A 125397-nucleotide genomic window follows, 5' to 3' on the forward strand; every position below is an offset into this window, starting at 1 on the left:
ATGTGTCTAAAACATGAAGTCAGAACCAGGAATGTAGAAAGGAAGTCTGGGACAGCATCAGAACACACTGGCAGGCATGTGAGGGCTGCTTTTCAGTGTGTGTGTTTAAAGACATCTAATGACCAAAGTCCAAAATGCAAAATTTTCTTTTTTTTTTCATTCTTTATATTTCTTTATTAGGGACTAATGGCTTACAGTTGACAGTAAAATACAATAGTTTGTACATGTCTAACATGTCTGCATAAAAGACGGCCCCCACTAAGTCCTCCTCTGCCATTATGTTCTAGGACCTGAACCCTCACCCACCCCAAAGTCTTTTACTCTGGTGCAATACACCAACTCCAGGCCAAGTTCTGCTTAGTGTTTTCCATTCTGGTCTTGTTTTTCAACTTCTATCTATCAGAGAGATCATCCCATATTCACCCTGTTGTTTCTGACTTATCTCAACATAATATTTTTCAAGTTCCATCCAAGATAAGGTTCATTTTTTGTTTTTTAATATATTGTTCCTATCTATGTTTTTGGTGAGGTCTTTATTTATTTACTGAATAGTGATAGCCAGAAATTGAGAGGAAGAGGGAGATAGAGACAGAGAGGCACCTGCAGCACTGCTTCATCACTTTCTTTTTTCTTTGTTGGACAGTACAGCCAGCTTCCCCCTGCTTAAACGCTGAGGTCTATTTACATAACCAGTTACCTAAGAACTGCCCTGCCTGCAGGGCATTGGTTTAATCTCACAGGTTCACACTCTCTTTTTGCTCCGCCCCCTCTCCTAGTCACACCCTGATTTCCACCACTCTCTTTTCACTCCACCCTCTCTACATCACATCCTGTTTCCACCCTACTTGGCGAGTATAAATACAGCTGCTCTTCTGATTAAACACACTTGGAATTGCCTTCCGACTCCGAGAGTTCCAGAGTCTCTCTCCTATGACGTTAGCCCGGCATGAGTTCCTGATCCCTCTCCCATGCCACAGCCTAGGTTGGCTCCAGTCGAGTTCTCTCCAACCCAGAGAGCACTTGCTCAGGAAGAAGCATCCTCAGGCTATCCAGGCAGAAAACATTGGTGGAACACTTTCCCACCTAAACTTCAAAGACATCTTTGATGAAACAAACCCAACTGAAAGGAAGACTAAAGCAGAAACAAACTAATGGGACTACATCAAATTGAAAAGCTTCTGCACAGCCAAAGAAACTATCACACAAAAAGGAGACCCCACACATAATGGGAAATGATCTTCACATGTCATACATCAGATAAATGACTAATAACCAAAATATACAAAGTGCTCAGCAAATTTAGCAACAAAAAAGCAAATGACCCCATCCAAAAATGGGCAGAGGATATGAACAGAAGTTTCACTATTAAACATACCCCAAAGGCTAACAAACACATGAAAAATTGCTCCAGGTCTCTGACTGTCAGAGAAATGCAAATTAAGACAACATTGAGATACCTCCTCACCCCTATGAGAATGGCATACATCAAAAAGGACAGCAGCAACAAATGCTGAAGAGACTGTGGGGACAGAGGAACCCTTCTGCACTGCTGGTGGGAATGGAAATTGGTTCAATTTCTGTGGAGAGCAGTCTGGAGGACTCTCACAAGGCTAGACATGGACTTTCCTTATGACCCAGTAATTCCTCTCCTGGGGATATAACACCCAGCCAAAAAGATATGTGTATACCTATGTTCATAGCAGCACAATATTTATTAGCTAAAAGCTGGAAGCAACCCAGGTGCCCAACAACAGATGAGTGGCTGAGAAAGTTGTGGTATATATACACAATGGAATTCTACGTAGCTGTTACGAACAATGAACCCACCTTCTCTGACCCATCTTGGATGGAGCTAGAAGGAATTATGCTAAATGAGCTAAATCAGAAAGATAAAGACGAGTATGGGATGATCTCACTCATAAACAGAAGTTGAGAAAGAAGAACAGAAAGGGAAACTAAAAGCAGGATTTGACTAAATCTGGAGTAGGGCACCAAAGTAAAAACCCTTGGGTGAGGGTAAGGGTGGAATTTGGCTTCAGGGGTGGCATGGCTGGGGACATTTGATGGGACAAAGTCTTTTGGTGGTGGGAATGGTGTTTATGTACACTCCTATTAATTTGTAGTAATATAAATCACTATTTAATTAATATGAGAGGGGAAAAATTGAATGTATGTCTCAAACTTTTTAAAGCACAGACTGAGTCTTTTTTTTTCCCAGATGAGAACACTCATTTTAAACCAAGTGAGAACAATCACTATTTTTTTTTCCGCCTGTAGGATTTTTTTTTTTAATTTATTTAAAAAGGGAGACATTAACAGAACTGTAGGATAGAAGGAGTACAACTGCAAACAATTCCCACCACCATATCTCTATATCCCATCTCCTCCCCTGATAGCTTTCCCATTCTTTATCCCTCTGGGAGTATGGACCCAAGGTTGTTGTGGGTTGCAGAAGGTGGAAGGTCTGGCTTTTGTAATTGCTTCCCCACAGAGCATGGGCGTTGACTGGTCGATCATACTTCCAGTCTGCCTCTCTCTTTCCCTAGTAGTGTAGGGCTCTGGGGAAATGGAGCAAAAAGAGAGTGTGAACCCGTGAGATTAAACCAATGCCCTGCAGGCAGAGAGGTTCTTAGGTAACTGGTTATGTAAATAGACCGCAGAGTTTAAGCAGGGAGAAACTGGCGTACTGCCCAACATTTGTTTATTTATTTATTTATTTATTTAAAAAGGAGACATTAACAAAACCATAGGATAGGAAGGGTACAACTCGACAGGATTCCCACCACCAGATCTCTATATCCCATCCCCTCCCCTGATAGCTTTCCCATTCTCTATCCCTCTGGGAGTGTGGACCCAAGGTCATTGTGGGTTGCAGAAGGTAGAAGGTCTGGCTTCTGTAATTGCTTCCCCACTGAAAATGGGCGTTGACTGGTCAATCCATACTCCCAGTCTGCCTCTCTCTTTCCCTAGTAGGTTGGTGTTCTGGGGAAGCAGAGCTCCAGCATGCTTCACTTCAGACTGTGTCCAGAGACTTCAGGTGTGGAATGACAACCCTTCAGCTTCATTACTCTGCTTCACCACTTTCAAAGCTTTCCCCCTACAAGTGGAGACTGGGGGCTTGCACTGGGATCCTTGTGCACTGTAACACGTGAGCTCAACCAGGTGCACCACCACCTGGCCCCAAGGTTTTTATTTTTTTTATGAGGCATAGGAGAATGCACACAGCTTAAAGTACCTGTGTCTTTGCTTTACATAGAGATCAGGTCTGGGGTTGGTGGCATCCCTCTATCCCAATTTCTTTTTATTTTCATTATTTTATTATTGATTTAATAATGATCAACAAGATTATAGAATAAGATGGGTACAACTCCTACTACTAGAGTTCTATATCTTATCCCTTCCACTGGAAGGTTCCTATTCTTTATCCCTCTTGGAGTAGGGACCAAAGATCTTCATGGAGTGCAGAAGTTGGGAAACCTGGCTTCTGTAATTGCTTCTCTGCTGGACATGGGCATTGACAGGTTGGTGCATAACCCCAGCCTGTTTCTATCTTTCCCTAGTGGGGCAGGGCTCTGGTGAGGTGGGCTTACAGGACTCATTGGTGAGGTCATCTGCCCAGGGAAGTTAAGTTGGCATCATGGTAGCATCTGCAACTTGGTGACCAAAAAGCCTTAAGATATAAAGCATAACAAATTGTTTAACAAGCAGGAACCAAAAGGTAAGAATAGAGCAGATGAGATTTGGGATTTTGCTTGCTGGAAGAAGCCAGGAAATCTATCTGAGATGTATTCTAATGGCAATTTCTAGTGGGCCACCCTCCGCATACTTTAGTAATGGAGGCAAAACTCCAATTTCGTACTGATAGAAATCCTCTAGTGCCACCTGGTGGCTCAGACTTATAAATGTACCTTTTACAATAGATGATTATTAGCACCAAATTTGTATTTTCTGAGTTTCCCAAGGATGTAACTGAACTCAGTTTGCACTTCTCTCTTAACATAAATGGCACTAAAGTTTCATAAATGTAACAGCTTGTGTGTGACATGGATTACCTCTGACAAAACCAAGCCTGCAGCTTAGTTAGACTTCCACACACTACTCCGTGGTGCTCTTCCCCACTCTGCCATATTGCTGTGTTTATTCTTTCCACCACTTCACTCTCTCCCAAGGACAGGAATCTGATGCCCAGTCTGGGCTGACAGTCCTCTGTGTTCACACAGCCCCCTGTGTCACTCTCTACAGCAGGACTCTCCATCCTGGTCTTCCTTACTGAGTTTCCCATGTCCTCTAGTCAGTGAGAGACTCTTGAGAGCAGATTGTTCCGACCCTGTACCCCAGGGCTGAGCCTGGAGTCTAAAACACATGATTACCTGTCGCTCAGGTGAGAAGCATCTGGGCCTTGTAGCAGTTTCGCCAACTGGGCCTTATAGCAGTGTCGCCAAAGCCACTATCTTCCTGCTCTGTGCTATGGAAGGGCTCTGCCTCTGTGGCCCCAGAGAGAAGAGACAATGGCCCTTGTAGGGGCTCCAGCGAGGACATCAGCTGTTGTTCACAGCTCTGTGCTATTTCTGTCTCTCCGTAACCAGTGTTATATTAGGACTCACCCCAGTGGTTCATTTTTTTTTTGTTTTGTTTGTTTTATAATTCTTATTTACTTTTTTTATGATGACAAAGACAGAAATAGGATGAAAGAGGAGAGAGAGGGATAAAAAAGAAAGACTAAAGAGACCTGTGGTCTGTTCTACCGCTAAAGCTACCTCCCTCACCCCCACCCCAACAAGTGGAGGCTGGTAGATCATTCCTGGGTCTTCCTGAATAGTAACTTGTACACTTCACCAGTTGCAACATCGTCCTGCCCTGATCCTGGTGGTTCTTATTATGATTGCAAAATGCCTTTCCACAATAACTATCAAGAAATTTGGGGGGGGGGAAGTAAAGATATATTACTTACAGAACCTAGAAATTACACAACAAACTTAGAGTCACACAGAGTGTTCCTGAAGGGGTGAGGGGAGGGGGGATGGAATCAGAGAGAAGGGGCAGGCAATGACACACCAGGTTAAGTGCACACATTATAGCATGCAGGTTCTGGGGACCATGAGGGAAATCTTCATGAGTGGTAGAGCAGGGCTGTGAGTGTCTTTCTGTCTCTCTCTCTCTATCTCCCTGACCCTCTTGGTTTTTGACTGTCTCTATCCAATAAATAAGTAAAGATAATAAATAAATAAATAAATAAATAAATAAGAAAGAGAAAGAAAAAAGGAGAGAGAGAAGGAAGGAAGGAAAATATTTTTAAAAAAGAAAGTGTGAACTTTGCTTTTATTAAGAGCAGGGACCCAGAGTTTTGAAGGCTCACTCTCTACCAGTAGATTTCAAACATAGGAATGGAATATTAATGTAGAGAACAGCAGAAGACAAGAGCTCTAAAACAAGGCAGCCGTAGTCAGAGAGGTGGGCTGGATCTTTATCTAGTTGTGTAGCTGCTTACATGTTTACTTGAAACTGTGCTGTATGAAGTGGGTGCCTGGACAAGCTATCAAAAATTAAGCCAAGGGCCAGGCAGTTGAGTGCACATAGTATAAGAGGTACAACATGCAAGAACTTGGGTTCAAGCCCCCATTTCCCACCTGCAGGGGGAAAAGCTTCTTGAGAGATGAAACAGTGCTGCAGATTCCTCTCTCTCTTTTTCTATCTCCATCCCCTCTCAATTTCTCTGTCTCTATCCAGTAAATAAATAAATAGCTTAAGTCAAACACTGGCTTAAAAATAAAATGCAAACAAACAAACAAACAAGAAACTCAAGAAAGAGAAAAGCTGTCTGAATCTTACACAGAGTATCTTAAGAACAAAGACACTATGAGGTTCAAGCTGGTTTCACAGCACAATGTTTGAAGTAATTTTTGAGACTTGAACATGAGCTCAGGAGACACTTGATGGAAAGCAGCCAGGTGTACAAGTGTGAGCAAGGAAGGGTGTGGAGCTCCCTTGGAGTACTTGGAGTACAACATGCATTTAAGAGTTGAGGGAGGGGGACTTCTGGAGGCGGGACTACAGAGAAGTAGGAGCTGTGTTTCCTACTCCTCTGTCAACTAGAAATAATAGCAAAGAAGATCACCAGAGAAAGCAACAAGACAAGGCTCTGATTACTCTGGGAACCCATCAAGTCACAGGTGAATGCAAACATGTGTGGCTTCTGGCTAGAGAGGAGCCTAAAAGCCAGTATTTACTCAGGAGTAGCTATTAACAGTCGGGCAGTTTGCCAGTTGAGACACTACTTCCAGTCTGAATTTTACCAACAAAAAGACTACTGAAGGGAGTCGAGGACCCCCTAAGGCTCACCAAATGCAACCCTGAGTCTCCACTGCTACTGTCCCTTGGAGCAGCAGCCTGGAGGCCACATGCTGACATCAGGAGACAGAGAACTGACCAGGAAACTCAGGAGAAGATCTCTACCCTGGTGGACTAGAGGTGGGGCCATATAGTGGGAGCCTTTCCACATTCCTCTCCCCATGAATTCAGAATCACATTGAATAATTGCCTCAGAACCCATGGAGTACAAACAGGATTTGCTTAGAAGCTCACAGGACTAAAGAGTGCTGCCCGTCTTGGCTCTGGCTGCTGGCAGAGTGGCTGCTGAATTGCAGTTTTGATTTTGAATTGGGGTTTTGGATCCTCAGAGCTTGAGAGTCTCTTTGCATAACCATTGTGCTATTTCTCTCCGCTCTGTTTTATCTCTTGGTCAGGAATGAGGAATTAAGCTAAAAAAAAAAAATAATAAAAATCTACATATAGTTAAAAAGCCTGCAGGCTCCCATAGCCTATAGGGAAGATAAATAACATAAGAGGGTTTTAGTGGATTGAAAAATACTGAGAGAGAGACCTCATAACACAACAAATACAATGGTAAAAACAAGAAGAAACATTGGAGAAATGAACCAGGACAAAAGCCCAGATAAATCCTTGTCTCCCCCCCACCCCCACCCCCAGGCAAAAGCACGTAAGAATGAGGACAAGATCCAAATGCTAATTGAGGCATTAGTCACAAGAATAAGGAAAGCTTTTGATAGTAACATCATCAGAAACAGGGGAACAGCAAATGCAACTCTGAAAGAAAACACAAATTATCTATCCTGAGGTAATTAGAGAGCTGAAATCTGAAATAGCTGAGCTCAGAGAACAACTAATTGAACAAGCTAATACAGTATCAGAACAGTGGAGAAAAATAACTGAGCTACAGAAAATAACAGAGGGGAGAGAGGACAGAATAAGTGAGGCAGAAAACAGAATTAGCAAGACTGAGGATGAATTGGAGAAAACTAAGAAAGATTAATCTCAAAAAGAGATTAAGAGATACTGCAAAAACCAACAAAGACATATGGAATGACTTTAAAAGAAATAATATACTCATTATAGGCCCAACCACACTTTTTAGGAGAATAGAACAAAAGCTACAATTGTTTATCTGGAACCAGAAGAGATATAGAATTGCCAAAACTATCTTGAGAAGAAAGAACAGAACTGGAGGCATAACACTCCCAAATCTCAATTTGTATTATAGGGCCATTGTAATCAAAACTGACCAGTGAAATAGAATTGAGAGCCCAGAAGTAAGCCCCCACACCTACGGACAGCTAATCTTTGACAAAGGTGCTCAGATTATTAAATGGGGAAAGGAGAGGCTCTTCAACAAATGGTGTTGGAAAAAAAAATGGGTTGAAACATGCAGAAGCATGAAACTGAACCACTATATTTCACCAAACAGAAAAGTAAACTTCAAATTATCAAGGAGTTGGATATTAGACCAGAAACTATCAAATACTTAGAGGAAAATATTGACGGAACTCTTTTCCGTAGAAATCTTAACGAAATCTTCAATGAAATGAATCCAATTACAAAGAAGACTGAATAAAAAATAAACAGATAGGACTACATAAAATTAAAAAGCTTCTACACAGCAAAAGAAACCACCACCCAAGCAAAGAGATTCTTTACAGAATGGGAGACGATCTTTACATGCCATACATCAGACAAGAGGCTATAACCAAAATATATAAAGAGCTTGCCAGACTCAACAACAAGAAAACAAATGACTCCATCCAAAAACGGGGAGATGATATGAACAGAATATTTACCAAATAAGAAATCCAAAAGGCCAACAAACATAAAAAATGCTCCGAGTCATTGATTGTAAGAGAAATACAAATAAAAACAACAATGAGATAGCACTTCACTCCTGTGAGAATGTCATACTTGAAAAAATGTAACAGGAACAGATGCTGTAGAGGTTGTGGGGTCAAAGGAACCCTCTTGCACTGCTGGTGGGAATGTAAATTAGTCCAAACCCTGTAGAGAATAGTCTAAAGAACTCTCAGACGGCTATAAGTAGACCTGCCCTATGACCCTGAAGTTGCTGTCTTGGAGATATATCCTAAGGAATCAAACACACCCATCCAAAAAGATTTGTGTATACCTATATTCATAGCAGCACAATTTGTAATAGCCAGACCTGGAAGCAATCCAGATGTCCAACAACAAATGAGTAGCTGAGTAAGTTGTGGTCTATATAAACAATGGAATAATACTCACCTATTAAAAATAGTAATTTCTTAATTTGCATTTCTCTGACAATCAGTGACCGAGAGCAGTTTTTCATATGTTTGTTAGCCTTTTGTATCTCCTCTCTCCTCTGAGGTGAATGTTTTGTTCATGTCCTCTGCCCATTTTTGGATGGGGTCATTTGCTTTTTTGTTGCTAAGTTTGCGGAGCTCTTTATATATTTTGGTGATTAGTTTCTTGTCTGATGCATGGCATGTGAAGATCTTCTCCCATTCTGTGAGGGGTCTCTTTGTTTGTTTAATAGTTTCTTTGGATGTGCAGAAGCTTTTCAATTTGATGTAGTCCCATTGGTTTGTTTCTGCTTTAGTCTTCCTTGCAATTGGGTTTGATTCATCAAAGATGTCCTTGAGGTGTCGGTGGGAAAAGTGTTTTACCAATGTTTTCCTCTAAGTAGTTGATTGTTTCTGGTCTAACATCCAGGTCTTTGATCCATTTGGAGTTGATTTTTGTTTCTGGTGAGATAAAGTGGTTCAATTTCATTCTTCTGCATGTTACAACCCAGTTTTCCCAGCACCATTTATTGAAGAGAGCTTCCTTCTTCCATTTAATTCTTTAGGTCCCCTTATCAAAAATTAGATGTCCATAGGTGTGGGAATTTATTTCTGGGCTTTCAATTCTGTTCCACTGGTCTGTGTGCCTATTTTTGTTCCAGTACCATGCTGTTTTGATGATGATGGCTTTATAATATAGTTTGAGATCTGGGAGTGTGATGCCTCCATTTCTGTTTCTTTTCCTCAAGATGGTTTTGGCAATTCTAGGTGTTTTCAGGTTCCAGATAAATGATTGTAGTGTTTGTTCTATTCTCTTAAAGAAGCTTGGTGGAACTTTGATGGGTATTGCATTAAATTTGTATATGGCTCTGGGGAGAATATTCATTTTGATGATATTTATTCTTCCAATCCATGAGCATGGGATGTCTTTCCGTTTCTTGGTATCAGTTTCTATTTCCCTGCATAGCGACTCATAGTTTTCAGTATACAAGTCTTTTACTTCTTTGGTCAACTTTATTCCTGGGTATTTTATTGATTTTGCTGAAATAGTAAATAGGAGTGATTTCTGGATGTCTTCTTCTTCAGATTTAGTGTTTGCATGAAGAAATGCCACTGATTTTTGTACATTGATTTTGTAGCCTGACACCTTGCTATATTGCCTAATAACTTGCAGTAGTTTTCTGCTGGATTCTTTAGGTTTATACCCCAAGGACTCCATAACACCCAACCAAAAAGATGTGTGTACTCCTATGTTCATAGCAGCACAATTCATAACAACTAAAACCTGGACGCAACCCAGGTGCCCAACGACAAATGAGTGGCTGAGAAAGCTGTGGCATATATACACAATGGAATACTATACAGCTATCAAGAACAATGAACCCACCTTCTCTGACCCATCTTGGACAGAGCTAGAAGGAATTATGTTAAGTGAGCTAAGTCAGAAAGATAAAGATGAGTATGGGATGATCCCACTATCAACAGAAGTTGAGAAAGAAGATCTGAAAGGGAAACTAAAAGCAAGATCTGACTAAATTGAAAGTAGGTCACCAAAGTAAAAACCCTGTGGTGAGGGGTAGACGTGTGGCTCCCTGGGCCAGTGGGGGTTGGGGGTGGGTGGGTGGGATGGGACACCATCTTTTGGTGGTGGGAATGGTGTTTATGTACACTCCTAGTGAAGTGTAGTCATATAAATCACTAGTTAATTAATATGAGAGGGGAAAATTAATTGTATGTCTCAAAGTTTTTAAAACACAGACTGAGTCTTCTTAATATATAGGCTGTGTATTTGATATGCGGACTCTCTCAAGTAGATCAGAGGCAACCAGTGGCACAGCTATTTACAAGATAGTGGGTACTATACAGCAAACCCTAACAAAAGGACTTTTCAAAGTTAACTCAATTACCAAATAATGTGATGGTAACATTAACTATCCATTGTCATTTTGAACCCTAAGACAGCAGGAACCTCACATCTCCACTATAGAGCCTATATTTCTTCCAGTCCTGGAACCTTAGGATAGGGCCCACTTTCCCGCATGCCTCTCTCAATCCATATCAAATAATATTGCATCAGCTGATCACAACCTAATCGACGCAACGATTGCCACCTCAACATGCTTCAGCTCAGACTGTGTCCAGAGACTTCACGTGTGGAATAACAACCCTTCAGCTTCATTACTTGAGTGAGACCTTTCCTTTCATAGCATTCTCTAATTCCATCCCAGGTGGATCACTTTCTAACAAAGTCCCAAAACCTAGATATATACCAGGTTCTATGAGAGAGAGCATATGTTCACACATATCCTTAAACAAGTGCAAAATATATACCTGAAAGCAGAAGTACACTAGAGTTTGCAGTGAGTACCCCCCCCCAACACTTCCTCTCTACTATTCCAACCTTTGGGTCCATGATTGCTCAACAATTTGTTTGGCTTTGTATGTTAACTCTCCTTTTAGTCACCAGGTTCTAGATGCCATCAGGATGCCAGCCAGGCTTCCCTGGACTGAAGACCCCACCAATGTGTCCTGGAGCTCTGCTTCCCCAGAGACCCACCCTACTTGGGAAAGAGAGAAGCAGACTGGGAGTATGGACCAACCAGTCAACGTCCATGTTCAGCGGGGAAGCAATTACAGAAGCCAGACCTTCCACCTTCTGCAACCCACAATGACCCTGGGTCCATGCTCCCAGAGGGATAGAGAATGGGAAAGCTATCAGGGGAGGGGGTGGGATATGGAGATTGGGTGGTAGGAATTGTCTGGAGTTGTACCCCTTCTACCCTATGGTTTTGTTAATTTATCCTTTCTTAAATAAAAAAATAAAGTAAAAAAATAGTAATTTCATCTTCTTCACCTCATTTTGAATGAAGCTCGAAGAAATCATGTTACATGAGCTAAGTCAGAAACAAAAGGATGAATATGGGATGATCTCACTCATAGACAGAAGTTGAAAAACAAGATCAGAAAGGAAAACCCTAATCAGAACTTGAACTGGAGTTGGTGTATTGCACCAGAGTAAAAGACTCTGGGGTGGGGAAGAAGGTTTAGATCCTGGAACATGATGCCAGTGGGGGTTGTATTGTTATGTGGAAATATTATGCATGTACAAACTATTGTATCTCACTGTCGACTGTAAACCATTAATCCCCCAATAAAGAAATTAAAAAAGAAAAAAAAAAAAGACTTGAGGGAGGGGAGGTGAAATAGTTCACAGAGCTGCTCAGGGAGCAAATCACAAAAGGCCTCTAATGCCTCTGTTTCTTGGGTGAGATTCCCCATGAGGGAATTTAATGACTGGAACAATGAATGTGGCTTAGGCTGCAGTAGGGATAATGAACTGGGAAATATTAGAATTAGAGTGTGACTTGACCAAAGTTTCCAGAGTCTGTTAATAGAATGAAATAGGCCCAAAATGGAGTTTTTCATGCCAAACCACCTAACCAATCTGAAATCCAGCCTCTTCTGAGAAGTGACATTACAACCAATCAGCAGGGAGTATACTGGCTAATGCTATTGATTAATACTGCACTGTAAGGTCCTCTTGCCCTGACATGAAAGAAAGTGACTTTATTGAAATAATTTTTCTTTTCTTTTTCTAACCATCCTGCTCTACTGTCTTTCTGAATTTGACAACTTAACCTTTTGTTCAAACCCTTCCAGTACCTTTCTATTTATTAGAATGGACTGCTGCTAAGTCATGGATCATTTAATGACATCAAACAGATCTCTAAATTTATTTAGGTGCATTGTTAAAAATATTTTTTATATTTTTATTTTTAGTCCTTTCTTTTTATTATTTATGCATTTATTTTGTAGGGAAGGTTTAGTGATAGTTGATTCCTTCAACTGTTTCTTGTCTGAAAAGGCTTTAATCTCTCTATCTAGTCTGAATAATAGTCTGGCAGAATATTCTTGGCTGAAAGCCTTTCTCATTCAACACTGATATATATATATATATATATCTTGTTAATCTCTTCTGGCTTTTAAAGTTTATGTAGAGAAATCTGCTCATAATTCTTGATATAAATAACTCCAGTGAAACACTTGAGAAATTTGGAGAATGAGGAAAGGTGAGAGCTCAGGGCAGAGGGCAACATGGGAGTGACTGGATGCAAACAAACAAACAAACTGCCTTGCAGTGACAAGAGAAGAAGAAGGTGAGAAGATTAAAAGGTAATAGGCAGGAATGGAAAAACAAACAAACAAACAGAAACAGAGGGAAGGTTGTTTTAAAGAGAGAACAGTTCTCTCACAGCAAACTCAATAGGAAGTTAAATTAAATATGAACTGAAGATGGGTTGATTGAACTGGCATGTTCAGATTTTACCCAGCAACAGCATTTTTTATTGGAAGAGCTGAGACAGAAACCAAGACAACAAAGGGAGAAATGCTGACACCTAGGAGATAGTCCTCCTTCCAGAAGCTTGTCTGAGAAAGAAAATGGGGGGGGGGGGGATGAAGCTGGATGAGAAGGAAACTATTGTGCCAGAAAAGTACTTGGTTTTAATGGTGAAGACTCAGTTACCATTCTCTGCTGTGTAGGATGGGCTGGGGTGAGGAGGTGAAGAAGAGAGGTTACTGAGAAGCAAAGAGAAATGGAGGCTACTGAGGAAGCAGAGGTCCCTCCTTTCTCCAGATGGGTATAAAGGAAAAGGGGAAAGTGCGAGTGGAAATAGGTCTGAGGGTTGAGTGAAATTCAGTGCATAAGTCATACATGTATACACTCGCTTTTTCAAAATTTGACTTCCTCTAAATATACACCAGATAGCTTCTAGCTGTGTGGTGGGGTCTGGGTTCAAGCCAGTTTACATACATGACAAAACAGTGTACTATCCAAGTGGACTATTTTTATCAATCCTACACTTTTACTTAGTATGAATGGAAGAAGGAGTGGGTGTTACTGCTCAGGTAACTTAGCCTACACTCTATTTTATAATTTGCATCAAAAGTCACTCCCCGAAAGTGGGGTGGTAGAGCACTGGGTTAAATGCAGATGGCACAAAACACAAAGAGCATCATAAGGATCCCAGTTCGAGCCCCCGGCTCCCCACCTGCAGGGGAGTCGCTTCACAGGTGGTGAAGCAGGTCTGCAGGTGTCTTTCTTTATCTCCCCCTCTCTGTCTTTCCTTCCTCTCTCCATTTCTCTCTGTCCTATCCAACAACAATAACAACAATAATACCTACAACAATAAAACAACAAGGACAACAAAAAGGAATAAATTCTTTTTTAAAAGTCACTCCTAAGGCAGGGGTAGCTAGCACAGTGGTTATGCAAAGAAACTCATGCTTGAGGCTTTGAGGTCCCAAGTTCAATCCCCTGCACAACTACAAGCCAAACCTGAGCAGCATTATGACAAAAAAAGATAAAAAAACAAGCCCAGTGGTGGCATACCTGGTTTAGCACACACACTATAGTGTGTAAGGACCTAGGTAGCTTCACAAGTGGTGAAGTAGAGCTTCAGGTGTCTCTCTAAGTCTCTCTGTCTCTCCCTCCCCTCTAAAGTTCTCTATGTCTTTATCCAATAATAAATAAATGAAATTTAAAAGAATACTTTTTTAAAACATGGAAAGAAATATATTTTTTTAAAGTCACTTCTTTGCAAATCTTGATATTTTAAATATGATTGAAAAACGGTTCTTCATGATCTTTCTCAAGACCAATTATAGTGATTTCATCAAATGGCATTCAAAACCTCCCTGACCACCTGGGGAACCTGAAAAATAAACAGTCCTAATGGTTCCCCTCCTCGAAGAGTGATGGCACAGGCCTTAGGGGTTTGGACGGGCTGTCAGATGATCCAGACGATCCAGAAGATCGTGACCATTTAAATCTGGAAATAGTAGAATAGCCATGCAATCTTCGGAAGTGTGTAGTTTCCATCCCAAACTCCCAAGGAGAGACAGAATAGTCTTCCATGTACTTTACAAGCATTCATTCTTCCGTGAGTCTGACATTTAAATGCTTGAACCTGCTGATGGCATTTGTTGTCATCATCTGTACAAACACAAGAAATCTTGTTCAGATCTAGAAACTTCTTTTGTGGACTATTTCACTCAAGAGCCAAGGGAAATAGCATAACAGACTCCTGCCTGAGGCCCCAGAGAGGCAATGCCTTAATCTCTGGCATTACCATATACCAGAGCTGAACAGTGTTCTGGTCTCTGTCTCTCTGTCCTGAAAATAGTCAATAAGTCAATATTTTTTTCTTAGTGTCTACTTAATTTCTTCCTTCCTTCCTATTTAAAAAAATTTAGTTATCAATATAAATCTGATCACATCAGCCAGGGAGATAGCATAATACCTATGGAAAGACATCCTCATATGAAACTCCAAGGTCCCAGGTTCACTCCCCAATAGCTTTATAAGTGACTAGTCATTATGAGAAATATATCTACCCATAATGAGGCCTTAGATGTTATGAAGTAAGACTGAAAAAGGACAAAGAGGTGCTTTACAACCAATTCATTATAACATGTGCATTCAACCAGGTGTGCCACCTCCCAGCCTTGAACCAATTCATTATCTCCAAAGAACACAACACACACACACACACACACACACACACACATGCACACAACACGCACACACACATGCACACACCACACACACGCACACACATGCGCGCGCACACACGCACATGCACGCACACGCATATGCGCGCACACGCACGCGCACACACATGCACACACGCACACACACAACACACACATGCACACACACGCACACACACACACGCACACACATACACACACACACACACATACCATTTGTCCTTTAGGGATATAAATTTATTAGTTATCATGTCTCTCTGTGCTATAATTTATATACACAAAACCATGCAATGTAAATATACAATTTAAGGATGTTTTGAAAATGTTCACACTTAGTACAATTAGCAGCCTAGTTTTAGAACATTGCCACCACCACTCAGTCTCCTCACACCTGTCAGTAGTACCACGGTCCTAGAAATATCTCTGACCTGCTTTCAGTCTCTAATTTTGCCATTTGCTATAAATGTACAAATAAACCTTTGGAGGCAATGATCTTCCATGCCTGGCTTCTATCACTTATCATAACATTTATGGTAATATCCCTTGCTGCTATATTTACAAGTAGATTTCTTCTTACTTCCAGGTCTTCACATTCTCACTTGTAATTCTTTATTTAATGACACTTGTTACCACAATTTTGTACTCTTTTCACCTCTTGTTTATATTTAAGGATTTATTTTCGGAGCTACAGAGAGAAAGAAAAAAGAAGGGTGGAAAGAGAGAGAGAGAGAGAGAGAGAGCAAAGCAGGGATGTGACATTTGTGGTGCTGGGGATTGAATTCAAGATCTTATGGTTTGCAGGCCCACTGCAACAGCTCTGCAGTCCCTTGACCTCTGTTTAACATTGATTTTGTAATTATGTTTAAGCAAAAGTCTGAGTATTAGGGGCCAGGCGGTAGAGCAGCTGGTTAAGTGCACATGGACCAAAATGCAAAGACCAGCATATGGATCTTGGTTCCAGCCCCCAGCTCCCTACCTGCAGGGGGAGGGGTCACTTCACAGCAACAGCAATGGTAACAATAACAACAATGAGGGAAACAAAATGGGAAAAATGGCCTCCAGGAGCAGTGGATTTGTAGGGCAGGCACCAAACCTCAGCGATAACCCTGGAGGCAAAAAAAAAAAAAAAAGTATTTATGTATGTATTTAGTTTAGCATATGTAGCTTCAATTATCTTTTTTAACTGAATTGTCTTGCCATTTTTTTAGTCGCTTGATCACAAATATATACATTTTTTTCAGGCTAGACTCTCTTCTGTTTCACTGGTCCACATTTGTATCTATCCTTGTAGCACAATAGATGTTAAGTTTTTTACTTATGTGCTAGGTTATTGCAGAGAGTGCATTGCTCATTAAGGTGTACTGTGACAATATATAAAAGGTATTTATCTAGCAATGCCAGAAAATACTCACAATGAGACATGAAAAGAGAGTTCTAGAATGGACTATTGGAACCCGCAAAGGTCAGGAAACAGAGTACAACTTCCTACTTTGTGCAAAGACTGACACCCATGGGGAAGAAGGAGTTCTTCTGACCTTGTGTCAGAGGCCAGACCCAGGAAGGTTCCCTGAGGGCCTCTCCCTCTCGCTGTACCAGCTGTCTACTCCTGCCCTTTGGCAACTCCTTGTGCCACTTTCACCAGCTTCTTCTCATAGAAGTCCCACTGGCAGATGGTAAAGCCCAGAAAGCACAAGGCTGGGCAGGAGTCCCGGGGCCAGCTGATCTCTCTCTGTTACCTGTTAAGACTCAATGCACAGAGACCCTCATGTCCCTGGTGAGCCTGGCCCAGACAACTGACCATACCCCTTCCTCCTCAAAGATGCTGGAGTTAGCTTTTCTTCAGGGACCTTTCTCAGAATGGGAGAAAAGAAAGCAGTGCTATTGACATCAAATGGCTCTTACACAACTACTGGCATCTAGCTGAGAATCCTGTAAATAGCCCAAAGACATATGAATTGAATTTCCCTCAACTTACCCAGAAATGTCATTAGTCAGGACTGTAGAAGAAGGTTGTCATTAGTCATTGGCAATGGGGACACTTAAAAGAGTCATCTCCCCACCCCACCCCACCCCCATGCCAGGGACTTCTTTGCTGGGAGCTCTCCCAAATCTCTCAAGTTTTGAGAGTTTTTATCTTCAGCAAGACACAGTCTGGTGTGGCTCTTTCCCTGACTGGCTGGACTCTGTCTTGATGGCAAAGTCCCCCTTAAGGGAAAGATTGTTCTTCCGACCTTATTCAAGCAGTATGTCTGTCATAGTTCACTAATTCATTCGTTGATCTACTCAAACAGCTAGTATTTATTAACGACCAGTGAACTAGGGATGAGACAGAAAGTGCAGTCCTGCTCTCATGTCCTAGTTCAAGAATTTTGCCTGTACTCCAGGTCATCAGAGTTTTTGCCAAGGGTTGAGTCCCAGAACTGACAGTGTTCAAGCAGAATCCTAGAGACTCTAATTTCTCAAGGTTTTAAGTTGTGGGGTCACTGCCCTGCTCCCTCCCTGCCTCATCCCCATGCAAGACTCCAGATGGTTCTGGCAGGCACAGGGTTGAGGTTTGAAGAGCACAGGTGGTTCCTGAGGAGGAGACAGTGGGTTCAAGAAAAGCAGAGCCTCTCTCTCCTGCTGAGAAGACCATCATCATTCTTATTTATTTTATTTTATGTCTACTCTGTGGCCTCCTAAAAGATCTGAGAACTTTCTTCTGGGGCTTCATGAACTTGAGAAATAAGACAAACAAACATAAACTCTCTATGTACAATGTTGCTATTGGAGAAAATCAAACAGGGTATCTCTTCCCTCCCTCCCTCCCTTCCTCCCTCCTTCCCTCTCCTTCCTTCCTTCCTTCCTTCCTTCCTTCCTTCCTTCCTTCCTTCCTTCCTTCCTTCCTTTCTTTCACTTTCTTTCCCCTCTTTGTTTCTTTCTCTTCCCTCTTTCTTTCTCCCTTCTTTCTCCCTTCTTTCTCCCTTCTCTCTCTCTCTCTCTCTCTCTCTCTGTCTCTCTCTCTCTCTTTCTTCTACCAGACTATATAACTCAAGCACATATGATCACAGACATCTAACTCATGACCTCATGTCTGTAAGTCAGGCTTTCTCTCTTCTGATCCACCTCCTAGGCTCTGCATAGTTTCTTATAACTGAATGGAAATCTACCACAGGTCATTTGGAATATAACTAAAATATGCCTACTAGCTACTTACAAAATAGAGACCCCTCCCAACTCTTCATCTGCACTACTCCAGATTTTAGGTTCATGATTAGTCACCAACTTGTTTGGCTTTATATGTTATCTCTCTTTTCAGCCACCAGGTTCCGGATGCTAGCATGATGCCAACCAGACTTCTCTGGACAGACAACCCCACCAATATGTCCTGGAGCTCCGATTCCCTAGAATTCCACCCCACTAGGGAAAGAGAGAGGCAGGCTGGGAGTATGGATCGACCTGTCAACGCCCATATTCAGTGGGGAAACAATTACAGAAGCCAGACCTTCCAACTTCTGCATTCCACAATGACCTTGGGTCCATACTCCCAGAGGGTTAAAGAATAGGAAAGCAGAGGTTGGGGATAAGATGCAGAGTTTTGATGGTGGGAATTGTGTGAAGTTGTACCCCTCTTATCCTATGGTTTTGTCAGTGATTCCTTTTTATAAATAAATTAAAATAAGAAAGAAAGAAAGAGGTAGAGAGAGAGAAGTAACCCAAAGCAAAAAGCTTAAATAAGGTCCCCTAAAGGTTCTGGGGTTCTGGATAGTAATATCATGACTATAAAGATGTTTCTGTTAGGAAAAATGTAATGAAGAATATGAGAATTCTATGCTGTTTTTCTAACTTTTCTTGAAACAGGAAATCCATTCAAAAATTAGAAGTTAAAAAGCAATTTTTAGGCAGCTCATTGATGAAAGCTAGTGCTTAACCACATGTATGGCACAGGCTTGAGTCTCAGCACCACGGCACCAGGGGAGACCCGGTGCTAGTGTGTTTGTGTGTGTGTGTGTTTGTGTTTGTGTGTGTGTGTGTGTGTGTGAGAGAGAGAGAGAGAGAGAAGAGAGGATGCACATACGTCTCTGTCTATATCTCCTTCTGAATGGGAAAAATGGTGTGAAAGTGTAGTCATAGAGACATGAGACTCTGGCTCTGTAAAAACATAAATAAATAAAAACTATTTTAATCAAAGAAACTGCTTACCAGTAGGGTGGAGATGGAGCACTGGACTAGGAATCAGTAAACATGGATTTTTCTATGTGACTTTGAGTAAGTTCTTTCTTCCCTGACCCTCAGCCTCCTCATCAGTAAAATGAAGGTATTTTAAGGATTTCTTCATAATAATGTCCTGCCTTAGCTATGATCCTTTATCTATATCATCCCATGATCTTCTTTTCCCTCTTTTTCCCAGCTCCATCTCTTTTTAAAACAAAAATTTAGTATTTTACAAAATTATAAAATAATAGGACTGTAATTCCATGCCCTTCCCACCACTAGGGTTCTCTGTCCCCGTCCTCCCCCAATGAAAAATGCTATAGTTCTCCCAAAGTCACAGCTATAGTTTGAATATATAGATATAGATATATAGGTATAGACAGATATGTAGATATATATAGATATATCCACTTTTAAGTACTTTATAGTGTCTTTTTTAAGTCTTTCTACGTCCTTGCTGTGCTTATTGAATCACTGCAGACTATTGAGCACTTTTACTTTAAAGTATATATTTTCCCACGGATACAAACTGAGATGATTTTACTAAACCAAGTGAGGGGGTAGAAAGAATTATTGGATTCCTCCACTTATATGCAGAATCTAAAGAAACTAAACAAACTAAGAATATGAACAAAAATAACCCTTAGACTCTAACCAGAAATGGTAGTTGCCAGAAGGGAAAGGTAGAGGGTAGAAGCAACTGGGAGAGGGGTCAATTTACACAGGTGATTGGTACTGATAATTGGTGTGGGTATGGTACAGTATCAAAATGTGAAGACATAGTCCTGAAAGTTCATAGTACTATAAATCAATGGGGAAATAGTAGGAGGAGGAGGAATAACACTACTAGTAATAATAACAATATACATTGCTGAGTCTCACCTCTGGAGCCCTCACTTAGTAGGTCTGATGAGGGACATAAGTGAAATCTGGCAAGTCCTCAGCACTGATGCTGCTGCTGACATGTGTTCCCTGCAAACTCAGAGGACAGCTCCATGTGTGTCCCATGTATCAGAGGAAATGACCACTTGCCAGGGAGCTTTGTCCTAAGGGCTGAAGGAGTGAAGGATGTGTGAAGGATACAGAGGGGTGACAGATAGATTAGGGACATGGAGCTCAAAGCAGGGACCCCTAGGGGAGAGGGGGGTTCTTTTCTTAGTGTCTGCCTTCTGATCCCAAATGAAGCACACTTCTTCATCTCACTGCCTCCCACCTAGGGCTCCAGTCCCAGATGGGGACAGGGCTCAGACCAGAGTGCCGACTCCTGGGCAGAGTAAGAAGGGAAGAACAGAAGAAAATTTCCAAGACCTGGGACATACACACTGGGAGGGGAGTGGAAATTGAGTCTGATCCAGCCTTGTTTGTTGGGGACATGCTCCTGGGTGGTTTGAGGGAATCTGCGTAAGTAGGAAGTTGCCTGCGGCTATGTTTGTCAACACCCATGTGTGCTATGGGAAGTGAGGTGGAAGATGAAGAAGAAGAAAAATAGGGGACTGTCAGTGGGTTTTTAGGGGCCCAGCCCAGTGTACATTTTATCTCTATAGAGTAGAATGGGCTTTGTTCTGTTCATACAGGACAACCAACCAGTCCCAGGAGTGTCACACATGTACTTAGAACAGCCACTCCTGGCTTCAGACACTTTCTCTCCACAGGCTCCTGACTTCTGCCTCCTTTTGAAAGCTGTGCAATTTTAACCAAATCAAATTATCTAAGCCCCACTTTCTCTGATAGTTTGAAAAAAAAGTCAGTGGCAACTACTACCACAATGTTGGTGTGAGGCATAGATGAAACGGAAAGCAGAAGGTGCTAGGTGAACGTGGGCAGTTACGTGCACTTCAGCCCTGTATGTAAATAGCAATGACCGTGACCTTTCACATTCACCAGAGAGGTCTGACATCTGGTTCTGGGCACCACAAGGTTAATGTTTTCATCCTGTTTTAAATAAAACCATTGCTCATCAGTGTAACTAATGTTTTATTATTACTAATTCCAAAACCATTACACCATGGAGCCAGAGTTCTAAAAGAGTATAACTGAACACCAAAACATATCCAGTAGCAATGCCTGTTTTGTGAATAATTTCTGTTCCAAATTCTAACTTGGTACAAGAAGATCTCAGGAGAAGGGTGTATTTTTCTATTCGTGTGTGTGACATACAATATTTTCATTGTTTCTGAGCTGCATCCTGAAAGAGTTGGCAAAATAATATCACCAGCAGCACTAATTCTTCTCTCTTATACAGCAACAAACTGTAACAGCTGAATAGTGACTCACATTCCTCCATTGCAGGTGAGGAAACAGGCCTGGGCAGAAGACATATATGGTCATGTTTTTAAGGCTGTGTCTCTTCACCTGGTAATATGGATACAGACCCAGAGATCTTTGTTATAGACCATGCTGCTTCCAGTGACATGGCTAAAGAGTGAGCCACCCTAACCAATACCACCCAGCATGCACCCAGCCCTGGCCTCACTTGGTCAGCGCTTTCCCATAAATATACAGGGAAATGTATCCTTACAACTAAGACTACACCAGAGTTGAAAGGGTCCTTGGCAATCACCCAAGGATTAACTCCAGCATGAAAATCTCAACAGTGAAGAGAACTGATTAAGAGCCCATCACACAAAAGACCTGAGGGCTACCCCACATATCCTCAATACTCAGAATTCTAAAGAGGAGGAGGCTGCCCAGCCAACGCCAACACTCTTGGAAGATGATACCTGCATTCCCCCCCCCCCCCACCAAACTCCAATTTTTCAGTGTGCACATGTTAAAACACTGCTGAGGTTTTTGGAACATCCAGATATGAAAAAGTTAGTTTTCTTAAAAGCCCCAATTCTGAGTATTTTAACTCATGCTCTTAAATTAGAATAGTCTATTCATAGAATCATCAACAGTTGGAACTGAGTGACATCTTAGATAAACCTATTCCTTTTTTTCAGATGGGATTACTGAAGTTCAAAGAATGTGACTTATTCGTGATAAAAATTGGTAACAACTGCTAACAAGTAGAAGCAATGTGGCCAACTAATGTTTTGCCAAGTTATGGTAGCATGAGGTTAATTACTCTTTCCTGGGTTATGCTGAGAATAGCTGGTTGGAAGTCAGCTGTACTAATACTAAAAGAATGCAATTAGTAGAGACACTTGGGAATAGTTGAACTAGTATAAAATGTCACTATCAAGAGACAGATTCAAATCCCAAGTAGTGATTAGATGTGAGATGAAACTCAGTTGGCAGAGGGAACACACAGGAAGGAAAGTGGATCCAATAATATTACATATAACTTGTGGAACTCTGTGGCTATACTGAGTGTTGAACCATAAATTCCATCTAAGATGCTAAGTATTTCATAATATACTCAAACTTGTAATAACATGAAACAAATTCCCGGGGAATGAGTAATAAATAAGACTTGGATTATATTTGCAATTTCCTTTTATTAAACTCTGATGAGCTCAGGTAACAAACTCCAAAAGGCAATAGGACTAAAGTATTTTGATGTAGAACTTTAAGGATATTTATGAGTTGAATATCTGTAGGTGTTTTAGAGGCAACCTGACTGAAGTACTAGGGTCAGGTTTAAGTGGTAGAACACTCAGGCAGGGCTGTCAAGATACTCTGCTGAAATTATAGCATAGCACTGTTACACCTCAGAGTCCTAGATGAGCCATTGGTATGTGGTGGCTTTGCACTATATTTTCTCAAATGATGTCTTCTCTTCAGTAGTATATGATTAGCGTGTTGAGAAAGAGGCCTAAAGAGGGCTCTGTGAGGACTTAATAATATTTACCTGTGGCCTGGCTCAGAGCCTGACCAATGACAAAAATAATGACAAAACCTGTACTGCACTGTGTAAGACTGATCATAATGGAACAAGCAATATCAGCAATGCAGAATTTTTCAAGAGGCTCCAATAGAAAAAAAATGTTTCCCCCTTTACCTACACCACTTCCTTTAACATTCCCCCTAATATATAAAGAAAAATTGGTGGTAATGTGAACTAGTTTGGCAGGCTTGGTTGAAGAAACTAATGAATTTTTTTGCAATTCTTTTTCATAATTTTTAAGTAATTTTATATTAGTTTATAGTATTATAATATTATAAGGTAAAATTCCACAACACACCTAAGACCAAAGTTCTTTGACAGCCCCCTCTCTCAACAATAACCACTGTAGTTTTCACAAAGTCTTAAGAGACAGTTTGGTTACTATTTATTTATCTATTTATTTATTTATAAAAAGGAAACATTGACTAAACCATAGGATAAGAGGGGTAAAACTCCACTGGTTACTTTTTTTTTTTTTTTTGCAATTTCATGTGTTTCAATTAAGCATATTGCACATATGAGAAACCATCTTATAGTTCAAACCAATAATTTTACTAATTACGAGTCTAGAAAGTCCAGGACAAAAAGTGGACTGAAGATGCTTTTGTACCAGCTCACAGGAGAGTAACCATTCCCAGATTTATTAAGATTTACATGGCATTGGGAACAAATACGGTAGAAGGCCCTATAGATTCATTGAACCATAGCTAAGACAAATGATATAAGTATTAGAGTTCAAGTCTTCTCTCTGCAGTTATGAATAGTCGTTACTTATATGGTTATTGTTGCTGCCAAGGCTTTACCACTCTAGATGCCCTTTTTCAGGCAGAGTGTGAGATAGAGACAAAGAAACAGAGGAAGAGAGGGAAAGACAAGATGTCACCTAAACTTCCCCCAGTGTGGTAAGGGCTAGACCCTTGCTATGACTAATTTTGAAGCTAGTCGAGTTAGTCATTGTTGAATGAAAAGGCATCCATTATTAGACAATTGGAGATGGGGAAGAAGAATAAAATGCGTAGGAACATAATGATTAAAATAACACTAGGTAACCCTGTTATTTTTGGAGGGGGTAGTGAAAGAAGGAAACTTTCTTTCATTGTGTTTCTCAAGAGTCCTGATATTTTGTATTCTGATAATTTCCACTTTCAACCCCTGTTTTTGTTGTGGACATTTTCAAGCATATACAACGATTAAAAGACCATAGAGGGATCAGGCAGTGTGTCACCTGATTAAGTGCTCACATTATAGTGTACAAGGACACAGGTTCAAGCCCCTGCTCCCCACCTGCAGGGAAGAATCTTCATGAGTGGTGAAGCAGGGCTGCAGGTGTCTCTCTGTCTCTGTCTCTCTCCCTCTCTATCTCCCCTTCCTCTCAATTTCTCTGTCTCTATCCAATAAGAAAAAAAAACATAGAAAACAGAAACATAAGAGTATTTTTTTCTCCCTCTTCTCCTTCTTCTCCTTTGCCTTCTTCTGTAAATCTCCAATACTCTGTCCTAATTGCATTCTACGCTCCGTTCCCTTGTCTTTCAAATGAGGCCAAGGATAACTTACTACGAAGATTGAAGAAGTCTTGCATCCAAGACCTGGTACCTACCAAGGGTTCAGCAGATAGTTGACTGAAATATTTTGCATAATCTTTCCATCACTGTTTTTCCCTTTTTTTCTTTAAGTTTTTTTAAATCTTTATTTATTTGATAGAGACAGCCAGAAATCAAGAGGGGAGGGAGAGATCAAGAGGGAGAAAGACACCTGCAGCACTACTTCACCACTTGCCAAGCTTTTCCCTTTGCAGGTGGGGACCGGGATTCAAACCTGGGTCCTTGTGCATTGTTACATGTGCACTTAACCAGGTGCGCTACAACCCAGACCCCCACCATTGTTTTTCTCACAACACTTACTTTTTTTTTATAGCTCTTGCTCTTCAGCCTGTTGAAAACCTGCCCATCTTGTCAGTCCTGTAATGAAGACCACACTTTTCATAACCCTCACACTCCAGGTTCTGATTTTATTAATAACAATAACTATCAGTTGAGTCCCTACAAAGGACCAATCATCCCGAGGGTGTTGTATGGACATATTAGCAAGTAGTTTTACATCAATAGTCTTATAGATATTCAGACATAGGGAAAGTTGATCTTTCTCTTCAGTGAAAATGAACAGCTTTCCTTTGGTCTTCAAAAGTATCTGTCATTTAAAGACTTTAAGGATACCTGTGTCCTACCTGGGAGAATGCACTACATCAACAAAACATGAAATAACAGATATTTGCCAAGGATGTGGAGAAAAAGGAACTCAGCTACTGTTGGTGGGAATGCAAACTGGTGTAGCCACTATGGAAAAAAGTATGGAGACTCCTTAAACAAATGAAAATGGAAATACCTTATGGTCCAGCAATATTATTTTCAGTCATTTATCCAAAGAACATGAAAACACTAATTTGAAGAGTCATGTGCCCCCCACTATGTTCAAAGCTGCATTGTTTACAATGCCAAGGAGTGAAAACAGCCTAAACGCCCATTGACAGATGACTGGCTAAAGAAGTTATAGGGCATACACTCCATGGAATACTACTCTGTAATTTTAAAATATGATCATCTATCTTTCAGGACAAAGATGGATGACACTGGAGGTGATTTTACTTAGTGAAGTAGTAGGTGAAAGAGAACTACCAGATGGTTTCACTTCTATGTGGAATCCAGAGAACTAAAACACATGAGCTTGAACAAAACAAAACAACTAGAAGAAATAAACTAAGACTTTGTGAGAACTATGGCGGTTATCTTTGGAAGATTGGGAATTCAGAGAGTTGATGGAGGGTCCATTGTGAAACTATACCCTTGATAATGTTGTAAACTACTGTTAAATCACTAGTGCAATTAAAAAAATAACAAATAAAAAAATAACAAATAAAAAAATGCCTGTGTCTTGAACACAATAAGTAAGGAAGGTGCTTTCATTATCCCCATATTAAGGGGAAACAAAATACCTCAGATTTAGTCTTTCTGAAATAGCTTCACCAGTCTACTAAACACAATGTGAGTCATCTGTGAGGGGTGCTTAGCTGTCAACCCCAGCACAGGCACCTCCCTCTGCTAGGTCAGATAGCCCGTAATCCACAGAGCTCTGTGCCCTTTCACTGTGGTCTGAAAATATTTGAAATCCAGTCTTTTAAAACAATTGTTTAAGGGGGAGACAGTTTTCCTAACACACTTTCTTGTAAAGTATTTTTGGCTTTAAAAGTCTGCTCAGAAAAATATATGTGTGTGTGCTGTCATTTAGGCTTGCTGTGTCGTGACAGCCAGAGTGTTTGAGTTTGCCCTGTGGTCTAACCTGGCAAAAAACCCTGGACCCATGTGTTCCACATTCTCTGAGTTTCAGTCAAGCTGTGCTCTGGGCTTGGTCTGGCAGGAGGTCTTGCCAATACTTTTCCAAACTGCTTTAGCTCTGTTATATTTTCCCTGAATCTGGGAGTGGCATAAGACTCTGACCGCCTGGATATGGGGATATTAGGTGTAACTAATTCCTGGCTTATCCAAGGGTATCTCACCAGTCATCTCCCGTACTGCTAGAAAACACAGCTTTTTAAAAAAAAAAAAAAATGCTACCTGATTTTGTCATTCTCTGTTTAGAAATCTTTTCTCTCTCACTCTGGTAATTCAAAATTTCAGTGGTCCTCATGGCTTCCAAATTTCTGAGCCAGGGGTTCATTTTCCATATCTAACCTGATGTGCAAAGCTCTCCGCCCTCCATCTCCTTTGCCTCACACTCCTCCCCTCTAAGCAAATAGCACCAACACCATCATGGAAGTCATAACTAATCCTCAACATCCCAAAATACCTTTTTATTGGAGAGTGCTATGTAGTAGACATCCAAGCTGTGTTGGCCAAGTAAGGACATTAATTTTGGTCTCCAAAAATAACTAGTCAATCTCAAGTAGAATAACTAAAAACTTTATATTTAAAAGAGTGAGAAAATATGAGTTCACTCTCCACCTAATTTCTTTTTTGTTTAATTTAATATAATTTTACTAGTGATTTAATAATAGTTTACAAGATTATAACAGAGATATAATCCTATGTTGTACCTTTCCATACCTCACACTGCATAATCATCATAGTTCTTAAAGTCTTTTTTTGTGAACAAGGTCATGTATTCATTTTTCATATTTCAGATATGAACAAAACCAGCAGTTGTCTTTTACCTCCCTTCCTTATTTCACTAGGCATAATCAGGTCCAGGTCCATCCATTGTGTCCTGAAAGACACATATTCATCTTTTTAAATTGAAGAGTATTATTTCATGGAGTTTATGTTTGTAACTTCTGTATTCAATCACCTGTTTATAGATATTTAGGTTTCTTCTACCCCTTGGCTACTATGAGTAAAGCAACTATGAACATGGGGGTACCTATGTCCATTCAATTTAGTATTTTTATGTCCTTTGGGTAAAAGCCCAAGATCCCCATGAAATTTCTGTGTGATCCTAGACAAGACACTTATCTCACTGAGACTCAATATTATTAGTCATATATGCAAAATAAAGGGTAGTTAATAATATATGGCTTTTTGTTTGCTTGAAGAATGAAATAAGAAAGGGAAGATATTCTTCAGTATGCCTTCTGTATTTAACACAGAGTTTCAGAGTGAATTTTCTTTAAAAAATAATCTTTTTATTAGGAAGTGGACTGGAAAATAGCGTAATGATTTTGCAAAAAGACTTTTATGCCTGATGCACCAAAATGTCTAGGTTCAATGCCCAGAACCACCACAAGCCAGAACCACAAGAACTGAACAGTGTTCTGGTAAAGTAGGAGGAGAAGGAGGAGGGGAAAAAGAAAGAAAGAAAGAAAGAAAGAAAGAAAGAAAGAAAGAAAGAAAGAAAGAAAGATAGAAAGAAAGAAAGGAATAGCTTCAATTTCCTTCCTCTCTATTTCTCTCTCTCTCTCTCTCTCTCTCTCTCTCTCTCTCTCATGACTTATATATTGGTGCTGGGAAGATACTACAACAGTTATACAAAAGACTTTAGAGCCAGGTGGTGGTGCATCTGGCTGAGTGCCACACATGTTATAGTGCACAAGGACCGAGGTTCAAATCCCTACTCCCAACCTGCAGGAAGAAAGCTTCACAAATGGTGAAATAGTGATTCAGATCTCTCTCTCTCTCTCTTTCTCTTTCTTCCCCTCTATCTTCTCCATCTCTCTTGACTTCTCTCTGTTTTTATCAAATAAATAAATACATACATACATAAAGAAAATATTCAAAATACATTTACAAAAAATTTTCATGGCCTGAAATTCAGAGTTCCCAGGTTCAGTCCCCAGCACCACCTTAAGCCATAGCTGAGCATGTTCTGGTCTCACACCCCTTCCCTCTACTCTGGCCTCATTCCCCAACCCTAACCCACTAAAATAAAATCAAGTGTCTTTTAGACAATAATGCTTTCTTTATTGAGAAAATGTTGGTTTTTAACACTGTTATCACATGAGTGCAGTTTCACATCTACTGAGGTATCATTCAGCACATCTAGCCCACCCCCAAAGCATCCTGTCCCACTACTATATGTTCCACTACTATACTACATTAGGTCCTTCCAACACCCACCCCCTTTTAAGTCCTTACATCTGCTGAAACAGACCAGTGTATATGGCAGACAACAGAGCTCCTAAATATAAAGGATCCGCATGTGAACAGACTCTTAAAACTTTAATAGGTAGATTGTTCACACACTGAAATAAGGATGTCACAAAGTGATTGAGTGGGGACTGACTTAAAAAAAAAAAAAAAAAGGAACCAAAGATGGCAGCTTGGAGACAACACCTGGTGTGAGCACTGCAAGGAAGCTGCTTAGCTGCTTTCAACCTGGGAATCTCACCACCAGACACTACCAGGATGCCAACCTGACTTCCATGGGCAGACAACCCCACTATGTGTCTTGGAGCCCCGCCTCCCAAGAGCCCCACCCCACAAGGGAAAGAGAGAGACAGGCTGGGAGTATGGATTGCCCTGTCAACACCCATGTTCAGCAGGGAAACAACTTCTGCACCCCACAATGATCCTGAGTCCAGACTCGCAGAGGGATAAAGAATAGGGAAGCTATCAGGGGAGGGGATTGGATATGGAGCTCTAGGGGTGGGCACTGTGTGGAAATGTACCGCTCTTATGCTATAGACTTGTCAATATTTCCATTTTATAAATAAAAAAATAATCATTTAACATTCTCGTGAGAAATTAAAAAATCCAAAGCCAAGGGCAGACCCAGAACTGCAGTCTGTTGGGTTGAAGCAGGATGTGGCCTCTGTTCCCAGCATCTTGACTCAGGAGCCAGTGCTCCTCATGCAGCTGAGCTGAGCTGCTGTGACTGAATCCAGTCTCTAGACTGATGGGACCAACATTTTAGCGTTTGTCCTTACTATAATTACTCTTTTCATGTGGTTCTGGGGAATGAATCAATGGCCTCTTGTGTATGAAATACCACCGAGTGGCCTCTAGGGCCCAATTTTTAAATTTCTATAGAGAAATCAGTATAGAGAACGAGATGGGGGAGTGGAGTAAGAGAGTGACACATCAGCACTGCTCTACCACCCATGGATCTCCCCTGGTACCATCTGTGGTGCTCCCATGTGATTCCAGGGTGAGTCCAGGACCTCACCACAGCTAATTGCCCACCCACTCAGGTAAGCTATCTCCTGACACTACAATCGGTTCCTGAATGCCCCCTGAATACATAGATTGAATTTCAATGCATGAATGCCACCTATGTTGTTCAATATTATTCATTTTACATATACTTTTAAAGATTGTGTATATTTATTAACAGAAGAGAGAACCACAACATCACTCTGGTGCATGTGATGCCAGGACTGAGCTCAGGGCCCCATGTCTGCAAGTCCAGCTCTGTAGCCACTGTGCAACCCCCATCCACTCTATTGATTTTTATCAAATTTATTTTGCATTTGCTTTCTAAATCTGAAATCCACATATTTATGGTGTGTTACTACCACAATTGTGAAAATAAAGGTAACAAAATTTAAAGCATTATTAAATACTACCAGAGTACTATTTTCTCTTCACAGCTTTCCTTTAGATTAAATGGAAAAGGGTGGGAAAAGAGCATTAATGGTTCAGTTGGCAAAAGGACACTATGTTATTGGGCCCGGACAGTGGTATGCTCAGTTGAGCACACACATTACCAAGCACAAAGATCCAGGTTTGAGGCCCTGCTCCCCACCTGCAAGGGGGGAAAACTTCATGAGTGGTAAAGAAAGTTTGCAGGTGTCTATCTTTCTCTCTACCCTTTTCTATCTCTAACTTCCCTCTCAATTTTTCTCTGATGTATCAAATAAAAAGAAAGAAAAAAAATGGCCACCAGGAGTGGTGGATTTGTTGTATAATCACCGAGCCCCCATGATAATTTTGGCGGCAATAAAAAAAAAGATTAAATTAAATTAAATTAAAAGATAGCATCAGGAGTGAAACAGAAATGAAAAAGGGAGAAGTTTGGCTTATGATGGTGACATCATAGAAGCCATTCCCAAGAAGTTCTCTTCTTGTCTGTTGTATAAACTGCAAGTGTAAGAATTGAACTTCCAGCTTCCCTTTCAGTTAGTAACACAGCCTTGGTCTATTAGATATATGCAGAAGTCTTCAAGTGCTGTTTCTTCCTCCTTTCTTTCTCTCTTTCTCTCTTTCTTTCTTTTTTCTTCCTTCCTTCCTTCCTTCCTTCCTTCCTTCCTTCCTTTCTTTCTTTCTTTCTTCTTTCCTTCCTTCCACCCTCCCTCAATTTCTTTCTTTCTTTCATTTTATTATTTTTATTTATTTATTGGATAGAGCCAGCCAGAAATTGAGAGGAAGGGGAAAACAGAGAGAGAGAGAGAGACCTGCAGCCACTCGTGAAGCTTTCCACCTACAAGTGGGGACCGGGGTCTGGAACTGGGGTCCTTACGCATTGTAACATGTGCACTCAACCAGGTGTGTCACCACCCGGCCCCCTCTTCCTCTTTTTTCATTTTGTTTCATTCTTAGAATATGGGTCTAATACCTGGAACTGTAGGAATGTTTTTATAACTATGAGGTGGCAAACATGAAGCTAAGATCTCATAATAAGCTACTTGAGTAGAAATAAAATGTCCCAGGCTTTCCTACCTCCTGACTTTTCTTCACATAAGGAAAACTAACTCTAGCTTTTGCAAGCATTCTTCAAGGTGTCTCTTATTACCTACCAAACAGAATTTTAACTGACCTAGTATTTGTGACTTCTCTGTGTGTGGCACCTGAAGGCAGCTTATCCACCAATTACATGACTCAAGCTTGGGGCACACTTCTGTCAGAGAGCCTGTATTAGTTTGCTAGGACTACCATAACAAAGGACCACAGACTGTCAAGCATTAGTAGAAATTTATTTTTCACAGCAGTTCCAGATCACAGAGTTGGCAAGTGTTTTAAGCAAATTCAAGATCAAGGTATTCGTTCAAAGTGTCTCTCTTTGATTCACAATGGTCTCCTTCTCTGTGTCCTCATGTAGTCTTTCTTCTCAGTCCTTTATGTCTTGAGATCTTCTGGACACCATTTGTGTTGGATTAGGGCCCATCCTGGTGATCTCATTTTGAATTTAAACACCTCTTCAAAGTCCTCTCATCAGAGATTCACATTCTGAGGCACTAGAGGTTGGACTGCCAAGGAGTATACTTCAGCCTGTAACATAACTTAATTATTTTGATTATGTCTGTTGGCTAGTTGTAGGGCGGGGAGTCTTGTGCATGCATGCTTTTACTGCTACATTTTCATTCAGGGAAAGAAACACACACACACACACACACACACACACACACACACACACACACACACACACACACACACACTCACACATGGAGAGAAAGAAAGAGAGAGAGAGAGAGAGAAAGAACCTCCCATATAGTCTCAGGGCTTGAATCTCAGTTGCTTGAAGGATGAGTTATCTCTCTGCAAACTGTTTACTTTTAAATAGAAGGTGTTTTCCCCTTCTCTGAAATATTTTAAACATTTTATTTATTTATTATTGGATAGAGACAGAGAGAAATTGAGGGGGGCGAATAGAGAAGGGGGAGACACCTGCAGCCGTACTTCACCACTTACAAAGCTTTCCTCCGCAGGTGGGGACTGGGGACTTGAACCGCAGTCCTTGCGCACTGTAATGTGCAGATTCACCCTCACCTGACCCTCCCTTCTCTGAAATCTTATTGTCATATGACAACACTATTCGTGGCTGTTCAGGATCCACAGACATTTTCAGGAATCTGTAAATGAATGGAAAGAGTAGGGATTTGGGGCCCGGAGTCCTAAACTCTAGAAGGCCGCCTTTGTGCTGACACACTCTCTACAAACCTCAAAGTCTTCATCTGTAAAAAGATGTGGATTTGGCATGTGATAAGGTATGTAGAAGTATGCTAAGAATATTTCATCACACTTAGGATATTATCAATTATATGATGTGATATTCTATGATATGTATACTGAATGACCAAATCATACCATGGGAGATTTAAAATCACAGATTCAGGAACTTCACCCCAGATTCACTGAATCCAAGGCTCCAGGAAAAGGCTCTTCGGGAGCAGCAGCATATAAATTTCCTACATTATCCACAGGATTTCACAGGCTCTGAGATGATATTGTCTGTCAATATATAGAACAGTCCAACATTTAATTCAAACCTGTGATCTCTGCAGCTATTTATCAGTTTCTTGGATATCCTATGGGAAGTCTGGATCACAGACTCAGCCAACAAAACCCCCATTGCCCAAATGCCTTACATTTTCTAGCACATTTGTGGAATTCCAGAAAGACTCAGCTCCAGAGTTGCATATAATAAACACTTTAGTAGAACATGTAAACCAAGTCTGGTTCTAATGGTAGGAATGCTTCAGCAGTTACTGTATCAGTAGCTCTCTGATCCCTATCCCTGACTCTAACCTAGGGAATACTGAGACCACAGCTGTCATTCTAAACTTTGAATTCTAAATGATCTACTCTTGACTCCTCCATATATGTGTGTGTGTGTGTGTGTGTGTGTGTGTGTGTGTGTATGTGTATAGAGATGTAACTATATATGTAATATACTGAAATAGATTTTAAAACCTTTTTCTAATGATGTTTTAAATTAGTTGAATCGTCTTTAAATCATTTTCTTTAAATACGTATGATGGAATCTTGGATAGTATAATGCTATTAAGACCACAAGTGGAAGGGAGCCATGTGGTGGCCTATATGCTTAAGCACACATATTACCATACACAAGGACCCAGATTTGAGCCCCAGTTCCCACCTGCAGGGCGGAAGCTTTACTATTGGTGAATCAGTGCTGTAGATGTCTCTCCCTCCCTCTCTCTCTCTCTCTCTCCCTCTCTCTCTCTCTCTTCCTTTCATAGTTTTTCTTTGTCTCTATCCAATGAATAAAATATTTTTTTAAAAGACCACAGGTAGAGCAAGTAAACTTCTTGACTCTGTACAGGACATAAATAACCCACCTGCTCAATTCTCCTCTAAGGCCATCCCCTCATCCTCACACCTTCAATCACATGTGCTCTAATGATTTCAGCTGACTCCATCCCTTGAGTTTGCGATAGAGCAAACTGATGTGTCCTCCCTGCCAAGAAGATAGGTCACATTTAGTCTACCCTCACACTCCAATTTCAGTGCTCCCATCTCCCAAGGTTTATCAGTGATACCTCATGAAACCATGGTCCAAAACACAGGACACAGCCACCAATAGGCCTCAACCCAATGGGAAACTGCCCGGAGTCCCACGCAGATCATTCAGTGAGCCACACAGTTCCTGTTTCCATGCAGATTCCATCTGAGCCTTGGCTAACTCCCAGGGACGCGCATATCAGATCTGCAGTATATTGGCAGAACTTTGGCTTGGAACATATTTCAAATGCTTCCCATTGAACATTGGCAGACTTGAAAAAACATGGCCAGGAAATTATTCTGGGAGGCTCAATTGCTCTATGACACTTTACAAGGAGAAACTAAAGGTTTTCCCGCCCAAGCACTTCCCTCTGTAGCCCAAACAAAGGGCTACATTACCCAGGATATGTCCTAAATTAGGACAGGGCAAGCTCAGAATAGAGGGGCTGCCTTGAATGGGCAGGGCCCTCTGCACAGCCCAGTGTGCTTTGTGCCAAGTTCTTTCTCCTTCGGTTTTAAAACCCTTGTGTATTCCAAAAGAAATGTGGTCCATGTGTTTCTGATTCATTTACACTTAAATCATTAAAATGTTGTTTTGAGAGCATTATTTGATGTCTGAGGAGTCTGTAAGGCTTCTTAACAAGACTTTTAGAATTTTTTTTTTCTGAAACAGAAAGCAACATTTTGCTAAAAGAGTGCCAGGACTCAAACCTAGTCTCTCATCTCATGTTGATTGTGATCTCTTAATAACACCAGGGTTCTTCGCAGAGTGATATTGGAATATATATATATATATATATATATATATATATATATATATATATATATCCAACAGAGAGATGGAATGAGGAACAGAGAAAGGTGAATTGGTGAATTCCAGGGGAGATGCAAACACCCATTCCCCCAAATGTGCCAAATAGCGTGATCAGAGGATGCAAACTACATGTCTGTCACCTTGGCTGGGGCAGGTGGCAGCCCTCCAGCAGGTGCACTGCTGAACAGCAGAAAGCGCTACCACGAAAGCAGTCCTCCTTTCTGGCTTGTAGCTATTCCCATTTTCCAGATGAAGAAACTGGGTCAGAGATACGATGCATTAGGTCCAAAGTACACAGCTGTCTTGGATAGAGAGGAAAGATTAGAGGTAAATTCTGACTCTAATGATCTCTGTGAAATACCTCAAACTGAGTCCCTCTGTGGATGTTGTGTGTGGTTTTAAATGTCACATGAATCATGATGGGTTAGTGAGAAGCAATACAACAGAGTGTGCGGGAGCTCTGATTCTTCTCCCATTGTTTTCTAGCTGGGTGACCTCGGGGAAGCTACTTAAACTCTCTGTGCAGCTTCTTTATCTTCTTTATCTACAAAGTAGGCATAATGTTACTGACTGTCAATTTAGACATAAAGACAATTCAAGGAAGTTAAGGACATTGCTAGAACAGTGGTACTCAATACACATTAATGACTGATGGCAATGTGACTGAGGAATAATTAAAAACTGGGTATCCTTGAAGAATTATAGAGCTTCTCTAAGACTCAGATGCCTCATTTATAAAAGAAGTTTAATAGGAAGACCCTCAAAAGTCTTTTGGAATCAGTAAAATCATGCTTGTACCTAGCACCGCACCTAAATTCTCAGCAAAGGATTTTTGGTTTGTTGTTTACTCTCTCTCTCTCTCTCTGTCTGTCTGTCTGTCTCTCTTTCTCTCTCTCTCTCTCTCTCTCTCTCTGTGTGTGTGTGTGTGTGTGTGTGTGTGTGTGTGTGTGTGTGTGTTGGTCTGCTTCTTTGGTTTTTGTACACAGGCACCTCTCTCCCTATTCAGAGTTGGCCCTCTTTGTGGAGGTAATACTTTCTTATTATTCAGCTCAGTTTAGAGTTGAAGCAGCATTTCTCCACAAACCCTGGGTTTAGGCACACATGCAGGCCTCAGTCTTTCAGCACCCATGGGGGTAGGGGGCTCCCTCCGGTCTGGCCTCCACTTCAGCACACTGGAGACAGTGAATAATACTAGAACTTCTTTGAAGTGGGGTGGGGAAGGGAGCTGGCCAAGTGGAGGACCCATACTCCCTCAAATCCTGGGCAGTGTCTCTGTGAACAGGCAAACAGTGGTGTTTGCAGACTGACTGACTGATAGGAGCTGAGAGGCATTGAGACTTTCCTCTCTCCTAGTGGAGATGTTTGAATTTCCTTCTTCATGTGTTCTTTCTGGTTAATTGGTGTTTTTTTTTGTTTGTTTGTTTTTTGCGGGTGCCCTGAAGAAGAACAGAAAACTATACCCAGCCAGCAAAGGAGACCGAAAGGAGAAATTTTACTTTGTCCCCATCCACCCTCCACACACACACACACACACACACACACACACACACACACAGAGAGAGAGAGAGAGAGAGAGAGAGAGAGAGAGAGAGACCTATCTGTGTGTCTCAGTGATTTTATTTCAGGGGCTGGAGCCAGCCACATGGAATAAAGGAGGAGACTGGAGGAGCAGATCTTTAAAAGAAGAAGACAGATTCTGTTCTGTCAGGTTCCTCTGAGTATGTGTAAGAGTAAGCCAGAGGAAAGAGAGCTTGGAGAGAGGGGAAGGCAGAGGGAGAGAGGGGGAGAGGGGATCTGTTGCAGGCAGGGGAAGGCGTGACCTGAATGGAGAATGCCAGCCAATTCCAGAGACACACAGGGACCTCAGAACAAAGATAAGGCACTGCTGACACCACACGGGGGACGAGCTCACAGCCACCTCAGGCCCGGGGGACCAAGGCCTGGCAGCCAAGAGGACCCAAGACAGAAAAATGAGGTGAGTGCCAGGGCAGGCGTGCGCACGGGGGGCCCTGGTCAGGGCCAAGTTCAGGACGCCAGAGAGGGTCTGACCTTGCCTCTGGGCAGACTCACCTGCATGTCCCCAGGGGTGGCGCCAAGGGGGCTCCTCCTAGATCCTCGGGGCTCTGAGAAGGGACACAGACCCAGCCCTTCAGCAGGGCAACTTGAAAGGGAGACTGCAAATCCTGCCCCAGGCTGATTGCCGCCTGGGAAGCTCAGATTTCACCCCTCTGGTCTCAGAGGGTGCAGCCTGAGCGCCAGTGACTTGCCTCCTGGTTGCCCAGGAGGTGACTTTCCCCTGTTGCTCTGCAAGGAGCAGTGGCTTCTCTCTCCCAACACTTTGCGAGTTAGCTCTGTGTTTGTGTGTTTATTCCTTCTGACCGGAAGAGACACTGGCTTCCCCCAAGCTCTACTCTGTGGTTTCTTGAGCTTTCAGAAGTTTGCCAGTGAAAACCCTCAATTTGGAAAACTCCAAACCTGTCCCCATTTTTACAGTTCTCTATAAATTTCTGCCTTTCTCACTGAAATCAGAGGCAGCTGGTAGCACACATCCTGCTAGGAATTGCACCAAATGCCTCTTAAAGGGATACTGCAAATTTTAAAAAGAGAAAAAAGAAAAATATGGTGAAAGAAAGGTTTTTAATTCTCCTTGTTTTTAAGCTTTTCTACATCTCCGTCTCTGCTTAGAAATGTAATCCTTCTATAAATGTTCCAACACACTCCTCAAAGTGCAACCACTGTGATTATTTTTACAACTTGCAAGTGTAAATGCTAAAAATGCAAAAGGAAAAACACCCTGCATGTGTGACAAGTCCTTCCACACCTATCTCCTCCTCCTCTCTCTTTTTCCATCCAAAAGGGTTTTCTATTTGTTTCCTCCAGCAAAGTTGCCTAGTAACTTTTCTGTCTCTCCTTCCAACAAGGGGCTTCAGACTGTGCTAACTCTTCAGCTCCATGTTACCTGTGACTCACAGGGCTTTAAGTCAGTCTTCTGAGTCTTTTTTAAAGCCCACTGCCATCTCACTCTGGACATCCAGCTTCAATTTCTATCTTCTCTGTGTAGTGTCAGTTTGATTGCTCTGTCATCTCTAGAACCCCACCCTACCATTCAATGCTTTGGCTCTGGCCAGACTCTTAAGACTGTCCAACAATTCTGTGTCTTTGTATTCGCTCAACCCTTAATCCAGAACAGCTATCCTTCTTGTCTGACTGACTGTTCAAGTTGATTCAAAGGACACCTCCTCTTTCCTAGACCACAGCCCTCCAAGCAACCATCACCTCCTTTGTGTTGTCCCTGTCCTGTGAAGCTATGCCTCTGATTGCCTTTGTACTATCTCCCTGTTTAAATGACCAACGTTCCTTAAGGTCTAGACTCTATGTCTTACTAATTTTTGCATAACCAGTTCCTGGCATCATCTTTGTCTCTTATTAGGCATTCCATACTGGCTTGATTACATTCAGTTTTTGGATAGCAAAACTCCTACCTGGAAAGTGCTCCACAACTAGTCTTTAAAATAGGTTGCTTCATGAGGATAAGGTACTTCAGAATTTGAAGAGGAAAAAAAAAAGTGTATTTGGGGACTTTATTAGGCTCTGTCTCATTTGGTCATCATATTTTGTATTAAATCTTTCTTTATGGAGAATTGAAGTTAAAGGCAGTTAAGTAATTTACTCAAAGATACCCTGATGATTTTGAACAAGCCCAGACTACAAAGTGGGTTCCAAGTTTAGGAATTTTTTTTCTCCTGTCTCCAACCAGACGCTCAGCAATGTGTATTATTCAACACAGGCAGCTCCCAATCCTAGCTGCACATTAAAATCAGCTGTGGTTCTTTGAAAAATGCCAATGACAAGACCTCACTCCAGACCAATTAAACTTGAATCTGTCGGGAGGGAATTTGGTATCTTTTTTCTCTTTTAAAAAATTTCCACATAAAGCCTTGGTGCGTGCTTTTTTTTTTTTCCTCACAGGATTAATTGCTTTGGCAAGATGCCTGGGTATGATATGGGCATGGACCCAGCTTCCTCTGTGAGGCTTTGTTATTCTTTTCTCCTGTACAAGCTAATTCTCCATATGGTATTGGGCACAACACGTCACCTCATGGGATCTCCTTTTCATCATCTGTCAAATAAGGATTTTGTCAAAGAGTAGTTCCTTTCAATCAAAAGCAGGCATAGTGTAATGTAGGTTGGAGTGAAGGAAGTGGATGGAGAGAAGAGAAAGTCTTGCTCATTCCACAATCACGGATGTACACAGGCGTTTGTATGCATTCCTGATGGCCCGCTCCTACAGTGGAGCCTAGGAAACCCCAGCTTCTGACATTTCAAGAAGATGTAGTTCAACTTTTAGATTATTTGTAGAACAGAGAGCAGGTGTCAGGAACTGTACACCCGGTGCCTGGTACAGAAGAAACTGAAAAGCATTCAGAGAGTGTGATGGGGAATGAAAGCCACCACTTCCATGCTTTGATATGCAGTCCCTGAAGCAAGCAAGTAAGCATATGCTCAAGCCCATTGTGGGAAAGGAGTTATTTGGTTCATCTGTTGGAAACTACTCTGAGATGCAAACAAAATAGGACAGAAAGCATTGCAGACCTCACTCCCACACCAACCAGTACCTAGCAGGCCTCTGAGCTGGGCAGGGCTCTCAGCCCATCAGACCAGTGTTAGGAATCACACCATCTTTCCCCTGTGGTCTGGAAAAGGCAGTATTGGAGAAAGTTGACCTTTCAGCCTTGCATAATCTGGGTATCCTATTGCAGAGAAGAGTGACTTGGGAGCCAAAGCTCATTCCTAAACACTGCTTTTTGGGAAAGCAACATGATGGAGTAATCATAACTAATGTTTGCCTAGCGCTGAACAGTTCAAAAAGCACTTTACAACCTCCTTTACTTTAATAGCAGCCTGAAGGGTAGTCATCACTATCACCACTCAGTGGATGGAAAACCTGAGACCCTGTGTGACTTCCCCAAGTGGGACAGATAATTAAAGCCAAAGAGTGGATTTGAACCCTGCTCTTCTGACCCAAGGCCAGGGCTCACTCTTCCTAAACCAGATGTGAGCAGGACACCCAGTCCTGTCAACCACAGTGATTTTCTCACTTGACTGAGGAGCTGTCTGGCCCTGCACTAGGATGCTGGGCTCCATTCTCCTATGCCCTCACTAAAGAACTTGGACCTTGCATCTTCTACCTTCCTTGTTCTCTGCTTCTAAGGTCTTCCCTCCTCGGGTCAGGTTTTTGTTTGTTTGTTTGTTTTGTTTTTTCCCCTGACTATTATGGCAAAACATATTTCTTTAGTTGCATCTAACATCCTTCTATTAAGGGTAAGTGGACAATTTCTTTTTACTTTTAAAATAAAACTTTTTTATTTTTATAGAAAAATATAATACCTGATCCTCCTAGGCAAAGTTAAGCATTTCATATACTCAACAATAATATTTAAAACTTTCATAGATTCCCTTCAGCAATAACTACTGTTAATACCCCAGGATATACCCTTCTGTGCCTTTTTGCCCTGGTATATTTACCTTTCATGTAAATATATTAAAAAGCAAAGTGATCAATGTATGAAGATATGGTTGTCTTATCTTTATACACTCAGAAATTCTTGTGTATGCTTATATATATGAATATATGTATTTTTGTACTCTGGACAGAAGGTTGGAGGCAGCAACTTCCTGGATAGTAAAAATATGATTATTAACCTGAAGATACTGATCGAATTTCCCAGCATTGACTTTTCAAGCTCTATCTGACTCTGGTCCCTCATTCATTCATCATCTATCATGTCCCAGCTCTGTAGTAGATATTGTGTGTACATGGACTCTGAATGCTCACATGAACTCTGTAACTGACATTTTGATCCCCACTTTACTTATGATGAAGCTGAAAATCAGAGTGACTAATAATCCCAATTTTCATAGTCATTTAATAGGATAATTAGGATCTGGACCCATACCACCAGAGGTTAAGTCTAAAGCATTGCAGCATGATGCTTTATTAGAGTGATATATTCTGTGAAGGGATGGAAATCTCTGAGCTGGATGGTAAAGGATAAAAAGAATAGGTAAGGACAGGGGTTTAGGTGAGCATGGCAAGGTCGCCTGCCAAAGCATGACTTGCACTGGATAAAGCTGCCCAGGCAATTAAGAGAAGATTAAATATGGTCTTGTAAGCCGTACTAGCAACAAATGTTTCACCCTACGGACAGTGGACCACTGTGGTCACATGTGTTTTAAAAAACTCAACTTTGGGACCAGCAAAATAGCTCACTTGATAACATGCTGCTTTGCCCTTTACACAACTCACATTTGAGGCTGGAACCTACCACTTTAAAGGAAGCTTCTGTGCTGTGATAGTTTCTCTCTCTCTCTCTCTCTCTCTCTCTTTCTCCCTCTCTCTCTCTCTCTGTCTTAGGTATGTCTTAGATATACTCTCCCTCTTAGATATCTTAGGTATATCTCTCTCTCTAAGAAAGAGAGAGATTGGGGGCCAGGCAGTGGTGCACTGAGATAAGTGCACATATTTCTATGCACAAGGATCTGGGCTTGAGTCCCCATCTGCAGAAGGGATGCTTCATAAGCAGTGAAGCAGGTCTGCAAGTGTCTTTCCCTCTCCCTCTCTATCTCCCCATCTCCTCTCAATTTCTTTCTGTCCTATAGAATAATATGAAAAAAAAAAAAAAAAGGAAAAAATGGCTGCCAGGACCAGTGGATTTCTAGTGCCAGTACTGAACCTCGGTGATAACCCTGGAGGAAAAAGAGAAAGAGAGAGATCAATTTTGGTGGGAGATTGTCAGATATTATAACAAGGGAGAAGAATGTCATTTTGGATGTAATAGTAGTAGGCCAGATAAAGAAGTTTAATCTAATTGCTTGGAAAGAGGCAGATGGATTTCCCAAACACACGAAAACCAAATCACTAGGACTTAAAAAGAAGTTTATAAACCAAGGTTAAGATGTTGAGTTCAAGGTCCCGGAGTCTTACAGGGTATAGTGTGGTGTATGGTCATCATGGTGCTCTGACCAGCATTGATCATTCTGCCTCATTATTGCATCAGTCACTTTGGTTGTATTTTGTAAGTTTTATTGAGTGTTCTTGCCCCTTATGCAAATTTAAAAAATTTTATTTATGTATTTTCCTTTTTGTTGTCCTTGGTTTTTTTTATCATTGTGGTTATTATTACTGTTGTTATTGCTGTCATTGTTGTTGGATAAGACAGAGAGAAATGGAGAGAGGAGGGGAAAGTAGAGGGGAGGGGAGAGAAAGATAGACACATGAAGACCTGCTTCACCACATGTGAAGCGACCCCCTGCAGGTGAGGAGCCTGGGGGGGGGGGTCCTCGAGTTTCACCCTACACTCCCCCATGCAACTTTTACCAGTTCATTATCTCTGATATCAACAACTGGAAATAGGCTGTAGGGTTTGGAGCACTTAGCAAATTGGAAAAAAAAAAAAAAAGCTTCGTGCTCATTCAGTCTTTATTTGAGATATTACACACTTTGATTTTTTAAAAATTTATTTAAGGTAACATGAATCTTATCAAGGAGTATAAGTCTCATCTCAATATTACATCATTTTTCTTTTAGAAATATAAATTAGGAGTTTATGGCTCTTAAATTAAGCTGAGTAGAAGGAGTGATATCAACATTCACATAATCATGAAATTTACATTTCAGCAGTAAAGTAATATGTGCCAGAATGAGACCCAAATGTGGTACTTTCTGGGGAGATTTAACACCATAAACAAATCTTCAAACGGGTAAAGCTGGAAAAAAGAATCATAGAAATCATCCACTTCCTGTTTTCCTGTAAGCAAGACTCAGGAAGAGTAGCTGTAGCAGGGCAGGGCAGACATGCTGAGAACATGGTCTTCAGGCTGCCAGTTTTGTTCAAAGGTGAAGACCTGTGTCCATGAATCTAAGCAGATTTATTTGGTTTCTAGGTGGCTCCTTCTCTGTTACACCCTGTGCTTCTCCTTCTTGAAGACTTCAGCCCACACTGTGGAACTGAACACTATGTTTGGCCAGATCCAGTCACCTGGCTATCCAGACTCCTATCCAAGTGACTCTGAAGTGACTTGGAATATCACTGTCCCGGAGGGATTTCGAATCAAGCTTTACTTCATGCATTTCAACTTGGAATCCTCCTATCTTTGTGAATATGATTATGTAAAGGTAAGACCCTGGATGTTCCTTAACTGGGTCAGTGGGTTGGGCTCTCTGCTGAAGAGTCATCTAAGAGTTATAGACAGGCTCCCAGATGAATTAAAACCTGGCCCACCCTCCTAGCATGGCAGCACAATGAGACAAAACACGGTGGAATAAACAAACATTGAGTATCCTGGGTGCAGGATAAGCATTAGAGCTAGAAAGACCATGGTGAGAACAGAATGGCAGCTGTAGCTTAGTCAAATACAGCCCCACCTTTTTCTGTCTGATCTCAGAATGTTTAATGTTTGGATTTAAGGTCAGCTTAAATGTAATAAGTATTAGAAAAGATAGACACCTGAGTGTATGCTAATCAGACTGAAATGTAGTTATCAGTATATCCAAAGCTGAGGCAATAGAAAGTGTGGCCCAGTTCCCTAAGAAGAGGTCAAGTGTGAGGACATGATATATAGTAGTAGAAAATGGGAGGTAAGGTGGAAAGGTGATACTGGGCTGAGATACTGAAGAAACTCCAGTGCTAAAGAATTTGAGATTCAGAGGCTGGATGGTAACTTACCTGGCTGAGTGTTCATGTTACAATGCACAAGGACCTGGGTTCAAGCCCCCAGTCCCCACCTACAGGGGGGAAAGTGTCACTGAAGGTGAAGCAGTGTTTTAGGTCCTCTCTCTCTCTCTCTCTCTCTCTCTCTCTCTCTCTCTCTCTCACACACACACACACACACACTCACACCCTCCCCTCTTGATTTCTGGTTATCTCTACCTACTATATTAAAATAAAGATAATAAATTTTTTAATAATTTGAAATTTATCAAAAATTGAGTTTTTATGGACAAGGTACAGTGAGAGAATTAACATTATCAGAAGTAAACAAACAAATAAACAAAGTATGAGGAAAAGAAATGGCAAATGGTTACAGCATCAAAACAGGATTCCCTAGAATTTAATAAGGGCCCACAGTGTCATGACTGGGGAATGATTCTCTTTTCAAAGTAGGGCTGATAGAGTGTGGGACATTTATGAGAAACAACACTCATGGAAGTTTTAACTAAGTCAAAAAGATGTGGAGACAGTGGCCGGGTGTTGGCACATCGGGCTTAACGCACACATTACAGTGCAAAAGGATCGGGGTTCAAATCCCCATAAGAAGCGAAGCAGTGCTATAGTGTCTCTGTCTCCCCTTCCCTCTGAATTTCTTTTCGTCTCTATCCAAAATAAATATATAAAAATTAAAAATTATATTTAAAAGATGTGGAGAACTAAGGCACTACATTTATTTATTTGTTTGTTTATTATTTGATGGGTTGAGAGGAAAGAAGAAATAGAGAAGGAGGAAGAAGGGAGATGCCTGAAGCACTGCTTCATCACTAGTGAAGTAGGGATAGAGGGCTTGAACCTGCATCCTTGCGTTTGGTTACATGTGTGCTGAACCAGGTGTAGCACTGCTTAACTACAGGACTTAGGATCTTTCTAACTTTCTGGAAGAGGGCCTCATCAAATCACTCTAGAACAGACTTGTCTATTTTTTTTTTTTACAGTTTCCTTAATCTATGGTTCAGTAATTCAACAAAGATTAACCTTGTATTAATCAGTATGCAGAAAAATGTAGGGAGTCTAAAAAATGCTTTTACATTCATCACATCATTCAACATTTAAAATGATCCCATGAAACAAATCCTACCAGCCCATTTCACAGGTAGAAAAAAAAATGCAAGAAGGTGAAGCAACTCACTCAAGGTTGTACAAATAGTAAACGGTAGCTCAAGATTCCAATCCATGCCTTGTAACTTTGAACCAATGCTTTTTCAGTGCCACCAAACTATTCACAAGCTACGTGGTATTAGCCCCAGGAAACTATAGGTATTTACCAGGTCATGGAAAGAGGAAGTCTAGGAAGTGGGCTTCTAGTGAGGCCCAACCCTGCAGAAACTGTTTCAAATGATGACTGTTGCTTACTATATATGTTGGGTCTGTGTGAAATATACAATAAACTTTCTGTGATGAAAATCTCTCCAAAATTGGTTCTGCACAGCAGAACTTCTCAATACCAAGACTAGAGGCACTGTCTTAAAAATTATGGTATCTTAGCATCTCTGACCTCTACCCACTAAATACCAGTAGCACTTCCCTTTCAGTTGTGATAACAAAAATGTCTCTGGACAAATTGTACTCCTCAATATCCTCAAGACAAAATCTCCCCATTTGAGAACCAATGTTCCTTTTGGAAGTCTATGCTAGGAACTATAAAAGTCTGGGATATAAAAATCTGGCCTCTTGCAAAGAGAAAAATTGTCATTGCACAAGACTGAAAAGAGGGAACAATAGTAAAAGACTGACATGTAAATAATGAGAAATAAGTGAACTGGATGTTCCAAGAGGTAGTGGGACATGCTAAGCTACACTGACATACAGTTCTATATAAATATACAAAAAACAAACAAACATGGAACCTACCTCTCAGCATTGTGAGGCTCAAGTGTATGTGTTCATATATGTATATGTGTGTGTGGTGGTGGTGGGGTTATTTACTGAAAGCCCAAGTGTTTATCCTTTAATACAGAACTTTCTAACAAAAAGGTCTTCCAAAACATACATTTAGCCTCTGCCAAGACCAAACTCCAGAAGATGGACTGTGGGTAGGGTTTACTAGGTTGAATATTATCTCCAAACCCATTTCCCCAACAGGTGCTGGCCATAAAATTAAGGAATTCTAGAATATTAGGGTTAAGAGTAGTCTTAATCAGACGGGAAATGGTTTAATACAATGATGTTTTCCATAGATTGGGACAAGAATAGATCTAACCTTTGTAACAAGCCTCAACTGTCTACAAAGTTTGCCAGTGAAGATGCTTGCTTTTATTAGTAGCTGAGGTTTCAAAACTTTGGAAATTGCAGATTTTTCTTTTCTAAAGCTGTAACAATAGCTTAGTGTCACTGTTTCCACCACCACCCCCCACCTTCACTGCCAGAATTAACTCTCCGTTCGGATGCACTGAGCAGTCGTTTCTCACAAATTTTCCTTCTGTTTAGACAGATGCCAGGTTTGACCTTGTTAGGACTTCTTTTTCAATATGATAAGCACACAAGAGAGGATTTAACTCATTCATTTGCCCCCAACTAAATTGAGTTTCTTGGCAGGGCAGATTAAGGAGCTGACATCAGTTGCATTCTGTACTGGGGAAAAAAAAAATGGCAAAGTATTTACAAGGGCAGCCATAGACTCCAAAGACCTCTTCGAACAGTGGGCTAAAGACACTGGGTGTTTTAGCCACAGCTTGGCTTTGCTGGCTGCACAGGACTTTGGAAATTAAAGATTTTTATCCAGGGTGATGAGACTTACCTGAGATCCAAAAAGATGAATCTAGGGGCCGGGTGGTGGTGCACCTGGTTGAGCACACGTATTACAAAAAGATGAATCTATGTAGGCCCTCTGGAAGGGCAGCCTGGTCCTGGATGTTTGTTTAGAGCTCAAGAAATAGTCAGTTGCTCCCCAGCTCTGCTGCTAAGTCCCATATAACTAAGGATAGGTGAGAAAAGTCCCATGGAAATCTCTCTGCTCTCAAGTGAGGCTCATGATTTCTGGGTAAAGAGACAGTTTACGGGCTCGGGCGGTGGCACAGTGGGTTAAGCGCACATGGTGCAAAACGCAAGGACCGGCGTAAGGATCCCGGTTCGAGCCCCTGGCTCTCCACCTATAGGGGAGTCGCTTCACAGGTGGTGAAGCAGGTCTGCAGGTGTCTATCTTTATCTCCCCCTCTCTGTCTTCCCCTCCTCTCTCCATTTCTCTCTGTCCTATCCAACAACAAACAACATCAACAATGGTAATAATAATAACCACAATGAGGCTACAACAACAAGGGCAACAAAAGGGGGAAAAATGGCCTCCAGGAGCGGTGGATTCATGGTGCAGGCACCAAGCCCAGCAATCACCCTGGAGGGGGAAAAAAAAAAAGAGAGAGAGACTGTTTACTTGAGACAGGTCAGAGTTGGAGCTGCCCACCTGAAGATCCCTCCTAGCCTCACATTTCTGATCTAGATATATATTTTCCCTTTTTTGTTTGTTTGTTTTAGAAGGAGGAGTTGTAGAGAGATTGGGAAACTGCCTTTCTTGGCTTGTCTTGCTCAGTGAACTTCCTTTCAGAAAAACACTATCCCTCTCCATAATTATTTTTCATGTCTTAAATGAAAAGGTGAGGTGAGATGAGCTCTAAGCTCCCATCAACTTCAGAATTTGAATGCTGTCCTCCTTGCCAGAACTTTCCACAGGATTCTACCAAACCCTCCTGATTAAAAGAACACCAGAAACACCCAAGAAATCCCAATAGCACATTGCAATGACCATAAAAGTTTCATGACCACAAGTATTCCAGTAAGAGCCTACTTGCTAAGGATTCCCTAGTGATGTGCCACTTAGCAAAATGTAAATATGGCATCCTATCACACACACACACACACACACACACACACACACACACACACACACACACACACACGGAAAGAGAGGGAGGGAGACCCGCATCTCTGCTTATAAATTCCCCTGCCAACCCCTGCAAATGGGAACCAGGGGCTTGAACCTGAGTCCTTACACATTGTGATGTGTGTGTTTAACCAAGTGTGCCACCACCTGGCCCCAAGGGAAAATTCCTTCTTTTTTTTTTTTTTTTTTTTTTCATCATAGCACAGATCAGCTCTGGCTTATAGCGGTGGTGCTGAAGACTGAGCCTGGAACTTAGGCATGAGATTCTCTTTGCATAACCATTATGCTATCTACCCTCTTGCCCTCCATCCTTTTCAAATCCTATAGTGGCATACTACCCTGTTTGGGATGTATTCACTCAGTTCCTTCATTCTTCTTGCAGTCCTAGGGGTGGGTTGAAAGGACCCTGCCACCCAGAGAAACCTTTTCCCACCCAGCACAAACACACATGCTCACTCAGGCCCACCACAGTGGAGATGGGCACTGGCCACCAGTGGCCTGAAAAACAAGGAGACTCTAAGACTACAGTCTGGACGCTCTCATTTTATAAAAATTAGCCTGATTTTCCACAGTCCTTGGTCTTCAGGACAGATGCACAATTGAAGATAGCATTTACTTCTTCCTTGGAATGTGGCTGCAATGTGTAGGTTCCTACAATGTGTCGACTAGGCTTAGAACCACAGCTGGACAACGCTGCAGTGAGGCACACAGCGTGGACCCTGACTAGGGCGTTCCAGAGAGCCAACAGGCCTGGGCCATAGTAATGATCTCACTTTTCCAGGGAGTAGACCCAGGGCCTTGCCTATGTGCAATGCCACCATTGAGCTGCCTCCTTGGGCCAATTTTTTTCCCCATGGTTTATTTTAAAAAGAGGAGAAAGAAGTAGGAACAAACAAGGAAAGAAAACACAGCACTGTTGTGCTATCCATGGAGTTCCTTCTAGTGTGACCCATGGTGCTCCCATGGGGTGCTGGGGTTCAAACCCAGGGCCATGTTCTTGGTATGGTATGTACCAGGTGAGCTATCTTCCAGCCCAGGACAACCTGGATTCATATTATTATGTACTTAATAATGTCAGGCAAGTGACTCTAGTCTGTCAAGTACAGGTAGATGAGTCAGATGGAATCATAGATGTACAGAGCTGTGTTACCTTATGCACACATTACCACAGAAACCAGGTTTGAATTCTGTGATCCTCATGACTAAAACCCAGAGAAGGACATTTTATTGGGCTAAGTGATACTAGGATCAGATCATCTATCTCAAGACTCCCAGTCTTCTTCTTTAAAAAAAAAAAAAAAGTAACAATAGATTCTCATAGTTTAGAATTCTAAGTTCAGTGAGAAGCAAATATCTGCAGTCAATCTTCTATAGCATATACAGAAGGGACTCCCCCCCCCCCGAAATGCAATAAATTTTAGTTCATTTGGTTGAGCATGAGGATGAAGTAGTTGTCATACGCTCTGAAAAGAGCCCTGGAGCTATCATTACTGAAAGAGGAACTTGAAAACCAGAGCCACCAAGGGGATAGAAGATTCACACATCCTGCTTTCAAGTTTACTTGGTGGCATCTGTTGAGTGGAAAAGGAGACAAAATCTACCCCCAGTTTTTATTCCCTCTCCCTTGCTCTTTTCTTTCTCACTGAATGCATATAGTTCAACTGTCACCTGTTAAGTGCCAGTATGGCATAAATCACTGTCCCCCTGTTAGCTCTGTCCCTGGGGTAGTCAATACTTTTTTCTTTCTTTTCATTGTTAGCCCTTTACTTACAATTCTCCTTCCTCTCACCTAGTTTATAGCAGTAGCCTCCTAGGTGCCAACTAGCTGTCAGCCTCTGCCTGTCCAGGTGGCCCTCCATCCGCATCCAGAGAGATACATTACTAAAGCACTCCTTTGACTATGCAGCTCTCAAGAATCCCCTAATTGTTTATAGAATATAGTACTGGTATCCTATTAAAAGTCAATGCAGAGGGGGCTGGGCGGTGACACACCTGGTTAAGTGCACACAGTACTATGCAGAAGGACCGTGCAAGGACCCGGGTTCCAGCCCCTGCTCCCCACCTGCAACGGGGACACTTCATGAGTAGTGAAGCAGGTCTGAAGGTATCTATCTTTCTCTCTTCAGTCTATATTACACACACACACACACACACACACACACACACACACACACACACACCCTCCCCTGCAATTTCTCTCTGTCCTATTGAAGAGAAAAAAAAGATGGATAGGTGGATGGAAGGAAAGGAAGGGAGGGAGGGAGGGAGGGAGGGAGGGAGGGAGGGAGGGAGGGAATGAGGCAGGGAGGGAGGAAGGGAGAGAGGGAGGAAGAAAAATACACCAGGAGCAGTGGATTTGTAGTGCCTGCACCATGCCCCAGAGATAACCTTGGAGGCAAAAAAATAAATAAATAAAAAATACAAAAGCCAGACAATAGCACATCTGGTTGAGCACACACAGTGCAAGGTCCCCAGCTCAAGCTTCTGTTCTCCACCAGCAGGGCTAAAACTTCATGAACAATGAAACAGTGTTGCAGGTGTCTCTCCCTCTCTCCCTCTCTGTCTCCCCTTCCACTTTCATTTTCTCTCTGTTCTATGCAAATTAAATTAAATTAAAAAAAAATTAACAACAGTAAGAAAAAGAAAAAAAATTTGCACTGTATACCACACCAAAGACTAGGCCTGCAAAGATGACTAAGATAGTACCTGCCCAGAAGGGATTCACAATGTAATGTGAAGCAAGTATATAGCAGTATATAAGAGCTAGGAACGTATCACAAGGAGTAGAAGACAGTATGTAATTTGGGAAGTGATCCTTTCCGGGTGACCAGGAAAGACTTCAGAGGGATTGGTGTTGGAATCACATCTTGGAGGGGTAAATAGAACTTCAGTGGTGCAGTTCCCTAAGCTTCTTGATCTCTCTTAGCATTGGCTTCACCATTTGTTTAAAAACATCATGTTTATAACAAAACAGTAGCTCCCTTCCAGGTTGTAGAAAGGTATAAATGAAGTGATGATGAAAAAGTAGAATCAATACTACTAAAGGTAGCTGTGTTCAGTAGCTCAGAGATTAGACTTTCGAGTCAGGTCCTGCCTCTGAAATAAGGATGCTGGTGTATCTAGGTGATGGCCAACCAGTTGAGTGAACACATTATCATATTCAAGAACTCAGATCCAAGCCACTGGTCCCCACCTGCAGGGGAGAAGCTTCATGAGTGGTGAAGCAGTGCTGCAGGTGTCTTTCTCTCTATCTCCCTCTCTGTTTCCACCTTCTATCTAAGTTTCTTTCCATCTCTATTCAATAAATAAATAAGTAATGTTAAAAAAAATAGGGATGGTAATAATAGCATCTATTTCAGTAGGTTAATGTGAATACTAGGTGAGGTAAATGCATTGAGGTAAATGACACCTACATGTATAGTGCTTATACAAAAGATTTTTATGCCCCAGGCTTTAAGGTCCTAGGTTCAATCCTCAACACCAGCAATGGGACCAACCCAAGCCTGAGCTGAGCCATGTTTTGTTTAAAAATAAACAGAGCTGGGGGTGGAGGAGAGGCCGGCAGTGGCACACGCAATTAAGCACACACAGTACAGGAGGACCGCACAGGGAACTCACTCCCCACCTGAAATGGAGATGCTTCGCAAGTGGTGAAGCTGATCTGCTACTGTCCGTCTTTCTCTTTCCCTCTCTACCTCCCTCTCCTCTCTCAATTTCTCTCTGTCGGATGGGATAAAATGGAAAAAAATGGGGGGGGGGGCACCAGGAGCTAAATTTTCCTGGTGCTGGTGGTAACTCCCCCCGCGATAACCCTGGAGGCAAAAAACATGAATGAATGAATGAATAAATAAATAAGTAAACAAACAAACAAAGCTTGGGAGATAGCATAATGGTTATGCAAAAGACATTCATGCCTAAGGTCCCAGGTTCACTTCCCAACACCACCAAAAGCCAGAGCAGAGCAATTCTCTCATCTCTCTCTCTCTCTCTCTCTCTCTCTCTCTCTCTGTCTATCTCAGTGAATCCTTCTCCCTTTACCTTTCTTTCATTAGAAGGAAATAAAGCAAGTATCAAAAATAAACAAATATCAATAGAAGTGCCTAGCAGGGGCTGGTCAGTGGCCCAGTGGGTTAAGTGCACATGGATCCTGGTTCCTGCCCCTGGATCCCCACTTCCAGAGGAAGTAGTGAAACAGGTCTGCAGGTGTCTTATCTTTTTCTATCCCTCTCTGTCTTTCCCTCCTCTCTCCATTTCTCTCTGTCCTATCTAATAACAACAACAATAATGACAAAAGCGATAAACAAGGGCAAAAAACGGGGTGGGGGGATATGGCCTCCAGGAGCGGTGGGTTCCTAGTGCAGGCACCCAGTCCCAGTAATAACCCTGAAGGCCAAAAAAAAAAGTGCCTAGCAACAAAATGATTACTTTATACGGGGGAAACAGACTACAAACTTTATTCATAATTCAATTCTACTGCAGTAAGGTGGTGGCCAACACAATCAAATAGAGCAGGGTAACTAGGCTGTAAGAGTTGAGAAGGGAGTTAAGATTTACCTGTGCTGGCCCCAGTGATTCTCACTGAAAGATGTTTGAGCAAAGACTTGAAGGACATAATGCTGGGCTCCTGGAGTAAACAGGGTGAAGGATAGAAGAGAAAGTGACCGGGATGACAGATGACACTAGGGAACAGGTGGGAACTGGGAGATTCTAGGTATTGACAGGCAAGGCGGGTTTTATGACCTGCTCTCACGTCAGTGTTCAATTGGACTTCCTGAGGACAATTTTAATGTCCAATTTGTGCAATTGTGAAAACTGAAGCCTGAAGACCATGGGGTGCTTATAAATGATTAACGACTGGATCTGGACTGGCGGACAGGATGGACTGGAGGACTGGGGAGATGAGAAGCAGCTGTGCATTGGCTATTCAGACACAGATACTTTCTCAAAAGTGTGGGCAGCAGTGAAATACTAAAGTCACCAGGAGGCGATGAGTTTTATAATGATTTTCTCTTGATGTAATTTATTTAATGAACCATTTACGAAACTTTATTTTCAATGATGGGTGTGTTCAATGGCAAAGCAGTAAAAATAAATAAATAAATAAACAAACAAACAAACAAATAAATAAATAAACTGCAAAGTCAACATTTGGGATTGTAAAATGGTGGAAGCTCTTGGGATCTTCGGGCACCAAGGGCTGGGGAGATTAAAGTGACTCAGGACATCTGAATGACAGTACAATGCCCAGACCCTGTGGTTTGCTCCCTACCCTAACTTCCTAGAAGGATTTCCACAAAGGGATTTTTGGGAGGTGCTTGTGGGTGGGGGCAAAACACAGTCCCAAGCAACACAGTGGGAGCCCCCACATTCCAGGGAGCTGCTTGGCGACACTGGCAGGGGCAGTGTGTCCCTTCTCTCCACTCAGCTCTGACTTAATCATGGCTTCTGCAGGAATCCCAACTGTGATTTACCTTCAGTCTGGCTGCCACTCAGAAGAACACAACAAGGATTTGTTTTTTTACGTGTCCTCTGGCTGTTTTCTGGTCCTGAACTGTTTGGGGCCCAGCTTCCCAATGGGTGATTTACATGTGAAAGAGTCAAAAGGGAGTGGTTCACAGGCCGAAGACTGAATCAAAAGCCATTAATCTCAGGCTTTCCTGAACCCCCAAACCCCACCCCAGTCCCAGTGAGAGGATGGGCTCAAGCTGCTTCTCATCTGCACATCATTGGTTTCCCAGGCTCCCAGACACCCCTCCCACCCTGCTTTCTCCCTGCAGCTTCAAGGCGCACCCCATTTTTCTCCAAAGCCCTCCTGGTGAATATGCAAGCCTCCTCCTAGGGGAAAGATTCCAAAGGAACTATCAGCCTAGTCTGAGACTTCACAAATTACTAATGGGGGGGGGGGGAGGGCAGGCTGTGGAGCACCTCCTTAAGCGCACATAGCACAAAGATAGTACAAAGTGCAAGGACCCACGCAAAGATCCAGGTTTGAGGCCCCAGCTTCCCACCTGCAGGGTGGTTGCTTCAAAATGGGTGAAGAAGATGTGTAAGTGCCTATCTTTCCCTTCTCTCTCAATTTTTCTCTGTCCTATGCAATAAAATGAAAAAAAAAAAATGGCCTCCAGGAACAGTGGATTTATAGTGCTGGCACTGAGCCCCAGCAATAACCCTGGAGGCAGAAGACAACAACAACAACAACAAAAAACCCAACAACAAATTATTACTGTATGCAATGCCTTCTTAGGGGCTCACCCAATGCTTGAAGGTAATTAGCCTAACAAAATTGCTATCAGTGTTTTCATTCATAAAGATTTTTCCACATTAGGGATATTTTCTCCTAGGTTGTAGTCCCGAATATGGTTCTAAGGAAGAGCTTTCAAAATCAAGAGTAATCTGCCATAACCTGATCTGTCTTAGAAGGGAGTGAATAGCTCATCTTTGCAAGTGATTGTGAAAAGATGATAATAATTTTCATTAAGGGTTTGATAGAAAGGTAAGATATTATTAGGTCAGGTTATTTTCAAGATGAAAAAAACCCATGGACTTGTGATTCATATTTTTACCCTAAATGGTTCCTTACTCCCCACATCAGTTATCTTTTACTGTGTACTCAGTCACTCCAAAGTTCAGTAGCTAAAAGAAGGCCCCTCCCTATGCTGGGACTGGGTGGTGTCAGGCCCAGCAAAGTGCACATGTTTCCATGAGCAAACACCTCGATTCAAGTCCATCATCCCCACCATAGTGGGGAAAGCTTAACAAACAATGAAGCAGTGCTGCAGGTGTCTTTCTATCTTCCCTTCCTTCTCAATTTCCCTTAGTCCTATCAAAAGGAAAGAAAAACACTTCAATTTTTTTTTTTTTAAAAAAAAGGGCATCCTTTTAATTATTAAGTCCCAACTCTGTGGTCAGACGTTCTGTGTGAAGTTCAGCTTTTACTAGATTTGCCTAAAGTCGTTCATGTGGTTACAGTCATTTGGAGGCTTAGCTGAAACCAGAATAACCAAGATGGCCTCACTCACCCACCTGCTGCTTGCTGGGATCTGTTAGCCGGTTGGCCACTGTGGTAGGCCACTGGTGGGGTCAATCATCTCTGTTCTGTGTGACCTTGGTTTCCCTAAAAGGACCTATAAGTCTTCTTCACATGGTGGTTTCAGGGCAGTCTTTCACACTGGAAAGTGCTACAAGACCCCTTGTGAGCTGGGAGACCTATAAGACCCCAGCACCCTGAAATGATGTATCATTTCTAGGACATGATGTGCTCTCTTTATCAAAGCAAATCATAAAGCCTGTCCAAGAGCAACTAAGTCACTTTGTGAAAGAGCAGCAAAGTCATGGGCACATAAAGGATTACACAGATAGTTTTTCAGGGTTATGGTTGGGGCTCACAGTGCCTGCACTACGAATCCACTGCTCCTGGAGGCCATTTTTTTCCTTTTGTTGTTGTTGTTGCTGCTGCTGTTGCTGCCATTGCTGTTGCTGGATAAGACAGAGAGAAACTGAGAGAGGACAGAAAGACAGAGAGAAAGAAACTTGCAAACCTGCTTCAATGCCTGGTGAAGCGACACCCCTGCACGTGGGGAGCTAGGGGCTTGAACTGGGATCCTTGTGCAGGTATCTGCGCCTCGCATTATGTGTGTCTAGCCCGGTGCGCCACCTACCGGCCTCCCTATATAGATACCTTTTTGTTTGTTTTGTTTTTTAAAATTTTTTATTATCTTTATTTATTTATTTACTGGATAGAGACAGCCAGAAATTGAGAGGAGGAGGGAAGTTAGAGAGGGAGAGAGGTTTGTTTTGTTTTTTAATTTTTTTAATTATCTTTATTTATTTACTGGATAGAGACAGCCAGAAATTGAGAGGAGGAGGGAAGTTAGAGAGGGAGAGAGACAGAAAGACACCTGCAGCCCTGCTTCACCACTCGCAAAGCCTTCCCCCTGCAGGAGGGGACCGGGGGCTTGAACCCGGGTCCTTGTGCACTGTAGCATGTGCACTCAACCAGGTTCGCCACCACCTGCCCCTCCATATAGATACTTTTATAAACAATGAACCCCAATTCTTTCTCTGGCCAAACCTAATTTTATCCCTTTCATGTAAGATATGCTTTGACTCTTCCCCCAGCCACCTCAAACCTCATCCCATTAACATGTCAGGCTTAAAGCCCCTGACCTTCTTATTTAAATCAGACACAGTGACAGGTGACACCAACAATGTTGACTATTAAGTATAGTTTCTCTTGATGTAGAGGATTCAGATCTGCTCTCCACAGACCCAGCATCTTCTTGCCTGAGTAACATAAAAACAAATCAACCATAATGGAACAACCATGGGTGATAAATAAATTCCATCCGTGGGTGAAACTGGAGACATGGGAAGCATGTAAGAGTTACTGCTTCATAGTGACTCAGTTTGGTTTCTGTTGCCTCCCCCAGAGAACAGAAATGCTTTTCACTTCGAGCCCACTTTTTCACTTTTATTCCCTGTGAGTGAGTGAGTGAGTGAGTGAGTGAGTGAGTGAGTGAGTGAATGAGTGAGTGAGTGAGTGAGTGAATGGGTGAGTGAGTGAGTGAGTGAGTGAGTGAATGGGTGAGTGAATGGGTGAGTGAGTGAGTGAATGGGTGAGTGAGTGAGTGAATGGGTGAGTGAGTGAGTGAATGGGTGAGTGAATGGGTGAGTGAGTGAGTGAGTGAATGAGTGAGTGAGTGAATGGGTGAGTGAGTGAGTGAATGGGTGAGTGAATGGGTGAGTGAGTGAGTGAATGGGTGAGTGAGTGAGTGAGTGAATGGGTGAGTGAGTGAGTGAATGGGTGAGTGAGTGGGTGAGTGAATGGGTGAGTGAGTGAGTGAATGGGTGAGTGAGTGAGTGAATGGGTGAGTGAATGGGTGAGTGAGTGAGTGAATGGGTGAGTGAGTGAGTGAATGGGTGAGTGAGTGAGTGAGTGAGTGAGTGAGTGAGTGAGTGAGTGAATGGGTGAGTGAGTGAATGAATGGGTGAGTGAATGGGTGAGTGAGTGAGTGAGTGAGTGAGTGAATGGGTGAGTGAGTGAGTGAGTGAGTGAGTGAGTGATTGAGTGAGTGAGTGAGTGAGTGAATGAATAGGTGAGTACTTCCACAGCTCTCTGTGGCACTGGGTTCTGTGAATTTCTCAGCTTCACCCTCTTGAGACATTCATTCCCCCTTTAAGAAATGGATTTGTTTGTTTGTTTGTTTAGCAAAATAGCCATTTGTTGTTGTTTGTCACTGCTGTGACTCTACCACTCTGGGCCAACTTTTAATGAATGAATGAATGAATGAATGAACTGATTTTACTAGTGACTTAATGATGATCAACAATACTGTGGGATAAGAGGGGTACAATTCCATACAATTCCCACCACCAGAGTGCCATATCCCTCCCCTCCACTGGAAGGGTACCTAGTCTTTATCCCTCTGAGAATATGAACCAAGGATCTTTATGGGAAGCAGAAGTGGGAGGTCTGGCTTCTATAACTGCTTCTCCACTGGACACAGGCACTGACATTTCAATCCATACTTCCAGTCTGTTTCTTTCTTCTCTAGTGGGGCAGGGCTCTGGTGAGGTGGGGTTCCAGGATACATTGGTGAGGTCATCTGCCCAGGGAAGTCAGGTTGGTGTCATAGTAGCATCTGCAACTTAGTGGCTGAAAAGCATTAAGATATAAAACAGAACATATTGCTTAATAATCATCAACCTAAAGGTAATAATATAGTAGATGAGATTTGGGGTCTTCATGTTGGAAGAAGCTAGGAAGTCTATTTTAGGTATATTATTTTTTTAATATTAATTAATTAATTTATTTTTGTTGCTCTTGTTTTTTATTGTTGTAGTTATTATCATTGTCGTCATTGTCGGATAGGACAGAAAGAAATGGAGAGAGGAGGGGAAGACAGAGATGGGGAGAGAAAGACAGACACCTGCAGACCTGCTTCACTGTGAAGTGACTCCCCTGCAGGTGGGGAGCTGGGGGCTCCAACGAAGATCCTTCTGCTGGTCCTTGTACTTGCGCCACCTGTGCTTAACCCTCTGTGCTACCGCCCAACTCCCGACTTTAGATGTATTCTAAGGGGCCCATGACTTTACTAATTTTTGCCTGAGCCCCGCAGATAACATGCAGGTGGGCTAAAAGTATTGTCCGGAAAGATACTGTCAGAGTTGGGAATAGGACTAGAAAGCTGTTCAGGGCAAAGAGTAGCTCCCAAATGTGGGAAAAGTATATAAATACTGTTAGCTATAAACCTCATGGATCTGACCCAGGACCCATGTCTATTCATATTTAGCACAGAAGCCTGTGTAATCTCTGCATCCCTGTCAGTCTGAGGTTGCTTTCCATGGTCATAGCCAGGAACATGTTAAGCTGCACTCACTTCAGGACCAGTCTTCCTCGAGTATGTTGACCCAGCCTCCCTTTGGAGAGAGGGGCAGTTTCTACCGTTGTTGTTCTGCATTGAGGCAAGGTCCTGTAGAGGCCAGCCAGAAGGTCTATGATGTTGTTTCTAATGGAGATGACCAGTGATGGTGGAGAGAGGGATCTGATGGAGGTCTAGTGGGCCAGCTTTTCCAGACAGTAACAAAGAGGAGCTTGGAAGACAGCATAATGGTTATGCAAAGAAGGCATTCATGCCTGTGGCTCTGAGGTCCAAAGTTCAATCTCCAGCATCACCATAAACCAGGGCTGAGCAGTGCTTAGGTTCGTTCCTTTTTTCCTTCCTTCCTTCCTTCCTTCCTTCCTTCCTTCCTTTCTCTCTCTCTCTCTCTCTCTCTCTCCTTTCTTTCTCCATGTATGTCTCTCATTAAAAATAAATAATAAAATATCTTTAGGGAGAGAGGAAAAGTTACCACAACAAGGAAATTTCCTCCACTGTGGTGGGGGGGGGGGGGCAGGCTCAAACCTGAGTCATGTATATCACAAAATAAAAAAACTATCTGTGTGAACTATTTTCTAGACCCTGCAGCTACATAATTCTTTTTGTTTACTTCCTGTGCTTTGAAATCAGAGCAGAGAAGTTGTTATTGTTGTGTGTTTTCATTTTGAATTGTTCATTTCTATGACTACCAAGATAATTCACCTGGGTAGTGCATGTCTTTCCCTCTCTCACTCTGCCTCTCTCTCTAAAACATATGACCAGGGCAGTAAGATCCCAGAGACTACAATGAATGAATGAATGAATGAATGAATGAGTGAATGAATGATTTCTAAATCAACCTCTTTGATTCCTCTTAAGTTTTTGTATGTGTCTCTTTTATATCAGAATGTAGTTCACTCTAACCAACAAAAACTATACCCACACTTCTTTTCAAAACAGGCCTCTCTCTACTTGGGTGGACATGCCAGAGTTCAATGTCCTGAAGACATTTCAGAGCCCTTAGGTTTAACTAGTAGAGAAGCAACCCTAGACACTGATAGAAGTCTCCTCCATCATGAGAAAGGGTCTTTAAAAAAAAAAAAAAAAGCCATACCTTTGGCTTGATTTTTTTTTTAATTTTTAAAAATATTTTATTTTATTTATTTATTCCCTTTTGTTGCCCTTGTTGTTTTATTGTTGTAGTTATTATTGTTGTTGTCATCGTTGTTGGATAGGACAGAGAGAAACGGAGAGAGGAGGGGAAGACAGAGAGGGGGAGAGAAAGACAGACACCTGCAGACCTGCTTCACCTCATGTGAAGCGACTCCCCTGCAGGTGGGGAGCCGGGGTTCGAACTGGGATCCTTATGCCGGTCCTTGTGCTTTTCACCACGTGCGCTTAACCCGCTGCGCTACAGCCCGACTCCCCCTTTGGCTTGATTTTTACCTGATGCCATTTTGCTTTTGAAATGTTTGCTTGTTGAGATACAGGAGACAAAACCAAGAGTATTTTCCAACCTGACTAATTCTGAGTCCTCTGTGTTATCTCTAATTTCTGCTTAGACACTAAAACTTATTTTCCCCTGAAGTATCTTGCTATACACCACTAAGAGCATGTGCTGGCAGGACATTCTGTCTAGCTCCCTCTTCCATTTTGAATATATATATTTATTTATCATTGGACAGAGACAGAGAAATTGAGAGGGGAAAGAAAGAGAGAAGGAAAGAGACAGAGAGGCAGCTGTAGTCCTGCTTCACCACTTGTGAAGTTTGACACCTGTGGGTGGGGACCAGGGGCTTGCACCCTGGTCCTTGCACACTGTAATGTGTGCGCTTAAGCAGATGCACCACCACCTGGACCCTCCCTCCTCCATTGTGTACTTCTTTCGACCTTCTAATTTGCCTCAGGCATGTCTTACCAACTATTTCACCACTGCATGGTTCAGGCTGCCTTTTTTTTTTTTTCTTGTCTTCAGTAGCAATTTCCTTTCGTTCCCCTAGCCAACCCCCAGACTGCAGCCACATGTTCTAATTGCCTTTTTTTTTTTTTTTTAGGACAGCTTCCTACTTCTAAAATAAATAACTTTATCAGTTAGAGTTCAGTCAGGAAAAGAATCTCTTTGAGTCCTGTGAAATAATAAATATTTATGGGCCTTAGAACACAAGTAATTTGAGGAGTAACTTGAAAAACAAATACCACAGCTACCCATAGACAGAACTGGAGGGCAGCAGAAGAGGGTCACTAATTAATTCTCCTAAAGCCCTGACAGAGGAGACATGTGGTGGCTACAGGGAAGGGAATCTGAGAAACACTTCAAGGCACCAGTGTGGAACCCTGAAGGGGACCTCCCAGGGAAAGAAACCTAGGAGAAACTGTTGGCTGAGTGACTTGCTGCTTCCTCCGTGGGGTGTCCCAACTTGGAGCAGCAACTGAGCTGAAGGCAGAATGGTGGGGTGTGAGGACAACCTTGATCCTACCAGGCATATCCATTGGGTTGTCAAAAAGTTTCTCAGTTACAATTTAGGAACGTAGACAAGTACCACCTTGAGGCAACTGTACCCCCCCCTTCGTTAAAAGAACATGAGTATTATTGGCTAGAGAATAAGGGTACTGCTCTGTGGAGCTGAAGTCACTCCGCGCTAGCCTCCTTTAAATTATCTGAGCTTCAAGCTTCTTCATGTTTCAAGATTATTCAGATTATTCTATCACTCCTGAGCTTCTCTCTCTCTCTCTCTCTCTTTATTTATTTATTTTTATTGCCACTATTATTATCTCTAGGGCTCAGTGTAGGCACTACAAATCCACTGCTACTGGAGGCCATTTTTTCCCCTATTATTATTTTTTTGTATTAGATAGGACAAAGAGAAATTGATAGAGGGCAAGGATTTAGAAAGAGGGAGAGGAAGATATCTGCCGACCTGTTTTGCATCTTTGAAGCAGACCCCCTGCAGGTGGGGAGCTGGGGCTCAAACCCATATCCTTGAGTGGGTCCTTGCTGTATGTCACCACTGCTTAGCCCTCAAGCTACTTTCTCTGTACATCGTTCTCTGCCAGTGACTTGGATGAGGTGACTTTATGCACTTGCGCAGACCAACTCACCTGTCCACCCACAGAATATTTTGTTGTATGCGTGCTGCTCTGCCTCAGTTTTGCTTAGGAGATATGCGCTGCTCCTATTGTGGATGAAAATTCATAGCTCATAGCGAACAATGACTCTGCCCCTTCCCACTGCCATGTCCTCTCTAAAGCTCCTTTCCTATACCAGGTGGTGGTAGGAAGGGGCAATGCCTGTGACTCCAACTTCTCCTCGTTCTTCACTATCTCCTCTGCTCAGAGGCCCTCACTGCCACTTTAAATGTCCACCCACTCTACCTAAATCTGCTTATTAATTTAGCTCCTTGCCCAAAGAACATTCTCCCTTTCCTAACGTGTTATGAGCCCTTTCAGCTGGCTGGAGTTTTCTCCTTTTTTTTTAACTTTATTTTATTTAGTAGAACAGAAAAGTTGACAGGGAAAGAGAAACAAAGAGACACCTGCCACACTGCTTCACCTCTTGTGAAGTTTCCCCCCTGCAGGTGGAGGTCAGGGGCTTGAATCCCTGGGTCCTGTGCATGGTAATATATGCATTTAACCAGGTGGACCACCACCTGCCCCCCCCTTTTCCCTTCTTTAAACACCCGTGGTTACCTGTCTTCCACTGCAGTCACAATACCCTCATAACACCCAAGCACATAACATTTTAGTACTTATTCTCTTATCAAATGTTACATTCCCAGAGACAGAGGACTTATTTATGAAGCTCATGCAATAAATAAAAAAAAAAAAATGTTTATTCTCCACACCGTAGTGTGGACAGAGCTCAGCATATAAATATTTGTTGAACTGAGCTCAGGGGAGAAGAGAGTTGTTAAGCAACAACAACAACAACAACAACAACAAAATCTCATGCCCGAGGCTCCAAAGTCCCAGGTTCAATCCCCCACACCACCATAAGCCAGAATTTATCAATAATTTGGCATCTCTCTCTTTCTCTCTCCCTCTCTCTTTCTCTCTCTCTGTGTGTGTCTTTCTCTCTGTATTTCTCTCACTCATTAAAATTAAACAAACTAAAAACATATTTATTGAATAGGGTTGAAAGAAAACAAATGAAGGCTATATGCCCACGTGTACATGTCAAAAACAAAAGAGTCTGACAGAACATGTCTTCCCATAGAAAGAGGAAGTAAAGAACAAAGAGTCTGTGATCCTAGGCAGATTGCTCTCCATTTCAAGGGTTTTGTACCTTCATTTGATATGATGTTTCCCTCCATCACATTAAGATGATGACCTTAGAAATAGGACAGTTCAGACAGAAGCCAGAATTCATTTCTATGCTTATACTCAGAGGTAGATGATTTTTGTCAAACTGTATAGCACATAGCAGAAGCTGTAAATATTAGCCAAGGCCAGTGACCCTCCCATTTAGGTTATGGCTGGAGCTGTCACCAAGACACATCCTCTCCGGGAGACTGTCCATACACCCAGGATAAACAAGATAAGGTGTCAATAGGCCCTTGAGTCTGGAAAGTTGCTTTGCAAAGTGTCAGTGTCTTTTGTTATGTACTTTCTGGCCGGGTGGGTTACGTTCTCTGAGTCAGAACAGTTCTAAAAGCAAAACTGATTACCAGGAAATACTTGGGGTTATCTCCCTACCCTTGAGATAGTCACTTCCCCTCTTGGAACCTCAGCTTCCTCTGGGAGGAGGACTGAAATAACTTTTAATTGCCCATCCCCCCCCAACTCAGATATTCCAGAACTCTATTCTGGGGTATAGGTTGACTTCCCAGGACCCTAGGTTACTGGTCCTTCCTTCCATACTTCTCAAGATGTGGACAACTCAGAAATTCTCATGGAGTTCAGAATAACTTGGCTCTACAAGTGATAACTAGCCACTTTCCATTGTAAAAAAAAAAAAAAAAAAAAAAAACACTGTATGTCTTACACAAATTATAAGAAGGGAGGTTTTTTAATCACAGAATTTCGTTGGCTTTTTTCCTAATCCAGATAACTTCTGGTAAGTTTCACTTGAAAGTGTTCAGACACTTAGGGAAACTCAGTGCTAGGAAGGGAACTTCTCTTTGTCTGATGGACGCTAAAGGCATGACTATTCATTGGTAACTCATATTGAATTCCATGTCTAGCCATCATAAAGAAGTTCAGGAAGTAACATGTGCATTGAAATTCCTTCTTAGCAACTTGTTTACTTATTATGTAGTTAGAAAACCTTGTCAGAATACCAGTATGTCAAAACTGGAAAGAACCTAGGTTCAAATTCCTGTTTTATCAGGTAAATCACCAAGAATTGTAGAAGGGAATAGGACTCAGGGTCTCCAACTGTCAGATCTATGGATTTTTTAAAAATTTATTTAGGTGGTTAGTGGTTTATAGTATAGTATTTAACACATAGGAACACCCTTTCCTCTCCCCTTAATTGGTGTCTACGAAATACAATAGGATCCCAATGTCCTGCATCCTATCCTTTTCACTCCTTTCACTCCTTCCCCAGACTTTTTGCTTTGGTTAATATACCACACCCAGTCCAAGTTTCACCTTTTGTTTTCCCTTACTGTCTTTTGTTCTTAAAATCTATGAATCTTACATTATTCCAGAGCAGAGGCCACCAAAATAATGTACTCCAATTTATATAGTTACGATAGAATTCTTTTCCCAGAACTTCATTCTAAATCAGCCTAGTTTGTTTTGTTTATTTCTATTTTTTTAAATATTTTATTTATTACTTTCCTTTTTTGTTGCTTTCATTGTTGTGGTTATTATTATTACTGTTATTAATGTCATTGTTGTCGGATAGGACAGAGAGAAATGGAGAGAGGAGGGGAAGGCAGAGAGGGTGAGAGAAAGACAGACACCTGCAGACCTGCTTCACTGTTTGTGAAGCAACTCCCCTGAAGGTGAGGAGCCAGGGCCTCAAACTTGGATCCTAGCGCTTTGCGCCATGTGTTCTTAACCCAATGTACTACCACCTGGTCCCCTGTTTTGTTTATTTCTATGAAGAGTAATTTAAATGATTTCTATTTTACAACATCTCTCAGTTAACAAATATATAACAATAAAAACAAGAACAAAATACTACTTCAAGAAGACATTAGTGTGGAAACATTCAAAGCAAAACAAGCAGCATCACACAACTCAGCAGTCCCTAAGGTAGATGTTCATAGTCATGTGTCTTGAGACACCAAAAACAGGATTAGCATGCTTCAACTGTGAAAGTAGGGATCTGTAGAAAGCACATTTTAAAAAGTTATTCCTAAAAAAGAATTCTTATACTTAGAGGGGAAATTAGCTATCTGGAAATTGCAGTTAACCACCAGAAGCCAGCTGTGATGTTTTAACAGTTCAGTTGTGTGAAGATAGGCACATCCTACAATTTACAAGGCTGGTGTGAGTTGGTTAGTATCTACAGAGAAGAGACATAAATAGCAAAACCATGATCTCATTTTCTGTTTACACTTCAATTCCCAAAGTTAGTGATTAATTATCCTTGTGTTTTTTGTTGCCAGGGCAAAGTGTTTTGCCTTCTAATTCTCATTTATTTTAATAAATAAATCATTAGTTTCAAAACAGAAGTGTCAACTATCAAGATACTTCTGATAGACTCAGCTAATGAATGAGACAGTGAATTCACTAGAAGCTACTAGAGATAGACTGTTATGAGGAACTCTCTAATGACTCTGAAAGACAACAGAAGCCATTCTTGGTTAAAAAAAAAAAAAAGGACTTCACATGCATCTTAGTTAAAGCATCCATCAGGAGGTTACAAAACACAAATATAAACATTAAAAACTCAGTCTAGGTGTAAGATAATAGAATAATGGGTAGGCTATGTGTTGGTAGTCAAATATTGCTCTTACAGTGTTGAAAAACAACCAATTCTCAAAAACAAACTCACATAAAATGAACTTTAGGTTTAGAATCTTTGCTGGGATGTTGTTGTTGTTGTTACTGTTGTCTACTGCTCCCGGCTGAATTTTTCAGATAGGAAGATAGAGAAAAAAGGAGTCAGGCAGTAGTGCAGTGGGCTAAGTGCACAGGGCACGAAGTGCAAAGACCAGCATAAGGATCCTGGTTCAAGCCCCTGGCTCCCTACCTGCAGGGAGGTCGCTTCACAATTGGTGAAGCAGGTCTGCAGGTATCTATCTTTCTCTTCCCCTCCTCTCTCCAATTCTCTCTGCCTGATCTTGTTGTTTTCGCCAGGCTAGGTTTGTTTTCGCCGGGCTGGCTTCACGGGCGGTAACAGACGACCAGGGGACTCATGGCTGGGTTGTACGCAGTATCTCTTTATTCATGCAGGACGCAGCACAATCTAAGACGAGCTAAGCTAAACTCAAGTACCCTAAAACTCACAATGCTGTCTTTATATATACTTGCCAAGTAGGGTGGAAACAGGATGTGACATAGAGAGGGTGGAGAGAAAAGTGACTGGTGAAAATCAGAGTGTGACAAGGAGGGGGCGGAGCAGGCAAAATCCTATCACTGAACCACTAATGCCCTGGAGTGCTTTATGTAAATGTAAAAGTGATTTATGTAAATAGACCAAAGCTTTGAATGGGATTAAATCTATCCCTATATAGGCATATGGTTAAGCAGAAGCCAGGGGTAGCTGGCATACTATCCAACACGATCTAACAATGATGGCATCAATAACTACAACAACAACAAAAAAGGGCAACAAAAAGGAATATATATATATATATATATGTAGATAGATAAATAGATAGATATAGATACAGATATATAGAGAGACATAGATAAAGCTAGAGAGATAGAGATATAGATATAGATAAAAACACCATAGCACAGAAGCATCTCCTTGTAGGTTGGTGCCTGGGCTTACACCTGGGTCCTGCTCATGACAAAACAAGTTCATCCTCCAAAGAGCTATCTTGTGGTCCTGTATCTTCAGATTCACATAGGACCTTTGGCTCTCCTAAAATAAAGAATTATTTTTTAGCAAATAGACTATTTCTGCATGTGGGTCTCAACATAAACATACTCAACATATTTCTTGATGATTCTCACCATTTCTGTATACTTAAAATTACTAATTAAATATAGTCCTGACTACAAGACTTCACATGTAAAGTTTTCAATGTCTTCCTTTTACTCACAGAATTAACCATTGTATATTGCTATGGAGGCATTCAAGGTCAACCATAATCTAGTTTTAAGGTATCCTTCTAAATTCACCTTTTGCCATCTCAACAGATTCTCTTGCTTTTTATTATTCTCAAATTAGAGTTCACACTTGTAGTTCCTGATAACAGATGTTTGTTGAGTAATTTCTCTTTGTCAGTTACTCTTCCATGCACTGAAGACACATCCGTAAAGAAAACAAAATTTCTCTCTCTTGCAGCTTAAGTTCTATTCTAGTAGGGCGACCCCACCTCCCTCTAAACACATTCCTGATGCCATGCTCCCATTAAAGCACTTGTCAGTGTATAATAGCTCTGCTGAGTCTGTTTGACTCCACCTGAACTCTGCTTCCCCAAGCATGGCATTATATATTATCCACCTCTTATCACCCCTGTTCTAGGCCTTGTTGAGTAGCAGACACACAACCAATGCTTAATGAATGACTTATATTGCACATGAAAGTTTTATCTTTAAGTAGAGTAAGTTCCTACCAAATTAAGAATATATATATATATATAATTAATATATAGATAATATAATTCTTCTGTGAGGTTATCTAACTCCTTTGATTTTAGTTTGAATTCTTTTTAACACATGAACAGTCTGATTGTCAACATGAAAAAAAAATGCCATGATTTTTCTGATAGACCCTAACAAAATGAGTGAAATATGATTAATGGTCACATTGAATTAACTTGTAATGTGTCTTTTATCAAATCCCAGGACTCCCCCTCCCCCCGTCCCAGGTTATTTCAAGCTTGCGGGTCTATACATGAATAGCTCATTCTTTTCTTCTTTTGCAGTCAGCAAAGAAGCTAATTTGGAAAACTGATTATTTTGTTTGTTTTCTGTCTGACTCCAAAGGTAGAAACTGAAGACCAGGTTCTAGCCACCTTCTGTGGCAGGGAGACTACGGACACAGAGCAGACCCCCGGTCAGGAAGTGGTCCTATCCCCCAGCTCCTTCATGTCTGTCACTTTCCGGTCAGATTTCTCCAATGAGGAGCGATTTACGGGTTTTGATGCCCACTACATGGCTGTGGGTAAGTTGGAGAAATGAATGGCCTATGTCCAGGTGTCTGCTTTCCTTTCTGAAAGTTAAAAATCCCTGTATTCTTCTTTACAGTGAACACTTGCATACTCACCACAGTCAACCATTAATATCTTATGCATTTCTTTGCTGCACATCTATCTTCTGTATCTACCCATCAGTTCAGAGTCAATTATAGACTCGGGGGCCAGGTGGTGGCACACCTGGTTAAGTGCACACATTACAATGCAGAGTCAATTATAGACTCAGCTGTGCATATCCTTTCACTGTGTTATCTGTTCATTTTTCCCTTTTAATTTAAAATTTATATACTGAGTTTTGAAACATTTATATTCATATGTAACCCACACCCCTATCAATACACTGATTTTTATCATCAGTCCACAAGTTCCTCATTTTCCTTCCCACTCATAGCACACTCTCATCTCCCTTAGAGGTAATACTTATTTTATTTTTTTCCAACTATAGGTTCATTTTTCTTTCTCCTGGAACTTCACATAAATGAACACATAGAATATTTTGGCAATGAGGATCCTTCTAACCAGCATGAAGTTTTTGAGGTTCATTCATGTTGTAATGTGGTAGTAATTTCCTTCTCTTCCTGACAGCAATTTTCTGTCGTATGAATATATTACAACCTGTTACTCATTATTCCACCAACGGACACCTGGGCTCTATTCATTTTCTGGTTTTCATCACTTAAATTTCTATGAACCTCTTCCTACACATCTTTTTGTGAACATGTGTTTTACTTATCTTCGGTAAATATGCAGGAGCACAACTATTAGATCTTAGAACCAGGTGTATGGTTAGTTTTATAAGAAATTTCTAGGGATCTGGGTGATGGTGCACATGTTACAATATGCAAGGACCCAGGTTCAAGCCCCCAGTCCCCGCCTGCAGAGGGAAAGCATTATGAGTGGTGAAGCAGTGCTGCAGGTGTCTCTCTGTCTCTCATATCTCCCCCTTTTCTCTCTATTTCTTATTGTCTCTATCCAATAAATAAAGATAATTTAAAAAATAATATTTAAAAATTGCTAGTCTTTTTCCAAAGTGTCTGCACCACCTTCTATCCCTACAAATGTACAGGAGCTCTGGGTGGTCTAGATCCCACCTACATTTAGTGACACCAATTTTTCATATATTTTATTATTCTGTTGGGCAGATAGTAGCATGTATCACCCCCATTACCACTTAAATTTGAATTTCCCTGGTAGTTTGTGATGCTGAGCATCTGATTAGCTTGTTGGCCATTACTGTATCACCTGAGAGAAATGTATGTTCAAACTGGGGAGGGTGAGAAATTAAATCTTGATCTTTATAGTTCTCATGCTTAGGACAGGGTTTAACCCCAATTTAGGAACTTCAGAAAAGAAAAACAGCTTGGAGAAGTAAATATCTCAGGTTCTGGAGCCAGACCCTCACTTAAATCGCTAATTACCATTTCCTTTCTGTGTGACTTGGAATAAGTCCATTAGATCTACATCTAGAATGTTAATAGAGCCATCCTTCTCAGTATTGTGGCTGTTAGAGGTTAGTGGCACCACTAATAGTCCAGCTGCCTGGCTTTCAGTGACCTTAGGATCCCTCTGACTTGAAATTTTCTCACTTGTAACTAGAGATAAGGATTATTTCTGGGATTTAGGCAAGGATAGAGTGAGAGGATGCATGTACCTCCCAACACCCGAGTGGCCCATACTCAGTACTTTGTCAACCTTAGCTGTTGTCTTCACCATCACGTGTGGATGGAGTGACTTAGAGGCTCTCACTGCCCCACAGATGTGGATGAGTGCACGGAGCAGGAGGACGAAGAGCTGACCTGTGACCACTACTGCCACAACTACATCGGTGGCTACTACTGCTCCTGCCGTTTTGGCTACATCCTCCACACGGACAACAGGACCTGCCGAGGTGGGACCCATGGAAGACTCTAAGCGTCACCATATATGCTGCTTTGCTCAGGGAGACTGGGGAGACTTGGAGGAAGGATAGATAGTCAGTGGGAACAACACAGAATAGTCAGAGAACTCTGTCTCTGATTAAGCATGAATGAAGATGTGGTGACATACCTACTGGCCTCGAAGTCCGCTGCTGGTTCTCAGAGGACCAGTTTGAGAAGCCCTCCCCTTGTAGACCATCTTTGTCCCTGGGCAGTATGGGTCTCTGCCCTTTAAGTCCTCCATTCTCTTCTACGTAAGGTAGAAGACAGCAGCAAATGGGCCAGATGAGCAAAAGCGTACAAAACACTAACAACCCAGATCTAGAGTGGGTCAGCCTGAAGGCAAAGACTCAATGGCAAATAAGTGGATCTTGGTTAGGACTAAGCTATGGTAAGGATCCTAGGAAACTAGGCAGGTCCTTGACTGCAGAAATGCAGAGGGGAGAAACACAGAATCCCTGAGTTCATCGAATTTATAGTCTAGTGAGGACAGATTAATCCACAGACAAATACATCACACATTGGCGCGTAGTGGCCAGCAGCATGAACAGCTACCAAGGAAGACCAGAGTCCAGAGAGTGAAGGGGTATTTGAGGGTCTGTATTAGATGAAGGCCAAATCCAGGCTTCCAGGTGAGGTCTAGTGGAGTTCTGGGTAGAGAGGAGAGTGGGACCAAAGAGGTCCAGTCATTTGCCCTCCTGACCACTCCAATCTCAACATCTCCCATCTCAGACCACTCCTGCCACCATCCCCCCAATATCAGAGAATCTGATAGCAAGCCTTCTCATACTCACTGTTTCGAGAGTCTTGACTTCCAAATGCTAAATATGGGGTTTTAATCATTTCCATTCCTGGAGCTTTGGCATCCCCAACTGCAAAATGGGGATAATGATCCCCTCTCAGGACCACCAGTAAGATCATGCACTAATCTCTCAGAGAGGGTTGATGTGGCTGCAATGCTAACATGGTGTATTCTGCTCTGGAATGTTTCCCACAGTGGAATGCAGTGACAACCTTTTCACACAGAGGACTGGTGTGATCACCAGCCCTGACTTCCCCAACCCCTACCCCAAGAGCTCAGAATGCTTTTACACCATCAAGTTGGAGGAGGGCTTCATAGTCAGCCTGCAGTTTGAGGACATTTTTGACATTGAGGACCATCCTGAGGTGTCTTGCCCTTATGACTACATTAAGGTAAGTCTGCCATGGGTGCTTGCCCTGCGGATGCTAGAAAGTCTTTACTCCAGTGGGAGACTGATCTTCTTGACCCTCTACTATTTCCCGAATTAGTTATTTAAAGTGACATCTGCCAGCTTGGCCAGATCTAGTATAGGGGTGTCCTCAGATCTAGAACTAGCTCTTAGACCTCCAGCAAAAACAAAAATGAAAACAAACACAAACACAAAAACCTTTTGTTGTACAACATCATCATGAAGGACAAGGACCATGAGGACCATCTTGAATTCTGCCCACTGGGACCAGGTGATAGCACACCAAGTAGAGCACACATATTCCAACACTCAGAAAACCTGGGTTTAAACCTCTGGTCCCCACCTGCAGAAGGGAAACCACAAGCAGTGAAGCAGTGCTACCGGTGTGTGTGTCTCTCTCTCCTTCCTTCTCTAGCTGTCTTCCCTCTGTCTCTATCCAAAGTAGTTAATTAAAATATCAATATTAAAACTACCTCACAATCATTTAGATAAAAGAGAAAAAAATTAAAAAGAATTCTGCCCGCCTCCTAGGCTATTATCACGAGCTATTCTGTGAGCCTTCTCCATGGACTTTGAGGACTCATTGTGACTCAAAGTGAGTGATGTGACTGCTCCAGGGATGTGACTGCTCCAGGCCCATGTTCTCAGCTACAAAGACAGAGACGGAGATAGAATGTCAGAGAGAAAGACACCTGGGGGGTGGGGGGAGGCAGGGCTTGATCCTGGACCATATCCATAGCAAAGCAAGTGTGCCAAGTGGTGGTGCACCTGGTTAAATGTACACACTATAGTGTGCAAGGACCAAGGTTCAAGCCCCTGGTCCCCACCTGCAAGTGGAAAGCTTCACAAGTGATGAAGTAGAGCTGCTGCAGGTATCTGTCTCTCTCCCTTTCTAGCTCCCCTCTCAATTTCTCTGTCTTTACACAATAATAAATAAATAAATTTAAAAAACAAACAAAGCAAGTGGACTATCCAAATGAACTATCTGGCTGGCTCTCTATTATTATTTTTTCTTTAAAATGCGCTCTCCCTCCATTCTCTCTTTCTCTCTCTCTTCTCTCTTCTCTCTCTCTCTCTCTCTCTCTCTCTCTCTCCTAGCCAACATACTGCTCAGTTCTGACTTTAGATGGTCAATTTCTCTGTCTTTACACAATAATAAATAAATAAATTTCAAAAACAAACAAAGCAAGTGGACTATCCAAGTGAACTATCTGGCTGGCTCTCTATTATTATTTTTTCTTTAAAATGCTGTCTCCCTCCATCCCCCCCCCTCCTAGTCATCATACTGCTCAGTTCTGACTTTAGATGGTGCTGGGGATTAAACTTGGGACCTCCGAGCCTCAGACATAAAAGTATTTGACATAACCACTGTGTTGTCACCTCCACACCATGATTATTTTTAACCTTCACTATAATATACAATTATGCTTTTATTTGTTAGAGTTCCCTGACTAGACTGTATGTTCTTAAATAGCAGACCCATTGAAACTGCACCAGGTGATTGTGCTTAGTGAGATAAGACATGAAAGACAACTACAGGATGGTTTCATTCATATGTGAAATCCAGAGAACCAGTACACATGAGCTTGTAAAGAGAGAGAAAGAGAGAGAGAGAGAGAAGAAAGAAAGAGAAAAAAGAAAGAGAAACAAGAAAACTGCTTCTAAGACTTTTGAGAACTTTGATGTTATCTTTGGGAGGTGGGAGGTGGGAGACACAGAACTTCGGTGGTGGTTGCAGTGTGGATCTATACACTGTAATCTACGGTCTTATAACCCAATAGTAGTCATAGATTAAAAAATGGAAAAAAAAATGTCTGAACTGAAAGATAGTAAAATTTCTATGTGATACCACAGGATACTGAATAGGATTTAAGTAATACACACATTTGCTACTGAAAAGTCGTCATAGCTACTTGAAAAATACACATTCAAAGATATTAAATTTCAGTTTTACTAAGAGAGGGAGAAACAACGAAAGGGCACCAGGGCAGGGCTCTAATCATCACTGAGTCCCAATATGGTCATCTTTGAGTACAGGACGGCTAGCCTGTCTTGACCACTGTAAACTTGGATGGCAGAGAGGAAACCGCTTGGTGGGTGGTGATACCCACTGGAAAAAGCATCTATGAATCCCCTGGGTTCATGTAGTGGCCTCTAGCAAAACCCAGGATGCGGTGTAGACAAGGTCCCTGCAGTCACCACCACTGCTCAGATGTGGTTCTTCTTCTTCATCGTGTCCTTTATAGATTACAGCTGGTTCAAAAGTGTTTGGACCCTTCTGTGGAGAGAATGCCCCAGAGCCCATCAACACTCAGAGCCACAATGTCCAGATCCTGTTCCGCAGTGACAACTCAGGCGAGAACCAAGGCTGGAGGCTCTCTTACACAGCGACAGGTAATGTGGCCTCTCCCTTTCTGGTTCACATTTAGAATGTGGGCTCAGCCCTCACTGATGGTACCTGAGGAACAAGGGATATAACCTTGGCATTCCTCTGGGTGGGTGGGTGGGGGTAATGGGGCTCCCAGCTCTGCCACTGAGTAGTTGGTACCTTCTTTCTTCTGATTCAGTTTCTCAAGTCTAAAAACAGGTAATGGCAGGAGTGAAGGAGGGTTTGCCTCAGACCAGTGGTGTTCAAAACTTCCTGTTATTCAGAGTCACGTGGAGAGATTGTTTTTGTTTCCTTTTTTTGTTGTTATTTCTCTGAACATTTCATTGAGCCTTGTTGGAGAAAGAACACTTCCAACTCTTCCTTCTCCATGCCTGAGACTGAATTTGGGTATGGACCTGTAATGCCAAATGTGTTTTTATGGCTTTCTGCCTCCCTGGGCCCTGGTCCATATACACATTTTGGCAAAACCCCAGGCTTCACTTCCCAGAAACCAGAGACAGGACCTGCAGCAACCCCTGACAGAGTCATTTGACCCAAAGGGTCTACAGTAGCTTGAGGAAGACGAAACTGGCTATCAGTGACAAGACCAACCTCTGCATGACTCACCCAGCTGATAGGCTTTGAAATCTTGGCACTGGCTGCTGTAGCAGGGAACAATTCTGTGAAGAGAAGTGAAGATATTAGTAAAGAGATGTTTTTTTTTTAATTTATATGTATTTATTTTCCCTTTTGCTACCCTTGTTGTTTTTCATTGCTGTTGTAGTTATTATTGTTGTTGTTACTGATGTCATTATTGTTGGATAGGACAGAGAGAAATGGAGAGAGGAGGGGAAGACAGAGAGGGGGAGAGAAAGACACCTGCAGATCTGCTTCACTGCTTGTGAAGTGACTCCCCTGCAGGTGGGGAGCTTGGGCTCAAACTGGGATCCTTACTCTGGTCCTTGTGCTTTGCACCATCTGCGCTTAAGTAAAGAGAGTTTTTCCAGGAGGAAAGAGATGCTAGAAGGACTCCCAAGCCTGGAAGTTAGCCATTGACAAAAGGACCTAGAAATACATGATCACCATGTCACCATGTTGCTCACACCAAGGAGAATTATTTGGGGAAGAAAAAATGATTAGGGTCATTCTAAGTGACCTAAGAGGGTCAATTATGACCAATGAGTAAAAAATTGACAAAGACACCAAGGTCAGCTGAATCTGGAAGCACTTCAATCAGAGGAGCCCACTTTAACCAATGTAAGGACAGGTTTAGTAGGTGCTAAGTTTCTTGTCACTGTAGAATGCAAATAGCTGTTTGGTGACTACTATGGTGGGTGTGGCAAAAAGAGAAGAAGAAAGAGGAGGAGGAAGAGGAGGAGGAGGAGGAAGAGGAGGAGGAGGAGGAGAAGGAGGAGGAGGAGGAGAAGAAGGAGGAGGAGGAGGAGAGAAGAAGAAGAAGAAGAAGAAGAAGAAGAAGAAGAAGAAGAAGAAGAAGAAGAAGAAGAGGAGGAGGAGGAGGAGGAGGAGGAGGAGGAGGAGGAGGAGGAGGAGGAGGAAGAATTATTAGAGGGGGGCTGGGAAGTGGTACATAATACTATACACAAGACTTGGGTTCAAGACCCTGGTACCCTCATCCAGAGGGGAAGCTTTGTGAGTGGTGAATCAGTACTGTAGGTATCTCTCTTTCTCTCTGCCTCCACCTCCCCTCTTACATTTTGTCTGTCCTATCAAATACATACATACATACATACATATATATATATATATATATATTTTTAAAGAAAGCAATAGGTGAGGGATAGAATTAATGACGTGTGTGTGTGTGTGTGTTTGTGTGTGTGTGTGTGTTTGTGTGTGTGTGTATGTGTGTCACAAGGACCTTGTACATGCATTATTTTGTTTGCTCTAGGCCAACTTTTCCAGACAGATGGACAGACGACAGGCAGAGAGGGAATGAGAGATACTCTAGCATGGAAGCTTCTCTCAGGACCAAAGCACTCCCATGCAGTGTACTAGCTACCCTACCCAGTAAGATATCTTACCAGCTCCTTGATGGCATTTAATCCCCATTCCACTCATGAGCTTTGATGAATCCAGACTGACTGCTTCCCTTCACAGATGAGGAAATACTTTACATTGTAAAGTAACGCTTCAAGCTTGTAAAATGAGTCTTCTTCAGGGCCCCTGATATCCAGGACCCTCAGTGCCCAGCTCTGTGGGTTTCCCCCTCTGCCTGGCCCCTGAGTCCCAGCACTGGCTTCCTTACTACCAGGCAGGTCTTTGTTTCTCACCTGCTATGTGTAATCGCTCCCCACCAGGAAACGAGTGCCCAGAGCTACGGCCTCCCATCTACGGGTCCATCGAGCCCTTACAAGTCAAGTACTCCTTCAAAGACCAGGTGCTTGTCAGCTGTGACACAGGCTACAAAGTGCTAAAGGTACTGGGCCCAGTCTCGGGGTGGGGGGGGGTGGCACTAGAGAGATTCTACAGAGCATCTCAGACCATATGGGCATTCAAATGCTTGTCATGCCCCCTCCCTGCTACCCCAGCATATCCAGTTTCCCCATAGCTCCCCCCCAAAGCTCCAGTCTTCTGAAAATCCAAAATGTGGGTTCCAGACTTTCACTTTAGGAAGTGACAAGTGATATAGAAGCCTTTTGGCAGAACATAAGCTGGTTTGAATTTAAAAAAAGAGAAGGAGAAAAGAAAAGAAAAAGAAAGGAAAATAAAGGAAAGAAGAAAGAAAGAGAGAAAGAAAGAAAGTCCAGGACCATTTGGTTATGCATCTAGAACAAACAGTACAGCCTACTGGGCTTCTTTGGCACAACTGGAATAGGAAGCAGAGTCTCACAGGTGCAGGGCAGGCTCTCGCCCTCCCACCCTTAGACGGGGATTCTCACCTATCAACTGAAAAAGAAGAGGCCGTAGCCAAAGAGATAGTCCAATGCATAGAACTTGCATGCCTGAGGCCCCAGAGGTCCCAGCTTCAATCCCTGGTACTACCTTGTGTCAGAGTCAATTGATGTTCTAACTTCTCTCTGTATGGGTATGAATCACGCATAATATGAATGACTTTTTCATTAAAAGGGCCAGGAAGACAGCACAGTTTGCTAGAGTCCCAGCTTGCATACCTGAGTTCTCAGAGGCTACAGGTTCAATCCCCAGCACCATGTTATGTCTTAGCACTGCTCAGTTCTGATTCTCTGTCTTTCCTCTTTTCTTTTTATTGCACATGAAAAATTAAATAAGTAAATATGAAAAAAAGCATTTTTAATTTCTATCTAAGGTCAATTAAGGCAAAGCCACCAGGGTACAAATAACAACTGTTTTTTGAATGTGGTCTGGGTGGGTAATGTGAAGCTGGACTAGAGACCATGGCCCTCAAGGAATGGCAGCTTTGGGTAGACCTGCACATATCTGGACCTCAGTTTGGATCCACTGAGTGATATGCTCTGGGCATCTGCTGGTGCTGATGCTGGAGAACTGCTCTGAGTTGTCAAAGACACAGGTGTCTCATCCAGGACATTCGTCAAACCTCATCTCACACACCTGAGCCTAGTCTCTCTCCAAAACGTGGTGTGACTGTGACATCAGCTTCTGTCCTTCCCTCCCCTCCAAGCTTGCCCTTGAAGACCCACAGGGAGCACATTTCAGCCAAATTCAGAATGCAAACTGATTTTTCTAGGAAACAATGGCAATCCTCATCCCACCACCTCCTTTCCACACCATCTCCATGTTTATTCCTAGGATAACCTGGAAATGGACACGTTCCAGATCGAGTGTTTGAAGGATGGGACGTGGAGCAGCAAGATCCCCACCTGTAAAAGTAAGGAAGCAAAACATGATTCTGCAAATACTAAGCCCCACCCCTACCCCCATCCCCACCCCCAGCCCCTGTTGGGGACCTTCGCAGTGTGGGAATCTGACACTGTGTGCTGGGAACACAAACACACCAGACACAGAAAGTTTGGATCCATAGGCTACTCATGCCCCTTTCAGAAATGAGACTTCTAGGCTTCAAGAGAAACTTCTCATGGGTTTCTGTTTACAAATTCTGAGTTCTAGTTTTTTTTTTCTTTTTTATTTAAGAAAGGATTAATTAACAAAACCATAGGGTAGGAGGGGTACAACTCCACACAATTCCCACCACCCAATCTCCATATCACACCCCCATCCCCCTGATAGCTTTCCCATTCTCTATCCCTCTGGGAGCACGGACCCAGGGTCATTGTGGGTTGCAGAAGGTGGAAGGTCTGGCTTCTGTAATTGCTTCCCCGCTGAACATGGGCGTTGACTGGTTGGTCCATACTCCCAGTCTGCCTCTCTCTTTCCCTAGTAGGGTGGGTCTCTGGGGAAGCTGAGCTCCAGGACACATTGGTGGGGTCTTCAGTCCAGGGAGTTCTGCTTGCTAGAGACACAGCATGCCTCCAGGTGTGAAACTAACTCAGTTTCTAATTTGGGCAATTATTTTGGCACTTATGCCTAAAGTCTGGGACCTTGCCTTCTCTGCCTGGACATCAGTCACATGCATTGAGCCTCTCGGGACACTTCGTATCTTAGAGCTGGGCATGAAGGCCTATGGGGACCGGTGCAGTGGACAATGTGAAGAAACAGCACAGCCTGGCTCTAACTCTCAGACCCTGAGTGTTTGCTCAGTTCTATTCCCAACATACCTCATGACCACAGACATGTAAATACACATTTCCAACTAGCTTCGGCACTCTCAAATATATCTCAGTGGCTCTAAATCAGGTTTGGGGAGCCATTTTTCTAATGAGGGCCATTTGGATGTTTATAGCACTATCGTGAGCCATACATAATTATCAGCCTGAAAATCAGCCCATAATGTTGTGATGAAAAAAACTCCTAGAGGGCAGGGGTAGATAGCATAATGGTTATGCAAACAGACTCTCTTGCAACAACACCTTCATAAGACAGAGCTGAGCAGTGCCCTGGTAAAAAATAAAACAAACAAACAAACAAAAAACTCCTGGATTTATTGAATTTCAAGTTCTGCTGGAGCCAGACCAAATAATTTTGAAGACCATATAAGGTTCTCAGGCCTGATGTTCCCCACCACTGATCTAAATTAATGTTGTCCATGGAAACCACCTGGTGAGTTTCGTTAAAATACAAATCAGCAGCCACCATGCTACACCCCCTCTTCAGGTGATCAATGGGAGGCGTGTAAGGACCTTAATTATAGGAAACATCTGTGCTAGCAGTGATGACGTGTTGGCCAAAAGAGTTAGAAAAGGAACAAAGTAAGAGAGAGGGCCAAGAAAATAGCTCACTTGATAAGTGCACTGTTTTGTCATGCACGTAACCAAGGTTCAAGCCTGGATCCCATTTCGTTGAGGGAAACTTTTATTCTCTCAGCTTCTCTACTTCTCTGTCTCCATAAAAAAAAAAAGAAGAAGAAGAAGAAGAAGAAGAAAGAGGAAGAAGAGAAAGAGGAGGAGGAGGAGAAGGAAGGAAGGAAAGGTTAGTTTCAGAATGGAAAAGTCAAAGAGTGAAGACGCAGGGTTAGTGCCCCACTCCCACCTCATGCCATGGCTTCCTGTATATGTTGGAGAGGGTTCCTCTTCCCTTCTCCTAACTGGTTGAGGGACAGGAAGAAGGCAGATCCACACCCACTGCCCCATGGAAGGAACTTTTCAGGGAGGGGCTCCTTGGAGGCTAATCACAGGCAGAACTTTGGAGCCATATGTGCTTGTTTTTCCAATTTTTTTTTATCTGATGACGTGGTTAGAGTCAGAACCCAGTAGGGGGTATATTTATGACCCCACCAAAAAATTTTAGCAAATATTCACTGGATGTCAGTGCCCAGGATTATAGGGAATTCATACGCAAAACACAAAGTCCAGACATCTAAGAATACCAAGGCCACAGGCGCATCTGTGGTCCCCTCCTATGTGTGGCTTATGTTACCCAGGGCCAACCAAGGAGGGATTTGGAGTGAAGAAGCAAAAGAGTTTGTGGTGTGGGACAGAATGTGTCTTGGTAATCAGGAAGTTTAAGATTCAGACCTGGACTTGACTGAGTTTCTTGTACATCTCATATCTGGGGAGCACCCCCTCACCAGCAAGAGGTTAGCTTGCTCTCATTCACACTTTTCACATTTTTTGAAAAGTAAGTTAGTTGTGTCATTAGTATATATATTTTTTCCCTGATGAAATTCACATACATTTTCTTGTAATAGATATTGATAGATTAAGACACTAATTTGCATAAGTAATATTTATCACCACTGGGACTTCGAAACTCTAGATTGTCATTTATTTCAGAGAGAGAGAGAGAGAACGAGAACTTCATCTCCAAAACTTCTTCCAGTGCAGTGGGGTCAGACTTGAACCTGGATTGAGCTCATGATAAAGTTAGCAGACTGTCCAGTTGAGCAGTTTTGCTGGCCTTGCACTGATTTGCTTGAAGTTACACCTTTATGTGACTTGTCTCTTCCACATGTGGTCTGGACTGAAGCAGCTCTTGTTAGAAATGTACATTAATATTCAAAAATATTCATCATTTCCTTTTATGGAGGCAAAGAGACTTTTGTTCATTTGTTTGTTTGTTTATTCTCTCTACCTGATACAACCTGGTCCTCCAACCACAGTCTGGATCAAACTCTCTACTTAAAAACCTTATTAGGCACAGTGAGTAGGCAATTACTGAGTCTCTCTCTGCTCAGGGTTTATATGACATTGAAAGTCCCCGGATGGAGCTCATGTAGACATGGGCTGGGAAGAGACAGCAGTGTGCATACACAGTGGAGCAATGTGCACTGAAGTAGGCAGTAGGAAGTGGAATTTTTGGTCCCAATTCTGACCCCAGCCTAGCTGTGGCAGCCTGGACAATTCCTGCTCCTCTTTCCTCCATGTGCCCAGTGAGGATATGGATCAAATGAACACAAATTTGCAGCAGAGGCAGAATGTTGCAATCCTCATATGTGACCGTTTATGACTGTGCACATTCTCAGAACAGCACAGATTCCACAGTCCCAAACTGTCCTTCAGACTGGCTGTACTTCAACTATGTGTTCTGTGTCAGTCCTGGTAGAGTGTTTCTGCATTTCCTGCATGCACCGTTTCTACTCTGCTCGCTAATTTTTCCCCTCTTTTTATCTCCCTCTCTCTCTCTCTCACTTCCTTTCCCTATACTTCCTGGTCCCTCTTGGATCTTCCCTACGATGGTGACAGACATGGAAATGGATGTGGAGAGCCACCTGGAGGCAGAGTGAATGGCAGGACCCCTCACAGTGCAGACCTCCTGAATGGACCCCTCACAAGGCCCCAGATCTCAGAGCTACTCCATCCCTTCCTGCTGTGCCTGCACTTCTTTTCCCAATTCACTGTGGATGGTGGATTGTGGATTGGGATGGAAACGGAGCAAAGCTGCTGGGTGGACATTTCTCCATTTGACAGTTCACCCATCTCTTAAACATATTTCTGGATAATAATGAAAAGACAATGGGGGTGTTTTAGCGCCTCTAAATGGACTGAACTCTTATCAGTGGGAAAATGGCTTTGGTCCCAGAAACACAAAGCTGAATACCCAATCCCATGGCTTCAGGCTGGCCAGGCCAAAGTGGTATTACTTTGAATCCACTCCAAGTGGTATTGGTTTCAAATCCACTCCACACTTAAAGTTTGAGTGAACCAGGATGCCTGTGATTTTGTGACTTTGATGCTTTTATCTGTTGCTACTTTTTTTTAACCACAAATAGGCAAAACTGAGAAACCATATAGCATGGAATCTCAGGACATCTAGATATAGTCTCCTTCCCCCCAACTTTTCCCTCCCACTTGTACCCTACATGAGGCTGAAATCCCATGCTCACAGAACTCGCTGAATAAAATTTTCCAAAGGACAGATAACATGTTTGGAAGCAGTGGTTCTCAGCCCTGGCATGATAGGACATAGATAGGGCACATATAACCATGGAGGGAGGGCTACTGGAGGGCAGGTCATGCTGGGAATCCTGGCCTCAGCCTGCACAGAGTCACACACAACAAAGCTCCATTCCACGGTGACGACGGCAACTGTTCAGTGAGTGAATGGCCTGTGCATGTGGGCAGAATCCTGCAAGGCACATAACTGGCTGTTTGGGAACGTCAGTACCATCCAAGGGCAGCAGAGATTGGTGGTCTCTAGAGATGAACATCAGCAGAATCAATGTTTTCAAGTCCACAAATACAACAGATACTGAACTCAATGTCACAGAGGGACTTGAGGACATAGTCAGAAGATGTGATAGATAGTCAAATAGTGATAATGCCACAAAGTATGAGAGAGAGAGAGAGAGAGAGAGAGAGAGAAAGCAGCCCCATGTGATCAGAAAAATGAGAGAAGGCACTCAAGCAGAAGCAGGGCTTGATCAAGACCTCAAAGGTGGCTGTGTAGGCCTCAAATCTGGTATGGGAAAGAAATGGCACAGCAAAGCATCTCTTAAGACTGGAGTCAGTGCACCAGGAGAGGCTGAGATGAGGCCTGTGCATGCCTAGCACCAGAGACTGACAGCCAGGGGGAGCCAGTTAAGCACTGTTCTTTTGGAAGTTCCCAGGCTGTGGGAAATCTTGCTCAAAATGGCAGATCAAGAGACAGACACTTTTCTGAAGATGAGTGAGATGGTGCCTCCTGTTGCAGGGGATGACAAGGTAAGGAGTCTGAAGGAATGAGGAGAGGAATGGCATCTTGATGCCACAGTGTGGAGTTTGTCAGAGGGGGCTTCAGAGGAAAGGATAAAAACCCTGATAAAGCTTGGAAATGTGGACTGGCTAGGAACATAGGGCCTGGTGCAATGTCTGTGTGTTTGGGCACAGCCTGGCAAGTTGCTTGCAGGGCCCAGAGAGACATAGTCCTTTATTTGCCACTGACACATGAGGAGAAGGTAGATTTCCACCCCTTCTGTTAAACTCAAGTAGAAGTGTCCTCTGCTCTACAGTGCTGATCACTCTGTCTGTGGTAGGGCCAGCTCTAGCAGTGGGCAAAGTCATCTCTCTGCAATGATGTAAAAGCCAACTCTCCATCTAGAAACTCTCTCCCAACCAGTGCTGTTCCTATAATGGACTCTCCATAACCTGATCATGTCTTCTAAGAGCAACCCTGAAATTCTTCCATCTGGAGCTAAGAATCAAGCCTCAATACCGGGAGTAAGACGAACCCAGGTTACAGGAGACGAGAGTAATGCCAGGAACCAGGTGTCAGCTAGTACGTTTCCTTAAGGAGGGAAGAAAAAAATCTGTGTTTTGCTTCAGCAGAACATCCATTTTAAACTGAACAGCTTTGCATAATAAATATTGTCCATTCTTGTTTTCTTAGTGCTGACCCCCACATGCTTTCCTAACAGAGCACCAGGTGAATCTACTTTGGGGTGATCAAAACCAATGAGGACTGTCTGTCCAGGGGTTCAAAGGTCAAAGCAAAATGTCAACCATCTGTCTTTGTGTTTGCTTTCCTCTCTGCATTTCTTGTTTCTGTGATTTTACTGGGGAATTAACGGTGTACATTGTGGTTGTTGATACCCGGGTACTTCTCATCTCCCTATGATGGGTGTATGCAAAATACTGTCATCCCCAACTTAGCTCTTTTCTCACCATCATGCACCAGGAGGCCAAAACACCCCTCAATTCCCCTCCCTTCCCCCAAATCCTCTGCTTTGGTGCAAGACACCAGACCCAACCCAAGTTTTTCTTTGTGCTTTTTCTTTCTGATCTTGTCACTAAAATTCCACCTATGAGATCATTCAGTATTCAACTTCTGTTTGGCTTATCTCACTGAACATGGTTCCTTCAAGTTCCACCCAATATGAGGTAAAGGAGATGATTTTATCATTCTTAGTAGCTAAGTAGTATTTCATTGCGCATATATAGCACAGCTTTCTTAGTCACTTATCTGTCATTGGACACCTAGGTTGCTTTCAGGTTTTGACTATTACAAATTGTGCTGCTATGAACATAGATGTGCACAGAGCTCTTTGGAAGGGTGTGTTTGTTTTCTTAGGATATATCCCCAGGAAAAGAATTGCAGGGTCATAGGGTAGCTGCATTTCTAGCCTCCTGAGAATTCTCCAGACTGCTCTTCATAGAAGCTGGACTAATCTACATTCCCACCAACAATATAGATGGATTCCATTACCCCAACAACCTGTTCAGCGTTTGATGTTACTGTCTTTTGTAGAGGTACCTGCATTCCTTCCCATCCTCCATTCTTCTTCTCTGTTCTGCAAGGCCTTTCAGCTATTTGTATTCTAAGCTAGATGACTCTTCAATCAAAAAGATGAATTTTAAGTCCTGAAGTTTCTTTCTAATCACAATTTCTAAGCATCATCTCATGGGTGGGTATATAACTCTCCCTCTCTAATTCCAAAAAAGGAAAAATATTGTGGAAATTCTGCTAGGGTTTTCAAGTGTGGTCCCTTGAAATTATCAGAAGATTGACAGTTAATGGACACCATGATCTAGTCAAAACTGAGTATGTTTTTTCTAACTAGGAAACAGGTCTTCAAGTGTCAGTTTTCTCTCCTTAAAAAAAAAATCAACAAACAAACAAATACTGAGTTGAAGGTCAGATCTAATTCTATGACAGTAGCTTATTATTCTTTTTTGTTTAAAACTTTCACAATTAGTGGTTTAGAAAATTGTAAGGTTTGTGGCTAAATTTCATACCTGTATATGTAGGTGCAAGTCACTTCACCCCCCACCGGAGTCAGATGTACTCTTCCCCAACACACACACACACACACACACTCTCTCTCTCTCTCTCTCTCTCTCTCTCTCTCTCTCTCTCTCTCACACACACACACACACACACACACACACACACCCACCCTCTGGTAGTCACTTTAGTTTTCACAAAGTCTGAGACAGCTTGGTTATCATTTTATTTTTTGGCATGTAGTCATCTATATTCCATATAAAAACAAAACTACATGGTAATTGTCCTTCACTTCTTTCCTTATTTTACTTAGTATAATCTCCTTCAATTCCATCTATTGAATCCTAAATGACGAATATCATCATTTTAGTTCCAGAGTAGTGTTCCTTTGAATATCCCTAGCCTCTTAATTCAGTCATCTGATAATAAGTTACTGTATGATTTTAGACTAGTTTGATCTCATCTCAGGACTCATCAGTTATGGTGACATTATCATTGCCTGTCTTTGGGGTTTTTTCCAGCTGTCGAGTGCTATGACTCTTCAACCCTGGTGTAGGCTGCTAGGCCTATTATTAGAATCTCATTAGAAAGTTTCCTTGGCAGAAACTCCTAAGAAGCACCAACAAAAGGCCTCCTCAGACACTGATCTGGCTCCTAGAAAACTCTTACTGGATTTTATCAGCAGCTCTGCTATGATGTGACAGAACTGATGAGTTTCCCTATAACCACTTCAGAGAAGCAGACATCTTTAGTCCTACCCACTGCATCAGTGTTCAGCCACCAACAATGGGAGAGCTGAATGGGTGACGACTAAAACTTGTCCCCCACACCACATCCTACCCTCCATGGCCTTGAGAGTTTTGAGTCGTCTGTGAGAGTTGTCTATGAGCGTCATCAGGGTGGGGCTGTAGTCTCAAGTAGAAGCTGGGTTCTTTTGTTTGCTTGTTTTTCTTTTTTCTTTAATGCCATGCTACAGCGTGAACACATTAACTGCCCTTACTCAGCATGTGGTTGGGTCTGGAAGAACTAAAGATTCTTTGGCTCATGTAAATCTTTGTTTTCTTGCTGAGTCATGGGCTTCATATTTGGCAGAAGAGGTGAAAAGGATTGCACAATAGAACTGGAAGTTCAGGAAGAGTTCCTAATGGGAAAGAAAGTAGTATCAGCTAAAATCTCATCAGACAAGACTCTTGCTTGGAACTAATATCAGTCCAGGTGAGTTGACTACATACTAGTACCTCAGTGGATGAGAAAGATCCCACAAGTAGGGCCACAGATGACAGAACAGACTCTACCATGTATAATCCCCGTAGCCCTATTTCATAAACTACAACACTGCTCCCGGAAGATGTCTGCCATCCACAGCCCTCATGTCCATAGGAGACAGATCTATTGGATGACTGAGAAAAGTGAGGGGCTGGGGAGACAGCAAAATGGTCATGCGAAGACTTTCATGGCTGAGGCTCCGAAGTCCCAGGTGTAATTCCCAGCACCACCATAAGTCAGATTTAAGCAATGCTCTGGTTAAAAAAAAAGGGGGGGGGGTGGCCAGGGTGACACACCTGGTTAAAGGCACACATTATAATGCACAAGACGTAAGTTCAAGACCCTGGTCCCCACCTAGAAGGGGAAAGCTTCACGAGTGGTGAAGTAAGGCTACAGGCCTCTTTCTGTCTCTTTTCCTATCTCCCATCTCAATTTCTCTTTGTCTCTATCCAATAATAGATAAGTAAATAGTATTTTTAAAAAAAGAAGAGTGAGGGGTCATTGATGGGCCCCACTCTTTTCTCTCTCAGTTACAGACTGTGGAATCCCACCAGAGTTGGAACATGGGCTAGTAACCTTCTCCTCCAGACACAACCTTACCACATACCAGTCCGAGATCAGATATACCTGCCAGCAGCCCTACTACAAGATGCTTCATAATATCACAGGTGAGCACTCCATCCCAGCTCCCGCCTCATCACCTCTGGGGATGAAGGTTAAGTCTGAAACATCCAACCCATTGCCCATAGTTTGAGAGAAAAAGCACTTGGAGAGATGCTTTGTCTCTTCCAGTGTCAATCCACACCCCAAGAGATAAGCTACATGGCAGCCTAATACTCTGATGCATCTACTGGTAAAGAAAAATCTCTCAAGAAAATGGCAAGTCTCAACAGTTCACAGACTAATCCTAAGAAATTGTTCTAGGGGCCAGGTGGTGATGCACCTAGTTGAACTCACATATTACAATGCACAAGGACCCAGGTTCAAGCCCCCCACCCCTACCCCAGTCCTTACCTGTAGGGAGAAGCTTTTTGAGTGGTGAAGCAGTGCTGCAGGTGTCTCTCTGTCTTTCTCCCTCTCTATCTCCCCCCTGCTCTCAATTTCTGGCTGTCTCTATCCAGTAAATAAATAAAGATAATATTAAAATTTTTTAAAAGAGCAATAGCACAATGGGTTAAGCACACATGGCGCAAAGTGCAAGGACTAGCACAAGGGTCCTGGTTCAAGCCCCCAGCACCCCACCTGTAGGTCGCTTCACAAGAGCTGAAGCAAGTCTGCAAGTGTCTATCTTTCTTTCCTCCTCTTTGTCTTCCCCTCTCTCCATATCTCTTTGTCCTATCTAGTAACAGTGACACCAATGACAACAACAATAATAACCCCAACAGCATTAAATTACAAGGTCAATAAAAGGGGGAAAAATAGCCTACAGGAGCAGTGGATACATGGTGCAGGCACTGAGCCCCAGCAATAACCCTAGAGGCAAAATAATTTTTTAAAGGAATTATTCCTAATTTCTTTAAGTCTCAAAACCTTTATCTGCTAAAAAGGAAACAGTAATACTACTCACAGCTAGAGGTGTCACAGCTAGAGATGTTCATGTGGTGGTGGACAAGAGTTGATTTATGAAAGAGCTTGTTATACAGGGAAAGGTAGGAAAGGCTAGTGAACTGTAGGGAATGGTAGGAACCAAGGTCTGTAGGAATGCTGACAAGAAAAGCCTGCTTGTGAGTGGCTCGGCCAGACAGGGTAGCCCCAGACATTCATGATCAAATTGCATAGAGCCTTGGGCTACATGCTGAAGAGTGTGTGGTTTGCTTTGAGGACAATAGGGAACTACTGGGAATTTTCAGCAAAAGAGGGGCATGACCATATTCTCACTTTAAAAAGATCTTCAATTTGCAATGAGAGAGCTCAGAAAATGTGAACAGGAAGCCCATTTGAAAGACTTATGTTGACCCACAACAGAGAAATTAAGAACTGAGGGACAACTACAGAATGGTTTCATTCCTATATGGAATATAGAGAATTAAATATATAAATGTGAAAAAAATATCAACCTATTTTCAAGACTGTGGGAGAACTGTAATTGTTATCTGTGGGCATGGAGATAGGAACACAGACCTTTGGTGATAGGAGTAGTGAAGAAAAAAAATAAACAAAAAGAACCAAAAACTCTTTCATATGCGTTACAAAGCAAACATTGCATCTCTCTTCTTCAACCTTTTTGTTCTCTTTCAGGTGTTTATACCTGTTCAGCCCAAGGAGTCTGGATGAATGAAGTGCTGGGGAGAAGTCAACCCACCTGCTTGCCAGGTACTTCACCTTCTAGGCATATTCAAAGCCCTTAGGTGGCAGATGCTCTTGCTGTTAATGGGGTTTTGAATGGAGAGCACGATATGATGTTTTCATTGTTTTGTATCTTCATATGATCCATGTCAGAGAAGTCCAGACTCACACCTTTTCAAACAAACTAACCTCTATATTTAGTTTTCTCTATCCTGCTAAAAGTCTTCCTGCTTCTTCTCTCTGCAGTGATGTTCCCTTCTCACCAGTTTTTTTTCTTTCCCCAACACTGTTTGTTTGTGTACCTGCCGTGCACAGGGAAATCAAATGGGCATCTTGATCTCAAGCATTCACTGTGTAGGAAATAGGCATCAGACATCCTAGAAATAACTGTAAGGCAGAGCAGTAAGCTCTTCCAAAGAGCAATGTGTTTACATCTTTCAGATGAATGCTTCCCTGTGGCTCACCACTGTCCCCCTATAAAATGAAAGGGGGATTTACGGAAACAGGAAGTGTCACTGTACATACAAACACAGGAAATATTGACTTTAGCATTAATGTGTGGGTGGCTTGAATTGTAATCACAATACATATGTGTAGTCAAACTGAAATATTGTAGCCCTAAAATGTACACTGTAGGGTACATTTGTAGGCCATTGAGCCTACAAAAAGCTAGTGTTCACAACACATAAACTTGAGTGTAGAATCAGTTGAAAGATACAACCATTCAAGGTTAAATATTCTGTGGCCTTGTATTTTACTAAATCAGAGTACCTAGTATACCCAGAAGACTAGATAATGTATTATTTGAATGTTATGTTTTAGTAGCCCTCAAGTCAGTAGACTTATATATGTCAGATTAGACATCACAGTGAAAAGGTTGTGAAGTTATCTGTCATTAATAAATTTTGTTTGTTTGTTTGTTTGTTTTGCCTCTAGAGTTAGTGCACTATGAATCCACTGCTCCTGGAGGTCATTTTTTTCCTTTTTTTTCCCCCCTATTTTATTTGATAGGACAGAGAAATTGAAAGGGGCTAGGAGAGACAGAGAGAGAAAGATAGGCACCTGCAGACCTGCTTCACCACTTATGAAGCGTCTCCACTGCGTGTGAGGAGTGAGGGCTCAAACCTGGGTCCTTGAGCAAGTCTTTGCCATAGCACTATGGGCATGACTGTCCAGCTCCTGCTATTAGTTTTTTTAAAAATTAAGAAGGCATTGATATTTGGATGTTAGTTTGGGACATCATAGTTGTCATGGTTCTTGGAATGGAATAATGAGGATTAGTGAGACAGGCTTCACTTAAGAGGACATTATGAAAACACAGAACAGGCTTAACCAGTATCATAACCAAGAGCTACAGTGGGTGAAGACATATAGGATAATAAATGGTGGATCTGTGACCAACTATATGTTCAAGACCCCCTTTTACTAAAATACCTTGTGTGCCAAAGAAAATAATATTGCAGGTGCATTCTATCCTAGGCAGCCAAGTTGTGAGCTCTGGAAAGGGAAGTTGCACTGAATGGAGAAGCAGGGATTGTAGTTCTAAGACTGATGATCTTCACTAAGCATTTCACCACTCTGGGGCTAGAATCCCCATACTTCAGAAGTGAGGAAGCAGAACCAGATTACCCATGACATTACGTGACTCTTAATAGTCATCATTCTCTATATTTGTCCAATGTGTCTTAGTCAAGAAATTCCTTTAATATCTGTAGCTGGGCAGTCATGTTTTATCATTTTTATCAGATCGCAAATCTCTAAATGTTGGCCTCCTAAAGTTCCAGGATTAACCCCGGAAGCAAGTCAAAATGGAGAAAGCTATTTCATATGCCATCATAATGTCCATCTTTCAAGGAGTCTATTAATCAAATATCATTTGCCCCTCATTTTGCCACTGAAGATAGTAAGAATTAGTGAGGTATAACAATTTATCCATAGGATGATACATAAAAAGCTAGAAAAGGAACCCAAGAATTCTAATGTCAATACAAGCAACATTAAACCACCATTCTTAACTCTGATCAACAAAACTATCATCATGAACTTGAAATTCTAGAATAACAGATTTTTATTTTAAGGATTCTACATTAGTACCTCATTTCTGAGAGCCAAAAATTAGGCTCAGTGCAACTAGATCTAGTATTTCAAGAAGTCTTCATCCCAGGAAAGACTGGAATGGTAGCATTCAACAAGAATGGTCCCATTTCAATGAGCTCTGTCATTGTTGCCATTCAGCCTCCTGAAAAATAAAGAACTTTCAAGAAGAAAAGTAAACTCTAGTGGAAAAGATGGAGCAAAAGTTTGAAGAAATAGGCCCTATTTCTGGCTCTGGCACTGATAACTTTCAATAAGTCACTTACCTTCCCTGAACTTTGGTCTTTTCATCTGTCAATCAGTTATTCTACAAGCTCCCCTTAGCTCTGGCATTCTGTCATCTATGGTTTGCTATTTGCACCTTAGTTGAAGAAAGTCACCAGTGAGTGCTAACTCTGCTGTGACCATGGACTGAGCCCAAAGCATGTCCACCAGATGAGGCTTTTCAGCAGCACTAAATGAGTTGCACAGAACCAGTAATAGACCTGCCTCAAGATGTCACCCTGAAGACGGCTGCTTACAATTGAGAGTCCATCCTTCAAATCACAAAGAAAGGCCAGGCCACAGAAGTTAACAAAGCCCATTTGACATCTGGTCTTGGGTGAACGAAAGAGGGGCCTTGGGACCGTGTAAGAAGCATCTGGTTACAGAAAGAAGAGCATCTGAAAAGAATTAGGTTGGTGAAAGCCTGTCCTCCCAAAGTTATCAAGAATACTAAAATGTTTCTTGGTCTTTAAAGAACTGTTGAAAGCAACCAGGACCAAGGAATGTAGCCTGGTCATTTTTGCAACCACAGGAAAGTTCATGGTCATAGCAGATATACCTCCCAGGTGTAAGAACCCTGCCTGGGAAGGAGCTATGTGAACTCATTCTTACCCAGTAGAGGTTGGGGTGGGGCTGACACAGAAGACCCTCTGTCAGTGAGCCAGAGGCATGGCTGCAGGAGGCTGGTGGTGCATGTGCATGCTCGGTGGAATGAAGTTGGCTCAGACCTTTCTTCTTCCCTTGAAGGTATTGCAGGGGTCCTGTATGCAATGATGGGTGGCTCCAAGCAGTGCCCACGCATCATTGCTCGTAGATTATGCCACATTTCCCATACTTAGGATGCCTTGGACATCCATCCATAGCATGAGTCCTTTTAGGCCAGAAAAAGGTTAGAGGTCATGACAGTGTGGGATACATGGCAAGAGACTGCTCTTAGAACCCAGCGTCATCCCTTGGTACTCAACTTAATATCCATTTTTCGAATTTGAGGGAACACTAGATATCATTTTAAGCAATAGTCTCATCAGGGAGGAAAATTTACTTTTTTAGAGTTACACAAGAGCTAGGGGGGAAAGGCCAGGACAAGGTCCTACATGTGTTGGCTCCCAGTCCAGTGCTGGCCATGACCTACCAGACAGTCTTTCAGGCTCCTTGATACTCTCAAAGCCCAGTTTCTTAAAGGTTATTTCAGGGGGGATAGGTGGTGACACACTTGGTTGAGTGCACATATTACCATCTGCAAGGAACTGAATCCAAGCCCTCACTTGCCACCTGCAGGGCACAAGCTTCATGAGTAGTAAAACAGTGCTGCAGGTGCCTCTCTTTCTCTCTCCCTGTCTCTCTCCCCCTTCTCTCTCAATTTCTCTCTGTCCTGTCAAATATAAGAAAAATTAAAAATAAAGCCAAACAAAAGTTATTTTAGCGTCCCTGATATAAGAAGTGCCCATTTCTGGATATGAGATGCCTTTCTAGGGGAGAAAGGGGAATTATGAGCAGTGCTTGCCAAGAGAGAGGCTAGCTAAGGCCCAGGTGATCTTGGCTGGAAATGGTTCATCATGACACAGTGTGACCCACTGATGTCCCTCCCTGCAGAAGGGCCAGACAAAAGATGTCGCACAGAGCCACACACATGCTATACCATGCAGGCAAAGAAGGATCCCAGGTGGCATAATCTACAGTGGGGGGGCAGCGAGGGATGTGAATTTTGCTTAGTGCCTCCTGTCACATGTCTGAGATGACCAGTCTATCTCTTGTCCCGACCCCTCCCTTCTCCTTGCAGAGTGTGGGCAGCCCTCCCGCTCCCTGCCTAGCCTAGTCAAGCGGATCATCGGGGGCCGGAAGGCCGAGCCGGGTCTCTTCCCCTGGCAGGTGCTCATCGTGGTGGAGGATACCTCGCGGGTGCCAAACGACAAGTGGTTCGGGAGCGGGGCCCTGCTCTCTGAGTCCTGGATCCTCACTGCGGCCCACGTGCTGCGCTCCCAGCGCCGAGACAACACGGTGACCCCGGTCTCCAGGGAGCACGTCACAGTCTACCTGGGCCTCCACGACGTGCGGGACAAATCAGGGGCTGTCAACAGTTCGGCAGCCCAAGTGGTGCTGCACCCCGACTTCAACATCCAGACCTACAACAACGACATTGCGCTGGTGCGGCTGCAGGAGCCCGTGCCCCTGGGGCCCCTCGTCGTGCCTGTCTGCCTGCCCAGGCCCCAGCCCAGCGGCCCGGAGCCCCATGTGCTGGGCCTGGTGGCCGGCTGGGGCATCTCCAACCCCAACATGACCGTGGATGAGATCATCAGCAGCGGCACTCGAACCCTGTCTGATGTGCTGCAGTATGTCAAGCTGCCCGTGGTGCCCCACGCCGAGTGCAAAGCCAGCTACGAGTCCCGCTCTGGCAACTACAGCGTCACTGAGAACATGTTCTGTGCCGGCTACTATGAGGGTGGCAAGGACACGTGCCTAGGCGACAGTGGTGGCGCCTTCGTCATCTTGGATGACTTCAGCCAGCGCTGGGTGGCCCAAGGCCTGGTGTCCTGGGGCGGCCCTGAAGAGTGTGGCAGCAAGCAGGTCTATGGTGTCTATACAAAGGTCTCCAACTATGTGAACTGGGTGTGGGAGCAGATGAGCTCCCCCCAAGAGAGGGAGTTGCAGGTGGAGCGGTGAGCCCAGGGGAATACCCAGGATCGAGACTGCACTGCATGCTTCCAACGGCACACTCCACATTACTAGCAGGCCTGGCAGGCCCACACACACTACTGGCATCTTTCCAGTAGTGGTGTAGAGAAATGGCTTTTGAAGAAAGACTGAGTCCATAACTCTGGGCAAGTCCCCTCTCCTCCCAGCCTCTTCCTCCCCAGCAGTACCATGGGAGAGCTAGCTTTCCAGGCCTCTGTAAGCATCCTCTCTGGCCTTCATGTGACTCCAGGGCCTTTGTACACTCCTAGCCAGTTAGCACTCCTGTTGCCCTCACCACTGGCACTGAGCTCTGACCTGATATTAGATGTCTCAGGGTGTTGCATTCCCATTCCATATGTTTATCTACTTCTGCCCTCTTGGCACAGACAAGTCTGGTCCCTGTTGTAAGAGAAAGATACCCTGAAAAGGACAGGTTTGGGGAGACAGGGACTCCACTCCAGAGGGTCCTCTCACCTCTGTAATGCCTCAAGATACTTTTGTCCCTGGGGCTTGTCTAGACCAAAGCTACTTATACTCTAGACCTGATCATATATGCTATGGGGAGCTCAAAAGTGAAGAGAAAGTTGTGAAGAATTGTGGACCAGGGAGAAAAGACACAATGGTGGCCTCCCCTCAAAAGAGATGTCCTTAGGTCCCTTCTGTCAACTCAGAACACAGCAACTGGGTCCATATCTCACTTTCAAATATCATAGCAAAGCTGTCCATACACCACCACCACACCCCCAACTCTCTCTCTTTCTCTCTCTCTGTCTCTCTCTCTCTCTCTCTCTCTCTCTCTCTCTCTCCCCAAGTGAGCACATACACCCTTTCTGCTTTGAAATGCATCAGTTGAATTAGGTTTCCGGAGCCTCAGCTGCAACCTCGAAGTCTCAACTGAACTGCTTGGCTTACAAGAAGACCCACCTGGAACTGATTGCACTTCTGAGCATGAAATTGGACAGGAAGACTTGGTTCATCAGGAGTAACTGATCTTGTTAGTCTGCCCTACCTGTTTGGGATTCAAAGTCCACAGAGAATCCATCCTGCATGTAAATTCAAAGGGAATGGACCATCTTGTCTGAGGGCAGCAGAGACTGGCTCATAAACAGTAGTGAGAGGAGGAGAGCTCCAGCCCAGCCCCAGCCCCAGGCTCCAGCCTCTGCCCTATCTGCAGTCAACTGTGAGGATCCAGACAAGTTTCCTTGCCTTTCACTCTTCCCAGATGCAAAAGGAGATGTAATACCTCCCTCAGGCTTGAGCACTCAGTGCTTTTGACTGGCAGCAGCTTCTCCTGGATGCTCAGAGCACTGAGCATCCTTCTACCCCCAGGATCTCTTCCTTGAGACTTCTCCATCAGAGAAAGGCAACCAGAGAAGCCCTGAGAGAGATTCCCAGCAAATACCGGAAACACATCCACTTCTCAGTTCACTACAGCACACTCCCAAGCCTCCGGCCAGTGTGCATATCAAAAAATGCTGTATTTTGTGTGTGTTTTTTTTTAATGTCACAGGCTTCATTACTCTGTAAAGTCCCTCTGCCTCTGTTTCGCTATCAGGGATCTAAAGCAGAAATAAACTTCCCATGCAGAACCAATAGCCTTTGTTTGGGGATTTGGCTATTACTATTGTTTGTCTGTTTCCCCCTCCCCCTTTTCTATATTGTGGAGATTGATGGTTTACAGTCAACAGTAAAACAGGTAGTTGGTACATGTGTATCATTTCTCAGTTCTCCACATAACACTCCCCACCTAGGTCCTCCTCTGCCATCACGTTCCAGGACCTGAACCCTCCCCTCACCCCAGAGTCCTTCACTTTGGTGCAATACAACAACTCCAGTCCAAGTTCTGCTTTGTGTTTTGCTTCTGTTATTATTTTTCAATTTTTGTCCGTGAGTGAGATCATCCCATATTCATCCTCCTCTTTCTGGTTTATTCCACTTAACATGATTCTTTCAAGCTCCATCCCAGATGAGAAGGTGACTTCACCATTTTTAATAGCTGAGTAGTATTCCATTGTGTATACAGACCACAACTTACTCAGTCATTCATCTGTTGTTGGACACCTGGGTTGCTTCCAGCTTTTGGTTATTATGAATTCCCCATTGTTTGGCAAACAAATTCCCATGCAAATGAGACAAAGCTTTGGTCACCAAGACATCTATAGGAAGGGTACCACTTCTTGACACTATATATATTTTTATTTTATTAGTGATTTAATATTGATTTACAAAGTTAAAAGATAACAGTTACAACTTTGCACTATTCCCACCTCTAGAGTCCTGAATCCCTATTCCCTCCATTGTAAATTTCAACAGTTCTCTTAAGGTTGCAGATATGGATTAACTATTATTTCTACAACTATTTAGTGCCCTGTGTCCCCTGAGCAGTTGCATGTCCCCTCACTGGAGCACCTGCTACTGAAGTGTTAACTTCAAAGCACTCCAGTGAGAATACAGGACAAAGTCAAGTATGCCAACGACTCACACTGCCTGGAGGAGTTCAGCAAATGCACAGGTTTGGCAGCAGTTTCAAAAGATGCCCTGGGCACGAGAGGAACATGCCTAGTTGACAGCAGCAGTGAGGTTTAAGCAAACTATGTACTGTCAGCAGTCTGTCCTGTAACCAGAGACCCTCTGAGGTGTTCCTGTTAGACTACAAACTCCTGGATCTCTCTCAGTTCTGAATAGGCTGGTCTAAGCGTGAGTAAACTGGTGTGTAGAGTGGAGTCTTGAGAGGACTGGCTAGGAAGAAAAGTTGGGAGAGCTACTAGAGTCACTCTGGAGAGAGCGAGAATCACCCCCACCCTTCCCCAGATCTGGGGTTATGACTGTGTGGATGTGGGAAAGGAAATGAAATACACTGAAGTGGTACAAGGCTTGCTGTAAAGGCTTCATGCGTGAAATTGTACAGATAGGGCTGCGGTGGGTGCAGTTGTGCGTGTTAGTGAGAGACGCACTCATGGCTTGCCTCTAGTTTTGGTTCACGTCTTAATGAAGGGTTCATGTACTTTACACCTTTGAGAGATTAAGGGAGCCAGGAAAAGCTCACCCACTAGAGTGCACACTTGACCATTTACCATGTAGGAAGACCCAGGTTTGAGAGCACTCGGCACCACCTGGATCATCATGCAACGACAAAGCTTCAGGAGGGTGAAACAGTGCTGTGGTGTCTCTCCCTTCTCTCTCTCTCTCTCTCTCTCATAGAGCAGGAAGCAGTGAAATTAAATAGGCACAGACCACAGCATGATTTTAGAAAGAGAGAAGGAAAGGACAGGAAGGAGAGAGAATGGATAGAAGGATGGAAGGAAGGAAAAAGTGGAAAGAAAGGAAAGATTAAAGTAGCAAACTCTGTTTTTCAACTTTGTATGTAGCTGGTTTCAAGAACATCACATCATGTATTGTATGATATTTCAACTTTTTACTTCTCTCCAATATCTGGATTTTATATTGTGACTCACAGAGACACCAAATCGTCCTTTTTTTTTTTTTTTTTTTTTGGTCAACTTCAATATCACTATCCAAGTAAATGTTGATCTTTATTGTCCTAATGGCATATTCACACATTTCCCCAAGATAGATGTCAATATGTGTGTGTCACCGTAGGCCAGACTGTCATCTTATTTTTTAACACTTTTTCTTTTTTTTTTTTTTATTAGTGATTTACAAAATTGCAAAATAACGGGGATACAATTCCACACCATTCCCACCACCAGAGTTCTGTGTCCCCATTCCTTCCATTGGAAATTGCAGTAGTTCTCCAGAGGTCACAGAGATAGGTTGACTATTATTTCTGTATCTATCTGCCTTTTGTTCCATGGTCTGGCCTTCTCCTCCATTTTAAATCACAGCTAACCTATTACTATTTCTGAGTGCCTTTTCTTTATTCCTCAAATCTCTCTGGGTCCTGATGGAATTGGGTTTCAAAGCCCTCTAGTCATCCTCCCCTAACATTTCTCCCCCTCTGGGAGTATGGATCAAAATTCTTATAGGTGCAGAATGTAGGAGGTCTGGCATCTGTAATTGCTTCTCTGCTGGACATAGATATTGGCAGGTCAGTCCATACCCCCAGATTGTTTCTACCTTTCCCTAGTGGGGTAGGGGTCTGCAGAAGCGAGGTTCCAAGGCACACTGGTGAGGTTGTCCGCCCATGGACCCAACCGTCATCTTAATCTACCATAGGAACTTAGGTTCCCAACCTTCCTCTAGTGACTGTTTCTTCCTCCTTCTCAGTCCCAGAACCTACTATAATGGACTATCTGTATGGAGCATATATAATGGACTGTGGTTCCTGGTGACTTTGTGCCTCACCAGCTTAGTGGCTAGTGAGGAGCTGAAATAAACTGGGGGTTTGGGGGCAAGGCTACTGTCTGAGCAGACACTGCCAGTCAGCAGTAATGCAGGAAGAAGCTGGCAGGGTAGAGAGGAGGGCTAGATTTGCTATACTTTTCAGGTTTTATGAGCAATCCAGCTAGAGATGTGAGAAGGGCATATGGAAGGGGCACAGATTTGAGACACTGATGGAGAGTCCTTAGGTTGGAGGGGGTAGAGTGATGTGGGAGGAGATGGAGTGATCTTGGGCCAGTGAGGTCTTTGCCTGTTTCTTTAGCCATGCAGTGCAGTGTCTGCATCGTGGAATAGACTGCATGGTGACCACAGGCTGTTTGGGTACAAGGTTTTGTGTGTCTGTGATCCCAGGTCAGTTGAAAGGGAGCATAGAAGAGACACACACCTGATACGGGGTCTTAAAGCCCATAAGGCCCTGAAGAAAAGCTTCCTGAGGAAAAGATTTCACCAAGGATAGAACATGAAAAGCTTTCTTAAGCCAGATTTTTTTTTTCATTTGCAACAGTAAAATCCAATATAAACAATTTAAGCAAAGGAGAGAATTACAAGTTCACAGAGCTGAGCAGTCCATACCAAAAGTCTTCAGGTATGGTTAGATCAAGGGCACTTCAATATCTGGATATAACCTCTCTGACTTCACTCCTCATCTTCTATCTCCTCTTGATTCTCTGTTCATAGACTTATTGTCAACAAACTCTCTCTCATTCAGTGATTGTCCATAAACTTGGGCTGAGCAAATCTAGCAGAGAAAAATCTCTTGGGGCTGGGTGGTGGTGCACCTGGCTAAGCACACACATTATGGTGCACAGGGACCCAGGTTCAAGCCCCCTGTCCCCACCTGCAGGGGGAAAGCTTCATGAGTGGTGAACAGGGCTGCAGGTGTCTCTCTGTCTCACTCTCAATTCCTCTCTGTTTCTATGCAATATATATATATATATATATATATATATTTAAAAAAAAAGAAAAATCTTTTTATAATCAGCAAAAACCCAGTTCAGGCACTGAATGGTGTGGCCAGGCTTACATTCCTACCTCTGAATGATCACTATCAACAGAGACTGAGGGGATGTCATCAGGTAGGTCTAGGTCACCTCTAAAACCAAAAGTAAAGTTCTAAGAAGACAGCATAATGGTTTTGCAAAAAGACATTCATACCTGAGGCTCCAAGACTCCCGGTTCAACCCCCAGCATCACCATCAAGGAGAGCTGGACAGTGCTTCTCTCTCTTTCTTTCTCTTTCCCCTCTGTATCTCTCTTCCTCTCATTAAAATAAAATTAATAAAATATTTTTTGAAGATTAATAAAATAAAAGCCCAAGGGTAAAATTACTCCAACTCGAGTCATAAGGACTAAGAAAGGAAGAATAGACCCCAGAAAAAAATTGGGACACACCTTCTGAAAGAAGCCATGGACAGTACTAGGAGATAAAAATAGCAAGCAGTTTGGGAGGTAGCCCAGGGGCTAGAGTGCTAGACTTTATAAGCATGAGGTTTCCAGTTCATCCCCCAGCATTACATATGCTAAAGCGATGATCTGGCTCTCACTGTGCTCTATCACTGATAAATCTTTTTTAAAGGAACCAAATATGACTGGAGAGACAGCATAATGATTATGCAAATGACTTTTAAACTTGAGTCTCTGAGCTCCCAGATTCAATCTTCAGCACCACCATAAGCCAGAGCTGAGCGTACTCTGATAGTATAGCCACAGGCCCTTTGGAATATAACTAAAATATGACTACTAGTTATTTACAAAATGAAGGACCCCCAACTCTTCATCTGTACTACTCCAGCCTTTAGGTTCATGATTAATCAATAATTTGTCTGGCTTTGTATGTTAACTCTCTTTTCAGCCACCAGGTTCCAGATTGCTAGCTTGATGCTAACCAGACTTCCCTAGACAGACAACCCCACCAGTGTGTCCTGGAGCTCCACTTCCCCAGAGACCCACCCTACTAGGGAAAGAGAGAGGCAGGATGGGAGTATGGATCCGCCTGCCAACACCCATGTTCAGCAGGGAAGCAATTACAGAAGCCAGACCTTCCACCTTCTGCATCCCACAATGATCTTGGGTCCATACTCCCAGAGGGATAGGGAATAGGAAAGCTATCAGGGGAGGAGATGGGATATGGAGATCTGGTGGTGGGAATTGTGTGGAGTTGTACCCCTCTTATCCTATGGTTTTGTCAATTTTTCCTTTTTATAAATAAAAATAAAAAAGAAAGAAAGAGGAAAAGAAGGACAGAAAGAAGAAAGCAAGGAGAAAAGAACGTTTTTTAAAGGGAGGGGCAGGTGGTGACACACCTGGTAGAGCACTAGAACGCACGTTAGGATGTCCAAGTTCAAGGCCCCAGTCTCCACCTGCAGGAGAGAAAACTTCATAAGGAGTGAAGTAGGGCTATAGGTGTCTCTCTTTCTCTCTGCTTACCTCCCCCTTCCCTCTCAATTTCTCTCTCTCTCTATCCAGTGTGTGTGTGTGTGTGTGTGTGTGTGTGTGTATGTGTGTGTGTGTGTGTGTGTGTGTGTGTGTGTGTGTGTGTGTGTGTGTGTGTGTGTGTGTGTGACTAAATAAATAAAAAATAAATGGCAAGCATTCCTCATGGAAGATGAGGAGCTGGTGATTTGGCAAAAGACAAGTATCACCCAGAGTGTGAACTGTCCCTCCCTCTTTTGACTGCAGTGTGTGGGCTCCCCAGGATCTCCAGGAAGCTGATGGCCAGGATCTTCAATGGACGCCCGGTGCAGAAGGGCTCTGCCCCCTGGATTGCCATGCTGTCCCACCTGAATGGTCGGCCCTTCTGTGGTGGCTCTCTTCTAGGTAAGGAGGAGCTGCCAGAGGTGAGAGGCCTAGGGCTTAGGTGCAAGAGAGGAGCCCAACACTCTTCCTCAAGACTGGCCAAGATTTCTTCACTTAGACTCACTGTCCACACTGATAGGAGGGGCCAGAAGAACACTGTACAGGAAGAGACTATATCTAGAGCCAGGAGACACTTGTTCCCATTCTTTTGTGTTGTCTAAAAAATCATGATGTGTGTTTCTGTGTTTCCCTATGCAAAAATGCATTGTGACTTTTCAGACTGCCCTATAGTTGGGCATTGCCTTCAACAAGCATTTCCTGAGTGGCTGGCCTTGGGTATTGGAAAATATACAAGAGCAAAGCCTTCAGATATGGTTTACTGCGTGAGATAGTTGCATGTGGGGTGCACCAAGGGCCAGACACACAAGGAAAGCTAGGAAACTCACACTGGGGAACTTGCAAAGCCCCTGTAAATCATGCTGAGGAATTTAATATTGTATCTTGGACACTGTTGCTGGTTTACACATATGTGTGGAAAGTTCTTTCCAGGGGTGGTGTGGGTCACAGAGGGGGGAATCCAGAAGCCAGGAGTTCAGAGAGGTATTGCCATTAAAAATCACAGCCCAGGGTCGGGAGGTAGCACAGCAGGTTGAGCGCACATGGCGCAAAGCACAAGGACCAGCATAAAGATTCTGGTTTGAACCCCCAGCTCCCCTCCTGCAAGGGGAGTCACTTCACAAGCAGTAAAGCAAGACTGCAGGTGTCTTTCTCTTCCCCTCTCTGTCTCCCCTCCCCTCTCAATTTCTTTCTGTCCTATCCAACAACAACAATATCAATGGCAACAATAACAACAATGACAAGGGCAACAAAATGGGGGGGAAAATGGCCTCCAGGAGCAGTAGATTTCTAGTGCAGGCACTGAGCCCCAGCAATAATCCTGGAGGTAAAAAGAAAAAAAAACACAGTATGGGGAAGGAATTTATTCACCTGAGAATAAGAATAGGAAATAAGAAGTAAAAAATGAGAGAGATCTAAAAGTTTTGGGAAAGAGGGCTGTCAGAATTTGCTAAGATTGAATGTGGGTGAGAAAAAAGAGTGACTGACAGCTCTTCGTGCTACAGTTTGGTCCAGATGATCCAATGTTCAGCCAGCACTGACATCACAGGGAAACATTCATAGTGTCCTAGAGTCCTCAGCCAGCTCCTATTTGAGCTCATCCCAGAGAAGAAGACCCAACTGGGTCCACCTTTGCCCAGGCAACTGCCAGACTGCTGCCTCACTTTTATGGACTCACCTCCTCCAGGAATACAGCTCCTTCCAAAGACCCCCCAGAGCAGGCACTGGGCAGCAGGGTGTCAGTCCAGACACCCCCAGAATCTGTGAAGTTGTAGCCACTCCATAGCCTTACTCTGCAAGGATTAGTCCTGCAAATATAATGATGAAGGGCCTCACTTTAAGGAACCTTCAGAAGGTGCACGGCTTGGGGCTGGGTGGTGGTGAACCTGGTTGAGAGCATATGGTACAGTGCACAAGGATCCAGTTTCAAGTCCCTGGTCCCCACCTGCAGGAGAAAAGCTTCATGTGTGATGAAGCAGTATTGCAGGTGTCTCTGTCTCTTACCCTCCCTATCTCCCCCTTCCCTCTTGATTTCTGGCTGTCTCTATCCAATAAAGATAATAAATAAATAAGTTAAACATATTTTTTAAAAAGGGGGACATAGGTTAGAGAGGCCACTTGGGGCTGGTAAGACAACATTATGGTTATGCAAATAGATTTCATGCCCAAGGCTCTGATGTCCCAGGTTCAATCTCCAACATCACCATAAGCTAGAGCTGAACAGTGCTCTAGTCTTTCATTGTGTGTATCTTTCATGAAAAATAAATAAAATATTTAAGAATAAATAAAATAAATGGGCCACTTGCTGGGGAGCTTGTTGGGGAAATGGAATTAACATAGGAAGCACAAAAAGAGAGACAAAGTACAGGGAAGACATCTAGAAACTAAGAGAGAGGTGGGGCTGGGTGGTGGCACACCTGATTGAACGCACATGTTACAATGTGCAAGGACCCAGGTTCGAGTCCCCAGTTCCCACCTGCAGGGGGAAAGCTTTAAGCAGGGCTGCAGGTGTCTCTCTTCCTCTCTATCTCACCTTTCCTTCTCAATTTCTAACTATCTCTACCCAATAAATAAATAAAGATATATATATATAGTTTATGCAGGCACTGAACCCCAGTAATATGTCTTGTGGAAATTAAAAGAATGTTTAAGTATCTTTGTTACTATAAGCTAAATTCATTTTATTAATCTTTGAGGCTTTTAATTACATAATTTTTCTTAGTAGTGATCTATCAGTGGTTTACAAAATTATAAAGATCTCAGAGATACAGGTTCACACTGTATAAATCGGTTTATGTAACTCACAGCATCCACCAGCAGTCTCTGTGCCACCCCACCTTCCTCTGCTAATCACCGTGTTTCTCAGGTCTACCTACTATTTGTTTCACCAGTTGGTTTGCTTTAGTTCTCTCTCTTCCACAAATGGAGTAAAAGAAAAACCATCCAGTAGAGGTCTTTCATAGACCTCTAAGTTTTTTGTCTGTTTGTTTTGCAAAACCTTATCTCACAGGTCCTGGGCCAACTTTTTCACTGAGTCAGATGGGGGGGGAGAGGGAGAGGGCAAAGGAGAGGGAGAGAGGGAGACAGAGAGAGAGACAGAGGACAGCTTCAGAGCTTCCCCCAATGTCAAGAGCCTCCCTTGTGCTGACAGGGCTTGAGCCTGAGTTGTGTCCATGGCAAGGTGCACATCCTCTCTAGTGAGCTAACTCTTGACCCTTAGTCCTGGAGCTTGGATGTTCATGACTACTCAGCATTTACTCTTATCTGTTGTGTGTTTATTGCCTGTGAGCTACATTTTGGCAGGTCTGTCAAGTCTGCTCCTCTACCCTCAGCAGAGCTACAAATTCACTTGGTTATCCCCTCATCTGTCATTGTGTAAGACCACTCTCGTCCTCCATCAGTCAGTTCTGCAGAGGCAGAAAGGAATGGGAGAGAGTAGAGCACACACTCTGTCATATGTGATGACCTGGGTTTGAGTCCTCAAACTCCATATGAGAGCCGAGGGGAAACTTTGTGCGTGGTGAGGCAAGTCTGTGCTACTTCTCTCCTACTCTCCCATCTGGGATCTGGATAGAGCATCACATAAGCTGCCCCCACTCCCCCTTTTCTCCCATGTTCTCCCAGAGATATGTTTATTTTCTTCTTTTTTAAGAGGCAGGGTCTATTGACCTGCTTTTCCCAACAGGATAAGGTACCCAGGTAGGAGCAGGGATCTTGGCTGTGTGGCTGAAGGCAGGTGTGTGCTGTGCACATCCAAAGACGTGGCTTTGCCTCCCAGTCTTGCAGGTCCTCTCTCAGAGTCCCGAGCCAGTCTCCCTCTGCCAGGTTTCCACATGGGGTTCTCTCCACCTTGCCCCTCAGTATCTCTCTCCCTCTCTGTCTTTTACCTTTTTACCTCTGACAGAAGGCATTTATCAGTGGGGCTGGGCAGTGATTAGTGATGCACCAAGTTGATCAAACACATTCCAGTGCACCAAGGACCCAGGTTCAAACCCCGACTCCCCACCTGCAGAGGGGAAGCCTCATGAGAGGTGAAACAAGTCTGCAGGTGTCTTTCTCCCTCTATACCTCCCCCTTCCCTTTCAATATTTCTCTGTCCTACTAAATAAAATAGAAAAGGGGGGAAAAAGGCCTCTGGAAGTATATTCTTTTTTCTTATATTATTGCATTTATTTGAGTCTTGCAGACAATGTTAAATCATATTTCTGATGCTGAGGATGTTGTTGATTTTCTTAGGTCTTTTATGATAATTTAATATGAATTATGAATTTTCTGTGGATTTATTTTCAGTATGATTCTTCTTTTTTTGTTGATTTAATAGTGATTGGCAAGATCATAGGATAAGAGGAGTACAATTAAACACAATCCCCGCCACCAGAGTTCCACATCCCCTCCATTGGAAGCTTTATATTCTTTATACCTCTTGGAGTATGAACCCAGGATCATTATGGGGTGCAGAAGGTGGAAGGTCTGACTTCTTTAATTGCTTCCCTGCTGGACATGGGCATTGGCAGGTGAATCCACATTCCCAGCCTGTCTCTATCTTAATATTGGCACTGAGATCCAACCATAACCCTGGTGACAATTAAAAAAAAATTGAGGTGGGGAAGGAAAGGTAGGAATGAAAAGAGAGTCCCAGCTGGGGTGGTGGCATAAGAACTTCGGTGGTAGAGGAAGTAAGTTGTATATACAGATGGTCATATGGGGTGTGTGTGTGGGGGGGTGAAACTCTATTTCTTAATCAAGGAATAAACTGTGCACAAGTCTAGGTTTGGCTAAAGTAGGTCACTAAAATCACCAGTTCAACTTCTCATCTTCAGAGCAGGAGCTCATGTGTGTTGGCCTAGGGCTGCAGTGTGATCTGGAGAAAGGTTCCCTGGCATAGCCTGGGCATCAGCGCAGAATAAAACATGTGTGCCATTCCACCCTCAGGTTCCAAATGGGTCATAACAGCAGCTCACTGTCTCCACCAATCACTCGACCCAGAGGCCCCAACTCTACACAATTCAGACCTGCTCAGTGCTTCTGAATTCAAGGTCATCATGGGTGAGTGAGGACCCAGCTGTGTGTGTCCACCCTGTGTGTTGGTCCCCCACTCAGCAAGATGGAGGCAGCTGGCAGAAAAAACAATCGAGAGTCCAGAGACCTGAACTGAAGTCAAGATTCCTTTTCTATTGATGGGGTCCTGAACAAAGTATTTACTTCTAGACCTCAATTTTTACAGTTATTTAAAAAACACGGGGTCGGGCTAAGCACACATTATGGGAAATGCAAGGAAATGCATTATGGGAAATGCAAGCACACATTATAGGAAATGCATTATGGGAAAAAATGATCGAGAGTCCAGGGACCTGAACTGAAGCCAAGATTCCTTTTCTATTGATGGGGTCCTGAATAAAGTATCTAATTCTAGATCTCAATTTTTACAGTTATTTAAAAAACAAGGGGTCGGGCTAAGCACACATTATAGGAAATGCAAGGACCAGCATAAGGATTCGAGCCCCCAGCTCCCTACCTACCGGGGCGGGGGGTCACTTCACAAGTAGCAGAGCATGTCTTCAGGTGTCTTTCTCTCCCCCTCTCTATCTTCCCCTCCTCTCTCAATTTCTCTCTGTCCTATCCAACAACAACAACAATAACAACAACAAGAGCAACAAAATTGTGAGAAAAAAATGAAATAATGTTCAAAGGTGCTTCAGGCATCTGTGAATTCCTAGTGTATGATTTACATACAACCCAAGTTTCCCCTTGTTCTAAAATCAAACCAACTATCTTGTTCAATTTAATCAAACACATACTTAGCTACTAACATCATTCCAGAATCTAAGGGCACAAGGAAAATTAAGCCTATATCCTGCCCGTAGGGAGCTTACAGTCTAATAAGGTAATAAAATATAAGCACAGGGACCTCTCACATAAAGCAGGAAGCAGTAAATTCTAGAGGAAAAGAACAGATCAAGTTCTATGTAAATCCATAGAGAGGAGGCTTCTTTTTAAATTTTTATTTATCTTTATTTATTTTTTGGATAGAGATAGCCAGAAATTGAGAGGAAGGGGAACACAGAGAGGGAAAGAGACAAAGATCACCTACAACTCTGCTTCACCACCTGTGAAACTTTACCCCGGGGGCTTGAACCAGGATCCTTGCACATTGTAACATGTGTAGCTCAAGCAGGTACAGTACCACCTGCCCCCAGACAGAAAACTGTTCTTTTGTTTAACCTCCAGGGTTATCACTGGGGCTCAATGCCAGCACTATGAATCCACTGTTTCTAATGGCCTTCCCCCCACCTCATTTTATTGAACAAGACAGAGAGAAATTGAGTGAGGAGGGGAAGATAGAGGGGGGAGAGAAAGATAGACACCTGAAGAACTGTCTCAGCACTTGTGAAGTGTCCACCTTGAATGGTGGGAGCCAGGGTCTTGAACTCAGATCCTTGTGCTTAGTTTTATGTGTGCTTACCCACGTTCGCCACCATCCGGCCACCCAGAGAGAAGACTTTTAGCTGAAGAAGCTAGTCAGCAAGTAATCAGAAGCACACAAGGCCAGAGATTATGTGGTCAGAGCATGTGGCAATGGCAGTGGGTGTTGCCATGAGGACTGTAAAACCATGGGATAAGCACAGAGATGGAAGCTCGTGAAAATACACAGAGAAGGACAGATGAGGTCAGATGGCTGGGGAAAGATAGGTGAGGGGGAAATGAAAATAAGTCTGGAAACAGGCAAGATGGGACACTCACTGAATGAGAACAACATGGGACATAGCCTCCATTGTCACCGCACCTCACATTCCTTCTTGTCCAGGCAAACACTGGAGGATCCGCTCAGATGATAATGAACAGCATCTCCTAGTCAAGCACATCTTCCTCCACCCCCTTTATGATCCCAGGACATTTGAGAATGACGTGGCTCTGGTAGAGCTGCTGGACAGCCCGGAGCTGAACGACTTTGTGATGCCTGTCTGTCTGCCTGAGGGGGCTTCGGAGCAAGGTAATGCCTTTCAGGCCATGACTGTGCCTCTGCAGAGCAGCCTGTGCCTCTGCTGGGACTTCCCCACAAGTGCCGGTGCCAAGTGAGCCAGCTGCTAGTGTCTGTGTGAACCTTCAGATGTCCCGCCCCCACCACCTTCCCAAAGAAGCAGCAGCTATGTCAGCATTGGCTCCAGTGCAATGTAACAGCATAGCAGACAGACTAGCCTGATGGGTGCTGCAAGGACTTCACCTGTCAGGGTCCAGACAGCAGGACAGAAACCAGCCTAGTCACTGGGACAGAGAGCACTGGGGTGTTGGAGGGTAAGAGAAAGAAAACGGGAAAAGTGAGGTCAAATTCTACCAAACAAGAGAAAGTACATGCGGCAAGAAGCCACCACCAGTGGGGCTGGGGAAACATAGGAAAGAGGTGGAAGTTAGGAGGTCAGGCGGTAGTGCAGCAGGTTAAACACACGTGGCGTAAAGCTCAAGGACCAGCGTAAGGATCCCGGTTCAAGCCCCCCGGCTCCCCACCTGCAAGGGAGTCGCTTCACAAGTGGTAAAGCAGGTCTGCAGGTGTCTATCTTTCTCTCCCCTTCCTCTCTCCATTTCTCTCTTCTACCCAACAACAATGACAGCAATAACAACAATAAGAACAACAAAAGGGAATATATATATATATATATATATATATATATATTGAAATCTTTAAAAAACAAAAGAGGTGGAAGTTAGAGAAGTAAGAGCCTTGGGAAGAAATACTATGAAACAGTAACAGGCTTGTGTGGAAGAAGCCTCACACTAATGGTGCCAGGGATCAGCCACCATGGATGGCATGAGAACAGTAATAGCAAGTGTTCCAACATTCAGAGACACCCCCCCCAACAAAGTAGACCTGCCATTTCAGACTATCAGCTACAGCATTACTGAGCAGAGGCTACACGGTCAAGTTTGTAGCTGAGAAAATACAGAGACACCTGCAGCTTCACGAGTGGTGGAGCAGTGCTAGAAGTCTCTCTCTCTCTCTCCCTCTCTATTTCTATCTCTTGCCCTCTCTCAAAAAGAAAGGAAAGAAAAAACAAAAATATGGACTCCAGGAATAGTGGATCCATGCAGGAACTGAGCTCCAGCAATCACCCGGGTGGACAAAGAGAATTAATCTCTTAACTTTCAGCTGTACAATGCAGTATTATTAACTGCAAATTTCTATGACTTATTGACTTCACAACTAAAACTTTGTACTTCCTGAACCACCCCCCTTTTCTTTTTCCTCCAGAGTTATTACTAGAGCTCGGTGCCTACACTACGAATCCACTATTCCTATGACCATTTTTTTCTTTCTTCTTCTTTTTTTTTTTTGATAGAAAGACACCTACAGACCTGCTTCCCCACTTTTGAAGTGTCCCCCCTGCAGATGGGAAGCCAGAGTTTCAAATCAGGACCCTTGTGTGGGTCCTTGCGCTTTATCCTATGTGTGTTTAACTCGGTGCACCACCGCCTGAGCCCTACTTCTTGAACCCTTTATCCCACTTCATTCACACACACATACCCACCCCCACTCCCAGCAAACACCAATTTGTTCTCTGTATCTGTGAGCTTGGATTTGTTTTATTTGTTCAATTTTTTTTTATTCTTTGTGTAAGTGAGGTATAATATTTGTCGTTTTTCTTCTACTTATTTTACTTAGCCTAATACACATAAAAGTTTACTCTTTGTTGACTGACTACTACCCCACTGTGTGTTTACATCACAATTTCCTTAGCCATTCATCCACTGATGACCAAGATATGGAAGCCACCTAAGTGCTCATCAGTGGGTGAATGGCTAAGGAAATTATGGTGTGTACACACGATGGAAGACTACTCAGTCATCAAAGGGTGAAATCTTGCTATTTGTGACAACAAAGGATGGAGTCTGTGCGTATCCAGGAGAGCAGGAGAGACACCGGAAGCATACTTCCAGTCCTTGTGAAGCTCCCCCCTCACCCCACAGGTGGGGGCCAGGGGCTTAAACCAAGGTCATTGCTCATGGTAACATGTGTGCTCTACTAAATGAGCCACCACCTGGCCCCATAGATTTTTGTTAGTGATTTAATAATGGGCTATAGGATTATAACACTCCAGGGTGCTGCTCCACATGGCTCTCACCAACCAGCTTCTGTGTATTCCTTCACCCTCACGCTAAGCACCATAGTTCTCACAAAGTCTTAGACAGAGGCAGATTCCATTATTTATGTATGTATTTATTATTTATGTATTTATTCCATTGTTTATGTATTTATTTATGTATTTACTTATTTAAAACCCATGTGTTTCCATTCTCTATATTCCACATCTGAGTTAAATGATTTGGTAGTTGTAGAGACTAAATCTTAAATGTTCACTTTGCAAGAAGAAAAAAAAATTGTAACCATTAATGGTGCGGTTGTTGACTGCATAGATGTAAGCAGGTGATCATTTTGCAAAGTTTACAAATACCAGATCATTAGGTGGAACATGTGAAATCAATGCAGTACTAGAGATAAGCTGTCTCTCATTTTTTAAAAACAGTTTTCTTTTAATTTTTTATTTATTATTATCTTTATTTATTGGATAGAGACAGCCAGAAATCAAGAGGGAAGGAGGTGATAGAGAGGAAGAGAGATGATAGAGAGACACCTGCAGCTCTGCTTCACCACTCGTAAAGCTTTCCCCTTGCAGGTGGGGACCGGGGGCTCGAACCTGGGTCCTTGTGCATTGTAATACATGCGCTCAACCAGATGCACCACCACCCAGCCCCAGCTGTCTGTCATTTGACCAAAAGAAGATCTGAAGGCTATTCTTACTTTATCGCACATAAGCTAAGAGGAAAGGCACAGATAAGACTCCAACTTGTCAAACCCTGTGTGCCCATTGTGACTTCTGTGGACTTTTATTACTTACAAGTCTTGTGAGGTGGTGCTGTAATCCCGTTTTACAGAAGAGAAAACTGAGACACATCAAGGGAAAGTGATTCACTCCAGACATAGCTTGCAAGAAGCCGAGCTGGGCCTAAGGGTGCAGGTTTTCTGACTGACTGAAAGCTAGTTTCTTGTCAGTATTTAGTTTCCTTTTTTTCTAGTTTTTTAAAAAAGACATTACAAGAGAGAACAAAAATGATAGAGGAGGGAGAAAAAGAAGGCATTGTTCAGTGCTAGAATAAAATGATTCTAGGGTCTGAATTTGTTGACTCTGGAGCTTCGGGCAGGCAAGTTTATGCCCTAACAGGCTGTATTATCTGTGTTATCCCAGCCCTTGGGCTCTTTTTAAAATGAAGAGATAATTTTCTCTACTAGAGATCAACTCATTTCCACATTACTGTGTGATCTGCCAACGTCATGGGCTTCTGGAAGATCAGAGGTGAGGAGTTTTAGAGAACACCAAGTCTAGCCTCTTCCTGTAAAGGCTGTTGAATAGTCCCAGAAGGGGAGGAGTCTGGGCTTGCTCAAGGCTGTGTACTGAGCTGCGCTCTTATACACAATTATTGATTGAGTACCTACTATATATAGCATGATGATATAGCAGTGAACAAGATATATGAAGTCCAGGCTCTATGCTAGATAGGAGTGGGAGAAAAGAGGTAACTAAATAGCTTAACCACAAAGCATTTCAGAGAAACCAATGCCCAACTATCTACTGCAGGTAAACTCTAGCTCCACAGTCTCCTCCACTCCACACTGCCTTCTCTGTAGGGTCAAATCCAGCCCTTACTCCAGAGGCAAAAGCTAGCAGTGATGCAACATGGAACTGCAACCCCCACGGTCTCTCCTCTCTCACCAAATCTTATCTCTTCCAGGGTCCATGGTCATCGTTAGCGGCTGGGGGAAGCAGTTTTTGCAGAGGTTCCCAGAGACCCTCATGGAGGTGATGTTTACTGTAGACCTCATAGAGTATGGCACCACGCCCTACCTTGGAGCTTTCTGTCCCATTTCACCCCTTAGGGAATGGGAGGCTGGGGCAGCGCATAAAGAGAGAGAGATACCGTCATCCCAGGCACACCTCCAAAGCTCACAGGACTTTGAATCCCAGCAAACGTGGTTTGCTTGTTCTACACATCACAGGACTCTAGTCAATAAGCATCAGTGTTTCTGTGGTTTGTTGAAAAGTCAAGTTGTGACTGATAATTCTTCATGAAAATAACAAGTTTGGACACTTAAAAGGTGAGCCATCTGTGTATCATGAACACTCCTATTCAGAATAGCCATGTATGGCCCAGAGAAGGCTCAAGAGCCATAATTCTTACAATGATGAACTTGACCAGCATTTAGAAGTTGATATCAGAGGTCCAGGAGGTGGCAGAGTGGATAAAGTGTTGGACTCTCAAGCATGAGGTCTTGAGTTTGATTCCCGGCAGCACATGTAACCAGAGTGATGACTGGGTGTGTCTCTCTCCTCCTATCTTTCTCATTAATAAATATATAAAATCTTTAAAAAAATAAAAACTAGAAATTTATATGCACATTATTTCAGAAAGGCAGTACTGAATTAGGAATAGGAACTTCGGGGGGGGGGGGTTGGGCAGTAGCACAGCGGGTTAAGCACACATGGTGCAAAGTGCAAGGACTGGTGTAAGGATCCTGGTTCAAGCCCCCAACATCCCACCTACAGGGGGGTCACTTCACAGGCGAAGAAGCAGGTCTGCAGGTGTCTTTCTCTCCCCCTCTTTGTCTGCCCCTCCTCTCTCCATTTCTCTCTGTCCTATACAACAACAACAATAATAACTACAGAATAAAACAAAAAGGGCAACAAAAGGGAATAAATATTTTTTAAAAAGGAAAAAAATGAAGAGGAATTTCAGTGCCCAGTTCTATGTGTTTTTGAGGGTTTTTTGTCTGTTTGTTTTTCCTTTCAAGGTTATCACTGGGGCTTGGTGCCAGCACTTTCAATCCACTGTTCCCAGTAACCATTTTTTTTATATTTATTTTCCCTTTCGTTGCCCTTGTTGTTTTTCATTGTTGTTGTAGTTATTGTTGTTCTTATTGATGTCATCATTGTTAGATAGGACAGAGAGAAATAGAGGATTGGAAGACAGAGAGGGGGAGAGAAAGATAGACACCAGCAGACCTGCTTCACTGCCTGTGAAGCGACTCCCCTGCAGGTGGGAAGCCGGGGGCTTGAACCGGGATCCTCACGCCGATCCTTGAGCTTTGCGCCATGTGCACTTAACCCACTGTGCTACTGCCCGACTCTCCCATTTTTTTCCATTTTATTGGATAGGACAGAGAGAAGTTGAGAAGGGAGGAAGAGATAGAAAGGGAGGAGAGAAAGATAGACACTTGCAGACCTGCTTTACTGCTTGCAAAGCATTCCCCCGCCGACCCCCCACATGTGGGGACCGGGGGCTCTAATCTGGATCCTTGTGGTCCTTGTGCTTAGTACTAAGTGCACTTAACCAGGTGTGCCACTGCCTGCCCCTCCTCCCCCCAGCCCTCCAGCTCAACTACTGGCAAGTCACTGTAAACACATGATTTTGCCTCTCTAGGCCACAGGGTGGTATCACAAGTTGCAAGCTTAGAACAACAATGGGTGCATGCGAAGGGCACCAGGACCTCTGCCAGCCAGAACTAGCTTCCCAGCGGTCATTGTCTGTAACGACCACTCCTCCCACCGTTCATGAACTCCCAGGTGCTTACTTGGTGCTCTCCTGTGTGTCACACACTGCACCGCTACTGAGAATGATGAGGCTTAGGAATGGGTCCAGTCCGGTCCCTCACCCTCTACCCCCTACTTAGGCTTACAGTCAAGTGGGAGAGGCAGAATGTGGTGTGACACTGCATGAACGTAACAAATGTGATCGAGTGCAGAATGCATTGGCTTGAGTGGCAAGGCTCCCAACTTTATTTTAGGAGACTGGTAGGAAGAGTTTAGGAGAGCAGCGAAGAGCCGCTAGGCAGGCAGTCTGCAGGGAGCTGAGGCTGTGTCCTCATGGCTGCTCTGCCTGGAGTCTGTTTTTGCCTCTTGCCCAGGAAGGCCATGGCCACAAAGGGAGCCAGATGACCTCTCCCAGTAACAGCAACTGTGCTTCAGACATAGGTGGCCCCTTCATTTCCTCTTCTTATCCCAGATATCGTCTGCAATATTTACTCCCAACTAGATCAGGACAGTCATAATTGTAACATACTGCTGTTCAAATACTTCATGTATTTATTGAGACAGCATCTAGAGCACCGATATGTCCTTTGGTTTGATAGCACACCCATGTGGTGGCAGGGCTGGAACCTGGGCCACATGTATGTCAAGGTGCACATTCTATCTGGTGAGTTAGAATTCAACCCCAGAAGAGAAGTTTATGTATTTTACTTACTGTTATTTCTTTTAACCAGAGCACTGCTCCTATTTAGTTTTTTCTTTCTCGAGAGAAAGACACAGAAAGGTCAGAGCGCTGCTCAGTTCTGATTGTGGTGGTGCTGGGGACTGAACCCAAGATCGAAAGCCTCAGGCATGAAAAGTCTTTTGCATAACCATTATGCTGTCTCCCCAGCACACATATTGCTGTACACTTCAAAGGGGCACTTACATTGAAAAAATATTCTTTTCTGGGTACCTACTATGTCCAAGTTACACAAGACAGAAATGGGTGAGAGGCAAGCCTGTCTACCAGCTCAAGTGATGGTGTGAGAAAAAAAAAAAAAACACACCCAGCAAACACACCCAGCATGGAGAGAACTGGTGACCCTCATGGGTCCTAGCATTTGACCATTCAGTGTTTGTCATTTAAAGGCTTTTGCTGTTTTATCTTCTCTTTCTACACTTCCATGTGATTAGTATGTCAAATATTGTGACATCCATTTGTCAAATGAGACAGAGTCTCAAAGGTCTGTAAAACTATTGACTAAACTAAACGGCCCACAGGCAGTAATGGTAAGGGTAGAGGGAGAGAAATCAGCTCACACATCTCCATGTTTGAGATAATGCGGGACCCAGGTATGTGCTGCTGTCTTCATCTGTAGAGAAAACTGAGGTCCAGAGGTGGCAGTTGACTTTCCCAAGGTCACACAGCACAGGTGTGGCTGAGGCAGTAGCAGAAGCTGGATCCCCTGACTCACCTCCACTCAGTGCTCTTTCACCAGCACCACAGGGCAGGTCCCCAGAGAAGGTGTGGGTGTAGGGACAGACTCCACCGTTCATACAGGGAGAGGGTGGGGGAAGCCAGCTTTGGGGGTCAGAGAAGCAGGGACACCTCAGCCAGCATGGGGCCCAATCGTGGCCTTGTCTTTCAGATCGAAATCCCGATCGTTGAGCACGGTGTCTGCCAAGAGGCCTATGCCTCCCTGAAGAGGAAGGTGACCAGGGACATGATCTGTGCGGGGGAGAAGGAAGGTAAGATTGAACTGGAAATGGGAGGGAGGGTGGAGAATCCCTCCAAAGCTGGTAGGCGCTGCAATGGAAGGAGGCGAAGAGAGGCAGAAGAGGGCAAAGATGACCTTGCGTGAAATGATTCCACACGGGGGAACCGCATCAGAGGTGTGCGGCAGGGCTTCCCTCAGCCGCTTCTCCAAGGCTGACTTGAAGCCTCAAAGTCCTGCACCTACCTGCGCTTTCTAACATCACTGAGCTTTGAGGTCTGCCTTTAAAGGTTCGCTGCGCCCTCTAGTGTCTTACGCTCTGAACTACAAGTTATATGTGGGGAAAGAGGACTCCTTAATCTGCATTCCTTTGTCCTTCTAGGCGGCAAAGATGCCTGTGCGGGTGACTCTGGCGGCCCCATGGTGACCCTGGATAAAGAGCGAGGGCAGTGGTACCTAGTGGGCACAGTGTCCTGGGGCGACGACTGTGGAAAGAAGAACCGCTATGGAGTTTATTCTTATGTCTACCACAACAAAGACTGGATTCAAAGGGTCACTGGAGTGAGGGCTTAGATTCAGTGCCTCACTCCCCTCTCCCACCACCCTCCCTGAGTCAGTCAGCAGCAGAAGATAATTATCTGATGCAAGACACCCACCTCATTCAGCCCATGCACTACTGTTAGATTCGGCCCTTTCAAAGAAGCAGAGCCACGGAGTGGTGAGAGAACACCAGAAAGAAGCCAGGTTCTGCCACTTAGGAACTTTGCAACACTGGTGAGGAGTCTCAGCCTTTGAACCTTTATCCACCTGACCTACCTCAAAAAAAAAAAAAAAAGAGCCTGGTGAGAATCAAATTATTGATAGGTACTTAGCCCAGTACGGTGATAGCACTTAACCCAGTACAGGCAAGGAAGATGTCACTAAGTGTGACTTCTTAGCTGAAGTGTCTACCAGACAGGAAGTGACATTCTCTTACAAATCCTGGCTGATGGGTGATGCACTTTGCCCCCTCAACCTTGGACATCTCCTTCATCTTCTTCATCTGCTCTCAACTGTTATGTTTCTTTGCTACTAAGTACACTTCCCAACTCAATCCCCATACCCCCAAGTGAATACAAAATAATAATAAAAATAATAAAGCCTTTAGTCTATGGCATAACCCATGTAAATGTGAGCAAGACGCCACTTATGAGTAGCAGAGAGGAATGGAGACTAGGAAGGAGGGAGACAGGAAAGTCAGACACCAAGTTCTAGGTCTAGCTTTGCCCTCCATGCTCCCCTCCCCCCAAAAAAAAACCCAAAAACTCTGCAATTCCCTTTGCCTCAATCCAGCCCTCCACCTAACTGGCAAATTGGTGGACTAGTAATATTGTGTTTCCTTGATAAGATGACCTCAAGTCAAAGTAACCAAAAAGAAAAAAAAAACAAAAAACTACCTTAAACTCAACAGAGTTTTGAAGCAGAGAAAATATTGCTGCTGACACCCAGCCCTTACCACCAAACCCCAATTCCCAAAGCCAAGTGCTAACCTTGAGATTAGCCCTAATTCCTTTGCAGAGCCCCTGTTCTAGGCCCTGCCCCAAGTTAAACAAGGTTGACCCATGACTCAGGTCCCTCCACCTCTCCACCCCCAGCACCCAGTTCCTGGTCTAGCCAACCCCAAGCAGCCTCTCTGGCTCTTCACCCTGAAACCCAAAGCCATTAAATGCTTCCCCTGCAGACTGGCACAGAACACCACTGCCCCCTCCCCACAGCAGCTGCCCCTTTCAGGAAGCTCTCAGAGACCTCGTCCTCCCCACCTCTTGCAGACTTAAGACCATCCATCAGAGGACCAAAAGCCGGTAACACTTGCTTACTGTTGTAGCAAAACTGCGCACTGTGGAGGGCTTTAGTTCTCTAACTCTCAGCAGCTGTGAGACTCCTCCAGGGTCTTGCTGAAAGACAATAAGGAGGAATGAGGCGCCACAGATACTATGCCTTTAAGCTAAGCTCTCAGGGACAGCAATCTAAAACTTGCCTCAGGCTCCAGGAGGCAGTCGTTCTACCTCTCTGTGTCCTGTTGTTTAGTCTGTACAGGGGAGCAGGAGGTGGGATTTGCTTCCATTTGTCAAAGGAGCTGGAACCTTAGCTGAACCAAAGAAGAACAAAACACCTCCATTCCCACTCACCGGCGCTCCCTTTGCACCACCACCCCTCCCATAAGCTAGGTTGTACTGTTATTTTGGAAATAACAGCACAACCTTCCACAGACTCCTCAAGAGAAAACTGACAAGCCCATGAAAGACTGTCACATAACCAAGTGAATGCCACTAGGTGTTGTGGTTCAGAGCATCGCGGAGTCAGAATAAAGGTCACTCTGGTGTGGAACATGGGAGGCAGGGTGGCATCAGGAAACAGAGGAAATAGCGTTGGTGGGGAGGCTTGAAGAGGATGGACATTCCCACGGGTAAGATGGGGAATTTTCCGCATGGATGGAGAAGCAAGGATAAATGTCTGTTCAGGCTTTCCTTAGACCACACCAGCTTCTCTCACTAAAACAACAAGAGCAAAAGACAATGACTGGGATGAGAACCAATGTCCCAAGTCTTGCTTCTCAGTGGCAGACAACTATAGGGCTTGAAGCAGCCTTGGGGTCTACAAAAGAGTACTGGCTTTTGTCTGGACCCAGTTTCTCCTCAATTTCTACTTACTGCTTAGAACTTGGAGCCCTTGCCTCTTTCTGCCTTCGAACTACAGATCACTCTTGATCTACTACACACTCATTAGCTTTTCCAGCTACCATACCTCTCTGCTCAGCTGGAGGAAACCCAAACCTTTCAGGGTAATAGAAACAGAGAACAGGGGTGTCTGTTGGGACCGTTATGTACGGCCTTGTGATTTCATTCTTTACCGGGTCTAGAAATATAAAGTTCACTATCTCTAATTGGAGCCCATTCCAACCTCGAAGTGTGCAAAAAGGTCTCTCTTGTATGCAACTCAAATCTGTCTCCTTTGAATACAATTTGTGGGCAGAGGGTAGATAGTATAATGGTTATGCAAACAGACTCTCATGCCTGAGACTCCAAAGTCCCAGGTTCAGTCCCTTGCACCGATTAAAATAAAATACAGATTGTACAGCTAAAGATGACATTGTATCCTATGAATGTTGCTATTCATAATTACTATCATGCCTGATTTTATTGGGAGCAGATATTGTTTTTGTGGGTGACTACATATTTGTTCCAATAAACATCTGAATTGAATCAAAACATCCCTTTTAACTAGTATGTTTCTCATGTGCAAATGACCCTGGCGAGTTGTGTTTCCATTTTTTAACATCTCACTGTATCCAGTTAGCATTCCTGTCCTATGCATGAAGAGAGACTGAGGTCTGATGATCCTACTATTGGTACAAAAGCATGTCTTCCATCTTTTAGGGAATTCTGACTAAATACCTTGTCATTCCGGAAAGTTATCAGAATAGCCCAGGATGCCATACCCAAGATAGAAAAAAAAAATTTTTTTTTCTTCAGATCCCACGTTTAATGTTTGCTGGAGAAAACAAGGTGCCAAGTATAGAGTAGCCTGTCCTGGACTGGAATCTGCACTTTCCTCCTGCCAGGACTTGATCATGGTCACTGGTTTTAGAACACCACCAAGAAACCCATCCACAAAGATGAGCTGGAGCATGCAGCCAAGACAGTGGCCAATGTGCTTCTAGATATTGAGAGCCTCAGGTTCTGGTGAAGCTCAGACTGACTTCCTCATCCCTTTGGTTTTTCCCAACTATAAACGGATGTTAGTGTTTCTTCCAGGGCAGGGGAGGCATCATAATGGTTTTACAAAAAGATGTTCATGGGAGTCAGGTGGTAGCACAGTGGGTTAAGGGCACATGACACAAAGCACAAGGACCAGTGTAAGGATCCTGGTTTGAGCCCCCAGGTCCCCACCTGCATGGGGGTTGCTTCACAGGCAGTGAAGCAGGTCTGCAGGTGTCTTTCTCTCCCCCTCTCTATCTTCCCCTCCTCTCTCCATGTCTCTCTGTCCTATCCAACAATGACAAAAATAATAACTATAATGATAAAACAATTAGGGCAACAAAAGGGAATAAATCAATAAATAAAATATTTTTAAAAAAGATGTTCATGCCTGAGGCTCCAAAGTCCCAGGTTCAGTCCCCAGCACCACCGTAAGCCCAAGTTTGGTAGTGCTCTGGAAAAAAAATTGGGGACCAAGTAGTGGCACACCTGTTAGAGTGCATATGTTACCATGTACAAGGACCCAGGTTCAACCTCCCAGTCCCCACCTATAGGGAGAAACTTCAAGAGTGGTGAAGCAGTGTTGCAGGTATCTCTTTCTGTCCTTCTCTATCTCCCCCACCCCTCTCAACTTCTCGCTGCTTCTATCCAATAGACAGAAAATAAGTAAATTATTTTATATATTAAAAAAAGAAAATCAATCTCCCAGTTGAATCAGAAAAGCAGGAGATATACACAGCTTAGGAGACACATTTCAAACTATATTGATGGTCTATCAGCATAATTGGCAAAGTATTGGGAGGCCTTATATATTTCTATATTTTTGGTGGTACCAACAGCTTCTCACATGGTCACTTCCACTGGTTCCAGCCCACTTGAAACCTTTTTTATGTTTTTTTATTTCAGATATAGAGAGATGGAGGGGTTGGAAGGGCAGTGGCGCACCTGGTTAAGCACACACACTACAGTGCCCAAGGACCCGGGTTCAAGTCCCTGGCCCCCACCTGCAGGAACAAAGCTTCACAAGTGGTGAAGTAGAGCTGCAGGTGTCTCTTTTGGTCTTTGCCCCTCTCAATTTCTCTTTGTCTCTATTCAATAATAAATAAATAAAATTAAAAAAAAAGAAAAAGAAAAGAAAGATGGAGGGTATAGAATGAGAAAAGAAAAAACATCACTCTTCTATCTGTGGAGATTCCCCTGATGCCAGCTGGTGTGTCCAGGTGATGCCAGGGCTCAAACACAGCGTTGTCATACATGGCATGGCATGCACTCTGCCAGATGAGCCACCTCCCAGTGCTAACCTCTAGTTCTTTCTTTCTTTCAACATTTTATTTATTTTCCTTTTTGTTGCCCTTGCTGTTTTTATCATTGTAGTTATTATTATTGTTGGTATTGATGTTCTTGTTGCCAGATAAGACAGAGAGAAATATAGAGAGGAGGGGAAGACAGAGAGGGGGAGAGAAAAATAGACACCTGCAGACCTGCTTCACCGCTTGTGAAGTGACCCCTCCCTGCATGTGGGGAACTGGGATCCTTACATTGGTCTTCAAGGTTCGTGCCATGTGCGCTTAACTCGCTGCACTATAGCCCAGCCCGACCCCCCTAGTACTTTCTTTTTTATTTTTAAATTTTTTGTCATCATTAGAACTTCACCATTTCAAGAAGATTATTTTTTTCAGATAGAAAGAGAGGGAGCAAGGGAGACAGCAAAACGACAAAGCTTCCCCCAGTGCAGTGGAGACTGGGTTCAAACCTGGGTCACGCACATGACAAAACAGGCGCACCGCCCAGGTGAGCTATCTTGTCGCCCAGCTCTACTGCTTACACTTGAGTTTGACTTGAGTCACACAGCTGGGAAAAGGAAGCGATGAAGTAGGCGCCCTGCTGCTCCAGCCCGTGATTCTCTCAGCAGCAGCACCATCACTAAGATGTTCCTACATTAGTATTATCCTGGGAAGAACGGGACTCTTAGACTTTACCCGGGGAAACTGAAATAGAGGGATACATTTTATAGGGAAACAGCATTTGCAGAAGCAGAGAAATGAAATGCCAGTGAATGGGTGTTGGGGTGAAACTGAGTGACATGGACTCCCTAGAGAACTAGAAGCGTTGGCTGTGAAACAGAATAATAGAGGGGCGGGATGGTGGGTGGCACACCAGGTTAAGAGCAAGGATCCGGTTCAAGCCCCCCTGCCCCCCCACCTGCAGGGGGTCACTTCACAAGAGGTGAAGCAAGTCTTCAGGTGTCTATCTTTCTCTCCTCCTCTCTATCTTCCTCTCCCCTCTCAATTTCTCTCTGCCTTACCCAATGGGAAAAAAAAATGGCCACCAGGAGCAGTGGATTCATAGTGCTGGCACCAAGCCCCACCAGAAAAAAAAAAAAAAAAGAATACTATAAAAAAAAATTAAAGAGTTGGTCTAGACAGGCTGGGAGTATGGATCAAACTGCCAATGCCCAGGTTCAGCGGGGAAGCAATTACAGAAGTCAGACCTTCCACCTTCTATACCCCATAGTGACCCTGGGTCCATACTCCCAGAGGGATAGAGCTATCAGGGGAGGGGATGGGATACAGAGTTCTGGTGGTGGGAACTGCACCAGAACTTATCCTATGGTCTTGTCCTATGGTCTTGTCAGTGTCTCCTTTTTATAAATAAATAAATTTAAAAAAAAAGAAACTAGAAAAAAAAAATCAGTTGGTCTAGAATGCTCACCTGGGATACCTTTAAAGGTTTGGCCTCTGTGTGGTCAGTTTTATCTTTTTTTGTTGTTGTTGTTTGCTTTTTGTTTCCGTTATTTTATTTTATTTTTTGTAAAATTCTTTATTGGGAAATTAAATGTTTTACATTTGACAGTAAATACAATAGTTTGTACATGCATAACATTTCCCAGTTTTCCATATAACAACACAACCCCCACTAGGTCCTCTGTCATCTTTCTTGGACCTGTATTCTCCCCTCCAACCCACCCCAGAGTCTTTTACTTTGATGCAATACACCAATTCCAGTTCAGGTTCTACTTGTGTTTTCTCTTCTGATATTGTTTTTCAGCTTCTACCTGAGAGTAAGATCATCCCATATAGTTTTATCTTTCAAATGAAAGACTGGACAGTGTCTGGTTGAGCCTGTATATTACCTTTCAAATGAGTTCTTAAGGCAGAGAGTAAACTGAAAAAAAAAGAGAAGGCTGAGTAGGAAAACTCAAGACATTTTCCAAGTATCAGGCCTGCTTGTGGAGGCCAGGAATTTGCCTCCTAGGACTCTGAGATCCCAGAAATGGTTCAAAAGAAGAGACTTTTAAAAGATACTCAGTCTTTTAAATTCTTCAAAGTAAATTTAGCAGATCACTAGAGAAGAGACAGGGCAAACATTAGAAGGCAACAATGGTTTCTGGGCTCCTGGTTTTTCTGTCACTTGCCAGTATCAGCACTGGTCTTCCAGAAAGGAAGCCACAGACTTCTCTGAATTTGAACAAAAGAGGCAAACAAGGTCTTTGCAACCATCTCCCATTCCTGGAACATGTTGGGTTTTTTTTTTTTTTCAAAATTCAAGAACAAATATTCAGTTCCCAACAATGGAACCCTGGGCCTAAGGCATACAAGGGATTTGCCTGACCACTGAGCCACCTCCATGGCCACATGGAGCTGTCTGGAGCTGTTTATACAGTGGCATTACTTCATCTTGCTCATCTCCCAGGACTGTCTGGCCTGGTTAATTCATGCCATTAAACACTCTTGCATGGCCCAGACCTGCCAATGGGATCCAAGACAACAGTCCTTCCTTTAAGCAATTCCAACATTTTCCTTTGGCATGTCCAACGCCCAAATTCATGTTGGCAGTCTAGGCCTCCTACTAAGTTTATGATTACTATTTATTATTTTTTTTACTTCAGTACATTTTCTAAATTGTGTAACACTTCAAACGCACTGAAAAAACAGGGAGACAATAATCCATGTCTTGCTCAGACCCAATGAAATGTCACATGCCACGCAGGAAACAAGAGCAAGATTCTGACCCAAGGGGTATGTTGGTGCCACAGGAGAGGCAGCCCTCAAAGCGGAAGAAGCCCTGTCTGGGCTCTCAGCTAAGCTCGGCTGCTTGAGTGTTCTTGACTCTCAAGTAGGCTGGGTTCTCTGTGCCTCATTTTCCACATCTGCCTGGTGAGCTCTTCTTTCCAAAGTTTCTGTGTGGAGAGTCTTGGGGCTTAGTTCTCAGGCCTCTTTTCTTTTCTTTTTCTTTTTTTGGCCTCCAGGGTTATTGCTGGGGCTCGGTGCCTGCACTACGAATCCTCTGCTCCTGGAGGACATTTTTTTCCTTTTGTTGCCCTTGTTGTTTATCGGTGTTGTTGTTATTATTATTGTTGTCATTGTTGTTGGATAGACAGAGAGAAAGCGAGAGAGGAGGGAAAGACAGAGAGGGGGAGAGAAAGATAACACCTGCAGACCTGCTTCACCGCCTGTGAAGTGACTCCCCTGCAGATGGGAAGCCGGGGGCTGGAACTGTGATCCTTCTGCCAGTCCTTGCGCTTTGAGTCATGTGCATGGACTTAACCCACTGCGCTACCACCTGGCAACCCTCAGGCCTCTTTTCTATTAAAGCTCACTCTAAATAATCTCTTCTACTTCTGTGACTTTTTATTTTTCTTTATTTGGGAGATTAATCTTTTGTGATATTTTTAACAAATTAATTGTATTTTTTGCATGTAAAAGAGACCTTTCATAGCTATTCAGTCTAAAACGATAATGCCATCATCCACCCTTCCTATCTCCCTTACCTGGCTGATGTTTTTCCTTAGGACTTAGTAGTAACACTGTCATACCACACAGCTGACTAATAATCAGGTTCTTTGTTTCTATCCACAAATTCATTGGTTTTTTTTTTTACCATTTTGCTCTCTGCTGTATCCTCAGTGCCTAGAACAAGGTCCAACACAATATGTACTCAAAAAAAAAAAAAAAAAAGCTTTCTTGGAGAACAAGGTGACAGGGCTTCTTCTTATGCTCTCCGGGCATTACTATGAGCTGCCTAGGAGAGGGATGGAGGAGCTCACTTGTTTCGCCTTGCACGTGACTGACAGCCTGGCCCCCACTGCACTGGAGGAGGTTTCAGTGTGGCAGTGTTTTTGTCCCCTCTCTGTCCTTATCTGTCTGAAAAAAAAATCAACCCAAAGCAGGGAAGCCTCAGTGATGACAACTAAAAACACAAGAGTAAGAATTACTGGGCAAAAACTAAAATGAAGAAGTAAAGAAAATAAAAACCAAAGAAATAAAAAAAGGGGAGAGAATTATTGGACTAATTTTAGAAGTGGGGGGGTGGGCAATGACACACCTGGTTGAACACACACATAGCCTGAAAGAAAGATATAATGGACCCAGGTTCAAGCCCCCCCCCCATCTGCAGGGGGAAGCTTCACAAGTGGTGAATCAGGTCTGCAGGTCTCTCTCTCTCCCTCTCTCTCTCTCTGTTTCTCCCTCTCCCCTCTTGATTTCTTTCTGTCCTATCACATGAAAGGAAAATATAATCACTAGAAGTGTTAAAATTGTAATGCAGACATTGAACCTGACAACCCTGGTGGCAATAAAAATACATACATGCAGTGGAGAAAGGTGGGTGGTGGCACAGCTGGGTGAGCATACACATTACAGTGTTTGAGGACCCAGGTTCAAACCTCCTTCCACTTGTAGAGTGAAGCTTCATGAGCAGTGAATCAATGCTACAGATCTCTCTCTCTCTCTCTTTCTCACATGTACTCCCTCTGTATCTCCATGATCCTTCTCAATTTCTTTCTGTCTCTATCCAAAGTAAATAAATAAATAAATTTAAAGTGAAGAAGGAAGCTCACTGCCACCTTTTTTTTTTTAAAGATTTTATTTATTTATTCATGAGAAATGATAGAAGAAAGAGAGAAAGAACCAGACATCATTCTGGTACATGTGCTGCCAGGGAATGAACTCAGGACCTCATGCTAGAGAATCCAAAGCCTTATCCACTGCTCCACCTCCCACCCACCCTTGTCTTTGTATAATTCCATACCTTTCAAGGTAGCTGCCTTAAAGACTGTGAATCAGAAAAAAAAAAAAAAAAAAAAAAAGACCTGTAAAATTTTGCTTCCAGAAAGAAAGACATTATGTATATTCAGATAACAGGATCAGATTTCAAGACAATCTAGGCAGACTGAAATCTTAGGAGAGAAACTAGCTCAAAGATTAGTTCAAAGAACCCCAACATTCCAGGACAAAGAGAGACTCTTCTGATCACATTGCCGGTCCACTTTGCAGACAAGGAAACTGAGACACAGGGAAAAGGAAAGACAAACACTGAGACCAGCAGGCTGGATGTCTAGATAAAGCCTAAAGCAGAACAGAACCTTGGTTACTTGGCTTCCAAGTCCTACCACTACCCAACCATGAGATTTCTATACCACAGCCACCCACCCTCCGGGGGCCCTGTCACATAACAGTTGTCCAACAGGCAGCTTTCTTTCCCCTGGTGCATGTGGCAGTGCCCACACATTGCCCAAAAAAAAAGGAAAAAAGAGAAAAAAGAGTTCCAGAGGAAATGCCTCAACTAGGAGTCCTACAGAGAACCAAATGGGACTTGGAAATGCTCTGAATTCCTTCTGGGGACTTCAGCCAAAGGGAAGGGGGTGGGCAGAAATCACTGGTGTTTTCTGTTTGAAGAGATTGGAAAAAGAAAACAAAAAAAACTCACTAACTATCTTTGAAGAAGGAAGAGTGGCTGCCGTGCTGGGAAAATGAAGTCGTCACTTTGAAATAAACATGAGTGGAAGAAAAGAAACACCTTTACTTGTGTTCAAATAAACCAGTCCTAAACATGAGTCTGGGAAGTTAACCCTTGTTTTCCATTTTTTTTTTTTTTACTCCCTCCTAAAATTTTTACTAACAGACCTGAAGTCATAGAGAGATAGAGCCCATTGAGGACTTGAAAGGGTGAGAGACAACTGAAAGAGGAAGAGGAGGAAGGAAAAGATGGGCCTGTGTTTTACCTCAGGCAGTGATACAGAGCATAGTCACACCTCAGCCCTTTTCGATTTCGAAAGTCATGCAGTTCAAGGTTCGACACATTTTGACAAGACCACTGCTTCAGCACTGAGTGTTTGTTTGGTTACTCATTTCACTTACTAAAACCTGTCTGAGTCAAGATGTCTGCACCCTGTCTCTCAGAACAAAACCAAGGATGGCAAGTTAGTTTCACAGTAGCTCCTGTTTCGTATGCCTCATCGTCACCACTCCTTGTGAGTTCTGAAACAACGAATGACGATACTTAAGGACTATATATCACCTAATCCTTACAATAGCCCTCCGAGGTGAACAGTATTATTCCCATTTTGATGAGGATGGGAATAGGGCTGTAGGAGGTAGAACAAATGACTAATCTATAAGAAAAAGTGCCAGAACTCAAGTTTTCCCTAACTCCAGATGTTCTAATTTCTCCTTACTCAGTGCTGCACAGTTCCATCAAATCCCTTTCCTTCTCTAGGCCTCAGATTATTCACAAAACCAAGACCCTTTATCAAGGCATCTCTAATCTGTCTTATAGCTCTGACCATCTCATGGTCTACAGATTTACTAAGGCTGGAGATTTTCCTCAGTTGACGATCTTCTGAGTTCTTAGAGCTCCTGCATTTCCCCATTGGGCTAGTCCCCAGTCCTTCTGAGTCCGAGAGATGTTATCTAGGTAGCAATTTATGCTGAGCACACCTGGAGATTTTCAGCCTCTGGAACAACAGTCTAGTGGCTGTAGTTCTCCTATCTTGAACACTAAGGCCAGTGCATACAAGCTCCTTCAAGACATCTGGGGACCTGAGAACAGCTCCTGAGGAGTTTTTTTGTTTATTTATTTATTTATAACCCTGAGGTTTCATTTAACAGGTCCATTGTATGGGTGTGGGCAATTTGCACAAAGAACGGATTTTCCAGGGAAACCTTGGTAGGACAAGTGCTAACTAAGCCGGTGAGCAAGCCCTGAAACTCTCCATCTGCAAAAGTTAGGAAGGGTAGTCAGGGAGACAAAGCAGCAGACTCCAGCGAAACAGGAAGAGACTTTATTATGCCATGAGGACTCATTTTGGACTCAAACTAGGTCAGACTTCGATGGCTTGCTCCGCTACCTACCAGACATTGAGTCCGTCTGCTTGATTGATAATGGCCCCTGCTTGTGGTCACTTTTTATCACTTACCAGGTAAAGAGACTAAATCTTTTGTGGTTCTCCCAGCTCTGAAAATGCCCTTCTCCCTACATGGATTTTGAGAATTAAAAAAATCTTAAGAAGGGAGGCTATGAGAGGGGAAAGAGAGAGAGAGAGAAAAATACAGGTTTTTTTGTTTTTTAGTTATCACTGAGGCTTGGTGCCTGTACAACTCTACCACTCCCAGAAGTCTTTTTTTTTAGAGAGAGATAATGAGACAGAGAGAGACAGAGAATACACCTGTGGCACAGCTCCACTGCTTAACGTGTTCCCTCCAACCCCTGCAGATGGGAACTGGGGGCTTAAACCCAGGTCCTCCTGCATGGTAATGTGTTTGCCCTACTGTGTTAGCCACCACCCAGCCCCAAAATACAAATTCTTAACAAAAGCACTGATTCTATTCTTACACAGAGAAAATGGTGTAGCCTAGAGACTGAAGGCTGAGCTGACATTCGCCTGGCAAAGAGAAAAGGAGAACAGATGCCATAGCATGTGTGAGGTGTCACATTGGTCTTGTGTGCAGGATGGGTTGTGGGAGGACACTGAAGAATCCATTGCAAGAAAATCGCTCACTAGAAAATTCTAAGCCAAATTAAGGACAGTAACGGGGAAGGAGCATTAGCGCTGGTAGGAATGGCGGGTGGGAGGGGAGGTTTGAAAGGGAACTGGGACCCAGGCACCTCTTGCAGAGGGAGATGGTACTTTGGTGGCCAGCGAGGTGTATTTTGGAAGGTTGTGAAATTGTACTCCTGAAGTACTAGCTATCTTCT

At 43.1% G+C, this 125397-nt stretch overlaps 1 protein-coding gene and 1 long non-coding RNA gene across 6 annotated transcripts; one reads left to right on the forward strand and one right to left on the reverse strand.

Annotated features, from left to right (window-relative positions):
• Positions 1-31558: 31558 nt before the first annotated feature.
• On the reverse strand, positions 31559-37005 carry LOC132540480 (uncharacterized). 2 transcript variants are annotated; one of them, XR_009551681.1, is made up of 3 exons: positions 36733-37005; positions 33686-33804; positions 31559-31885 (listed from the first exon to the last, which is right to left on the reverse strand). It is a non-coding gene; the product is annotated as an uncharacterized LOC132540480 (long non-coding RNA). The 2 variants fall into 2 exon arrangements; XR_009551680.1 differs by lacking the exon at positions 33686-33804.
• On the forward strand, positions 36291-116399 carry MASP1 (MBL associated serine protease 1). 4 transcript variants are annotated; one of them, XM_060198530.1, is made up of 16 exons: positions 36291-36637; positions 42607-42838; positions 66720-66897; positions 68685-68816; positions 69842-70038; positions 72302-72449; positions 74742-74860; positions 76171-76249; positions 84873-85010; positions 86581-86655; positions 98680-98817; positions 103345-103458; positions 105218-105403; positions 109195-109262; positions 112619-112718; positions 116197-116399. In XM_060198530.1, exons 1-16 carry the CDS (start codon positions 36633-36635, stop codon positions 116382-116384), a joined length of 2097 nt encoding a protein of 698 aa, XP_060054513.1. In that variant the 5' UTR covers positions 36291-36632; the 3' UTR covers positions 116385-116399. The 4 variants fall into 4 exon arrangements, with proteins under 4 accessions (XP_060054513.1, XP_016047871.1, XP_007532795.2 ...); XM_016192385.2 differs by lacking the exon at positions 116197-116399 and adding an exon at positions 113067-115932 and having other exon boundaries at positions 36293-36637; XM_007532733.3 differs by lacking the exons at positions 98680-98817; positions 103345-103458; positions 105218-105403; ... (1 more) ...; positions 112619-112718; positions 116197-116399 and adding an exon at positions 90767-92421 and having other exon boundaries at positions 36299-36637.
• Positions 116400-125397: the final 8998 nt, after the last annotated feature.

Source organism: Erinaceus europaeus, chromosome 9, assembly GCF_950295315.1.
Source record: "Erinaceus europaeus chromosome 9, mEriEur2.1, whole genome shotgun sequence".
NCBI lineage: Eukaryota > Metazoa > Chordata > Mammalia > Eulipotyphla > Erinaceidae > Erinaceus > Erinaceus europaeus.

Bases quoted from the DNA above. Each gene is read 5' to 3' on its own strand.
- MASP1 (XM_007532733.3), top strand. The intron at 68,817-69,841 runs GTGGGACCCATG...TGTTTCCCACAG, and splicing joins GGACAACAGGACCTGCCGAG to TGGAATGCAGTGACAACCTT. The intron at 72,450-74,741 runs GTAATGTGGCCT...GCTCCCCACCAG, and splicing joins GCTCTCTTACACAGCGACAG to GAAACGAGTGCCCAGAGCTA.